The 144,179-nt window shown below is 33.6% G+C and overlaps 1 protein-coding gene across 1 annotated transcript; it reads left to right on the forward strand.

Annotated features, from left to right (window-relative positions):
• The first annotated feature begins 21,365 nt into the window (after positions 1-21,365).
• LOC149217860 (protein NUCLEAR FUSION DEFECTIVE 4-like) lies at positions 21,366-23,219 on the forward strand. The gene has a single exon (XM_089390386.1). The coding sequence runs from the start codon at positions 21,366-21,368 to the stop codon at positions 23,217-23,219; it is 1,854 nt and encodes a 617-aa protein (XP_089246512.1).
• The last annotated feature ends 120,960 nt before the right edge of the window (positions 23,220-144,179 follow it).

A 144,179-nucleotide genomic window follows, 5' to 3' on the forward strand; every position in this document is an offset into this window, starting at 1 on the left:
CTTACACAGTTGGAATTCCTATCTTAAAAAGCTCTATTTAGCTCCAAACATCATGAATAACATTGAAACCCTGCCCACAACGAAAGAAGTCTTCTCTCTAGAAGAAATTGATTTTGGGGTTAAGCGCCTGGCTAATGGGAACGCTAAGGACATGGAACGTTACCAGGAAGAAATATTAAAAATTGGAGGCCCTGTCCTCATCCCCCACATCCACAAGGTTTTCAATCAAGCAGTCAAGCAAGGGTTCCCTAAGTTATGGACTGAGAGCCTCATTATACCTATTTTTAAAAGTGGAGATACAAATAACCCCTCTAGTTATCGGACAATTATGATTTGCCCTCTCTTAGCTAAGTTATATGGTAGTATTTTGGAAAAGAAGTTGAGCATATGGCTTGAAAGTGAAGATATGCGGGATAAAGGCCAAGCGGGTTTTAGAAGGCATCACTCAACAACAGACCACCTCATTACACTTAGAATCATCGTGGAGGAATGTCGTAATGATAAATCCAATCTCTTTTGTTGCTTTGTGGACTTTAGAAAGGCTTTCGATATAGTTCCTAGAAACAACCTTTGGAATATATTAGAAGAGCTAAAGGTTCCTTTCGAGCTAAGAGCTGCCGCTATTAGATTATATGAGAATGTAATTTCCAAACTAAAAAGCAATGAGGGGTGGTCGAAAGATATTAAGTGTAATATCAAAGTTAAATAAGGTTGCCCTCTCTCCCCTACCCTATTTTGCATTTACATTGACAAGCACGAAGGTTATTTAGAGGAAGCTGGATGTGCTGGCACGATCTTAGCTGGGCTAGTCATCATCCTTCTTCTCTATGATGATGATATTATTCTCCTCACAAGGTGTCCATCTGATCTTGATAAGCAACTTAGGCTTCTTAAGGATTTCTACTCTACCATGGGTATGACTGTTAACACTGACGAACCAAAAGTTATGATTATCAAGTCCAAGAAGGACACCTACGCTAATTTTATGTATGACAGTAATAACTTGGAGGAAGTATATTCTTACAAGTACCTAGGGATTGATATTCATCAGAAGCTCAACTGGAACTATAGCATTGAGAAAAGGATTAATGGGGGGTGGAAATCTTACTTTGGTCTTGAATTTAATTGTAAAATGGCAAACCTCGTAATGTGGGATAAAAAGAAGTTCCTCTTTGAAACTTTAGTCACTCCTGTTATCTTATATGGATGTGAGGTCTGGGGTTGCAGCATCTCTAGAGAATCCTGGAGAAATATTGAGAAAATCTAGAAGCGATTTATAATGTATAACCTGAAAATTAAAAGCAATACGCCCTACCCTATTCTCCTTATAGAAGTAGGTCTTTCCCCTATCGAAAGCCTAGCTATGACTAGGCTTCTGTTGTACAAGCACAAGCTCAATAACATGGGAGATCATAGGCTTCCCAAGCTAGCTTTTAATTTCAGCCAAAATCATCTAAGGCTCAAACGGGGGTGGTATAAAGACACGAGGGCCTGGGTAAACCATTGGGAGATCAACGAGAATGATGCACTACAAAACATTAATAACATTAAAAATATTGTTACTTCTAAGTTCAAAGAAAAAATGTGGCGTGAGAAATATTTAGCAGCTAAAAGAAAATTGAGTTATTATAAGAAGGTCATCAACCCCACCCTAGAAGATTAAAAGTATCTCTCTATTTTAGCTAGTTCAAAGAAGAAAATTAATTTAGCAAAGTCTAGAACGAACTCTCATCAGCTCCATAGTGAAACAGGCCGTTGGACAGTTCCTAAAACACCATGGATGGAAAGAATCTGCCATCTCTGTGATAATAGGAACATTGAGGATGAAAACCACTTCCTCTTAGAGTGCCCTGCGTACAACAACATTAGATCTCAGTTTCATAATATTTGTTGCAATACTGACCTTCCTAGCCTTTTACGATGTCAAAATTATAGTGAGCTTGGGAGGCTTCTCTCCAAGCTTTTTGAGCATAGAAATAAAATCTTAAATCAAACTAAATAATTTGTTTCTTTAGGTCTGACAGAGCAGAGTTTGGTCTCAGTGGACGTTAACCATCATCATCATCATCATCAAAAAGAATTACTTTATATATAAAAAAAAAGAATTAATACAAATTTGAAACTATATTCAATTAATTAACTACTATCAATTATTAAAATATTAAAATAATTATTAATAATAATTTATTTGTGTTAATGATAATGATTTTTAGAGTAAAATTAGTTTTTGAGGATTTAAGGAACTAATTAATCAAATCAGCGAATATTAAATCCATTAAAAAAAACCTCCAATTAATTAATTATTCAACTAATATAAAATCTGTTAAAAATAAAAATTAAAAACAAATAAGAAGCAATTTATTAATGAGGATGATAATTAAAATATAAAATATATAAAAAAAAAATTAGTAGTCATCAGATGATCTTTACAAATATTTCTTTAAACATTTTATCCTATCACATAGCTCTTCTTATATCATCATTTAAATTGATCCTCATGATAGATCCCTGTTAGGATATGAAACGTGGACAAATATGGTCAAAACTCAAAAGAAATGAACCACACATGACTAAAATCTAGAATTATATAATATAGTTGACATTAATTTTACAAAAAAAAAGTTTTATTAAAATAAATTATATAATTAAAAAAATAGTTTTAATTTATATAATTTATTAATCAAGAATTATAAAATCATTTAGATTGGTCCTCATGATGCATCCCTGTTGGGATTTGAAACGTTGGCAAATAATATAGTTGACATTAATTTTACAAAAAAAATAGTTTTATTAAAATAGATTATATAATTAAAAAAATAATTTTAATTTATATAATTTATTAATCAAGAATTGTAAACTCATTTAGATTGGTCCTCATGATGGATCCTTGTTGGGATTTAAAAAGTTGACAAATATGGTTTCTACTCTAGACAAAACTCAAAAGAAATGAACCACACATGATTAAAATATAGAATTATATAATATAGTTGACATTGATTTTACAAAAAAAAATAGTTTTATTAAGATAAATTATATAATTAAAAAAATAATTTTAATTTATATAATTTATTAACCAAGAATTATAAACTCTAAACTCTAATAAAAAATAATCATTTATATTATTAATTTAACCTTGTTATATATATATATATATATATATATATATATATGGTGGTGGTGGTTATCATTCACTGAGACCAAACTTTGTTGTGTCGGACCTAAAGACGAGTACACTGTAATTTTGACATCGTAAAAGGCTAGGAAGGTTAGTATTGTAACAAAGATTTTGAAACTAAGATTTAATGTGGTTGTAAGCGGGACACTCTAAGGGGAAGTGATTTTCATCCTCGATGTTCGTATTCTCACAGAGATGGCAGAACCTTTCCATCCATGGTGTTTTAGGAACTACTCAACGATCGGTTTAACTATGGGGCTCATGAGAGTTCTTTCTAATCTTGGCTATATGTGTCTTTATACAAACACATTACGTGGTTTTGGCTGGAATTTAAAGCTAGCTTAGGAAGTCTATGGTCTCCTATGTAAAAAAGGGTCTTTACTCTTTTTTATTATTTTTTACTTCCCTTGTTTGGAGTTTGAATTTGATTTTTTTATTCTTGTTAGTTATATTTTTGGATTATTTGCAATTAATATAATTTTTTAATAATATTTGATTTTAATCAGTTAATTTAAATATTGTTTTTCAATAGTTTAATATATCAGTTACTTAATAACTTTGATTTTTTACTATTGTTAGTTATATTTTTCAATTATTTCCCATTAATAGATTTTCTTTATAATATTTAATTTTAATAAATTAATTTAAACATTAATTTTCAAAAACTAATCATTTAATATAGCCATTACTTAATAATATTTATTTTTAATAAATTAATATCATAATTCAAATATTATTTTTAAAAGTAGGCCGTTACTTGAAATTATGGTCTCTACATTCCTTTAAGCCTTTTGCATGGTCTTCCTCTTCATCTCGTCCTATGTGATTTCTACAAAAAGACTTTTCTTAATTCATTATGAATCATAGAAGGGTGAATTCAAAAATAAAATTCCAATATAAAAAAATGAATTTTATTATTTTTATTACATTTTTACTTTTTATTAACACTACAACATATTACTTTTAATTATATACTGCTTTTAATATTTTATTATTAATTATATATTACTTTTAAACTTTTATTGTTATTTAATTGAGACAACATGTAAATGTTTACAAATCCTTTAGATTTCATAAATTGAACATATTAATATAAATTGAACATAGCCCAATGCAACACCTACACATCTCCCCTATACTAGGTTTTTGAAGAAGGTAATTTTATTAAAAAAAAAATAAATTACATTTTAATCCAAGGTTTGCTAAATTATTTAAAATAAAAATTTGTATGGTTAAAACTTTGATTATTTAAAATTAAAATTAATTTATTTTTTTATACTTCTGAACTAAAACTATCAAATTAGAATTTAATTATAATTACAACTAGAATAGATTCCTCTTATGTAACATTAACCATACTGTAAGAGGGATAAAATATCAAGGAAAAATTTGCACCTCTAGATATGATTCCTCTAAGTGTGAGACAAATTTGGAGATAAGATAGATCCATATTCGCTCTTAATAATAATATTCATATTTATATAAATTTCACATATTCTTATTTTTAATTGTATTAAAATTTTGTTAATATATATAATTACATATTTTATAAATTTTCTAATTAATTCCTTATATATATATAACTTTTAAAAATTTCTATTGGATAAAAAGTATTTGCAAAAGAGCCATTTAGCCGTAGTAGACTATATATATATATATATATATATATATATATATATATATATGTTTATTGTAAATATTGAAGATTATACGTTATTTTTTTAAGTTCGTTTAGGAGACACATTTGCCATGATTGAACTTCTAATCATTTCAATATACAAGGTCTTGCTAACATGTTTTATTCCAATTGTACTACCACCCACAATTTTATATGTTTATTAATTAAGTTAAAATATAGATTTTGGAATATTTGATCTTTGGCCAATTTTACAGAGGGTTATCGATGTCTGAATATAACAAATTGAATCAAACTATTTCTTTTATTACATTTTTAATTGAGTATAATTCTTTATTATTATTATCATTATTATCTGTTAGTGCTTTATTTTATGGACACTATGACATGTCTCTCATATTAAGTTGACGTTTGAACATTTACACTCATTTACAACCATACATCTTCTTATTTAGTGAACATTTAAATGTTTGCACTCATTTAGAGACACTACAACATGTCCTTGGATGAACACCTTAGTACAATATTTCACTTTTTATATCAATAAATTTTTATTTAAATCTATTTTTAAGAAGAAAATTATAGGTTGTTTAATTTGAAATAGGGTTTCCAAAATTTTAATTTAATTATTAATAATTTTTGGGTGGATGGTAGGGATTGAACCTCCATGGAATATTATATAATGTTGATAATAGTATACAGAAATTAGAAACTGAGATTTATCTCCAAAGTAGTTATGCCCACTTTGCCCTTTAAATTGATTAATTAAAAAACTATGGTGGATTTTTTTTGCATGTAGTATTGATAAACGATAGTATTTTCTCATACTATTGTAACAAATCTTATTTACAAATTAAGAATTTCTATAATAAAGTGAGAGTAAATGTTCATAGCTAAGAATTTTGTTTATATATATATATATATATATATATAATTTTATATAATTTAAAACAAAACTATAATCGAGTTATCTTCCATTTTTATTTTAAACTTTGGCCAGTTAAGATATATGCTAAAATAAATGTTTTAATGTTTATAATAGACTAGTTTGTATCTACATCTACTAACCACTTAATTTATATACCGTTAGTGCTATTTAAATTTTCATTTTGTTCAATTAATAGCCTAGCAAATTTTCCAAAAAGGTCAGAAGCTGTTAGGTAAAAAAATTCAACATATTTTGCATAAGGAGTGTATGGTGGATGTAGATAAGCACCATCCAAAACCTCTTGGAGACCCAAAATCTTTAAATTTGACAGTTGTAAATTGGATTTACAAAAACCTCTAAGGCACCCAAAATCTTGAAATTTGACATTTGTAATCTAGATTTACAAATATATCTGTGGGAAGTTATCAAAATATCACCCAAATTTCCATCATTTTCAAAATATCTAGATGAATTTATCAAAATATTGTGGGAATTTTCATGATTTTCAATAATAAAAAAATGCTGTCTAATTAAACTACTGCAAAAACAAAATATTATTTAAAAAAATATAAATAAGTTATTTCAAAAAGTTTAATATATTTTTTAATAAAACTGATAAACAAACTTTAGAACTCATGCTAGCCATCTCACTACACATTTAATGATTAAATTATAATATTTTTTTCCTATTCTCGCAACTGCTTACATGTGACTCGCAAATTTTATCGCTATTTAAAATATAATAATAATTAGATCTAAAGCGTTTCTTTTCAATCAGTTAGCCACCTATTATCGTCTACCTTTTGTTTTCCTAGTGAAGTTGTCACGGTTACTTTGTTTTCCATAGTTGATTTGTCAAACCGTTATCAAAACACGCTGTGAAAACTTTGGCGAAACTTCAGAATGGGGATATTGTGGAGAACTCTCTTGGCTGACTTTCAATTCGTCCTATCGACGGCGATGTCTGTACAACACTAACGTGTATTATCTGGTTGAAACAACGCCAAATTTAAACCCAGTTACGGAGTCAACAGAAATAAAATATTTAAAATACGGTTGGTTATATTTTTCAGGTGCGTGTCAGACATTCAGATCCGTTTTTCGACTTATATATCGTTTTCCTAAGTTGATTCATTAATTAAATAAGAATTTAAGTATAAATAAAACTTTTGCAGTATAATTTATGTTTAAAATTATATCACATGAGGTGAGTATCTCATTATAAAAATTATATTATATCGTTAAAAAAATTAAATATTGAAATCATGATATAATTTAATGAAATTATGTTAAATTATAATATTCCATTAAAAAAGATTAAACACGGGATTTATGTAAATCATTTTAACGATTTATTGAAATTTGAACAAGTATTTGTGGAAATTTCAAAGAATATAATCTAAACTGTTACAAAATTCTGGTTCCTATTAAAAATTAAAATAACTTTGGTAAAAAATAAAATAATATTTTGAATTTTAAATATTATTTAAATAATCGACTAATCATAGTTAATTTAATAAAATGATAGATTTATTTGAATAATTTGTAGTTTAAACATTATTTAGCCAAACAAGAAATCAATTATAATTAATTAAATTTCAATTTATTTAATCTGTTAACATAGTTTACATATATATTAAAATTTTCAAAATTTAGTTATAAAATAGAGAAATATTTCTAAAATTTTAATTTTAATTATATAAATGGTTTTGATTGTAATTACCTTTTTGTTTTCTATGGTACAAGTGCTACTTTTACTTTGTTTTCCATCGCTGATTTGTCAAACAATTGTGAAGGCAGGCTACTAAAACTTTGGTGAAGTTTCCCTCTCGCAGAGTCCATCTTAGCTCATATTCATTGATTAAGTTTTTATTAATGCTCATCCCCCTTTGTACCTCTTACCTAAAATCTCATAAAATTTCTATATTTTGATCGGGCCAAGGACAAAGTCTCGATGATTAACACAACGATTTACAATCTCGATTCTCCCAGGGTTGGGTAACACCCGACGAGGCAACGAGTGCCCAAATCTGCTCAACACAGATTTCACATTGATGTATGTTTCAACCTTGAGTTTCAGAATTAAATCTCCTCTATACTAGACAAACCTATAAGAAATTTCAACAATCCAACTATTCCACAAACAATGGAGCTTTGCATCACTCGAATGGAAACAAAATTTGGACTCCAAGTTCCTCAAAACTTTCCAAGATTGTAAGAACTTTCCTCATTTACTCGAACTCTATTTAAGCCATAAATTTTACCCCACGGATGCATCCATTTCCCTTCAAATCTGTGAGGAAAATCAGGTAGTCTCAAGGTAAGATGGAAACCTTGAATCACAAGCCCTGAGTAGTAAGGAAGAAGAAGATACTTTACATCAGTTTAACAACATTGATGAAATCCCATAAAAAAAACAATCGAAGATGATGGATTTTGTAAATATGGCAATTTGCACAACATTTCCTAACTCCCCTAAAATCATTGTGGCCTCACTACTGACCCTTTTTGAATTAGTTCATTGCATAGAATCGTCTGCACATTTTTTTCTAACAATTTTTAGAGATCCTCCATGGTAATATTTTTGAAGAGGCCATTTGGTGTATTGCTTGCAATATTGTTACTAAATTTCTTAAAATTAGCGCTCTCATTATAATCGTTGGAAAAATTATGATTGTTGTAACATATATACAGGAGTATGCTTGAATGAACCAACAACTGAGGAAATTAAATCTCCTCTACACTGGACAAACCCACAAGAAATTTCAACAATCTAGGTGCACCATAGACAAAGGAGTTGTACATCACTGGAATGGCAAAAAAATATGTACTTCGGGTCCCTAAAAACCCTCCAATATGGTAATTTCTTTCCTCGTTTCCAAGAACTTTGTTCGAGGCATAAATTATACCCAACGGATGCATTCAAAACCCTTGAAATCCCTGAGGAAAATCAGGTAGTCCAAATGGAGGACAAAAACCATGAATCACGAACCTTAAGCAATGAAGAAGGAAATATGGATGTTGTAGGTGAAATATGGTAAGTTGCACAACATCACTAACTCCCCTAAAGTCATCTTGGCTTCACTGATTGACCTTGTACCTTGTCTTTGTCTTCCGCCTTGGAAGATGAAGTTTCATGGTGGTCGCCTGAGACATTATAATTTGCAGTGGTTAGATTCTACTGAAAAGTTAGACATATAAGTTGTAGCAAGTGATGAAATGTTTGATTGATAAGACCACTCAACTGCGAAACTCTTGTGCTCGCCAAAGTCTTGCAAATTCTTCTCTTGATTCACACATGTGTAGTATATCAATTTCTGGAAATTACTTGGATATATCAGTTTCTAGAATTCTTCCTTTTAATATTATAAAATGCATAGTTACAATTTTTTTGTATACCTCATTGAATATCAATATCAGTCTCTCGAAATCTTGATTATCAGTATCAGCTTCGACATCAATTTCTGGAAATCTTCATTTTAACTTTATAAAATATAGAATCACAAACTTGTTGGTTGCCTCAACCAATATCAACATTAGTTTTCAGATGTCTCAATCAATATCAACATCCACTTTCCATTTTGTATGTTTTTCTTTGTCGACCTTCCATCGATTCAACAAATAAATATATAGAGGAAAAGATTTTGTCTATCTGTTTTTAATTTATTTTTTCCTGTATCACATTGAGAATTTTTTGTCTCACTCCATGTAACACCTTCCGGATAGCAATCAGAGCTATTTTATTTTGTTGGTAAATCAAACTCTGGAAAGCCCAATGACATTTTGGATGGATAATTTAAATGGTAATAATATTGTTTTTCTTTATATATATATATAGTGAAATTTCAGAATTCAAGAAGGGAGATCGGAAATGAATTCCAACCTGCAGACAGTAAGGAACAGTTAGAACAGTTGTACCTTTATTTTTTGTAGATAAAAGGAGAACTTAGCGAAAGTGAAGTAACAGATGGAGCATCAAGAGCTGGACTCGATAGAGTTTATCACTTCATTACATAAAGGAATCAGAGGCTAGAAGACTAGACTCTAGTCCTAAGGTGTGTAGCCTGATTCAAGAATAACTAGAATTGTTTACTATTGTTTTGAATTCGAGGAAATTTCAGAGAACAAATAAGTATATAAGATGGGTCTTTACCCTATACTTTTGCATGGATGAGTACTTACTAAAGTTATGGTTGAAACTCCGTCAATAAAATCTAGAATTTATATATTGTTGGTGTTTATAAGCTAAAACTGATTGGTAAATGTTTTTAACTTTTGTTTTACATTTTGTGGTTGTAGACTCATAGGAAAATAGGACAATATTTAGTGTTGGTGTAAACACTACCTTAGGAAGTAATGAGGATAAATGAAGGAATGGAAATTAATAAACCCCGGAACCAACTAGGACAACAAATAGGGAAATATTATCAGAGCTTGGAACCAAGAAAAAACTAAACCGAGAAAACAATAATACAAGGAATTTGAACTATAAAACAACTAAAGCATACACGTATGCCTCATGTAATATAAACCTCATAAGTAAATGAATATCAGAAATGTAGTGTTGTTGTGTTTGAAGAACCCAAGGTTTTATTTAAAAAAAGGTGTAAATCTAAACACATTCTGGCAATGCATAGGATCATAACAAGGGGTTAGGACTGAGATGTCACCTCGAGAGTGACTCAGTCCAGTCCCCTATATGATTCTATGTAGATAGGTACTTCAGAACCCACTATTACCCTAGATATATTAAAGAAAAGTAAACAACGAAATGTTGACTATAGTAATAATGGTAACATGTATAATGATGAGCATAAGGAAAACTCGAACTCGAGCAACAATCTATTGCTTAAAAGAGAGTCTATTATGTATAGAATATTTCTAAAGTTTTCATACCAAATTATAAATACTGTGCAAATATAACCATCAAATCATGAATAGAATGAGATTCATTATAAGCCTAATAATCATGAGAATTAGAATGAGAACCATTATAACCATGTCACTAGGACTGTTTAATTAAGAATATCAATTGAAGGCCTCATATTCCTTACATAGTAACTATAAAAAGAAACCTTGCCACAAAGAAGTCCACATTAAATGAAAATACAAAGGGATTTAAAAAAAAAAAACGTTGCTACATTCAAGATAACTCTTCACATAAAATGAAGGCTAGAAACACTATATCTAAACCACACATGCCGACAGGCTGCAAGCTAATAGATAGGCACCTGGAGTTTAGGATATCGAAGCCTAGAAGCAACCATTGGAAATCCCTGTGAAGGTGTGCTTGCAAGAGGCAAAACATGCAGAGGGTAAAAACCGTAATGGAGTTTGTGCCTAAATGAGTTAATTAATATGAGTAACTGCAAAGAAAGTGAATGGGTGACAAAATTGCCAATGACACGAAGTTTAGGTTTCCCAAAACCCTAGAATGCCATCCTTGAGAGTTCATTCTAGAGACGCTGTTTCCTCGGAATAGAAAAGCTTGTCGGAGGAAGGGTACCCTCATAGGATGCAAAAATAGAACAAATAAGAGCAAAATGGACAGAAAATCTGAGTCATATGCGGTGAATAAGAACAAATGACTTTTAAATTAATGCACTTATAGAGGTGAGGATTCCGAACTTTGCCCAGATTTTAGGAGACCACAGGAACGAAACCTTTTGCAAATTCGAGCGGCGAGAGAGTGAGCTATGGGAACAAAGAACAATACCATGAACGGTGCAATTCTAGCAGAAGAATCACCTCGAACCTAGTGGATTCACCCTTAGCAGAGATTGCATTAACATTGAGTTGCAAAGAATCATTTGGGAGGAGAACGAGAGACAAATGAAAAATTGTGGCCAAGGGTGTATAAATTTCAACTGTAGATAAACTGATAATGCAATGTACTAAAGCATAATACTATATCTACTTCTAGAATAAACTTTGCAGAAGCTTAATCGAATATGAGCATTATCAAACAAGAACACATATAACTGAGAAGAGAGAGCAAACACCCATGAACAAAGAAATATAATTTGGGGAAATCCTCAACCTAAAACCCAACTTTCTATATTATCATACAAGTGGAAATTATCTCTGAATTACACAAAGCCTTAGCTCGAAAGTTATCCAGCTATCAGTACAATCCCTCAACACTGCTCGTAGACAAAAAAGACAACACTTATGCCTTCCTTCAGTCCTCCAAGCCTCCTATTTCCTTACGCAGTTTCTTTTGGGTCCTCTAGCTACAACCTGTGTGAATAATCCTCTCACACACAACACTAACCTCTAAAATATCTGTGTAATCTAGAAGGAGATAATTCCTTCTGCATGGATGACTTTCCTCTACAGGAAAATTCCTACAACTGATAATGCACTGTCCCTCCCTGTGATCTCTGCTAGGTCTCTGACAGAACTGACATGCATGAGTTATTTATGAGAGAATATTTAGTTATCTAAAGTGCAGTAGTTAGATGCATGCAAGCATTAACTAACTGAACTCACAATCAGTTCCTCCGACAGTTGGAACTAATCTAACTCGACGTAACTCAGTTAAGTGAGCTAACTAATTACAACTCAAAATTACAAATCACTCTTATCTCTTTAACTAAGGGATAAATTCCTTAATCAAAGGAGTAATTGTTGCATGTCCTCACATAAACTTCATGTTTGTTTTTCCTCAACGAATTAACTCAAGATGAACTAATTAATTACTTTATAAACAACTGCTAAGATAAAATTCAAACTTTACTTCACAAGTTTAATTTAGGGACTAACTAAATTGGAATCTCTCCCGAAATGCTATTTTTAGTAATGCTATTTAGAGCACTTCCATTTTTCATTCGTTGTTGCTATGTCCAACACTGGTGCCCAAACTGCTATTTATAGTAATGCTATTTTTATCATTTCTATTTTTAGCATTTCTTGTTTCCATTTTCAACACTCCCTATCAACAAGAAGGACATTCAACTCGAACCTGCTCCTGAACCTTTGGAATGTTCTGCATGCAACACTTCTCCCAAGTGTTGTTGCTCCAGCAACTCTAGAAACAAAAAAAACTCCCAATTGACCTCCCTATTGGGCTAGAAACACCGTCTGATGTTGAAGCTCCATCTGCCACTGACAAGTACTCCCTCTCTGACCTATGAGTTACTACAACCTCCATACATCTCAAACCATTACACACATCTCTGTGCCATCCTGCACTAGTGCAACACTCCTGTGCCTCTCGCATTGCTGCATATTGCTAGCTCTACATAGTCTTGGGACTCTTGCACTGTAGCTCTCTCTGCCATTCCATCCACATCTCTCTCTACCCACTCAGCTAATCCTGCCACTCGTACTCGGGGCTCCTATAGCAAGGTCAAATCCAAGAGGTTGAGTACCTCAAGGATCCTGCCCCTATTTCGGCCTTCGTGGGACTATCACTCTACATTGCCCTACCTCCCACCTGGAGGTATGGCTGCATGTGATCCCTCTACCCACTTGGCTCAAAATTTACCCCTACTAGAGGTCTCTAGATGAATGGATGCCTCCACTCGATCTCCTATCAGCGTCTCTAATTGTTGCTGCTCCACAACCTCTTGAATATACTTCACCAGTTGTGGCTCTTCTACAATTGTCTGAGACTTCTTATGGCACTGCATGCTGAGATGTAGTGTCTGCTCTGTCTCAACCACCAAGTCTCCAACAATTTCCATGCTTCTCAAGGCTTTGCATGCATCTTTAACCTAAAGAGCATACAAGTTCTTGACTCATCAACCGATCTCCTTCACCTGTCTCGTGGTGATGTGTCTAGGAAAACCTTTCCCTTACTGAAGACTACATCATAGCCTTTGTCTTCCAGCATTGCAATCGATACCAAGTTTTTCCTTAGTCCTGGCACAAACTTGACATCTGTCAAGGTAATGAGAGCTCCATGCTCACTTTAAAAACAACTATGCCTACACCTGAGACACTATACTTTTCATCATTACCCATCTTTATGAGTATTTGGGGATCCTTCTCCTACAAGGTACTGAACAAATTCTTATCGTTGGTCATGTGGAATGAAGCTCCACTGTCAAGAAACCAACCAGATCCCACCATGGATGAAACCATTCATGCAATGTCGGTGAAATCCAACTCGAACTGTGAGGCCAGTGCCTCACCTTCTGATGCTTCCAAGTATCCCTTCCTGCATTTCTTCAGTGGACAATTTGTAGCGAAATGGCCCACCTCATTACAATGAAAGCATCTCACTTTTGATTTGTCAACCTTCTTCCCACCATGGGAAGAAGTTGATTTGGGACGACAATTCTTCTCCTTCCCTTTCTTTGCCTTACTCGCTAAGGTGCAGTTTTCTTCATCCTCCTTAGATGAAGAACCGTCTCTCGTGCTTCTCCTTGTCTCCTCCTGAATCAGATCAGACCCAAGTGGTTCCCAATCTGGTAGTTTCTCTCTTCCGTTTACCGAGTCTTGGTAGCTATGCCAGCTCTTAGGAAGACCAAGGAGATAAAGACTCAGCATGTCATCATCGACTGTCGTGATCCCAACACTTCCAAGCTCACCCCTGCAGGTGGTGAGCTTGGTCAGGTATGTTGAGATCATGTCGCCCTTTTCACACTTGATTTTCCAAATCTTGTCTTTCAGCGCTAGCTGCCTCTAATTGTTGTTGTTCTGATAAAGATCATTCAATGTTTTTCACTTTGAATACGGTGTCTCCTTTCCAATGAGGTTCGAGACAATTTGGTCTTGAATTCACTCCAGAAGGATTCTCCTTGCTCTAGCCACACATTTCTTCCATTTCGCCAATTCTTGGGAATTAGCTACTGCGGGCTTGAGGACTTCTTGATCAATGAAGTCCTTCAACCCATTGTCCTCTAATACCACTTCCATGTGATCCTTCTAGGGTATATAATTCAAGCTACCATCAGGGGTATACTCAAGTCTCAAACCGTTGAACGCCATCGGTGAAATCAAGATGTGATAAGAACTCGATTTCTATAATTAGGAACTTGAAACTTCGATCTCCTCCCTTATTTGTATATTGTTTTTCATTTTGATCACCTTTGCTCTAATACCATGTAGAAATTTCACTGGTAGATCAACTGGTAATGCAATGCACTAAAGCATAATACTAGATCTACTTCTACAATAAACTTTGCAGAAGCTTAATCGAATATGAGAAATATCAAACAAAAGCACATATAATTGAGAAGAGAGAGAAAACACACATGAAAATAGAAATATAAACTGTGGAAAGCCTCAGCCTAAAACCCCACTCTCTATATTATCATACAAGTGGAAATTATCTCAGAATTACACAAAGCGTTAGCTCGGAAGCTATCCAGCTATTAATACAATCCCTCAACAATGCTCATAGACAAAATAGACAACACTTGTGCCTTCCTTTAGTCCTCCAAGCCTCTTATTTCCCTGTGCAGTTTCTCATGGGTCCTCTCGCTACAACCTGTGTGAATAATCCTCTCACACTGATAGTACACTATCCCTTCCTCTATAGGAAAATTCCTCCCACTGATAGTACACTGTCCCTTCCTCTGATCTCAACTGGGTCTCTAACATAATTGACATGCATGAGTTATTTATGAGAGAATATTCAGTTATCTGAATTGCAATAGTTACATGCATTCAAGCATTAACTAACTAAACTCACAATCAGTTCCTCCAATTGTTGGAACTAATCTAACTAGACTTACCTCAATTAACTGAACTAACTAATTACAACTCACTCTTATCTCTTTAGCTAAGGGATAAATTCTTTAATCAAAGGAATAAATGTTGCATGTCCTCACATAGACTTTATGTTTGTTTTTCCTCAACTAATTAACTCGAGATGAATTAATTAATTATTTTACAAACAGCTACTAAGATCAAATTCGGATTTAACCTCACAATTTTAGTTCAAGGACTAACTAAAATTGGAATGTATCTCGAAATGCTATTTTTAGCTATTCTATTTATAGCACTTCAATTTTTCATTCCTTGTTGCTATGTCCAACACTGGTGTCCAAACTTCTATTTATAAGAATGCTATTTTTAGAATTTCCATATTTAGCATTTCTTGTTGCCATTTTCAACAAAGGATACCTCTTACCAGAACCCTAACCATTTCCAATTGATTTCCTGCCCTCGAATCAACCCTTCTAGAATCAATGACCGTCGGGATGCCAAACTCTCTATTATGGTGAGACAGAGCTATAAACCATATACCCTTCTCTATACCTCATCATTAAATCTAAAGCTTCAATTAAAACATAAAGTTAACAAATGATGCCACATTAAAATCATATTCTACTCGTACGATATTCCACTTTTGATTACCTATATACACATATCATATAACATGTTGTTGTAATGTGATTAGACAAGTACAATGATCACATATTAGGAACCAATACATTCTATTCATATTTAAAAGGTAAATAATTTTATTTATATTTATGTGTGTATTAACTTATAAGCAGCCTTGAAATTTCGAATCCCCTCTGCCCATCAAATGAAAATTTGATGACATTTTGGCATTTTTCATGCCTTTCATTTTACGTTCTACTTAGCTTTGTGAGTGTGACTTCCCCTTATCTAGAAATTCTCTTACAATTATTAGTTCACCTCAACTTCCTTTAATCTCCCTATGAGAGTGTCTTATCTCTTCTCAGCATATGTGTTGCCACCTAGTATACAACCATATTTTTAAGATTTTATAAAGGTTGTTGTCCTTTGGGAGTTAATAATTTTGATTTTGTACATAAATTTTGACATGTGAAAGAAACTAATGAAAGCCATATAATTACGATAATGAGGATCCTCAACTGCTAGTAAATGAGATAAAGTTAGTTTTTTTAAATATCAAGAATTCAACTACTATCCCTTTTTATAACTTATTTAAATCCAATAATCTACTACATATGTCAAATTTATTAAAAATTTAATTACATGTTTAACTATTTCTTAATAAATTATTTTCACCAAATATTTTATTGACAGATGGGCACACACATCTTTATTTACTCACTACATATTTTATATTTATACTAAGATAACTTTAATCCCTATAAGTGCACTTTCAACGAACTGTGAACTACTTGAATAATAAATCCACTAACGATAGCTAAATATTTCTAAAATATTTGTTTATCCTTTCAACTAATTTGATATCCATTACACATATTTGGAACACATTATTCCTAAAACCATGACACTAAAAAATGTCAAGATTATGAAAACTCTCCAATCTACCAGGTAAACTCCGCAATCTACATACGAGGTAATCAACTCATCATCTGCATTTGAATATTGTTAACTAATAATGTTCATAATATTTTAAATATGAGCCTATTATTTCCTCATCTTAAAAAATTAGATTCACATTATTGTCCACATCATATATGAAATATACAACCCAACCAATTACACGAAGAAATCCTTCCTATTAAACATTGCCCTACATAGTACCATCACTTATTCTATTCATGTACTTAGTATGAGTTGAATCCTCCAAATACAACTATATTAGAAGTGGTTGACAATCTAAATAGGTATATTAAATAAATATGAGTTTGTAACATCTTCAATAATTATTTGTATTGTAAGAGAAGCTTAACTCAATAACTATGTAATTATTTTTTTTAAAGAGAAATTCATTAAGGTAAAAATGAAGTTGATTTCAGAGCATTTAGTAAAAAACTCATAATACAAAATTAGACAAAATAAGCTAGAGAACTAAAAAAACAAAAATAGTCAAAATAAGCTTGGGATTTTCAAAATGGTAATTGAGCGGTTTATGGAATAAATCACAAGCTATTTTTAGTCAAAATAAGCCAGGGCACTAAAAAAAACAAAAATAGTCAAAATAAGCATGGGCTTTTCAAAATGGTAATTGAGCACTTCATTATGGAATAAATCAGAAGCTATTTTTTTAATATTTAAGACATTTTTTTAAGGTGAAATGATATATTATTCTTGTAAAAGAATGGACCTCAGAGAAATTCATTTTGACAAGCCTGTATAATTTCACAACATTTATTTCACATGAAACAAATACTAAGAAAGAAATTAAAAAAACAACAACCGATAGAGATTGAAAGTGGTTGAAGAAGGAAACTTACTTGGGACTCGAAAACTAGGAAATATTGTCTCTTGTGAAGTAAATGATGAGGGCAAGTTGAGTAGAAAGCTCCAACATTTATTTTTAGCAGCTTATTTTTGGTTGTGGTGTTGTTTTCCGTATTGCATACAAATTTTTGGAATCAAGGTTTCGAATCATTTTTAGTGGTTCATGTTCATGAACCACTGAAGATGGTTAGAAACTTCCATTCCAAAAATTTATATGCAATGACTTCGAAAAACAACACCACACATAATATAGATCACAAGAGCTTCAAATCAATAACTATCCTTGCATTTCAAAAGAATAACATGGCAGTGACTATTGTTTTGAATGAATTTGAAGTCCACCTTTTTCTTACCCCTTTTCATTGTTATTTTGTTGTCTGTTTTCTTGGGAAGGTGAGTAGAAATGGTAGACCACCTATTTCCCAGTAGAGCATGAAGTTGAATAATAGTCTTCTCTTCTTGCACGCTGAATTTTTCCCCTTGATATTTGGTCTTAGATAGTTAGCCCAATGTAATCTCCAACCTTTTCTAATCTTATCGCCCAACTTTTTGCTACAGAGCCGTCCAGCTTCCATGGTTGTGCTATAGTCTTAGTCACTAGGTTCGACAAATTTGAACGAACAAGTTTGAAATTCGTCGAACTTCAAATCAAAACGAACTTATTCGTTCAAGTTCGCCAAATTTTATGGCGAACTCAAACTTCATCGCGAACTCGAATTTCATGGCGAACAAATTCGTTGAAGTTCGTTTAGGGTTCAATTAAATTCGTTTAGGGTTCGAATAAAATCGTTTAGGTTTCAAATTGTTATGTCGTTTTAAATAAATTTACAAAACAATTGCGGGCACATTGTACCAAATCAACTGTGTGTTTCATCATTCACTGGAGGGTTAAATGACTGATAGTTTCATTGTTTGTGCAGTTCATCGCTCACCCGAGGGTTTCATTGTTCACTAAACGATTGTTCAGTGTTAGTTTCATTGGGGACTGTTAGTTACACAACGCCCCTAGTCTAGAGAGTCCAGACTACCACGGTCCACCGAGCACTGACAACTATCGACCTGTCTGGCAGTCCATTATCCTCTACAAATTCTTACCACAAAGCTTCAGAGTTACCTTTCAATTAATGTTCAATTAAGTTTTTTTGTGATTTCATAAGAAGAATACTACATAGTAATCGTATGAAAATTATGAAGTGTTTTTAGTTAATTGACTGAATTTGAGCCACTGTATTTGCAGAGATTCTTTATTCATTTTCTGAGTTTGAACTTCAGGGTTTTGTAGTGATCTTTTGTCTCCTAGGCCATGGGCATTTTTAACTGTACTCTTTCTTTTTGAAGGCTAAAAATCATTGGAAATCTGAAGCATATAATTTGGAGGATAATTACAATAAAAATTAACATTAAAAGGCTTGAAAATAACCAAAACTGATCACACATCATTTATAAAATTTTATTTTTTTCTACCCTCTTTTCTCTTGCTAAGCCATCGCCTTTTATGGACTGATCTACCTTGGTTGTGGGGTTTCCTTCAGGGTCTTGTATATGGCTGTTTGTTATTGAAGTAACACACAATGATCATAAAAAAAGTTGACAAATTTTCTGGCTCTTATCTCTTGAAACCTTGGTGAATTTTATGTAACTGTCTTATATTCTGTGAGTTTATCGTAACCTACAGGCTACATTCTACAGTAATCTGATCTAACATTATAGTGGTAAGTTTACTCTGCTTCTAGCACTAAAATTGGATCCTAAGCATTGGCATTTTCCTCTGTATCATGGACATGACCTTATGGATTGATCTCATAATTAAGTGACTAGTATATATTTGTAAGTTTGTAACTTGGTAATAAGCTACAGAGGCTAGAAAATTTATTTGAATTTGACTTTAAATTTATTATATATATATATATATATATATATATATATATATATATACATTTTTTTTTCGAATTTCTCTATGTTGAGTTTTATGTCTAACTTTATCGACAAAATTTTAGTTGCCGAACTTTATTCGAATTTCAAGGTCACCGAACTCGAACTCGAACACGAACCTAGTGACTTAGGCTACAGCGTGTAAGTAACGAGCTTTTGATTTTCCTTGAGCATCTAGGGCCCTTCTTGAGCCCAACATTTTCATAGCGGGGAGCCCTACCATTATTTTTGATTTGGTGTGACTTCTAATATTCCTCTGCAAAGATGTTGTCGAATTAAACACTGCAACTGCCCTTCATGTCACGAGTTGTTCATCAGCTGCTTTTATTTTTCAATTTCACTTCTTCATCGATGTTGGAAGATGGTGGAATCAAACAAGAGGGAAAGTGTGGAACGATTGAGGGAAGCCTAAGGAACAAAAACAAGCACACCACCCCTTTTGTTATACACACCAAAAAATGTATGTATATTTTTCGTATTTTTCAATCACGTACTAGCTTATAGTTTGATTACTGAATTCACATTTTCGACGTACATTGGTCGGTCGATAACTTAAATGTAACACGTAGATTACAATGTAGTTGTTCTTAATTGCTTAGGGCAAGATCTCACTTCATAAAGTTCAAATCTATGAAAGGACAATAGCCAGATAATTTTTTATACGATTCAAATCTATGAAAGTGTGTCACGCTTCATTGCCATGTGAGCGAGAGGTATTGTATGCATTTGCGTTATGACCTTGGGCTTTGTCCAACTTTGATGTTTTTAACTTAAAGACAGATACTATAAATTTTGACGAAACAAATCCTAAATTAAACGTCAAAATGACTATTTCCGATTTATGAAGCACATCAAATTTGACGGGTAAAAGTTTACAGCAACTATCACCTACGTATTAAAATATGAAATACGTCCCCCAAACCTACTTATAAGTTTAAAGTTTACATATTAAAATCAATTTAATAAAAAACAAATATATATATATTTTTTTATATTTCTGTGTGTATTAACTTGTGTGGATTAACTTATAAGTTTAAGGTTTACATGTTACACTCCATTTGATCTAGGGAATCTGTCAACCCAGATTATAGTTTGCCTGGATGATAAGTGCGTTGAAGCTGGTGTTGATAATGAAGTGTCCCCAAATTTGACGCAAGTTTCGTGAAGAGCCTAAATGAGCCACTACATTTAGTTCAAAACCTTTTTGTCTGTTTCTCTGTAAGGATTATTTAATCGACACGGTCCTATTCTTAAAAAAAGGCAACGCCAGGTTGCGAAAGACCTAGAACCAGGGGACGCTCTTTGGGCCCAAAATCCACACTTTGATTTTCCATAAATTTCGTTTTCACATCTGTTTGATACCTATAAGTTACCACACGCAACTCTTCCGACGTGGCTCGCGTTCTACGAATTCAAATGCTCAATTTATTATTTAAGCAAGTGCGGAACCAATTATTCCCGTGATTGGGTTTAGTTGTCTAGTAGTAAACATTCGACTCCCAACGCATTTTTGCTTGGGATCGAAAATCCCTGTAAGATATTCGAACAAAACGAAATTGCGGTTGTTTCTCTGTGTTGCTCTGGTGAATATGATGGAGGGGAGCGAGGTGTTTGATTTGGCCAAAAGAGTGGTCATGGGAAGATGGTTTGTAGTATTTGTGTCGTTCCTTATTATGTCATTTTCTGGTGGCACTTATATGTTTGGGGATTACTCAGAAGCAATAAAAACTTCCCTGGGCTATGATCAGAGCACATTGAATACCTTGGCATTTTTCAAGGATCTGGGAGCTAATGTTGGGATTGTTTCAGGTCTCATCAATGAAGTCTGCCCTCCATGGGTTGTTCTTGGCGTTGGAGCCATCATGAATATCGTTGGATATTCATTGTTATGGTTATCTGTCACCCGACGAATTGCCAAGCCCAAGTTATGGCAGATGTATTTGTATATAGTCATTGGAGCTAATTCTCAGACATTTACCAACACGGGACCTCTGGTTACGTGTGTCAAGAATTTCCCTCGGAGCCGAGGAGTTGTGCTGGGGCTTCTGAAAGGATTTGTGGGTTTGAGTGGAGCAATTTTCACTCAGATTTACTATGCAATTTATGGGAATAGTGCCAGTGGATCGGCTGGTCTGATTCTTCTTCTTGGCTACTTACCTAGTGCTGTTTTTCTGATTGTAATGTTGATAGTTCGTCCTACAAAAGAGACGACGGAAAGAAATGAGCTGAAGCGATTCTACCACTTTCTCTACATAGCTCTAGGATTAACTGTATTTCTTATGCTTCTCATCGTAGTGGAGAATACGATGAAGAATTTACCTAAGGCAGGCTACAGAATTGTTGTTGCAATTATCGTGGTTTTCCTTTCGCTTCCTCTTGTAGTGATTGTTAAGGCAGAGATGGACAAAAAGAAGCAGCAACAGATTTCCACCAAGACCTCCGTCTCAACGATAGTAGATCATGCCAAAATCACTGTGCTTACAAAAGAAAATGAAGAGATGAAGGATCCTCAACATTGCTTAGAGATCAAGGAAGGAAAATCGATGACCGGCACAGAGTATATTACTAATAATAGCGATGAAATGAGAGCGAGAGCTTCTATTGTATCCCGTATAGTGAAATTCTTGAAAAGCCCCAAAAGAGGAGACGACTTCACAATTCCTCAAGCTTTAGTAAGTCTCGATATGCTCATTCTGTTTTTAGCCACTATTTGTGGGATTGGATCAACTGTGACCGCCATTGATAATATGGGACAGATTGGACAATCTCTTGGTTACACCCACCAGACTATAATCACCTTTGTTGCTCTTGTTAGCATATGGAATTTTGTGGGCCGCGTTCTTGCTGGTTTTGTATCGGAAATTCTTCTCCAGAGGTATAAATTTCCCAGGCCACTGATGTTGACCATAATTTTGCTTATTGCTTGCATTGGACATATTTTCATAGCTCTCGCACTTCCGGGTTCACTGTACATAGCGTCCATTATAAATGGACTGTGTTTGGGAGCTCAATGGCCTCTAAATAATGCAGTCATCTCAGAGATATTTGGTCTCAAGTATTATGCCACTCTTTATAATTTTGGAGCGGTTGCGAGCCCCTTGGGAGTTTATCTTCTGTCTGTCAGAGGTGTGGGGCACATGTATGACCAAGAGGCAAGAAAGCAGTGTACTGCTCTTGGGACTTGTTCGTCTCAGAGCGCGCTTACTTGCACTGGGCATAAATGTTTTCAGCTTTCGTTTATCATTATGACAATCGTGACCCTTTTTGGAGCCATGATTTCTTTTATTCTTGTCCTGAGAACGAGGCAATTCTACAAAGGTGATATATATGCCAAGTTTAAAGAGCCAGCGAACACAGCATCCCATGTTATAAAGAAAGCGGAACATGATAATCAAAGGAATGTGCTGGCTGCCGAGGTTGAAATTCAGACAGCAGGGAAGCAATAAAGCTAGTTAGGAATATAAAACTTGTCAATGATTTTCCTTTTAGACTATCTCAAAGTAAAGGCAGTAGGTCATGGGTCATAGTAGGTTTTAGAGTGTTTATTTGTTCATCGTCTAGAATTGTTGGCACGACAGCCTTTTTGTAAACATTAACACAAACAAATCAGGATGTTGGAACCAATCAATCCCCAGCACAATATTAGTAGATTTTTATTCTCATTGTTCTTCTTATTCACATAGTGAAAATCAATGTTTCTATACTCCATTTTCATCGTGAGCTTTCTGTACTCGTACACTCCGTATTCTTCAGCATAATCACTAATATAATAATTATTTAAAAATAATTTATTGGTCTTTATGGGTGCGATTTGGTTTTGCTTTTTCCAACCTAGATGATATAGGACATGATGTAATATATCGCGGTTCTCTTTGGGATAAGAAATATAATTCATTTTATGATATTATGTGATATACTTTGTTTATTTATTTATTTTATAGCCAAGTATGCATTAATATAAATTGTATATTAATATTTCAATATTTCACTTCTTTTGAATAACTTTTTATTTTCTACTACTTTATATTATATATGCTATTGTGATTTTTAATTATCATTATTCTTTTCTATAATAGATAGTACTTTAATCTGTTAATTTTTTCAGTATTTTTTATGTGATAACTTTACATTATTGAGGTTAGTTATAACCATAATTAAGAATTATTTATTAATAATGTTAAGAATTTAGATTTGAATTAAATTAAATATATAAGAATTATTATTGTTTGATGTATATATAAGAAATTTATAAAAATTTGAATAACTCAAATATTTAATTATTAATTAAAATTTATGTATATTAAATAATTTATTGAGTGTAATAATAAAATAAATATACTAATATATTAAAAATGTGTTATAACATACAGGTAAAATGAGTATATTGGAAATTGAAATATCTTTCAAATATTATAATTCGTAAATATTTGTAATTATTTCTTTAGAATATTATATATTCCAAAATTTTGTAATTTTCTATGTAGGTTTATTAATTTTCTAAATTCTAATACAAATGAGGAACATCATATTATATTCTAGAAAGTACAATGTTTATTAATTAATAAAGTTTAGTTCAATTGTTATTTTCCTGTTCACTAAGGTGAGACATGTTTGTAGCTAGCTTCAATTAAATTATTTTCACAATTTATCTATTTTTAATATAGAAACGATTAACAAAATTAATTAACAAAACCATTTCCATATAACATTTATTTTTATTTTAATGTGTCTCAAGTTCCTTGTCCACCATTCAGTTCTTTCTATATTTTAATCTAGTTATGTTATTTCTCAACCAATGCTTGTACTAATTCTATTTAAACCTATTTCATATTTCTTCAACCAATACCAAGAGTTCTAAAAGTGTATCACTTCTCTATATGCTATTGTGAATGACTAAATATTTGCTTATCCAATCTTTATCATTAAATATTTGTTACAAGGAAATGGTATGTAGTAATTATACCCCCGAACAAGTAGAGAAACAATGACCACTATACTTTCTAATTATTTATGAATAGGCAATAAAAAATAATAATCAGAACCGTACAAAGTCTTAAAAAAATCTATTAGTGATGGTCAAAACTAATTTTAGGTATCATATGTTAAGGCTTTGTATAGGGGATAATATTCCCTTAAGAAGCATAAAGTTTAGTAAATGACACAATTTATTTCTCTCTATACCATTATGATATTATAGCAACAAAAACCTTGGTGTAAAGAAATGGAAACCTTGTATATGGCCTTAGCCTTGCGAGATTTTAATTGAATCCTCCAGAAAATCACATTAGTGATTTGAATAGCATAGACAAAAATGATAAAAGTTTGATTCCTTATTTTTCAATTTGGATTTCTTGGCCCATTTTAAAGGTATGCCATGGACAAGTTTGATTCCCATTTCGATGACTATATGCACCATAGATAATGGAAACTCATGCTCATTGGATGCACCAAAATAGGCTTGGAAGAGAAATTGGCTAGAAAATGAGAGAAGTTTGACACAAGTAGCCTCATTTGCAAACATGATGTACATGAGTGGTTTGGAGATATTGATGAATTAGCTATTTGGACTATATATGGAAGAATGAAGTTAGACAATCCATAATTAGGGGTTGTGATGGATGGCTGAAGTTCCTTTCGACAAAAGTAATTATTGATCACAATCATGATGTACACTCATTTGGAACATAACATTGGAAATGAATTAATCCGTGCACATACATGAAACGTACTTGGGTTCTTTGATTGGATTAGCTAGACAGTTTTAGGTAGATGTATCCATATTTAGGAGTATTGGGTCAATCTAGGTGAATTTGATGGATAAAGAAAGATGAGTTGAATAAATGGACTAATATGGGATGGGTAAATATTGTAGGTGGACTTAGCATGATTTGGATAGACAAATTGAGCACATTTATGACAACTTGGATGCACTTGGGAATGTTACGGGTGAATCATGAGATGTGCTTATTAGACATGGATAGTCCACAAAGAAGTTACTAAGGTAACTAAGTTGGATGTTTGGGAACTTGGGATCACTTTATAATTAAGAGGATTTCAAGTAGAAGGCAAGATCCATATAAAATGACACCTCAAAACTACTAAAGCATAAAAATATAGTCATTTTAACAAGAAGTGTCTAGAATTATGTAGGTATTCCATGTTTAGGGTTGGATACAATGTGATGGATTTTAGTCGCTAAGTAAAATTAAGGAAATTGAACTTAAAGGAGACAAGGACATGATTTCTTTAGGGGTTGGATTAACAATTCTTGTTATTTTTTGTTAAAACATAATTGTTGTTAGTAAAGAAACTATAGTTAGGTTATTTAACATGCCTAACCCCTTTGTGATTTGTTAACAAGATGAGGTATCTAGACCCACCCTCCTAGGTTAACTTAAGGAATTAGGGTCATCAAGTTTACTTTATCCGGCCATCTTAAATTTCATTTCCACGACAACCATTATCTTCCACTCGTCAAGAGATTTCCATTCATATAAATTTCATTTAAAGCCAATAGTTCAACCCGAATTTACCCAAATTTATGACGTATTGAAAATTTTATCTTCAAAGCTCCATGCCATCATCTACACATTCCATGTGTCACCAATTCAATGGAAAACATCATCTTGTCTAGTGATAACAACAAATTGGGTAATATTTTATTGAGAGAAAATACAAAATCATAAAGGATATGATATGTTAGTTTCTCGATATTCCAAAAATGTGAGACACAAAGGATATGATATGTTAGTTTCTCGATATTCCAAAAATGTGAGACACAATACATAATAGCCTAACACAATGATATATCAATATTTGTTCCAATGTGTCATACTATGCTACGATGTTGGCATCTCATGTAAAATTATTATTAGGTTCTATTAACATTTAGAGGAAAACCTCGTAGATTTCATCTCAACTATCCAATACCTAATCACCAATATACCAAAAGGTGAATACTAAAACATACAAATTTGATAACAAACCTGATACGATAGGAAGTAATTCCCATTAAATCACATACTTATCAAAATTTCTCTATATTAGGGGTCCATAATGAAGGCTTATTAAATATATTATCAATGACCAATATAGAATAACGTGACAACCTAATCCTCAACTACTACAACTCCATTCCACCATCAATTAAAGTTGGATCTCTTTGGAAAGAACACTATTACACTCCCAAAGCTCACATGACTCGATAATGAATTCTAAATGATGGAACTAAATGACATTATTCAATGAATGTCTTACAACCATTAGTATCGATGATTCACATTGTATGTTTATGAAAGTGTTGTGAAACACCTTCATTTAATTAAGTTCATAGCTAATGTCCTAATATTCAAATAATGGAACATAAATTGACAAAATATGATGTTTGCTATTGGAGAAAATTATCATGGTATATCATTATCATGGAAATTTATGATGGAGGTTATTTGAAGTGTTACTGAATTTTGATACTTATCGTTCTAGACTTATGCTACTTCTTAGATCGCCTCTTGCTCACAATGCTCTACTAGATCATATGACTTGTCGTCTTGATTTAATTCTTGAATCCCTAAATTTACAAAGGTTTTTCCAAGTAATCCATAAAATTATTATGATCAAATATCGATGTTTGAAACTCTCGCTAAGCTCACATGTTAATTTTAGTGAATTGAAAGAACAAAAAAATTATTTAAAATTTTTCTAAAGTTTTATAAATCTTTTTCATCATATGAAAGTGTCCGCAAAAGAAATATCGATTAAGACATATCCACAACATAAAGGCGTGAAATGGGAAATTACCATTTTTCCTAAACTTCACCCAACTTAAATGAGATTAATATTATTTCTTTCAGTTGTGGATGACAACATCATATTTCCAATGATAGAGATTAATATTATTCCTTTCAGTTGTGGATGACAACATCACATTTCCAATGTTAAAATATTAGTGGAAGATAAGCCAACATTTTCGGTTATCTATATTGGAAACAAAGACTCCTCTCACCAATAAATTTACAATTATTGTCAATGAAACAATTATATCACTGTTGACACTGTTGGAGATTCACCAATGAAGGGGATCTACCTAATATGAAGTCTTAATTAGACTTCACACCATTTGTAGTAGGAGCTCCATCCAGAGTACCATCTTAGACACTATTACTCTAAAGTTATCCTTAGATGAAATTAATAACATAAGAGAGTATGCACACAACCTTTGAAATCAACAAGTAAGTTGACACTGTGAAACACCAATTAGAATGCGTACAAGAATAATTTCACAAGAGGGAAGTAAAGAGTGAGTCTTATAAGGAAAGTAATTTTACTATCCTAAGAGAGGCACACGAGAGAAAGGAAATATTTATTTAATATCTACTGAAGTATTTCACATATAAACAACGATCATTAAAGTAAATACAATAGAAATTCAATAAGATAAGCACCACACCCCATGAAGTATTTTAATTTCTTTAGTACATATGATCATAAAATATATCAGAATCATATAAAGAATAATCTTACAATATTCACAATACATGCATGAAAAATTTGTTTTAATGAGATTCTCTTGATTAAGTGTAAGATTCAAGTACACAGTTACATCCGCAAGCCACTAAGTCTAGTAGTCGAACATTACGCCACTTGTTACTTCTCCAAGGAATGATCTTCTCTCCTATGCTAAATTAGAGAAGACAAGACTAGAGCTCTAAATTTTGTGACTCCGAAAAGGCCCTTTCTCTATTCATGAGGTTGTATTTATAACAAGAGAAATACACTTTCATAGCCCATTACTATTGAGTTTCCCTCATAGCTCTTGGATCTCCTAAATGACCTTTGATCCTGGATTTACTCGGGGTTCTACATGTGACTTTTCATATTCCACATGTAAGTTTTCGACTTCAATACCTATACATTTTGTCATTTTCTTGAAAATACATAATTACATTTCACATGATGTGGGAAGACCCATTGACACATGAAATTATGATGATATTTGTACATGACACAACTTGGAAATGATGACATGGAACTTCGTTGACCTGGCATTGCAATGATGCCCTTCTTGTTGCTTTCGATTTTAATTTTTCGTGATATATCTTTTTTTATTGTTCATTTTGACCCACCAAAGGGTTTAAGAGAATGTTGGGACCTTCCAAGTCATATTCTTTCTCAAGATCCAATATTCCTCTGTGTTCTTCATGATGGTTCACCCTCTACTCTTTCTTCACAAGTACTCTCTTGTAGCCTCTCCTTGATGGCCTCTCTTTAGCACTATGTTGTCATGTTGTAATCATTAAAACCTGTAGATGTAGAGCACTCATGCCAAGCCAACATTGGTCTAAAAACCACCTATTATACCTCTCGTTACTCCGTGGACAATTTTAGGGCCTAACATTTGTTGGTGGGCTAATTTTACATGGTTTTTCCAAAATTTAGATTGACCAATTTCCATTTTTTTTAATAATTCACTTTGTAAGATTAAATTACTTTACCTTAAATATTTCCAAAATTGTATAGAGATTATGTATAAACATATTATAAATTTGAAATATTTTGCAAATATATCACCAAAAATTTTATAGTTTTCATATTACAGACTAGCATGATTAGTTGAGGTTTCTAAACTTTAAGACAAATTTCCATCTTTAAAATTTTCCCTGCCTTACTCATCCAAGATATTGATTGAGATGACGCAACATGAAATGGTTTTGAAAGTAGGAGTTTGGAGACTTTGTGGTAGAGGAATTGAGGACCTGAGGAAGGCATCACTATTCAATAAAACTGCAGAATGAAAAGAACAAGAGGGATTGACAATTATTCTTATGCAGTGACAGGGTCTAAGAGGCAAGGAATTGGGCTTCTTCACTGATGATATATAGTGAGGACTACCCATTAAGAAGGATACATGGATTTTGTAGTTTGGAATTAGAGGGACTAAGGAAGGCTTCACTATTGACTAGAACTCCACAATGCACTATAGGGAGCAAGTTGGGGAAAAATATTACATAGTAAGGAATCTCAATTAATAGAACTAGTCATCGTGATTGTGAAATTAATAATGATTCGGGACAAGATCAATGAATTGTGTAGTTGAGGATCTTAGTGACTCCTTTCTCACTGGAACTACACAACACACAGTAGGACGCTATACTGATGAAGGGAACTATGAAAATAGGCATGTCATAAATACAAGGAGGCATGGTTACTTGAATTATTCAATGCACAATAATTGAGGAGAAGGATTAGAAAATTGTGCATTTGGGAAAGTTAGTGACACAAAGAGGTCTGAGTAATCAGTATAACTATGGAATTCAGAATGTGAGGCAAGAGGGAAGAATGATTACGCAGTCAACAAGTCCATAAAACTAACTAATGGCTTAAGTTCCAAGGTTGTTCAATGTGTAGATAGAGGGAGGTTTCCTTTTACGACTACAAAATGTATAGTTTGAAGAGATATAATGGATTCACTATGGCTTGCAAATTTGTAGCGCAGAGTTCCAGGAGGAATAAAGTTTCTCTAAAGATTCAGCAAGTCGTAAAGATAGTGAAGGCTCAGAAATGGCAAAGTGTGGGATCAATGAGGCAAAAGAGAACAAGACATGCAATTATGTCATGAAATGGTTATCTCACATTTATATAACATCAAGTCATTCCATAGAACTCAAAATTCACATGCATACCTTCAAATGAAATCAAAATGAAGCTTATTATTAAATGCAATAGTTGAAACATAATTTCACAACACTTACAATATGAGAAATACAAGACTGTCAACTGCAACCAAATAATGCACTAAGATGTGGAAAAATAATTATAACATATAGAATTAGCTAATGCGAAAGAATGCATTAGGGAGGTCTCTAGTAATGCACTAAATGTGACACATGAAAGAGTGAAAATCATCAAAAGAAACAACAATGATAGTAAGATAACATGAAAATGACACCTGCAAAAGCTGAAGAAAGTGAAATAAAAACATGTTATAGTGAAGAGAATGCAAAAGTGCCACTTGTGAAAGTGAAAGAAAATAAAAATCGCAATCACAAAAGTGAAAGTGACACTAATGAAAACCAAACCGTAACAAAGTGATAGTTGCAAAAAATCACCCGAATGATGGTACAATTGCAACTAAGAATTCCAGAATCTATAAACTAAATATTATGCACTGACTGTCCATAGGGACTGCATATTCAATGGCTCCAAGAACTGTGTAATCATTATCATCAGCCTTTGCATAGTCACTGTCAACAAGGACTGCAGAATGCTTGAATTTCTAAGTTGTACGTTAACTCTTCGGCTTGATTGAAAGAAGAGTACTTATACATTCTTGAAAAAATATGTATATGGGAATAAGTGACTCAACAATTATAAAATTAGAGGATGACATAATAAATAAGAAAATCATCAACCAATAATGAAGCGATTGAGAGATATCAATGAACGACAGATCATAGGATTGTAAGTAGGCTCCAAAATTCAGTTGTAGGAAACATTTTGGATGATGTTTGTTGCAATGGCAACACTTAGTGACAAACTTCTAGAAATATATCTTACTTCCTTTGGTCTAAATCTTTTTCATAGGGTCTAATCTCTCAGGAAGTATTGATTCATTGTGTATATTACTTCATTTTTAACTCAATTATAGATATAGTCCCCTCTATTTCCTTTCCTCATTAAACACACTCACAAATCATGTTGTATCATAATTTTTTCGATTAAGGAGAAGGTTAATATGCTTACGATATTATGATTATTTGAGTCTTAGTTTCCATTTCTGGTGTTGCTCCACTACTAGAAAGCATGTTCAATATCCCAAGAAAGTCACTATAGGAACATAAACATCACTTCACTTCCAACAAGCCTTTTTAGTACCCCACCAATGTTAGTTTCTTCACCTCTCTGTGCAGGAAGCATTTCTTTCCTTTCACCCTTTAGTTATTTATTTATTCATTTATTCGAAATTGGAATTGTTGAATAGAAAAAGTTGTACTTTGGTTTGAAATAATAATTGTTGTATTAGATTTAGGTTTTGTAGTGTATTTGTGTTAAGTTGGTAATACACAATTAAAATAATAATTGAAATATTGAGATGATGAAGGTTGACCAATATATAATTTACCACTTATTTTACTAGTGAAAGATTTATAACTGTTGAGAAGAAATATTGATTTTATAGTTATACCAACAGGAGATTGTAAGTACAAATTACTTTTTCCTCATTTTAGGCATTCTATTATGTTTGATGAAGGGCATTCAATATTGTTTTTTTTCCAATCTCTGATATGGTGGCATTTAAAATATAAGTTGCATTCTTATTTCTATTTGTATTTCCTATTATTAGTGATTATCTCATTTTGGAAATTATATATATTTGTTATAAAGAAAAACAATGATTTATTTTTAATGCTAATAAAGATTTATATGATAATCATATATTTGAATTATTTCAAATTATATTAATAAAATTTACATTTTTTATATAATTTAAATTTCAAAAATATAAATAATGATTACACATCAGAATAAAGAACATACAATTTAAAACAATATCTTATAGTATTCCTTAAACTCTAAAATGCATAAACAATATATTTTATTTAAAGCAATGATAATCTATTCATGAGGAAAAAAGACAACATATGCATATGAAATTTTAAGATTCAATCCATAGGAAAAAATCAAGATTCCATCCATTACATGAGATCATAAGAATTTGTAATTTTATGGGTAAAAATAGATAACATACATTATTTAATTTAGCTATTTTTATTTCAAAATATTATTTTGATTTTTTCACATTATAGCTAATCTAATTTAGTTTCTTAGAAGAATTACTAAGTCTATATTCATGATAAGACCTTTATGGAATTATTAAAGGTAATTTGCTAAATTTAAATAATAAAAAATAAAAAATTATCTTTGATATAAAGGTAAGTCTAAAAGCGATAAATCTTATAATTGCAAATTCAATATGTAAATACACACAAAAGAGGCACATCGATTATTCTCCATTCATAACCCAAACCTTTTATTATCATGATTGTGTAGCAATGTCCATTCATGCCGTCATTCACTCCCATACTAATTTGAAATTGAGGTCGTCATTCACTCGCATACACTCCAATAATAGTTTGAAGTTTTAATACCAATTTTTACAAACTCACTGAAATCAATGTTTACGAGAGTTGGTAGTGGGGAATTGGGGAGAGGGGTTTGATCCACCCATAATAACAAAACTCATTGAAATCAATGTCTACCAAAGTATGTAGTGGGGAATTAGGAAGACGGGGTTGATCCACCTATAATGACAACTATTATAAAAAAGTATTGAAAACTTTTATATTAACATTGTACTAATTTTTTCCACATACTTTATGTAATAAATTTATTATTTTTTATAATTGAATAGTTATAAAATCAATGTAAAAGAATATGCATACTCCATATAACATATATGCACATTATAAAATATGTGTAGATGAAGAATAGAAGTTTTGAATTTAATGCAAAAAGACGCACCTCTTCTTCCACATTTATTCAAAGTATAAATTATTTGATCGTAATAATGGCTCGCGTGATAGATGAGAACTTAAGACTTAAATACAATTAAAAAATCATTCAAAAAACACACCCACACGTCTTCTTCTACTTATTCAAGGAATAAAATATTTGATCGTAATAATGATTCACAGGATAGATGAGTACTTAAGAAACCATACGTCCACCGTTATGCTTGTTATGATAGCTGAATATTTGAGATTTAAATTTAAATACAATTAAATTTAACATAGCTTCAGCTCATGCCAATATTTAAACTATAAAATATTCGATCATATTAATGTTAATGTTTGTTTGATGTGACAGATTGTTTTTTAAATATTTAATTGAAGTATAATTAACTCTAAGTTAATTTTTATATTTGTATATTGATTTGAAACGTGTCGACAAATGAAATATCATGTGATTTATGTTGAAGAATCTGCTATAAACTTGATATGCATCAAAGAAACCTGAACACAACAATAAAATATTGTTATTAATTTTTTATATTTTTTATAAAAATAACAAGTAAAATTAAGATAATACTTTTTTCTCTGTAGAATAGATATTGATAACTTTTAATAATCGAAAAAAATCAGTATATAGAATTAAGTTTGTATGTTTTTCTTTTTTTTTTTATTAAAGGAATTTGAAATTAAGTGAGTTTCATATTGGTGTTTATTTTAAGGGATTTAATCTGAATTTTTTTTGTTACCTAATATTTTTATTTTCATAGTTTTTTTTAAATTAAATTATCTAGTATTAAAATAAAATAAAATTTCTTTTTTTTTTGCTAATGCAAGAGTCAGTCCTTCTATTCATTAATCAACAGTTTAAAATACATATAATACAACCATCCTTGGTGAAATGAGTACCAAGGAAAAAAGCTACAAAACCAACGAAAAGGGTGAGAGGAACTAGCCCCAAGTTCAACGTCTCACCTTCAAAGTTCTCAAAATAGAAACATAGAGGCAGCCAACAGACCAAAATAAAAACCAAGTACCAAAGTACCACTTAACACATTCCCAGAGTAACAGAGGAGGAAAAGGAAAGGCGCTTTCCTCAAAGAACAAAAAGTGGCCCGATCAGTGAAAAAGAGACTGACTGCACTTGCCAAAAACCTGACAGATGCAAAAAACGACCCCCGCACAAGGTGGAGTGCGCGCCCAAAAAGCCTGACGAATCACAGTCAAATTACAGCATGCCTCCAAAATCTGCATCGTTGATATAGCTGACCCGATCTGATGACAGTAATCAACCTCGCAAATGAGAGAGGCACGACAAATAACTTGCTCGTACATCAAACTGCATGATCCATCCCTGCCGTCGGTTTGTCTCAATTGATCAGACGGATAAGGATAATATCGGACCCCCAACAACTTCGAACTATAGTGCACAGGGAGGGTGGTATTCCCACCAACCCCACCACCACGCATCATACATTGATTGTGATCATTGCCAATTCTGGAAAACAGGAAACCGCCTTCGGGCCTTGCGATCACCCAAAAACCATGAATTCTCCTGTAAGTATCTTCCTGACTGAGAACAACTGGTTGCGTGACCCCTGAGAGCATAAAACCCTGTGCCCATTCATCCAGAACCCAAATACAAAGGAGGCACCCGCCCGGGAGCCAACGAGGGATGCCTCTGAGCTAGTCGACAGGCAAACCCTTGAGGAGATGATGGAGAATGATATGCTGCATTTGGTGGACAGGGCGTCTCTAACGACCACCATGGAGAGGAAATTTGATTATTTTCAATATATTTGCTAATCTTGGAATATTTTCCCTACGGAACCTTTTGTCCAAATCTAGGCAGCCCTCAGCCCTCTGTCTGTTACACATTGGCTTCTGTCATATTGTGTCTATACCCCTCTATATCTTCTTCCACTTGGCTTTGCCAAAGCTTTTTTAGTTTTCTCTGTGGCATTGTGTTCCACCTCCAGAAGATCGTATTGTTCTTGCAGCCAACACCATGGTTGGCTACAATTTTTGCCAACTTAATTGCTCTTCCTTTCACATGAATAAAACTGAGGGTATCAAGCACCTGAAGATGAACTTGAATTATCTGAAGAAATCGAGTTAACCTCCAATGTTTTGTAACCTTATCCGGCCCTGTTCCATTACTAATTCTCTTGGATGCATTGATGACTAACTCTGAATCCACCTCTATTATGACATTTTGGTAATTATTCTGTATCAAAAAATATAAATATTGTTCTAAAGCCATTAGTTCTGCCATGTTGTTGGTAGCTTTTCCAAGGTATCCATTGAAGAGGGTAATTATTCTACATGTTTCATCCCTTAGAACTCCCCCAAAGCCAGCCTCCCTCGGGTTGCCTTTGGAAGCTCCATCTATGTTATATTTTAAAAATCCTTCCGACAGAGCGTGCCAGAATTTCTCTGTTTCCGCCCTCATGCCTGCTTTCCTGCCTAGGCTTTGAGGAATAAGCCCCTAAAAGTCTAGTAGCTGGAGGATTCCTAATTCTCCCACTGAGGGAGGATTTTTGGGGATATTCCTAATGGTGGTACCAACTGTTTCCTTAAGTTGTTTTGCAATCAGCTTCACCAAGCTGAGAGAGTCAATTTTTACCCCTTCGAATATTCTTTTGTTCCTTTCTTTCCACACATTCCATATAATGAAGCCCAGCAAGAGCTCCCAAGCAGAATTGAGAACTTCATTGTTAGAAACCTTACTTCTCCAGTTGTTGAGGGTGTTACCAATACTTTCTTTGTCTCTATCGGACTGTTTGAAGATGTTTGTAAAGAAATCCCAAATCCTATCAGTGAAAATGCAGCTGTTCAGAAGATGCTCACTGGTCTCGTCTTAGGTCTCATAGAGCTTGCATCTGGAGGGTCACAACATGCCCCTTTTTTGAGGTTGTCCGAGGTTAAAATTTTCTGGTGGTTAACTACCACATGAAGAGTTTGATTTTCATCCAGCCTTTGTGATTCCAAAGCTTTTTCCAAGTTTTGTTTGGAGCTTGTGGTTCCATTTCAAGGAGAAGGCATTTAGCTTCCTTGATATTGAAGTTTCCCTCTTTGTTGTTACCCCACCTCAGTTGATCCTGCCCTGTCGTTACTAGAATTATTCACTGATCCAAAATTCTCTGCAGGGAATCAGCTTTACTGTTGAGAATCCTATCCTCTCTACTCTCTATCCTTTTCCAAATTCTCCACTTACCTGCATTTTGTGGATTCTCCCTAAAGTCTTTTACCTTAACAAAGCCTAGATGTTCAATCTCTTTCTTGAGGCCTAAAAATTCTTCCCTTAGAATATTAGGTTCTTGTTGCCACTTCTCTTCCGAGAAAAGTGCCCGATCTCCCTCTCTGATTTCCCGGAAACTATTCTTTTGAACCACTTCTTTGTTCTCCCAAGCCTTGTTCCATATGGGTGAGCCTTTCACTATGCCTATCATTCGAATTATGTCAGAAGCCAGCCAGGCATTGGCATATTTTCCCTTCCAGATGCTTTTCCATTAAGCTTGAGGATCCTTAACCCACCTCCACCAAAGTTTTTCTCCAAGAGCTTTGTTGAGAATCTCTGGATTATCCAAACCCAAGCCTCCTTAGTTTTTGGGTTTGCGGATCTTTTTCGAAGAAACCTAAGACCATTTTTTCCTTGTTTCCTATTTGCCCCACAAAAAGTCTCGTTGAATATTGTGAAAGTGCTGTAAGACTCCTATTGGAGCTGGGAGAACTGATACCATAAAGATTGAGATAGCTTGGAGAACTCATTTAGTAAGCACTAGTCTACCAGCTAAATTTAGAGATTTGTTTTTCCATTTCCTGACCTTGTCTTGCATTTTGGTTGCAAGAGTATCCCAGATGCTTTTATGTCATGGTTTAGCTGTAAGAGGAACTCCCAAATACTTGGAAGGGAGGGAATCTCTTTGAAAGCATAAAATTCTAGAGATATTTCTCTGGATTGCAATGTGTGTGTTAAAGAAAAATACTTTATATTTGGTGTGGTTAACTTCCATACTTGTTGCTTTCGTGAAATCCTTTAAAATTTGTTTGTAAGCCTGTGCTTCTTTAACTGTGGGAATACCCTGTAACATAGTATCATCTACAAATTGTTGATGCATCAGAACCTGCCCATTCTCCGAAAGTTGGAGACCTTGAATTCTTCTAGTTACTCTTGCATGATTGATAGAATGGCCCAGTCCTTCCATCATTAGGATCAAGAGAAAAGGGGAAAGTGGATCTCCTTGTCTAAGACCCATGGAAGGGATAAAAAGTTTATAAGGAGAGCCATTTACCAAAATTGAAAAGCTGAAAGAGGTCATGAGGGCCATGACCCATCTGATCCAATTATGATCAAAACCAAATGTTGTGAGCACTTTTCTAATGTATATCCAATTTACTTTGTCATAAGCTTTGGATATATCCAGTTGCATGATCATACCCGGTCTCTTGTTGCAGGTTAACAAGTGAACCACCTCGTGAGCTTGAATTATATTTTCCAGAATTTGTCTTCCTTCTACATACCCTGTTTGTTCCCTGGAGATGAGCCTGGGTAGCAAGGGTTTAAGTCTGTTAGCCACCACTTTGGAGATTATCCTGTAAATAACATTGCATAAGGCGATGGGTCTATATCTTTCTGGAGTTTGTGCATTATCCTGTTTTGGAATGAGAACAATAAAGGAGGTATTGAGAGTTTTCAAAATGGTTTTGTTTTTGCCTGGAGTTTTCCACCATCTCCACAATATCCCTTCTGATTGTATTCCAACAAGCTTTAAAGAAATCCACGTTAAATCCATCCGGCCCTGGTGCCTTGCTATTTTACATTTCCTTGAGGACCTCACTGATCTATGATTCAGTTACAAGTCTATTGAGGTTACCATTGTCCTCTCTGGAGACCAGTTTAGGAATGTGTTTAGTTAATTTCTTTATAAAAGGTTCTCTGTCTAAAAAGTTTTCCTTCGCTATGTCTTGAAAATGATTCACTAACACTGCATCTATCTCCTCGTGGGAGTGATCAATTTTTCCATTTTCATCCTTGATTGAAGAGAGTTTGTTGTGGGTTCTGTTCGCAATGGTAGATCTGTGAAAAAATTTGGCATTACGTTCTCCTCCTTTCAGCCATAGTACCCTGGATTTCTGTTTCCAAAAAATTTCTTCTTCTTTGCACAAAATTTCCCAATCTTATTGATATTTCTTTGCTTCATCATTTATGTCTTTATCAAAGCCATTCCTGAGTATAGTTTGATTAAGCTGTTGCATTTTTTTTCTACCATTTTTTTATTCATGAACAAATTACCAAACTCCTACTAGTTCCATTCCTTTAGCTTTTGCTTGATGTATTTTAGTCTTGTATGTAGCAGGAACATAGAAGATCCTTGAATGTGCAGATATTCAACCCACCATTTTCCAATATTGTTGTTAAAATCCGAGTGTGATAGCCATATGTTTTCAAATCTGAATGGTTTGTTTCTTGGGGTGCCAATACCCTTGATCTCCATTTGAATCGACTAGTGATCTGAGCCTCCAAAAGGAAGAATGTCTGCTATTATATCTTTGTTTAGAAGCATGAGCTCTTCAGAGATCATGAATCTATCTAGCTTGGAAGCTACTTGGGAATCCCCTCCTCTTTTGTTGTTCCTAGTGTAAAGGCCATTGGTAGACTCAATGTCCACCAGCGTCATGCTTTCATAAAAACGTTGAAAAGCTAAGGAATCTTTGTTAAGAGCTCTTGTGCCTCCTTTCTTCTTCGAGAGAGATCTCATCATGCTGAAATCTCCTCCTATAACCCACGGTAGCCCTGCAAATCTGTTTCGAAGGTCCACTAAGGAATCAATAAAACTGATTTTGTCTTCTAACCTTTGAGGGCCATAGACATTTGTGACAAGAAATGTGTCCATGTCGCCTACAGGCTGAATAACAATTGATAAATAGTTTCTTGATGCCTCTGCATCTATAATCCATATTTTTTGGGGATTCCAGAGGATAAGGATACCCCCTTTTGAGTTTTCTACTTTGAATTCTATGAATTCATAATTTCTAAGCCATTTACTATGGATTTTTTTATCTTTTGAACTGAACTTTTCGTTTTTTGGAAAAAAAATATATTCGGAGTTACTTGCGTCATTCTATTATTCAGTAATCTCTGCTTACTTTTTATACCTAGACCTGTGATATTCCAAGTGGTAAACTTCATTATTACAAATTGGTAAAGGAGTAACTGGTTAGATATTTCATCTTACTTGACTTTATCATGAGCTTTCCACACTCCATTAATAGCTCGTTCTGATTTCTTCTCCCCCTTTTTTCCCCCGGGTTTCTTGGAGCTAATTTCGATGTTGATTTTACTGCTTTTATTTCGTGAGTGCCCTGTCTCTCCATGCTGTTTTCTTCACTCAATCCCTTTGCCCGAGTTTTCCATAAGAATAAATGTTGTACCCGAATGCATTCTTCTTGTGGTAGAGATTTCACCCCTTCCGTTGCTCCCTTGCTCAAGAACCCTTCTACATCTAGGTTTTCTTTGTCCAGAATCTCTTGCAACTCATTATCTTCCATTTCCATCTCACTTTGAGTTATTCCCCGGTCCATATCCATCTCTGATTTTCTCATCATGCTTCCTTTCTGTGTTTCCTTTGTCTTTTCTTGATCTCGTTCTTTCTCTTTGTCCTGACTTTCATATCCATCTTTCATTACTTGGTTTTCGATTGCTGTAGCTTCCTCTTCTTCTAGAACTTGGAATGGGTTCCCCCTCACTCATTGGTCTCCGCTTTGGTGTTGTTTCGACCCTTTTTTTCCATTCCGACCTTTATGTGCTAATTTGTGAAAGCCTTTTGTTTCTTTCATAATGTTGGGATTGCTTTTTCTCTCTACCATGCTGAGAGGGCAGTCTCTGAAGAGGTGCCCATGTTCATGACATTTACGACATCTAAAAGGAATATGCTCGTAGTCAATCTTCTGCGCCCATTCTTCATCATAAACCTCCAAAATAACTTCCTCCAGAAGAGCTCCAGACAGGTCCATATCTATGCAAATCCTAGCAAAGGAGGTATATTTTCCTCTTGTCGTGGCTTCAAATGTTTTGAAATACTTCACTAATTTGTCTCCTATACCTTTTAGAGATTCTATTTACCAATAGTCCAGAGGTAGCGAATAGAGTCTTACCCAAACTGGAACTAAGGTAAAGGTTTCCTTCTCCGGCACAAAGTTCATCGTCCACGGATGCGTATAGAGCCATGCCGCTGCAAAGAAGTAGGGCCCCCCTTCAAACACTCTATCTTTATCCTCAATGTTTGTAAACACCACAGTGAAAAAACCCTTGGATCCTATATGAAGACCAATGCTTCCCTTAGGATTCCATTGGTATTTGATCCAAGATTGTAAAGCTTTTTCAGTGGGCCATAGTCCCATGAATTTGCATATGATGGCATAAGTCTGCATGTGCTCCTTGTGGGCCTGCAACTCTGGGTTTTTTAAGATTACTCTAGGAGCGAATTTAGCTCTAGGCTTGCACGGTCCCTTTTGCTTTCTATCTGGAGTGCCCTGTTTTTTGCCATTTTCCTCCATGTCTTTTGTGCTAGCATTTTCCTCTTCATTGTTACTTATTGTTTTCTTGTCCCTGTTTTCTTCTTCTCCCCTCGAGTTACCACTGCCTGGTTCCAGGGATGTCTTGCCCATGTTAATCACTACCTCTCTGTAGGATGGATAGGAGCTCCCTCCTTTGCAACCTTCCATGGTGATTCACGCGCTCAAAAACCCTCCGCCGTGATGAACCGCAGTCTCCTGTGCTCCGTCTTCTAAAATAAGATAACATTTCAGAAAATATAAATGATATTAATAAAAATAATGTAATGATGAGCATATTATTACATATCTATATAAAAATATCTAAGTAACCATTGTAATTATGGATTTTTTTAAAAGTAAAATACAAACTGGTCATTATATTCTTTATATTTTCTAACGTTGTTAAGAGCATCAATGTAAACTTTAATTTTTTTATAAATGAAATCACATGTTGTCTTTCTCGATTAACTAATACTTGTTGTGATAGATAAAAATTTGAGTTATTGTTATTATGTACAGTTCAAACCCCTTAATTGTCTGAGCTTTAAACCTTACTTATGGTATATCACTCGAATAACTACGATGGCATTCAATGCTATCTTAAACCTAACTGGGCAGTTGGCTACCCTAGACTTGGCATACATGAATCTGGAGTCTTCGAAATGTAATCCAGTTGGCTACCTTAGCCTCGGAAAGTGCTCCACATCTACGATCAACCTGCAAGCTTCGAATTGGACAGTGGAAAGGAAAATTCGCAGGTCTATGTTGTTCAGTAACATGGTGTCTTTGGCATTTTGTCGTTTCCGACAAGGTAAACTCGTTACAGACTAGAATGTCTGAATCCTTTGCACAGGTAGGTCTTGGCCATGCTACTACCCTTTAACTTCTTCATTTTAAGGCTTTACTTCATTACGGTTTTGCGAAATTACTGTGCCTAAGTTAAGAGGTTGCTCCTTTTAGAGGTTTGTCTGTCTCCCTGTCCATCTTCCTACCCTGGAGATGGCCTCTAAACCACGGTTCTTTTGCAGGTATGGAGCATGTATTCGGTTGCATTTACAGGTTCATAGCTCCATTATCTAGTTCTAATGTTTGGTGTTTTCCCTTGCCAAGCTATTTACTGGAAGCTTCATTCGCCTTCCCCTACCTGGACTGGATATAGGGTTCTGAAATTGGTGGACTTCAGTCAAGAGTGATTTCAAGGTAAAATGCATCATTCAAGCTGTGAATTTTAACCTAGGGTTTAGTCTGGAAGAAAAAATTGCCATTTCTTGAAATCTTCAGTCGATTTGATAGCTCCAGTTGTAACCATTTAGGTTTGTTTCTTTAAGTTATTAAATAAGCTCTAGTTGTATTAAACTATTATCGGCATTTTTTTCGGTCGATACTTTGAAGAGATTAATATTTTGGTTTGTAAACTTGGGTTAATTGGGTCTATCGGCTGGCTTGCTTATGGGTTCTTTATCTGGAGCTATGCCAAGAATTCTTGCAGAACTACCCAAAGTTGTTAAGCTCTGTGAGCTCGCCCTTCGGTGGTGAAAACCTCAATTTTATGGATGGACTGTTGCTTTGCTTCATTATATGACTTCGGATGACATCGTTAATTTGCGACTTCTGTATATAAACAATGTCAAGATCTTTAAAGTTTAATTTCATGATTTTAGACTGACTGTTACTCAAAGGTTTTGCAATCTTATGCTGCGTTGAGCTCACGGTTACCTCGTGTATCTCGAACACAATGTTTAAATTTTCTCTTATCTCATTTACCTGTTTTAAATTTTAATTTCATGATTTTAGATGGACTGTTACTTAGAGGTTTTGCAATCTTATGCTGCGTTGAGCTCACGGCTACCTCGTGTATCTCGAACACAATGCTTAAATTTTCTCTAATCTCATTTCCATGTTAAATCAGTAGACTATTCCTATGCTTGTTCATTTTTTACAGATTTGTTTTTTGTATAAGATTTAAGTAGTAATTGCTATAAGCTCTATTTTGTTTTTTGCGGTATAGACTAGTGTATTTGGATTTCTATTCTTTTTTGTTGAAGGGACAAATGTCTAAGTTGTTTTCCTTTTCTATTACAAAATAAAATTCTGGCCAAATGCCTAGCTACAGGGTGTTATAATTGTTCTTAGTTCATTTAGTGAGATTATAAATCCTTTCAGAGTAGTAGAAACAATTTCTTCATGATATTAGAGCAAATTGTTCTTTAATCTAGAATAATAAGTTTTTCAATTTTTAGAACTATTATCACTTATATAGTTTATTGTAGATGCTCAATATTTCTCTTTAAGGCTAACAGTCTTAATTTGTCACAACTATCTAGTCCTATCCAGGCTTAGCTGCATGAACTTGTCTAACATTACATCACAGTGTTCTCATTCTGAAATTTAATCTTTTTCCTCTTTCTTAATCTTAGGTTCACATACCTTCTTCATCTCTTCCTTGAGAATAAATCTCCAAGGAAGTAGTTAGGAATAGGTAAGCACCTAAGCTAACTATCTCACATGTGAGAAATACATCATTGTAATTATTATGACATTCCACTTTCTGCATAGCTTAATCAAAATAAATATATAAACCTATAATAGTATTCAGTTTGTTTAACTGGAGTAATTAAATATTTACAATTACCGGGGACAGCCACATATATGTTGGTTTTTATTTTTATTATATTGGAATAAGATTTTAAATTATTTATGATGGTCTAAAAACTTCTGAAGAATATAAAAAAATAATTACAAACCAAAAAATACTTGAAAAAATAAAAATATGCTCTCTCAAGAATCAATAGTTTTTGTTTTTTGCCATTTTAAGTTGTTGTTGTTTTGTTTTTCAATTTTAAAAAATTAGATTTTTATATTTTTATAAAATACTATTAAATTTTTCAAATCAATTAAAATTTGAAAATCAAATGTGTCATATTTCTCATGAATTATGCATATTTATATCTTCCTAAAATGTTTGAATGGTTGGTCCACTTATTATTGTAAAGATGGACTAAAGGTGTCGATAGAGTGTACACCACCTCCTTCTATGCAAAGTCAAGTAGAAGAAAAGATATACAATGAAGATGTTCATTTAAAATCCATAGGCACTATAAAATTTGGAAAAACAATTTTGAAAACAGTTCATTTTTCAAAAAGAAAAAATTATGAAAATTAATAAAAAAATGTTAAACATAATATATTAAAATTTTGTTTTTGTTGATAAATTATTATGTAGAATTTCGGTATTTAAGTTTCTATGATCCATAATGAATTAAACAATGTCTTTTAGTAAAAATCACATGAGAGAATTTCTCTTGTGGTTTCTATAGAAAGACATTGTTTAATTTATTATATAGAATGTTAAATTAAATAATATTACATTATTTCAAAAAATATTTAATTATTTAAAAAAATATTAATAAAAACTCATTTTTACAACTCATAACAAATATGAAGTATACTCTTAAAGCATTATTATATTAAATTATTGATAATTCATTAAGTTTAAAATGAGTGGTTTTTATTTGAATGCATCACACCTCAAAATTCTAAAGAAAATTAAAATACACGTCACTATTTGGGAAATAAAGTTTCAAATTTTTTATTGTTTTATATAATTATTATATTAAAAAAATAAACTTTTTTTACAATTGATATAAAATATAAAGTATACCTTTGAAATATTATTATTTTTGATAATCAACAATTCATATCAAATATAAAGTATACCTTTGAAATATTATTATTTTAGATAATCAACAATTCATTTCAAGTTTAAAATAAGTTGTTATGGATTTCACTTTAGAGTTTTATGTCTTATATAATTTTGATTGGAATACATCACACTTCAAAATTGTAAATAAAAATAAAGGTCACTTTAATATATTAAAGATAAAATTTCAAATATTTAAAATACTTTTATATAATTCTTATATTTTATTAAAATTTTAAAAATGTTAATTAATATTTTGAATATTTATATATATATATATATATATATATATTAAAAACTTATTTAAATTAATATTCATATGCAAATTATTTTAAATTAATATTTAGTACCTATTTAAAAAATGAGATTGAAATTTTATTATAAACCTAAAAAACATGCTCCTCCACTCTCTATTCTCTATATATAATTGAAATTATTGATATAAATGAATATTGTTTAACCTAAAGTAACATGTAAGGTAAATTGAGAATGGTTATAATGTTTTTTAAATGTAGTAAAATTAAATTAGTCACTTTTAGTAGCTAACATATATAATTTTATTTCAAGCAGACGGATTATCTGGTTTTATGTAAGTAAATTATCGTGTTTCAAAGCCGAAAGAATATTTTTTCTCAAAAAGTTTACTTTATGCGGCACACTAGTTGCACATACATGATTTCACATTTCTATAATGGATTCAGATTCATTTAATCTCCTTTTGTTGCCATTCAAAGGAAATAATATCGCAAAAGACTACGCAGGTTATCCACTTCGTATAAATAGAAATTCACAACTCCAAACGAATCGGCGAGTGGCCATGCATACTTTTTTCCTACCCACGCACTACTCTCAAGATCTTGATTGTCAAAAACATTATGTGTTCCATCGCTCTAAATCGCCGTCCAAAATAGTCTTACTTGTGAATCTAGATGTAATTCCAAGGCATCCTGTCACGCCCCCAATTCTTTTTTCCTTAAATTGGGCACCGCCTAAGTTAATAACTTTATCCATCGTTAATTAAATTTACAAACTACGCCTTCAACAATTCATAATAATCATGAATTAACATCATTAATGTGCAAAATCCATCAATAATACAAGAACAATAATAACCCAATAATATAAGAGAAGTAATCTTTTATTATATATGAAAAAGATTACAATGACTGGGAGCGACGCTCCACCGACGTTCATAAACAAGGCGGGCGCCCACCAGTGCAAGAGCGCACGGTGGTCTCACCTCAACCTTCAACCCAAATATAACATACAACATGCACAAAGTTTGCCCAATGGGCGGGCGCACCTGTGCACGACCTGCGCGTGTTCACAACCCAACCATGTATCAAGACCGGGGGGCGGGCGCCTCACTACACCCTCCACCTGCACTACAACCGTGTTGCACGAAGTCTGTGTTGCCTTGCCCAGCTCGACGGGCGCATCCACAACACCTTTTCCAAATCTATGCTAAGTGCAACCTTCGCACTTCACCTTGTGTGACCTTCTCTCTACCTCATAAGTGATAGAAGAGTGCGAAGTTGCCTGCTCCAAATGAGCGTTGGCTCCATATGTTTATACGCTCCAACGTCTGGCGATCTCCCTTTCGACCAACCTTCCAAATGCTAACTCATTCGCCCAACCGTCGTGTCTTTAAACGTTTCTTCACCGTCGGCTCACCCACGTTTAATCCATGTCTTGGTCGGCTCCAAGTGTGGGACGAGTTTCCCAACTCGCCATATATATGTGTGAACGCCCTCCCATACCCGCGCGCATAATATAACTGCGCCTTCAATGTTTGAGCGCTCGCACATTTCATGCCTTAGTCAATTTTCGCGATGGGAGAGGCGCGCGCCCATGCACGCAACCACAGGGAGTTACATCCTCCCCCACTTGAAATCATTGTCGCCCTCGACAATCCTGCTCGTCTCAATAGCTTCCTGTTGTACTTCTCGATCTTGTCCTTCCATCTCCAAAGTGAGTCCTCTGATTCCCAACTTTCTTCCTCCAGTGCACTCTTCCATCTGAAAATAAATTCCCTTCTCATGTGGCAACCAACTCCTGTAGTTCTGATGCTCAAGATCTTTTCCAACTCCAATCCTGGCTTGTCCACAATCCCGGCTGGTCCTCTTGGCGGTTCAGCTCTCTCTGGATGGTCTGAATCAAGTCTACATCTCTTTAACTGACTGACATGAAAAACTGGATGCTTCATGTGCATATGGCACGGAAGTTCCAGCTCATAAGCAACTTCCCCCACTCTCTTCTTCACTTGGAATGGTCCCTCATACTTCTGTGTCAGTTTGCTTGTAGTCCACTTGGCTGGCTGAAACTGCTCCCCGATAATCCTAAGAAACACCATATCTCCCACACTGAAGTGTGCTTCCCGTCTCCCACGATCAGCGTACTTTTTCATCCTCCTTGCAGCATCGTGCAAGCGCAACCGTGCTAACTCCAAGGTCTCCTCCCAAGCCTTCATGAACTTCTTCGCATGAGGACTTCTCAAAAAGCCTCCCGTCACTACGATATGCGGTGCAACTGGCATCTGTCCATTCACCAACTCCAATGGACTATACCCTGTCGCATAACTCTTTTCAATATTGTAGCTAAACTGAGCAATATCCAAGAGTTCATGCCAATTCTTCTGATCAGCCGTCACATAATGTCGCAAGTAGTCCTCCAACAATGTGTTGATCCTCTTGGTCTGCCCATCTGTCTGCGGATGGTAACCCGAACTCATAAACAACTCTGTCCCAACTAACTCGATCAATGTGGTCCAAAATCTGCCTGTAAAACGCAGATCTCTACCCGACAGAATGCTCAATGGCATCCCCCAATACTTCACTATGTTCTTAAAGAACAACTCCGGAGTCCACTCGGCTCCACATGGTATCTTTGTTGGAACAAAGACAACATACTTGGAAAAACGATCAACCATGACCATAATCCCATTATACCCATGAACCTATGGCAACTGAGTGATGAAGTCCACCGAGACACTCATCCATGGTCTCTCAGGAATCGGTAAAGGCTGCAACAGTCCTCCTTGTCTTTGAGTATCCGATTTGTCCTGCTGGCAAATGATGCACGTATGTACATACTCCTCTACATCCTCCCGCATCTTCTCCGAAAAAAATACTCTCTCCAACAATGCCAAAGAACGATGCATCCCTAGGTGGCCAGCCCATGGAAAGTCGTGGCACTCCTTCAAAAGGTGCCTCCTGAGTCCGGATGACTTTGGAACATAGAGTTGGTTACCAAAGAACAAGAACCCGTCTCGTATAAAGAACTTTCATGTCTTCCCCTCCTTTATCGGCTGCATTATATTCTGCGCCAAAGTATCGGTTTCAACACTTTCCTTGATCTTATTCTGCATCTCTTTTGACATCTGAACTCGAATCCTACTCCTAGCTACCCGATCTTCTCCCTCCAACGCCGCAAGTTGTCCCTTCCTGCTAAGGGCATCTGCTACCACATTGTGTCTTCCCAGTCTATACTCAATAATCATGTCGAATTCTGCGAAGAAGTCCTCCCAACGAGCTTGCTTCACAGAAAGCTTCGGTTGTGATGCAAAATAACTTGCTGCAACGTTGTCAGTCTTGACAACAAACGACTTCCCAATCAGGTAGTACCTCCACACATGAAGACAGTGAATGATCACAGTCATCTCCTTCTCATGGACCAGATACCTCCATTCTCTATCCTGCAACTTCTGACTCTCATATGCCACCAGATGCCCATCCTACATATGAACCCCTCCTATGGCAAAATCTAAAGCATCAGTGTGCACCTCAAACGGTCTCTCGAAGTTAGGAAACTTCAGTATCGGTGTTGTAACCATCCTCTTCTTCAAGTCATCAAATTCGTCTGACATTTATCCGTCCAACTCCACCTCTTGTCTTTCTTCAATAGGTCTGTCAGTGCCAATGTCACCTTGGAGTACCCCTCTAGAAACTTTCGTTGGTAGTTGGTCATGCCCAAAAACACCCTCATCTCATGGACATTCTTCGATTCAACCCATTCCTCAATCGCCTTCACTCTGCTTGCCTCCATCCATATGTACCCTTGACCAACAATATGCCCAAGGAACAGAATCTCGGTCTGAGTGAACACACACTTAGACTTCTTCAAGAACAACTGATTTGCCCTCAGTGCCTCGAACACCATCACCAAGTGCTTTTTATGATCCTCCATGTTTTCACTGAACACCACTATATCGTCCAAGTACACTACTATGAACGAATCCAAGTATGGTCGTAGGACATCGTTCATCAAAGTGAAAAATGTAGCAGGAACATTACACAACACGAATGGCATAACAAGGAACTCAAAGCTACCATACCTTATTACTATCGCGGTCTTCTTCTCGTCTCCTTTAGTTATCCGCACCTGATAATACCCATGCCTCAAGTCCAGCTTGGAAAACACTCGGGCTTTCACAAGTTTGTCAAAGCAATTAGCAGCCAATGGCAAAGGATACATGTTCCTTACCCTTTGCTTGTTCAATGCACGGTAATCACAGCACATCCGTAGCTCATTCGAATCCTTCTTCTGCTGGAACAATACCGGAGCTCCATAAGGGGACCTTGAAGGTCTGATGAAACATGCATCAGCTAACTCCTTTAGCTGTCATTTCAATTCCTCCAACTCAGGCCCTGACAATCGATAAGGTGCTTTAGTCGGGGGTTGTTTTCCTAGCTCAAGCTCAATGCTATGGTCCATTGTAAGCCTTGGTGGAAGTCTCTTCGGAAGCTCATTAGGCATCAAATCTGCATATTTGGTCAGCACTTTTGAAATCTCGGCTAGAACATGCGTCCCCACTCCATCACCTTCGACATCCTTGAACATCACCGCATATGTCTCCATATCTAACTCCTCCATAGCCTTCTCCAAACTCAGTGCTGAAACATGCTGCACATTGACTTCCTTCCTTTGCCTATGAGTGGGCAAAGTCCAAGTTTGTGACTGTACAACCAGCACCACCTCATCATAGAAGGGGACAACAATAGCCTTGTTGCCCTTCAAGAAATCTTGTCTGAGTATCACATCAAAGTCGTTCATCTCCATCACCGTGAAGCCCAACTGACCCTTCCAGTCTTTTATCTGCACAGGTACTTCATGTAACAAACTCACCACTTTAGCTCTAGAGTTCACTGCCTTGACTTCCACATTCGATGGGAAGATCATCAGTCCAACCTCTTTTGCCAACCGTGTCGTCATGAAGTTATGAGTGGCCCTCGTGTCCACCAGAGCTTGAATGGTCTTGCCATGAACCCTCAAGTCCACGAAACCCAGACTGTTCATCCACGATTTCTCCATAACTTTTCCTTGTTCATCAAGCTTCTTCCACCATGAATCGACTTCACCTGTCATGAGAAAACCTGCTCTATCAAGCTTCATCAACCCTGAATTAGCTCTGATACCAGCTGTCATGCCCCCAATTCTTTTTTCCTTAAATTGGCTAGGTGCGGCACCGCCTAAGTTAATAACTTTATCCATCGTTAATTAACTTTACGAACTACGCCTTCAACAATTCATAATAATCATGAATTAACATTATTAATGTGCAGAATCCATCAATAATACAAGAACAATAATAACCCAATAATATAAGATAAGTAATCTTTGATTATATATGAGAAAGATTACAATGACCGGAGCGACGCTCCACCAACGTTCATAAACAAGGTCGGCGCCCGCCCGTGCAAGAGCGCACGGCGGTCTCACCTCAACCTTCAACCCAAATATAACATACAACATACACAAAGTTTGCCCAATGGGCGGGCGCACCCGTGCACGACCCACGCCCGTTCACAACCCAACCATGTATCAAGACCGGTGGGCGGGCGCCTCACTACGCCCTCCACCCGCACTACAACCGCGCTGCACGAAGTCCGTGTCGCCTTGCCCGACTCGGCGGGCGCATCCCCAACACCACTTCCAAATCTGCGCTAAGTGCGACCTTCGCACTTCACCTTGTGCGACCTTCGCTCTACTTCATAAGCGATAGAAGAGTGCGAAGTTGCCTGCTCCAAATGAGCGTTGGCTCCATATGTTTATACGCTCCAACGCTTGGCGATCTCCCTTTCGGCCGACCTTCCAAACGCTAACACATTCGCCCAACCGCCATGTCTTTAAACGTTTCTTCACCGTCGGCTCGCCCACGTTTAATCCATGTCCTGGTCGGCTCCAAGTGTGGGACGAGCTGCCCAACTCGCCATATATATGTGTGAACAACCTCCCATACCCACACGCATAATATAACCGTGCCTTCGATGTTTGAGCGCTTGCACATTTCATGCCTTAGTCAATTTTCGCGATGGGAGGGGCACGCGCCCGTGCACGCAACCGCAGGGAATTACACATCCAATTCGAGTTAATTCTTACTCATGAATCTTGATGGATAATTTCGAGGGATCATCACCAAGTATTTCGTAGCTACAGGATGAGGTGAAACACAACATTCTTGCTTCTCTTCCCATCACACATCTTTTCAATGTGACCTCCGTTTATAATTAATGGCGCTCCATCATCGCTTTTGGCCCTTGGATATGATTAGTGTCTGATTCCATTTAGACATCCAATCCATGGCTATTGGTTCTAAATAACCTGTTATCTTCAAAAAGAAAGTGATGGGATTAGGATTCTTTTAACGAACTTAAATTTTTCTTTACAAGAATTTTGCATACACAATGATTTGGTTGCTTTAGATATAGCTTCAGGATCGTGATTGTTGTGGTGTGGAATGCAAATACATAGCATTATTAATTTCTAAGAAAACACACACATGAATGACATTATTGTTCTATAAGCTAGAAAACTACATGCATATACAAAGTCAATTGTGTAGATTTTAAATATATAAAATTTTATTAGTTTTTAGTATTCTATTTCCACTATAACATTTCAGGTTCTTGACCATTTGGAAATAAACTTATATGGTGCAATAAAATACATTAAGACCTACAATCGTTAAAAGATGGAGGAGAGAGGATTGTTTGATAATGTTAAAACCCTTTTAGGTTGCACTAATTGAAGGCCCTGTAATTTAAAAAGTAAAATGACTTTTATAATTTAACACACACATATATAAGATTATAAATTTTGGAAAAATATTCGTGTACAAGAGCTATTTGTTCTCTACAGCTTCACAATTTTTTGTGGCTAGATTCCATCATATAGATACTTAAATATTGCTCTAAAGGAAACATATGCATTGTATTTTTCTTGGAAAATAACATACAAATTAAAAAATCAAAACTCACATAGTTAGGCACAATTTCTATAAATAAAAATTATATGTTATGAAAACCAATCCATTTCCTACATCTCATCTATTTACATCATCTTTGAATTCATTTCATAAGTGCCTCTAATTATGCCGCCAATTCAACGTATTTTTGTTTTTCCAAGTTTGCATTGCCACTAACACATTATGACAGACAATCATTAGCATGCAACCACCAAGGGCTCTAGTATGATAGGGTAGCCAGTACTAAGAATCAAGGAGACATGAAACAACACCAAAGCATAGATTATTTTGATTTCGGGAGGCATGCACTAAAAGGTCATGAAGTATATAAGATCTATAAATTAAAAAATTAATTGAAGGATCTCTTTGCAACATTCAATGCAAAGGAAAATCAAATTTCATTTTGAGTTGAGAAAACCCAAGATAAATGGAATTGTCATTAGCACTCTTGTTCAACAAGTTGATCATTTCCATGTCCTAGAGAAGGAATTAGATAAATTAGGTTCACATGACCATTAAATCAACCTAATTCTCAATTTCTCTTGCATTAGGGGAAGACTCTACTACACTTATGGATTTTTAATTCCCAATAGTAGAAGAAGAAAAATATAGTCACTTCGACACTTTCTGGAAGATCCCACTAAAAGTGAGGCTCCCAGTGGGTAGTTTTTTCCTCTCTTCTCTTTTGAATATGCACATAGTATTTCATTTCATTGAATGTTTTTATAGAATATATTCTTAAAAAAAATTGTAATATTTATGTATTGGAAACTTATCCCTCTTGCCATACATACTCTTATATGGTTAGTAACTATTATTTTTGTTTTAACAAATTAATTTACCAATTTTAATTGAAAATAAAATATATTTCAAAATTCATTAGGTCCATAGACATTTCTCTGGATTTCTATATTTTAATTGCTATATTTTTATCTAGTTGTGTTATTTCCCAAACAATTCTTGTGCTAATTCTATGTAAACCTATGTCATACCTCTTCAAACATTACCAAGAGGTCTAAAAGCATCTCACTTCTCTATATGCTATTATTAATGACTAAATATTTGTTTATACAATCTTTATCATTAAATATTTCTTACGAGTAATTATACCCTATAAAAAGTAGACAAACAATGATCAATATACTTTCTAATTATCTATGAATAGATGATAAAAAATAATAATCAGAACCATACAAAGTCTTAACAAAATCTATTAGTGATGGTCACAACCAATTTGAGGTACGCATATCTTAAGGATTTGTATAAGGGATCTTATTTTCTAAGAAGCATAATCTTTACTAAACAACACAATTTACTTCTCTCCATACAATTATGATATTGTAGCAACAAAAGCATAGTGTAAACAAATGGAAACCTTGTCTATGGTATTAGCCTTGCGTGATTTTAAGTGAATCCACCAAAAAATCACATTAGTTATTTGAATAGCATATATAAACATGATAAAAGTTTGATGACTTAGTTTTCAATTGGGATTTCTTCACCCATTGTCAAGGTATGCTATGGACAAGTTGGATTCCCCTTTCCATATACTATATTCACTATAGATAGTGGAAATGCATGCTAGTTGGATAAACCAAGATAGGCTTGGAAGAGAACTTGGCTAGAAAGGTAGAGAAGGATGACACAAGTAGCCTCATTGGCAAACATGATGGACATGAGTGGTCTAGAGAGATTGATGAATTAGCTGTATGGACTATATGTGGAGAAATGAAGTTGGGTAGTCGACACTTAGGGGTTTTGATGGATGGTTGAAGTTTCTTTTGACACAAGTAGTTATTGATCACAATCATGAGAGACACTCATTTCAAATAGAACATTGGAAATGAATTCATCCATGCACATCCACGAAATGTATTTGGGTTCGTTGATTGGATTAGCTGGAGGATTTGAGGTAGATGTATCCATCTTAATGAGCGTTGGGTCAATCCAACTGAATTTGATGGATAAAGCAAGATGAGTTGAATAAATGGATCAATATGGGGTGGGCAAATATGGTAGGTGGACATAGGATGATTTGGATAAACAAATTTAGCACATTTAGGACAACTTGGATGCACTTGGGAATGTTATGGGTGAATTACTAGGTGTGCTTATTAGACATGGATAGTTGGTAAACAAGTCACCAAGGTAATTAAGTTGGTTTTTTGGGAACTTGGGATCACTTTATAATGAAGGGGATTTCAAGTAAAAGGAAATATCCATATAAAATGTCACCTCAAAACTACTAAAGCATAAAAATATAGTCATTTTCACAAGAAGTGTATGGAATTGTGTAGGTATTCCATGTTTAGGCTTGGGTATAATGTGATGGGTTTTAATGGCTAAGGGAAATTAGGGAAATGGAACTTATAAGAACAATTCCATGGTGGCTTTAGGGGTTGGATTAACAATTCTCGTGATTATTTTTTTAAAGCATAAATGTAGTTAGTAAAGAAGTTATAGTTAGGTGGTTTAAGATGCCTAACCCCTTAGTGCTTTGTTAACAAGGCAAGGTATCTAGACACGCCATCCTAGGTTAAATTAAGGAATTAGTGTCATGAATTTTACTTTATCTAGACACCTTAAATTTCATGTGTGGGACAACCATTTTCTTCTAGTCATAAATAGATTTCCTTTCATATAAATTTCATCAAAATATAATATTTCGACCCAAATTGATCACCTATTGAAGATTTTATCTTCAAATTTCCATTCCATCATCTACACCATCCATGAGTTACTATTTCAATGGAAAACATCAATTTTTCCAGTGATGACAACCAATTGGGTATTATTTTATTCAAAGAAAATACAGAATCATGAACGATATGATATGCTAGTTTCTTGATATTCCAAAAATGTGAGACACAATAACTAATAGCTTAACACCATGCTATATCAATATTTGTTCTAATCTTCCATACTTCTCTACGATGTCAGAATCCCATGTAAAAATAATACTAGGTTCTATTAGTATTTGGAGGAAAACCTGATAGATTTCATCTTGAACATCTCATACCTAATCACCAATATACCAAAGGAAAATATTAAAACATCCAAATATGATAACATACATCATATTATATCAACTAATTCCCATTAACTGACATACTTATCAATATTTCTCTATATTAGGGGTCCATAATGGGGACTTATTCAATATATTGTCATTGACCAACACAAAATAACCTCACAACCAAACCGTCAACTACTACAACTCCATTCCACCATCAATTAAAATTCTACCTCTTTGGAGAGAATGATACTAGACTTACAACTAAACCAAAAATTAGTCAATGAATGTTTTAGAGCCATTAGTATTGATGATTCACACTATATGTTTATGAAAGTGTTTTCATGGTCCTGGATTTCATTACGTTCATAGCCATTGTCCTAATATTGAATTGATGGAACATAAATTGATGAAATATGTTGTTTTCTATTGGAAAAAATTATAAGGGAATATCATTATCATGGTAATTTATGATGGAGGTTATTTAAAGTGTTATTGAATTTTGGTACCTATCATTCTAGACATAAGCTACTTCTTAGACAGCCTCTTGCTCACAAATCTCTACTAGATCATATGACTTTTCGTCTCCATTTAAGCCTTGAATGCCTAAGGTTACAAAAGCTTTTTCAAGTAATCCATAAAATTATTATGATCAAATATGGACATTTGAAACTTTCTCTAAGCTCACACATTAATTTTAGAGAATTGAAACTTATCTTATCAAGGAAAAAATATTTTAAAAAAATTCTAAAGGTTTATAAATCTTTTTTAGCCCATGAAAGTTTCCTTAAAGGAAATATACATCAAGACATATCCACAACACAAAGGCATGAAATGGGAAATTACCAATTTTCCTAAACATCACCCAAATTAAATGAGAATAATATCATTTCTTTCGGTTGTAGATGAAAGCATGACATTTCCAATTGATAAATATTACAGGAAGTAAATACATTACACATAGACACCAAGATCATTAAAGTAAATACAATACACATTCAACAAGACAAACACGAAATCCAATGAAGTAGTTTAATTTCTTTAGTACATATGAGCATAACATAAACCAAAATCATCTAAATAGCAATCTTAAAATATACACTATACATGCATGAAAATGTGTCGGTTTAATGAGCTTATTATCTTGATTAAGTGAAAGATTCAAGTATATAGTTATATTGGTGAGCCACTAACTCTAGTACTGGAACATTACACCACTTCTTACTTCTCCAAAGAATGATCTTCTCTCCTATGCTAAGCTATAGAGGCCAAGACTAGATCCCTAAAGTTTGTGACTCCCTAAAGCCGCTTTCTTGAGTAATGAGGTTGTATTTATAACAATAGGAATACAATTTCAAATCCCATGACTATTAAGTTTCCCTCATAACGCTTGGATTTCCTAAGTGACCTTTTGAGTTTGAGTGACCTTTAGATTCCACGTGTGAGTCTTGGATTTCCATACCTTCACATTTTGTCATTTTCTTGAAAATAGATAATTACATTCCACATCATTTTGGAAGACGCATTGACACATGACATTGTGATAACAATTGTAAAAGAGACAACTTGAAAATGATGGAATGTAACTTAATGATGAGGTGGCATTGCCAATACACTCTTCTTGTTGCTTTCAATTTGAAACCTTCACGATATATCTTTGTTTCTTCTTCATTTTGACACACCAAATGGTCTAGGTAAATGTTGGGACCTTCCAAGTCATCTTCTTTCTCTAGATCCAATATTCCTTTGTGTTCTTCATGATGGTTCTCCATCTACTCTTTCTTCTCAGGTACTCTCTTATAGCCTCTCCTTGATAGCCTCGCTTTAGAACTACGTTGTCATGTTGTAATGATGATACCTGCAAATGGAGAGCACTCATGAAAAGCCATCATTTGTCTAAAAACCACCTATTCTACCTCCCATTACTCCATGGAAAATTTAAGGGGCTAATATTCTTATGTTGGCTATTTTTACATGGTTTTTCCAAAAAAAAAATTCACTAAATTCCATTTTTTCTAAAAATAATTTGCCCAAGTTTTATAAGCTAAAATTAATTTACCTTGAATATTGGCAAAATTATAGAGAGTATATATATAAAAAATTATAAATTTGAATGTTTCTACAAACATATCACCAAATATTTTATAGTTTTCATATTACAGACTAGCATGATTAGCCGAGGTTTCTAAACATTAGGAAAAAATTCCATCTTTAAAATTTTCCCTGCCTCACTCATGGAAGATATTGATTGAGATGAGGCAACATACAAGGGTTTTGACATTAGGAATTTGGATATTGTGAAGTTGAGGAATTTAGGAACTAAGGGAGGTGTCACTATTGAATAAAATTGCACAATGCGAAGAACTGGAGGGATTGACAGGTATTCTTGTACATTGTGGGGGTCTAATAGACAAGGAATTGTGCTTGGTGACTGATGAAAAATGGTGAGGAGTTCCCAAGAAGAAGGATACATTGATTGTGTAGTTGGGAATTAGGGGTACTAAGAAAGGCTTCACTATTGACTAGAACTCCACAATGCACTATAGGGAATGAGGTGGAGAAAATGATTACATAGTGAATAATCTCAATTAATAGGACTAGTCACCATGATTGTGCAGTTCATAATGATTAGGGATAATATCATTGAATTTTGCAGTTGAGGAGCTTAGGGACACTTTTCTCACTGGAACTATGCAACAAATAATAGGAAGCTCTACTGATGAATGGAACTATGAAAAACTAGATGTCATAAATACAAGGAGGCATGGTTACTTGAACTATGCAATGCATAGTAATTAAGGAGAAGGATTAGGCAATTGGGTAGTTGGGAAAGTTAGTGGCAGAAAGAGGCCTCACTACTAACTCGAACTATGGAATGTAGAATGTGAGGTAGGAGGGAACAAGGATTGTGTAGTCAACAAGGCTAGACAACTAAATTGATGGCTTAAACTCCAAGGTTTGTTAGTGTGTAGATGGAGGGGGTTTCCTTTTAGGTAAACAAAATGCATAGTTTCAAGAGATATAGTGGATTCACTATGTCTTGGGAATGTGTAGTGCATAGTTCCAGGAGGGAGAGAGGTTCTCTGAAGATTTATCAAGTCGTAAAGAGAGTGAAGGCTCGAGAATGGCAATGTGTGGGATCAATAGGCAAATGAGAACAAGACATGCAAGCAAGTCATGAATTCACTATCTCACACTTATATAACATGAAATCATTCCATAGAACTAAAAATTGACATGCATACCTTGAAGCAACATCCAAGTGAAACTTACTTCTAAGTGTGATAATTGAAACGTCATTTCACAACACTTAGAATACAACTAAAGACACGAGTGATGACTTCAACCAAATAATGTCTTAAGCTATGGGGAAGTTTCTAGAAAAAATTACTATGACATAAAGGATTAGCTAATGTAAAAGAATGCATTAGGGAGGGCTCTAGTAGTGCAATAATATGTGATATACGCAAGAGTGAAAATCATCTAAAGAAATAACAATGATAGTAAGAAAACATGAAAATGGCACTTGCAAAAGCTAAATAAAGTTAAAGCAACAAATGTTATAGTGAAGACAATGCAAAAGCAGCACTCATGAAAGTGAAAGAAAATAAAAGTTGTAGTCGTAAAGGCGAAAGTGACACTAATGAAAACCAAATCATGCCCAAGTGATAGTTGAAAAAATTCACCCAAGTGATGGTACAGTTGCAACTAAGAATTCCAGAATCTATCAACTAAAGATTATGCAATGACTGTCCATAGGGACTACATATTCAATGGGTCTAGGAACTGTGCAATCATTATGCTCAACCTCTGCATAGTCACTATCAACAAGGACTTCACAATGTTTCATTTTCTAAGAGTACCTATACATGCATGAAATGATATGCATGTGTGAGAAAGTGATTGAACATTTATAAACTTAGAGGAAGACTTAATAGATTATAAAATCATCAACCAATAATGAATCGAATGATAGAAATCAAGGAAGGATAGATCATAGGATCATAAGTAGGCTAACAAATTCAAGTATAGGAAAAATTTTGGACGGTGTTTGTTGCAATGACAACACTTGGCGACAAACTTGTACAAATCTAGCTTCCTTTCTTTGGTTTAAATTTTTGCATAGATTCTAGTCCCTTAGGAAGTATTGATTTATTGTGTATATTACTTTAGTTTTCCCACCTAACTCAATCATAGATATAGCCCCCTCTATTTCCTTTGTTGGTTAAACACACTCACAAAGCATGTTGTATCATAATTTTTTCGATTAAGGAGAAGGATAATATAGTTACGAGATTAATATTATTATAGTCTTAGGTTTAATTTCTAGTGTTGCTCCACTACAAACAAGCATGTTGAGTGCCACAACAAAGTCACTATAGGAACACAAACATCACTTCTCTTCCAACAAGCCTTTTTACTAGCATACCGAAGTTACTTTCTTCACCTCTCTATGCAGGAAGCATTTCTTTTCATTCACCCTTTATTTATTTATTTATTCAGAATTGGAATTATTGAATAGGAAATGTTGTAATTTGGTTTTATATAATAATTGTTGTATTAGATTTAAGTTTTTTAGTGTATTTTTGTTAAGTTGGTAATACACAATTAAAATAATAATTGAAATATTGAGATGATGAAGGTTGACCAATATATAGTTTATCACTTATTTTACCAATAAAAGTTTTAGAACTATTGAGAAGAAATATTTATTTTCTATTTATAGCAAGAGGAATACTAAGAGGAAACCAGATTACTTTTGCCTCAATTTATGTATTCTATGACATTTGATGGGGGGCTTTCAATATTTTTTTTTGCCAACCTCTGATATGGTGACATTTAAAATATATGTTTCATTCTTATTTCTATTTGTATTCCCTATTATTAGTGATTATCTCATTTAGGAAATTATATATATTTGTTATAAAGAAAAACAATGATTTTTTTTAACTAATAATCAAGGTTTATATGACAATTATATATTTGATTTATTTCAATCATATTAATACACTTACATTTTGGAAAAATATATTTTTTATATAATTATAATTTCAAAAATATGCATATGAAATTTTAAGATTCAACCGATTGAAATATTTTAAGATTCCTTCCATGACATAAGATCATAAACATTTGTATTTTTATGAGTAAAAATAAATAATATACATTATTTCATTTAGCTATTTTTATTTAAAAATACTATTGTGATCTTTTCTCATTACAATTACTTTAGTTTACTTTGTTAGAAAAATCTTTGGTCTATATTTATAATATAATATTCAAATTATAAACTTATAAATATTTTTTTAGATAAAAAAAAATAAGGTTTTGACACATGCACAATTAAATTAAAAAATCATTGTTTCTATTAGAGAAATAAAATAAGATATGATTCTTTGGATATATTATTATGTTCCACTAGTTGAACTTTCTACTGGTTTTTAATTGATTTTTATAAATTTATTAGACTTTCAATTTTTGTTTTATATTACATAATTATTAAAATATTATAAATAAAAAATATACATTTCGAAATTTAAAAAATATTAATTAAATAAAGATAAGAATGAATAATAAATCATGTTAACATTACCCAAATGTATATAAGATTGAACTTTCTACTAATTTTTAATTGATTATTAAAACATTACTAGATTCTAAATTTTTTGTTTTTTTGTTTTTTTTTTTAAATTAAGTAATTATTAAATTATTGTAAATAAATAAGTATATATTTCTAAATTAAAAAATTAATTAATTAAAAATAAGAATCATTAATATATCAGGTTCAACATTACTGAAGAAAACTACAATTCACATGTTTGTTTTACATTATGGTAAAAAAACATTATATCCAACCATTATTTGTCATTCTAATATTTAATATAATATGAGGGAAATGACTAATAAACTTAATCTTTTGAGAGTTAAGTTTTTTTTTGAAATTTATGTAAAGAATAAAATAATGAGATAAGATCTTTATGGAATTATTAAAGATAATTTGTTAAATTTAAATAATAAAAAATAAGATAATATCTTTAATATAAAGGTATGTTTAAAAGTGATAAATCTTATAATTGAAAATTCAATATCTAGACACACATAAAAGAGGCACAACCATTATTCTCCATTCATAACCAAAACCTTTTATTATCATGATTGTGTGTCGGTTCATGTTGTCATTCACACCCATACTAATTTGAAGACTTAATAATAGTTTTTACAAGCTCACTGAAATCAATGGACACAAGAGTTGGGAGTGGGGAATGAGGAGAAGGGTGTTGATCCACCCACAATGACAACCATTTTTGAAACCAAGAGCGAGCTCGTGGAAACCCTAGAGATATCAAGCCTCCTATATAACTTTATACATATCTATTTGAAAATTAACAGTTAATGTCTATGGATATGTTTAAATACATCTTTATAAATTTTTAAAATAACACATTTATGTAACAAATATAATTAAAATATATAGAGTTAAAAAAATCCACTCAAGACCTCCATTACAAGTTAAAAAACCAAAAAACAAATTGCCAAAATAATATATATATATATAGATTGTAGTGCTAGAATACCTTCTAATATTTGGAAATAAATCATTAGCATTAATATTAATGATTGGTCCCATTACAATGAAAACTTTATTCCTTCAAACATATTGATAAATGGAAACTCATAAAGCCTTATAAAAAGGATTGATCACGCACTTTTAATATATTAACAAAGATATGACACCTGATACAAAAGTCTATTCATTGATTCATATTTAATCAAAAATAAATTCCCACTATGAGCAACCATGACGGAGACCTGGAACTTAAATTTCATATTGTTAATTTTATTTAATCTTTGCCTTTGAAATAGTAAAGCAAAAACTCAATTTTATTATTATTTGAATTTATGCATTTAAGATTTTATAAGTTATCAATGAAACAAATAATGGAGTGTTAACAAATCTTGTAACTCACACATATCAAGAAGTTAGGATAGGTAGTTACCTAACCCTAAGTACATCGCTGAATATGAATTCTCCAAAAGTGTATCAAGAGGGTAATTTTGGTACTTGAGATAACAGAGGAGAAGGGAGAATGAAGAGAAAGTATTACATGCTGATATGTTAGAAGGTTCAATATGTTAAGTTTGGTGGTGACTGATAGGTCTTATAAGAAAGCATCTATCTTGCAAGAAAGATCTTGGGGGGAGACTTGGCTTGGATAAAGTCTCACGGTTAGGAGGAAAAATTGTCAACGAAGAGTTGATATTGGTTTAGGTGAACCATAGTAAAGAAAACATTTAGGATAGAGATAACTATTAAACTATGAAATATGCAATGCACTATTAAGAATAGGACTCTGTATTTCTATAGATATTGATGGATTGAAATGTTACAGTATGGTTATATTTTTAATTCTGCAATTAAACTAAATAATCTGTTAGACAACTAGAGAATGACGTTCTGCTAAAAATAAGGAAAAGGGGGCACTATTGTACGTAGTTAAGAAAATATTTAGACATATTAGGCTACTATAACTAATGAAGGAAGTAGGTACAACTTTCCCAGAAAAAGAATGCAGTGGAAAAACTAAGAAGAGCTAGGAATTCATTACGAATTAAACCAAGCATGAAACACCTTGAAAATATATTCACTGTAGAAAAGAAGTTTTTGTTGAAATAAATGAAGGCTTTCAAGAAAGAACATTGGCATAAATTTATTCAGTTCTTTTCATTAAAAAAAACCCGTAGGGATTAAAATTTCATGTGTCTAGCTGAGAGTAAAAGACCACCTAGGAGCCTATGACATTTCCATTTTTGCAAAATTTGAAAACAAAACCGACCATTCATAAGTTGGTAAATTAACAAGTAGCCACTCTGGAAAATCATGTGAATATAACCATAGCAGAGTCAAGTTGCAAAACATAAGAACAAAAACAAGTTTGTCGAACCATAAAATACATATACATCCTTTAATACAATTTGGAAGAAAAGCGAGAATTGTCATAAAAATGCCAAAGAGTTAACTCTATCAAAGAAAATGAATAGACAAGAAGACAAAATGCTAAATCTAGGTAAACCCCAATCTCAATATAGGAAACAAAAAGTAAAGGTAAATGAAGCCATCCAGCTAGAAGAAGCACACATCGCTTACCATTTAAGAATGCCTTAACATTGAGAGTATCATATAGATTTCTCATTATTATCAACGAAACAGAACCCCAGAAGAGGGATAATATTAAAGAGGCCGCAAACGAAGTATATTGTATCAATAATTACATAAAAAATAAAAAATGTCAAAACCTTAAAAACGTCAAATTCATGAATGTACTCAAACTACTTCTATCTTTTCGTAAAAAAAATAATACCCTTCATGGGTAGGTAAACCAGCAAGGTTACTTAAACAACAACCTCAGTGACGGATCAGAACCAAAGGAATACACACTATTTCTAGAAAATTTAAATACTCCATGGAGCATTCAATGAAACATTACTACAAAAAACATTCTTAAATAGTTCCATCACAAGTGATGAAAGCCCAAGAAAGTAAAGACTGGAGCTCCGTGATTTCAAGCATACATTCATCTTACCTGATAAGAGGAGGTGACCTTGGAATGGTAAAGGAGCTGACCAACTTTGCATGGAAAGAGCTTGACTCAAAAAGCCCTCCATCCTCTAGTCGCCACCCTCGACAAACAAATAGGTAACAAAAAAACTATGTTAGAGAAATTATAAAGCCTCGAACTATATAAAAAATCAAAAAGCCAAGAAATTAGAGCAAGAAAAAGGAATATGTATAAACTATTGCATACTAAATTACCTGTATAAGGGAGCCATGTGAAAAATATCCTGAGATTGCTAACAGAGCCACGTGAAGCACCAAGAAAATAGTAAGAAGCCAGAGGATTCCTGAGTGTGTATAAGGAAGATGAGCCATCAGAGGGTTGGGACATGAGAAAACCATAAGAGAACCCAGAGCCGAGATCTGGAGCCACGAAAAATCCTTGCTATTGAAAAGAGAAATGTCGCAAATGCCAAGGAGTTCTTCATTCACTAGAGAAAAGGAAGGAACCGACGATGGGGAAGGCCAAGGAAGAATATTGATGTGGCACATCTTCCCTTGCAATGGAAGACATGTGGAGAACAACTCGAACCCTCCGGAAGAAAACTCCCACCAACTCTTAGATTGGGAATCCAAGCCATGAGTTAGTTTTTAATGCGAATAAATCATACTATGTACGTTTTGTAATCATCATAAATGTGATTTCAAATAAATGATAATAGGTTAACGTGTAATAGATACCATCCTCCACGAAGTACAATGGATATTTAATCAATGCATAAATGATTAAAACAAAAAAAAGATTAGTCATAGTGTGTATTATGCTGTGGTAAGTTTTAAAGTAATATTTCTATTTTTATTTTTATTTTATATAGTAGGAGATATGTGGCAAGTGGTACCAGAGTGCTTAGGTTACAAAGTTGAGGCCTTTAGAAAATAATGATTAACAATGTTTGTGATTTACACAGTGGAAGGAGGAAGAGCAGCTAACACGAGGAGGAAAGACAACACACCTCAGGGATCCATGATAGGTTCAACACTGAGGTACGGGTACAATTGGGAGAAGAACCACGCAACACCAACAATGCAAACCTAGAAACTATGCAAGAGTTAAAGGATGAGATGGCCTGGTTATGGGAAGATAATGAAAGGTTGATGCAGGAAGAAGAGAATATTTTGAAGAGTTTGTCTGATAGACAAAATCAGCGACAACCAATTCCCAACCCAGAACATGGCCATATGACTGTATATAAATACTATCGAATAAAATATTTAGAGACGGAAGAAGGTGAAGAATATCAAGAAGAAAAATCTGATAATGCATCAAAACACAAAATGCAGAAAAGACAAAGGATAAAACTGCAAGGAGAATTTTGGAAAATAAAACTGCCCCTCTTTGATAGTGAGTAGGAAAAGGCAGTTGAAGCCTGGCTTATTAATATGAATAAGTACTTTTAGCTGTATGAATATGATGATAATTAAAAAACTCCCTTGGTTGCTTCCCAGCTATAAGGAAAAGCCACCGTGTGGTGGGAAGAAGTAAATATTGTTCATGGAAATAAGTCTATAATCAGTAAAGGACCCCACAAAGGACAAGTAAACAAAAATCTGAATGTGGAGGACCAAGACCCCCAGTACAATGTTGGGGATGTGGAGGACCACATTACGTCAAAAATTGTCCCAATCTCAAGGATACTGATAAGTGGTTAGAAGCATTCCAAAAATCAATGCTACCCTTGAAGACCATAAGGTGAAATACCGACCAACCATGGTGGAATTCGAAGGTAAATTCTTTTACCAAACTATATCTATTTTAATTGACCCAAGAGATACATTAAGTTATGTTAGTCCTAAGATAGTAGATCAGTGTTGTTTACAAGCTATTGAGTTTAAAAATCTCTGGTTGGTATAGCTAGCCACAGGGGAAAAAAGATGTGTGTTGGCAAAGGTCAGCAACTGCCCCTTGAAAGTAGCAAGTCAACCCCTAGTGGTTGACCTGAATGTATTTCCCCTAGGGTCGTATGATGTTCTAATAGGTATGGAATGGTTGGAAAAGCATTGTTCCCTCATAAAATGTAAAACCAAAGCTATTTTCTACCTAGATGAGGAGGGAAAGAGGCAGGAAATTCAAGGCATATTAAGGCCTCTAAAACTAAGAACAGTAACGACATATCAGTTAGCAAAGTGTATCAGAAAATGGTGCAAAATCAATGAAATTCAAGTGGGATATGACAACACAAAATAGAAATATACTTCCTTAGAAAGTATACATGTAAAATAGGATTTTCGAGATGAATTCCATGGAGAGATTCTAGGCTTCCTCCAAAAAGAGATATATACTTCACCATTGAATTGATTGTGGGAGATGCAACATTATCCTGAGCTCCTTATAACATGAGTATATGGGGGTTGACATAATTAAAAATGAATTTATAAGAACTGCTAGATAAAAATACATCCACCCAACTGTATCACCTTGGTGAACACTAATACATTTTGTTAAAAATAAGGATGGAACCCTGCGTATGTGCATGGATTACCGTGAGCTAAATCAGCCTACTATTGAAATAAATATTCTTTACCCTGTATAAATGAGTTTTTTTATCAGGTAAGGGGTGCAACAATATTTTCAAAGCTCGACCTACATTTGGGATACCATCAGATCAGAATTAAGGAAGAAGAAATAGCTAGAAGAAGCTGTAGAAGTCCTTATGGAAATTACAAGTTCGTTGTTGCCCTTCGAGCTGACTAATTCTCCCGCAACCTTCATGTTTCTCATGAATAGTATATTCCATCAGTACTTGGATAAATTTGTGTTGATTTTTTTTTATGATATATTGATTTCTTCTCAGAATATAGAAGAAGATAAAGAACATCTCATATTAGTGTTGCAGACTCTCAGAGAAAATCAAATGTATGCTAATTACAAAAAGAGTGATTTCGTTAAAGAGTAGGTTTAGTATCTAGGACATATCATTACTAAGGATGGAATTGTTTTGGACCTAGAGAAGATAAATACTATAATGGAGTGACCAATTCGAAAGGACATGATAGATATAAAGTCATTCATGGGTCTATCCGGGTACTACAAGCGATTTGTTGAAGGATTATCGAGGGTATCATACCTTATTACCTCCCTGCAAAAGAAAGGAAAAAACATCAAGTAGATGATAGAGTGGCAAAATAGCTTTGGCCAGCTTAAGAATTTGCTAACAACCAGGACATACAAGTGATTTATTGAAGGATTTTACAGGGTAGCATACCCCATTACCTCCCTGTAGAAGGAAGGAAAAACCTTCAAGTGGACAATAGAGTGGGAAAAGAGCTTTGACCAACTTAACAATTTACTAACCATCGTGCCTATCTTGAGCATCACAGACCCAAGTAAGCACTATGTGTTTTGTATAGATGCCAACAAGGAAGGAGTTGGTGGCATTTTAATGCAAGAAGGTAGAGTGGTTGACTATGAATCTACAAAAATTAAGGAGCATGAGCATAAATATTCATCCAATGACTTAGAGCTAACAACTATTATTCATGCAATAAATATGTGGCTACATTATCTACTGGGTAAGAAATTTCTCTTAATGACTAATCATCATAGCTTAACTAACTATTTTAAGTAGCCCACTTTGAATGCTAGGCAAGCCTGTTAGGTTGACTTTTTGAGTGGTTTTGATTTTGAGATCAAAAACTTGAAAGGTACGGAGGATCGGGTCATGGATGCTTTGAGTTGGAAGGTATGATGTATTTATGAAGTCTCTTACAATGAGGAGCAGACCACCTTCAATAAGCTAATCAAAGAGGTAGCCGGGCGTGATCCAGAATATCAAAATTTTATGGCAACAGTCTAAAGTTTCAAATAACCATGAACAATAGTTGGGATACGAAAGAAACCTCAAAGGTATGATGATTTATAAAGGAAGAATGTATGTGCCTAGCTAGAAAAGTATTAAAGACTTAATTTTGGATGAACATCATAAGATTCCATATGCAGACCACCCTACATACCAGAAGTTGATTACCATGCTTAGAAAATAATATTTATGGCCTAGAATGAAGGATAATATAGCCGAGTATTTGACTCACATCTAGAATGTGAGCAAGTGAAAACAAAACATCAACATCCAGCTAGATTACTGCACCTATTTCCAATTCCGCAATGGAAATGGGAGACCATTTCCATTGATTCCATTACAGGACTACCTGAGTCCAAAAAGCAAAATGATTCAATAATGGTGATAGTGGGTAAGTTGAGAAAATCTGCTCATCTCATACCACTGAAATCAACCTACAAGGATTTATAAATTTCTAACATATTCATGCAAAATAATTTCATATTACATGGATTACCGAAAATTATAATTTATGATCATGATGTAAAATTTACATCAACTTTCGAGAAATATTTATTTGAGGGATTGGGCAAAGAGTTACATTTCAGTACTGCTTACCACCCTCAAATGGATGGGTAGACAAAGTGAGTAAATCAAGTAGTGGAAGACATGTTGTGAAGTTATGTAATGCAGAAACCCTACAAATTGGAAGATTACATACATTTGTTAAAATTTTCTTATGGCGACGACTATCATATGTCATTACAAATGAGCCCATTTGAGGTTTTGTGTGGAAGAAAATGCAGAAAAACATTGAGTTGGGGATGACTAGAGGATAAGTTGATGCTAGGACCAAAAATGTCAAAAGAGATGAAGGAGATGGTCAAGAGGTTCATTCCAATTTAAAGGCCACTCAAGATCAACAAAACAACTTTCCTCATTGGAAAAGAAATTTCCACAAATTTCAAATTGAAGATCACGTCTATGTATCGGTACAAGCCAAAAATAATACATTAAAATCGAGCAGATGTGCTAAGTTGCAACCCTGATTTTGTGGCCCTTTTCATATCCTAGCGTGAATTGGTCTAGTAGCATACCAGATCGCTTTGCCCAACCACGTTTGTGTGCAAATTTTTTTCCATGTTTCCATGTTAAAAGAATATGTTTATGATCCTAAGCATTTAATAAATTGGCAAGATATACAAGTAAAATAATTTTAATGAATCTGTCAAAGCAAAGTATTAATGGTACAACAAACCAACTATTTTTTTTTTTGAAGGTCGAATCAGAAGGTGAGTTCTCGGTCAAACCTATGGTTCTACTCGATCAGAGGGAATTAATGCTATGGAAACGAGTTATCACTGAGGTTAATGTTCAATGGAAGCACCTTGGGTTAGATGAGGCCACCTGGGAGGATGAGAAGGTTATGAGGGAAACTGGTTTGGATCTGTTTGCACAGAAAAACATCAGGACGATGTTTGATCTTTGGGGGGAGATTTGATGTCCTGAGAAAATGGTAATTATTTATTTACTACAGTAAAAGAAAAATTGGATTTTATTATTATTTGAATTTGTGCATTTATGATTTTATACATTATGAATGAAACAAATAATGGAGTGTCAACAATTCTTGTAATTGTCACATGTCAAGAAGTTAGGATAGGTAGTTAGCTAACCCTAACTACATCCTTGAATATGAATTCTCCAAGAAGGGGATCAAGAGGGTAATTTTGCTACCTGAGATAAGAGAGGAGAAGGGGGAATGAAGGGAAAGTCTTCCATGTTGATATGTCAGATGGTTCAAGATGCTATGTTTGGTGGTAAACAGATAACTACAGATGTTGTGACTGATAAGTCTTACAAGAAAGCATCTATCTTATGAGAAAGATCTCGGGGGGAGACTTGGCTTGGAAGAAAGTCTCACGATTGGGGTGAAAAATTGTCTATGGGTAGTTGATACTGGTTCAAGTGAACCAAAGTAAATGCAATTATTCAAGATAGGTATAAGTATTAAACTCTAAAATATGCAATGCACTATTAAGAATAGGAATTTGTATTTCTGTAGATATTTATGGATTGAAATGTTATAATAGGGTTATATTTTTAATTATGCAATTAAACTAAATAATATGTCAAACAACTAGAGAATTAACATCTGATTAAATTAAGGAAAAGGGGACACTAATATAAGTATTTAAGAGAATTTAGACATATTAGCCTACTATAACTACTGAAGGAAGTAGGTAGAAATTTACTAAAAATAATGAAGGGAAAAAGCCTAAGAAGAGCTAAGAATTCATTACGAATTAAAACAAGCATGAAACACCTTGAAAATATATTCACTATAGAAAAGAAGCTTCTGCTGAAATAAATGAAGGCTTTCAAGAAAGAACATTGGCATTAATTGATTCAGTTCCTTTCATAAAAAAAATAACCCCGTAGGGATTAAAATTTCTTATATCAAGCTGAGATTAAAAGAGATAGAAATGACCACTTATGAGGGTATTACATTTCCAATTTTAAAGAATTCAAAAACAAAACCTACCATTCGTAAGTTGGTAAATTAACAAGTAGCCATTCTGCAGACTCATGCGAATATAACCATAGTAGAGGAAAGTTGTAAAACGTAAGTGGAGAAACATGTTTTTCGAACCATAAAATACATATACATCCTTTAATATAGTTTGGGAAAAAGTGAGAAATATCATAAAAATTCCAAATAGTTAAATCTAGGAAAGAAAACGAATACGTAAGAAGATGAAATGCTAAATCTAGATAAACCCCAAGATAGCAAACAAAAAGTATAGCTAAATGAAACCGTCTAACTAGAAGAAGCACACATCACTTGCCATTTAATAACATCTTAACGCAGAGAGTACCATATATATTTCTCATTATTATAAACCAAAAAGAACCTCGGAAGAGGGATAATATTAAAGAGGCCGAAAACAACATATATTGTATCAATAATTACATAAAATCTCAAAAACATAAGAACTTTAAAAACATTTGATTCATGAATTTAATCAAGCTACATCTATATTACCATAAAACAAAATAATACCCTTCATCGGTATGAAAACCTCCAAGTTTACTCAAAAAACAGCCTTAGTGACAGATCCAAAATAGAGGAATACATGTTATTGCCGTAAAATTTAAATACTCTGTGCAGCGGTCAACAAAACATTACCACAAATAGGATTCTTAGATAAATCCGTAACAGGTGATGAAAGCCCAAGAAACCAAAGATCAATGCTCTGTGAATCAGGGAATACATTCATCTTAGCCGATAAGAGGAGGTGACCTTGGAATGATAAACGAACTGACCAGCTTTGCCTGGAAAGAACTTTACTAAGAAGACCCTCCATTCCCTCGTCGACACCCTCAGGAAAAAAATAGGGAACATATAAACCATTTTAGCAAAATTATAAAGCTGGACCTATATAACATATCAAGAGGCCAAGAAATTTAAGAAATAAAGAGGAATGTGTATAAACCATTGTATAATTGGTTACACCTCAGTTACCTGTATAAGCGAGCCATGCAAAAAATCTCCTGAAATTGCTAAGAGAGACACCTAAAGCACCAAGAAACCAAAAAGAAGCCAGAGGATTCCAGAGTGCATAAGAGGAGGATGAACCATAATAGAGTCAGGGCATGAGTAAACCAGAAGGGAACCCAGAGCCAAGAGACAGAGCCGTGACAAAGCCTTGCTTCTGAAATGATAAATGTCATGAATGCTAAGGACTTCTCCGTTCACCAGAGAAAAGGAAGGAGCCAGCGACCATATGATGGGGAAGGCCATGGACGATCGTTGATGGGGAACACCTTCCCATGGAATGGCAGACAGTTGGAGAACAACTCAAACCCTCCAGAAGAAAACTCCCCCCAGCTCTTGGATTGGGAATCTAAGCCATGAGTTAGTGTTTAATACGAATAAATCATACTATGTACATTCTGTATTCATAATAAATGTGATTTTGGATAAACAATAATAGGTTAAGGTGTAATAGATACCATCCTCTAATAAGTACATTGGATATTTAATCAATACATAAATGATTAAAAAAAAATTAGCCATAATGTGTATTCTGTCGTGGTAAGTTTCAAAGTAATATTTTGATTTTTATTTTTATTATATATAGTAGGGGAGAAGTGACATGTGGATAGAGTTTACACCTCCTTGGAAGCTATCCTAATTCAACTGGAAGAAAAGATATAGAGTTAGGATATTCATTTAAAATGTATCAACACTGTGTAATGAAAGAGCTTAAATGTAAAATTTGGATTTTTTTATTTATTTAAAATTTGTTCATATTTTAAGAAAAAAATAATAATTTATGAAAATTAATATAGAATGTTGAAAATAATATATTAAAATTTTGTTTTGATTAATAAATTATTATAAAAGATTAAATTAAAGTGAAATCAAAATATTTATAAAAAATCAATTTTACAGCTCATAACAAATATAAAATATACTTTTAAAGCATTATGATACTAAACTATTGATAATCCATTTTAAGTTTAAATAAGGCACCTTGGAAGTGTTAAAAATTTAGAATTTACATTATTTTTATTTGAATACATCACACCCTAAAAATTAAATAAAAATAAAATGCATGTCAATATATAAGAAATAAAGTTTCAAATTTTTAAAATATTTTCATATAACTATTATATTTAAAAAAAAAAAAAAAAAATTACAACTCATAACAAATATACAATATACCATGGAGTATTATTATTTTAAATCTTCAATAATTAATTTCTAAGTTTAAAATAGGTTGCTATGGATTTCACTTTAGGATGTTCAGGCTTATGTAATTTTGATCTAAATAAATCACACTTCAAAAATGTAAATAAAAAAAAACTCCCCTCAATGCATAAAATATATAATTACTATACTTTATTAAAATTAAAAAAATATTTTTTATTAATATTTTCAATTAATATATATAAATTAATATAGCAAAGATTAGAACGAATTCTCATGAGCTTCGTAGTGAAACAGGTCATTGGACAGTTTCTAAAAAGCCATGGATGGAAAGAATCTACCATATATGTGAGAATATGAACCTCCAGGATGAAAACCACTTCCTCTTAGAGTGCCCCGCATATAACCACTTTAGATCTCAGTTTCACAATCTTTGTTACAACAGTGACCTTCGTAGCCTTTTACAATGTCAAAATTATAGTGAGCTAGGGAGGCTTCTCTCGAAACCTTTTGAGCATAGGAATAAAATCTTAAATCAAAATAAATAATTTGTTTCTTTAGGTCCAATAAACCAATGTTTGGTCTTAGCGGATATCATCATCATCAATATTGATATAAAATTTATTTTAATTTAATATTTATTACCTATTTATAAATTGAAATTGAAATTTTATCCTAAAACATAAAATTAGGCTCTCCCCTCTTTATATACCATTGAAATGATTCATATAAATGAGTATTGTTTAACCTAAATAACATTTTAATTTTATGCAAGCTAAACTGAGAGATGGTTATAATGTTTTTTAAATGTCGTAAAACTAAATTAGTTACTTTCAGTAGCTAACATCTATAACTTTATTTCAAGTAAACGGATTATCGTGTTTTACGTAGGTAGCAAAACCGAAAGAATCTTTTCTTCAAAAATAAGAAATAAAGTTTACTTTATGTGGAACACTGGTTGCACAATAATTATGTGTCACGTTTCTATAATGGATTCAGATTCATTTAATCTTTTTGTTGCCATTCAAAGGAAATAATATCGCAAAAGACAACGCTGGGATAGTGTTCCACAATAATTATGTGTCACGTTTCTATAATGGATTCAGATTCATTTAATCTTTTTGTTGCCATTCAAAGGAAATAATATCGCAAAAGACTACGCTTGTTATCCACTTCGTATAAAAAGAAATTCATAACTACAAATGAATCGGCCAGTGGCCATTCATAGTTCTTTCCTACCCACCCACTACTCTCAGAATCTTGACTGTGGAAAACATTTGGTGTTCCATGGATCTAAATCGTTGTCCAAAGTCTGGCTCCTGAATCTTGATGGACAATTTCAAGGGATCGTCACCATCTATTTCGCAGCTCCGTGATCCATACATTCCTGCTTCTCTTCCCATCACACATCTTTTGAATGCGAACCCTGTTTCTAAGCAATGGCGCTCCATCATAGATTCTGGCCTTGGATATGCACCGTGTCTGATTCCATTTTCGCATCCAATCCATGGCTATTTTTTCCAAATAACCCTTTATCTTCCAAAAGAAAGTGATAGGATTCAGATGCTTTTAACGAACTTAAATTTTTCCTTACAAGAATTTTCCATGCACAATGACTAGGTTACTTTAGAAATAGGTTCAGGATCATGATGGTTGTGGTTTGGGATGCAAATACATCATATTATTAATTTTTAAGGAAACACATACATGAATAATATTATTTTTGGATAAGCTAGAAAAATTCATTGTCCATGAAACTCTATGCGAAGTCAATTGTGTAGATTTTAAATATATAAAATTTTAGGAGTTTTTACTATTCTATTTCCACTATAACTTTATGGGGTCTTAACAATTTTGAAATAAACTTATATGGTGCACTAAAATACATTAAGACCTACAATCTTTAAAAGGTGGAGGAGGGAGGATTGTTTGATAATGTTAAAACCCTTTTAGGCTGCACTAATAGAAGACCTTGTAATTTAAAAAATAAAATGACTTTTATAATTTAACACACACATACATAAGCTTATAAATTATGAAAAATAGTCGTGTACAAGAACAATTTCTTCTCTACAACATCACAATTTTTTGTAGAAAGATTCCATCATATAAATACTTAATTATTATACTAAAGGAAACATATGCATTGTATTTTTAATGGAAAATAACATACCAATTTTAAGAAAAATCAAAAATCACATAATTAAGCACAATTTCTAAAAATAAATTATATATTATTAAAACCAACCATTTCCTACATTTCATTTATTTACATCATCTTCGAATTCATTACATAAGTACCTCTAATTATAGCACCGATTCCACATATTTTTGTTTTCCCAATTTTGCATTGTCATTAACATGTCATGCGAGACCATCATTAGCATGCACCCACAAAGGGCTCCAACTTGATAGGGTAGCCACTACGGCGAATCAAGAAGACTTGAAACAAAATCAAAGAATATATTATTTTGATTTGGCGAGGCGTGCACTAGAAGGTCATGAAGGATATAAGATCTATAACTTAAAAAATTAATTGACGGATCTCTTTGCAAAATTCAATGCAAAGGAGAAACAAATTTCATTTTGTGTTTAGAAAACTCAAGATAAATGGAGTTTTCCTTAGCACTCTTGTTCAACAAGATCATCATGTCTATGTTCTAGAGAAGGAAATTGGAGAAATTATGCTCACATGACCATTAAATCTAACCAATGCTCAATTTATTTGGCATTAGGGGGCATACTCTACTACAAATATGGATTTTTAATGTTCAATAGTAATGAAGAAAAATATAGTCACTTCAACCCTTCGACGAATATACCACTAAAAGTGAGGCTCCTAATGAATAGCTTTTTCCTCTATTTTCTTTTGAATATACACAGAGTATTTCATTTCATTGATTTTTTTTATAAAATATATTCTAAAAAAGAATTGAGATATTTATGTATTGGAAACTTATTTTTCTTGCCATAGACACCCTTATTCAGTTAGTAACTATTATTTTTATTCTAATAATTTTTTCTCCCAATTTTCATTAATAATAAAATATATTCTAAACTTCATTAGGCTTATAGGTGTTTCTCATAAATTAATAATAAAATATATTCTAAACTTCATTAGGCTTATAGGTGTTTCTCTATGTTTATGTAGTTTAATTGTTTTATTTTTATCTAGTTGTGCTATTTCTCAACCAACGCTTGTGCTAATTCTATGTAAACCTATGTCATATTTCTTTAACCAATACCAAGAGTATTAAAAGCATCTTACTTCTCTATATGCTATTATCAATGACTAAATATTTGTTTATACAATCTTTATCATTATATATTTCTTACAAGGAAATGGTATCAAGTATTTATACCCTAGAACAAGTACAGAAAAAGTCACAATTATACTTTCTATTTATATATGAATAGACAATAAAAAATAATAATTATAACCATACAAAGTCTTAACAAAATCTATTAGTGATGGTCACAACCAACTTGAGGTATGCATATCTTAAGGATTTGTATGGGGGATATTATTTTCTTACGAAGCATAATGTTCAGTAAATGACACAATTTACTACTCTCCATACAATTATGATATTGTAGAAGAAAAAACCATAGTGTAAACAAATGGAAACCTTGTCCATGGCCTTAGCCTTGCGTGATTTCAAGTGAATCCATGAGAAAATCACATTAGTGATTTGAATAACATAGATAAACATGATAAAAGTTTGATGCCTTAGTTGTCAATTTGGATTTCTTTGTCCATTGTCAAGGTATGCCATGGGCAAGTTGTATTTCCCTTTCCATAGACTATATGCACCATATATAGTGGCAATTCATGCTAGTTGAATGCACCAACATAGGCTCGGTAGGGAAATTGGCTAGAAAAGGAGAGAAATATGACACAAGTAGCCTCATTTTCAAAGATGATGGACATGAGTGGTTTATAGAGATTGATGAATTAGCTATCTCAACTATATATGGAACAATGAAGTTGGAAAGTCTACGCTTAGTGGTTGCGATGGATGGTTGAAGTTCCTTTTGACACAAGTAATTAATTATCACAATCATGAGATACACTCATTTGGAACACAACATTGGATATGAATTCATCCGTGCACATCGACGAAACATACTTGGGTTCTTTGATTGGATTACCTAGAGGGTTTTAGGTAGAGATATCCATATTTATGAGGATTGGGCCAATCCAAGTGAATTTGATGGATAAAGAAAACTAAGTTAAATAAATGGACCGATATGTGTTAGATAAATTGTAGGAGGACTAAGGATGATTTGAATAGATAAATTGAGCACATTTATGAAAAATTGGATGCACTTGGGAAAGTTATGGGTGAATTACCAGGTGCGATTATTAGACGTGGATAGTTGATAAACAAGTCAATAAGGTAATTAAGTTTTTTTTTTGGCACATGGGATCACTTTATAATGAATGGGATTTCAAGTACAAAGCAAGATCCATATAAAAGGACACCTCAAAACTACTAAAGCATAAAAATATATTAAACAAAGTCTTTCGTTAGAAATCACATGAGAGAATTTTTTTGGCCGATGCTTTTCGAACCAACAAGTGTGGTTCATCATCAGGACTAGATGAAGAGGTAGACCATGGAAAAGACTTAAATAGAGAGCAATGTAGAGACATAATTTCAAGCAACATCTATATTTGAAAATAATGTTTAAATTTTAATATTAATTTATAAATATATTGTAAACAAAAATTATTAAGTAATGGCTATATTAAACAGACAATTTTTGAAAAAATATTAATAGGTAACTGCTATATTAAATGACTCGTTTTTCAAGAATAATATTTAAATTAATATATTAAAACCAGATACTACTAGTTCTTGAAAAATAATATTTAAATAATGATATTAGTTTATAAATTTATTAAAATATTAATATGTAACGACTATATTAAACGACTAGTTTTTGAAAAATAAAATTAATTTATTAAAATCAAATATTACTAGTTTTTGAATTAATTTATTAAAACCAAATATTCCGTGTCAGAGATGAAAAAGGTCCTAGTGCTAAGAAAGATACCGAGGATCGATTTTCTGGTGTTCATCTTCCTTTTATCCAAGGGACCACTGACAAGATTGCAAGGGTCCTAAGGAAGCATAAGGTGGCTTCAATCTTTTGACCTTTAAATACCATCTGCAGCTCCCTTAGATCTGTAAAAGACCCAGTGGACCCAAGAATATGAACAATGTTTATGCTATCCCATGCTCTTGTGGGACTCCCTACATCGGTGATACTGGTCACTTGATTAATCAAAGGATTCGTGAGCATGTTGTTGTCATCAAGCATTGCATGAACCGCTCCTATGCTTTGGAGGAGCATGCAAATAAATCTAACCATCACATCTGCATTGAAGAGGTCCAAGTCATTGCTATGGTTAGTCATTTCCATAATTGTAAATTGAGGTATGCCCTAGAAATTGAAAAAAGACCCAATAATCTGAATAGAGATGACGGTTGGAATATTAGTAGAAAATGGGTCCCTGTCTTGTCCTCCTAGTTTTTTACGCTTCTTTTTGGGATTTAATTTGTTTTTTTTGTTTATCTATGTAGGTATTGGCATCCTTCTTATAGTATTTGTTGTTGATTTATTCTTCATTACAGTTTATTTTCTTGATCCTTCATTTTTTTTTAATCATCGTATTCGTTCTTAACTCCTTTTAGTATTTTTGTTATTTGTTTAATGGGCCTTAGCCCCATATTTTATTATTGACCTCGTTTTATTTATTGATTATTTTTTCTTTGGATATATATATGTTTCTCTTTTTATTTATTTATTTATATATATGTTTATTTTGACTTGTATATATTTTTGTTTTATTTTATTTATTTTTCCATTAATTATTTTCAATTTAATTTATTTTACTTCCATTAGTTATTTTATTTATCAAATGATCTTGCCTTGATTAGGGTCTTCACTTGTTTTTATAATTTTTGACTCCCCTCCTTTAAAGTTTCACTTTGATTATTTGTTTATCTATTTTAAATATTATTTCTCAAAAACCAGTTGTTTAATATATCAGCTACTTATTAATATTTGTTTTTAATAAATTAATAAACTAATATCACAGTTTAAATATTATTTTTCAAAAACTAGTAATATTTGGTTTTAATAAATTAATTTAAATATTATTTTACAAAAACTAGCCATTTAATATAGCCGTTATATATTAATATTTTAATAAAATAATAAACTAATATCGTTATTTAAATTTTATTTTTCAAGAACTAGTAATATTTGGTTTTAATAAATTAATTTAAATATTATTTTTCAAAAACTAGCCATTTAATATAGTTGTTACTTATTCATAGTTTTAATAAAATAATGAAATAATATCATTATCTAAATATTTTTTCAAAAGCTACCCGTTTAATATAGCCATTACTTAATAATATTTGTTTTTAATATATTAATAAATTAATATTATAATTGAAACATTATTTTCAAATATATTCATTACTTGAAATTATATTTGTACATTGCTCTCTGTTTAAGCCTTTGCTATGGTATGCCTCTTCATCTGGTCCTTATGATGAACCACACTTGTTGGTTCGAAACGAAACAGCCAAAAAATTCTCTCATGTGATTTCTACCGAAATACTTTGTTTAATTCATTATGGATCACAAAAGATTGAATACATAAAAATATGATCTTTTTTATTGGAAAAAATTACAACGAAATATGATTATCATGGGAATTTATGATGGAGGTTATTTGAAGTGTTATTGAATTCTAATACCGATGATTCTAGACTTAAGCTAATTCTTAGATAACCTCTTTCTCATGATCCTCTACTAGATCATCTTAGTTGTGGTTTGGGTTTAAGCCTTGAGTCCCTAAATTTAGAAAAAAAATTGCCAAGTAATCAATAAAATTATTATGATCAAAGATGGATGCTTTAAACTCTCACTAAGCTCACGGGTTAATTTAAGAGAATTGAAATTAATCTTATCAAGGAACAAATATTTTTAAAAAATTATAATGTTTTATAAATCTTTTTCAACATATGAAACTTTACTCAAAGGAAATATCCATCAAGACATATCCACAACATAAAGCCATGAAATTGGAAATTACCAATTTTCCTAAACATCACCCAACTTAAATATGAGTAATATCATTCCTTTCGGTTGTAGATGAATACATCACATTTCAAATCCTAAAATATTGTAGGAAGTAAATACATTACACGTAAATACCATGACAACTAAAGTAAATACAATACACATTCAACAAGTCAAGCATCAAAACCAATGAAGTAGTTTAAGTTCTTTAGTAATATGAACATAACATATACCAAAATCATCTAAATAATAGTCTTAGAATATTCATGATACATGCATGAGAATGTGTTTCAATGAACTTATCTTGATTAAGTGAAATATTAAGTACATAGTTACACTGACAAGCCACTAACTCTAGTACTGGAACATTACACCACTTGTTACTTCTCCAAAGTATGATATTCTCTCCTATTTTAAGCTAGAGAATCTAAGACTAGATCTCTAAAGTTTGTGAATCCCAAAAGCCCCTTTCTTAAGTTATGAGATTGTATTTATAACAAGAGAAATGAAATTTGATATCCCATGACCATTGGGTTTCCCTCATAATACTTGGATTTCCTAAGTGACCTTTGAACTTTGAGTGACCTTTAGATTCTACATATAAGTCTTAGATTTCCATACCTTTACATTTTTCTAATTTCTTGAAAATACATAATTACATTCCACATCATGTGGGAAGGCACATCAACACATGACATTGTGATCACATTTGTAAAAGATAGAACTTGGAAATGATGAAATCGAATTTCATGATGAGGTGGCATTGACAAGCCACTCTTCTTGTTTCTTTCGATTTGAATTCTTCATGATATATCTTTGTTTATTCTTCATTTTGATGGACCAAAGGGTCTAGGTGAATTTTGGGACCTTCCAAGTCAACTTCTTTCTCTAGATAAAATATTCCTTTGTGTTCTTCATGATGGTTCTCCGTTTACTCTTTCTTCACAAGTACACTCTTGTAGCCTCTCCTTGATAGCCTCACTTTAACACTACCCTATCATGTTGTAATGATGATACTTGCTGATGGAGAGAACTCTTGAGAAGCCAAAATATGTGAAAAAACCTCCTATTCTACCTCTCCTTACCCCATGGAAAATTTTAGGGGCTAATATTTTTAGGTGGGCTAATTTTACATGGTTTTCCCAAAAAAAAATATTCACCAATTTCCATTTTTTCTAAAAACAATTCACCCAAGTTTTATAAGATAAAATTAATTTACCTTAAATATTGGAAAAATTATAGAGAGAGTATATATAAAAAAATTATAAATTTGAATGTTTTTGCAAAAATATCACCAAATATTTTATAGTTCTCATATTACAGAGTAGCATGATTAGCCGAGGTTTCGAAACTTTAAGACAAATTTCCATCTTTAACATTTTCCCTGCCTTAATCGATGATATTGATTGAGATGAGGCAACATGCAAGGGTTTTTACAATAGGATTTTGGATATTATGCAGTTGAGGAAATTAGGGACTCAAGGAGGCATCACTATTGAACAAAACTAAACAATGCAAAGAACGGGAGGGATTGACAGGTATTCTTATGCCTTGAGGGGGTGTAATAGGCAAGGAATCGGGCTTGGTGACTCATGATATATAGTGAGGAGTTCCCAAGAATAAGGATACATGTATTGTGTAGTTCGGAATTAGAGGGACTAAGGAAGGCTTAACTATTGACTAGAACTCCAAAATGCAATGTAGGGAGCAAGATGGGGCAAGCAATTACATAGTGAATACTCTCAATTCGCATGACTAGTCACCATGATTGTGCAATTCATAATGATTGGAAACAAGATATTTGAATTATACAGTTGAGGAGTTCAGTGATACCTTTCTCACTGAAACTATGCAAAACATAATTGAGGATAATGATTAGGAAATTACGTAGTTGGGAAATTTAGCGACACAAAGAGGCATGAACACTAACTAGAACTATGGAATGCAGAATGTGAAGTAGGAGGGAACGAGGTTTTTGAAGTCAACAAGGTTAGACAACTAAAGTAATGGCTTAAGTTCCAAGGTTGTGCATTGAGTAGATGGAGGAGGGTTTCCTTTTAGGACTGCACAATGTGTAGTTTCAAGAGATATAGTGGATTCACTATGGCTTTGGAATGTGTAATGCATAGTTCCAGGAGGAATAAAAGTTCCTTGAATATCAATCAAGTTGTAAAGACAAGGAAGGCTCGAAAATGGGAAAGTGTGGGATCAATGAGGCAAAAGAGAACAAGACATGCAATAAAGTCATGAAATGATTATCTCACAGTTATATAACATCAAAGAATTCCATAGAATTCAAAATACACATGCACACCTTGAAAAAACATCAAACTGAAACTTATTTCTAGGTGCAATAATTGAAACACCATTTCACAACACTTAGAATAAAAGGAAAGACAAGAGTGTTGACTACAACAAAATAATACACTAAGCTACATGGAAGTCTCTAGCAAAAATTACTTTTACATCTAGGATTAGATAATGTAAAACAATGCATTAGGGAGAGCTCTAGTGGTGCACTAAGATGTGACATATGCAAGAGACAAAATCATCAAAAACAATAATAGCGATAGTAAGAAAACATGAAAATGACACTTGAAAAATCTAAAGAAAGTTAAAGCAGCATATGTTATAGTGAAGAGAATGGAAAAGCACCACTTATGAATGTGAAAGAAAATTAAAGTTACATTTAGAAAAGTGAGACTAATGAAAGCAAAATCACAACAATGTGATAGTTGCGAAAAATCACCTGAGTGATGGTACAATTGCAACTAAGAATTCAAAAATATATCAAATAAAGATTATACAATGATTGTCCATAGGGACTACGTATTCAATGGGCCTAGGAACTATGCAATCATTTTCCTCATCCTCTGTATAGTGACTATCAACAAGGACTACATAATGTTTGAATTTCTAAGTTGTACATTAACTGTTAGGCTTGCTTGAAAGAAGAGTACTTATACATGCATGAAAGGATATGCATGTGTGAACAAGTGACTCAACATTTATAAACATAGAGGAATACTTAATAACTTATAAAATCATCAACCAATAATGAAGCAAATGATATAAATCAAGGAGCGAAAGATCATAGGATCGCAGCAAAAAAATTGGACGGTGTTTGTTGCAACGACAACAATTGGCAACAAACTTGTAGAAGTCTAGCTTCCTTTCTTTGGTCTAAATTTTTTCATAGAGTCTAGTCCCTTAGGAAGTATTGATTCATTGTGTATATTACTTCAGTTTTCCCACTTAACTCAATTATAGATATAGTTCCCTCTATTTCCTTTCTTCGTTAAACACACTCACAAATCATGTTGTATCATAATTGATTCAATTAAGGAGAAGGGTAATATAGTAACGAGATTAAGATTATTAGAGTCTTAGGTTTCATTTCTAGTGTTGCTCCATTGCCACAAAGCATGTTGAGTACCCTGACAAAGTCACTATAGGAACACAAACATCACTTCTCTTCGAGAAAGCCTTTTTAGTACCCCACCAAAGTTACTTTCTTGACCTTTCTATGCATGAAGCCTTTCTTTTCTTTCACCCTTCGTTATTTATTTATTTATTTATTCAGAATTTGAATTGTTGAATAGGAAAAGTTGTACTTTGGTTTGAAATAATAATTTTTGTATTAAATTTAAGTTGTTTAGTGTATTTTTGTTAAATTGGTAATAAACAATTAAAATAATAATTGAAATATTGAGATGATGGTTGACCAATATATAATCTACCACTTATTTTACCAGTGAATGACAAAAAACTATTGAGAAGAAATATTTCTTTTCTATTTATACCAAGAGGAATACCAAGAAGAAACCAGATTACTTTTCCCTCATTTTAGGCATTCGATGACATTTGATCAAGACCTTTCAATATATATATTTTTTCGCCAATATATGGTGGCATTTAAAATATAAGTTGCATTCTTATTTTTATTGGTATTCCCTATTATTAGTGATTATCTCAATTAGGAATATATATATATATATATATATATATATATATATATATATTGTTGTAAAGAAAAACAATTAAAATTTTTGTAAATACTAATAAAGATTTATATGATAATTATATATTTGGTTTATTTCAATAATATTAATAAAATTTACATATTGAAATTTTTTATTTTTTATATAATTATAATTTCAAAAATATAAATAATGATTACACAACAAAATAAAGAATATACAATTTAAAACATTATTTTATAATATTTCTTAAACTCTCAAATGCATACGTAATATATTTTATTTATTTTATTTAAAGCAGTGGTAATATATTCATGAGAAAAAAAGACAACATATGCATATGAAATTTTAACACTCAATCTATTGAAAAATTTTAAGATTCCATCCATTATATGAGATCATGAGGATTTGTATTTTTATGAGTAGAAATACATAATATACATTATTTCATTTAACTATTTTTATTTCAAAATATTATGGTCTTGTTTAGAAAATCTTCGGCAAAATCACATAATCAATCTTGTGTCGACGCGTTTCGAACCAACCAGTGTGGTTCATCGTCAGGACAAGTTGAAGACCAATCCAGCTTAGCTTGATTAAATAGAGTGTGCAGAGATTCCAACGGCTATAATTCCAACGGCTAATTTTGACTTAATAATCTTGGTCAAATCACTAAATAATTTAATTAATATTCCTAGAAATAGCTAAAATAGGTAAAAAAGGAATTCATTTGTTAATTTTAAAAATAAATAGATATATTATTATTTACGAAAATTCATACCCATATCTAATATTTTAATAATAATAATCTATATTTATTATTCCAATATGGTAATAATTCTTTATTAATCTTAGAATATAGTTACCATAGGTAATTTTGAAATAATTATTTAATGGTCATTAAAATAATATATCTATATTAAATAATCTAAATCTAATAATCATTTATAATTCCACACAAATTTTTAAGTCATTATTATTTCTAGAATTAGGTAAATAATTTAGGGTTGATAAAGTATGACATTATTATTAGTATATCATAATTCATCCTTTAAACCTAATGGTCAAATTATTAATTCAATATTTATTTATTCCAATAAAACAATTAAAGTTAACTAAATCAATTATTACTTATAAGGTAAATACCATAATTTAGGGTAAATCATAATATTTCTATAAGCCTAATGGCCAAATTTATATTTGTTAATAATCAATATTATTTCATATTTATTTATTCCACTCAAAATATTATTAAAGTTAACTATATGATTAGTAAATATAATAATATTTATAAGGCTTAAAAAAAAGGGGGGGGGGGGGGTTATTTATTAAGAGAATAGTTAAAGGGAAACTCAAATAGAAATAATTATAATTGTATACATAATGAACTATGAAAAATTAAATCTAATTATAATATGCACACTAGTATCATAGACAGGTTTAGGTTAATACAGTAATTAGTCCAAATTTACTTCATAACTAATAAAGACTCAGACACTCCATAATAATAGGACAAACCCGCCAAAAGAAAAATTAATAAGGGAGGGGGAAGACAGAAACCCCAAGACCTAACAAAAGGGGAATGGGGAGGCTAGGAAGATAAGGCTGGGACCCAGCAACTGCTAATCTTCCAGCCATCATCCCTATTTAGATTGTTCGGTCTTTTCTCAATCTCCAGGGCCTCTCTAAATTTGCGATGGTGAAACTGCGCAATTTTGGCAATGACTTGAGCCTCCTCTATACATACATGATGCATAGTCTTCCCTGCATGCTCAGCCAGGGCCGAGGACTTGGTCCTACCATGCCTTAAGTCAGCCGAATGCTCGCTAATCCGCTGATTGATAGAGCGACCCGTCTCGCCAATATAAGGGGTCCCACAGGAACAGGGAATGACATAGATGCCCTTCATGTCCTTAGGGTCAATTGGGTCTTTCACAGACCTGAGGGAGCCACGGATAGTATTGAGAGGTCTAAATAGCCACGGATAGACCTCTCAATACTATCCGTGGCTCCCTCAGGTCTGTGAAAGACCCGATTGACCCTAAGGACATGAAGGGCGTCTATGTCATTCCCTGTTCCTGTGGGACCCCTTATATTGGCGAGACGGGTCGCTCTATCAATCAGCGGATTAGCGAGCATTCGGCTGACTTAAGGCATGGTAGGACCAAGTCCTCGGCCCTGGCTGAGCATGCAGGGAAGACTATGCATCATGTATGTATAGAGGAGGCTCAAGTCATTGCCAAAATTGCGCAGTTTCACCATCGCAAATTTAGAGAGGCCCTCGAGATTGAGAAAAGACCGAACAATCTAAATAGGGATGATGGCTGGAAGATTAGCAGTTGCTGGGTCCCAGCCTTATCTTCCTAGCCTCCCCATTCCCCTTTTGTTAGGTCTTGGGGTTTCTGTCTTCCCCCTCCCTTATTAATTTTTCTTTTGGCGGGTTTGTACTATTATTATGGAGTGTCTGAGTCTTTATTAATTATGAAGTAAATTTGGACTAATTACTGTATTAACCTAAACCTGTCTATGATTCTAGTGTGCATATTATAATTAGATTTAATTTTTCATAGTTCATTATGTATACAATTATAATTATTTCTATTTGAGTTTCCCTTTAACTAGTCTCTTAATAAATAACCCCCCCCCCCCCCCCCCCCCCCCCCCCCTTTTTTTTTTTTAAATATTATTATATTTACTAATCATATAGTTAACTTTAATAATATTTTGAGTGGAATAAATAAATATGAAATAATATTGATTATTAACAAATATAAATTTGGCCATTAGGCTTATAGAAATATTATGATTTACCCTAAATTATGGTATTTACCTTATAAGTAATAATTGATTTAGTTAGCTTTAATTGTTTTATTGGAATAAATAAATATTGAATTAATAATTTGACCATTAGGTTTAAAGGATGAATTATGATATACTAATAATAATGTCATACTTTATCAACCCTAAATTATTTACCTAATTCTAGAAATAATAATGACTTAAAAATTTGTGTGGAATTATAAATGATTATTAGATTTAGATTATTTAATATACATATATTATTTTAATGACCATTATACCTATGGACCATTAAATAATTATTTCAAAATTACGTATGGTAACTATATTCTAATGTTTAAAATTTTTTTACCATATTGGAATAATAAATATAGATTATTATTATTAAAATATTAGATATGGGTATGAATTTTCGTAAATAATAATATATCTATTTATTTTTAAAATTAACAAATGAATTCCTTTTTTACCTATTTTAGCTATTTCTAGGAATATTAATTAAATTATTTAGTGATTTGACCAAGATTATTAACTAAAAATTAGCCGTTGGAATTATAGCCGTTGGAATCTCTGCACACTCTATTTAATCAAGCTAACCTGGATTGGTCTTCAACTTGTCCTGACGATGAACCACACTGGTTGGTTCGAAACGCGTCGACACAAGATTGATTATGTGATTTTGCTGAAGATTTTCTAAACAATGCTATGGATCACAGAAGTCTGAATTCCTTAATATTATGGTCATTTTTTCACATTACAGTAATTTAGTTTAGTTCATAGAAAATTCCTTGGTGTGTATTCATAATATAATATCCAAATTATAAACTTATAAATATTTTTTTGGATAAATTTTTTTTAACAAATATATAATTACGCTAAAACGCCATTGTTGCTATTAAAGAATGAAATAAGACGTGTTTCTTTCTATATATTATTATGTTCTGCGAGTTAAAGTTTCTACTCATTTTTAATTAATTTTTATAAATTTATTAGATTTTTTTTTTTTTTAAATTACATAATTATTAAAATATTATAAATAAATAAATATATATTTTCAAATTAAAAAAAATAAGTAATTAAAAATAAGAATGAATAATAAATCATGTTCAACATTACTGGAATATATAAGATTGAATTTTCTACTCATTTTGAATTGATTATTAAAAAACTATTAGATTCTCGATTTTTTTTGATTAAATGTTTTTTAAATTAAATCATTATTAAATTATTATAAATAAATAATTATATATTTCTAAATTAGAAAATTATTTAATTAAAAATAAAAATGAATAATAAATCAGGTATAAGAAAATTACAATTCACATGTTCCTTTTACATTATCGTAAAAAACATTGTATTTAACCATTATTTGTGACTCTAGTATTTAATATAATATGAGGGAAATGACTATTAAACTTAATATTTTTAGAGTTAACTTTATTTTTAAAATATATGTAAAGCATAAAATAATAAGATAAGATCTTTATGGAATTATTAAAGATAATTTGTTAAATTCAAATAATAAAAGAATAAGATAACATATTTGATATGAAGGTAAGTTTAAAAGTGATAAATCTTATAATTGTAAACTCAATATCTAGACACATAAAAGAGGCACATTGATTATTCTCCATTCATAACTGTCATGTCCCCATAAAATTGTAATTATTTATTTATTACAGTAAAACAAAAACTGGATTTTATTACTATTTTAATTTATGCATTTAACATTTTATAAGTTATGAATGAAACAACTAATGGAGTGTTAACAAATCTTGCAACTCTCACATGTTAAGAAGTTAGGATAGGTAGTTACCTAGCCTTAACTACTTCCGTGAATATGAATTCTCTAAGAAGGGGATCAAGAGGGTAATTTTGGTACGTGACATAACAAAGGAGAAGGGACAAATAAGCAAAGTTCTTTCATGTTGATATGTCAGGCAGTTCAGTTTGCTAAGTCTATTGGTGACCAGATAGTTGTAGATGTTGTTACTGATAAGTCTTCAAAGAAAATGTTTATGTTGTGAGCAAGAGCTTGAGGAGAGAGATGGCTTGCAAGAAAGTCTCACAATTGGGAGGAAAATTGTCAATGAATAGTTGATACTGGTTCAGGTGAACCACAATAAAAGAAAATCTTAAGGATAGAGATAAGTATTAAACTCTGAAATATGCAATGCAATATTAATAATAGGACTATGTATTTTTATAGAAATTGATGGATTGGAATGGTATAGTAGGGTTATATTTTTAATTCTTCAATTAAACTAAATAATATGCCAGACAACCAAAGAATGAACTTCTACAGAAAGTAAGGAAAAGGGGGCACTACTGTAAGTAGTTAAGACAAAATTTAGACATATTAGTCTACTATAACTACTGAAGGAAGTAGGTACAACTTTCCCAACAAAAGAATGCAAGGGAAAAACCAAAAGAAGAGCTAGGAATTCATTATGAATTAAAAAAGCATGAAACTCCTAAAAAATATATACACTGTAGAAAAGAAGCTTTTGTTGAAATAAATGAAAGCTTTCAAGAAAGAACATTGGCACAAATTTATTCATTCTTTTTCATTAAAAAAAAATAACCATAGGAATTAAAATTTCTTATGTCTAGCTGAGAGTAAAAGAGACATAAATGACCACCTATGAGCCTATTACATTTTCATTTTTGTAGAATTCGAAAACAAAACCTAGCAATTGGAAGTTTGTAAATTAACAAGTAGCCACTCCATAGACTCATGCGAGTATAACTAGCGCATAGTCAAGTTGCAAAACATAAGCGAAAAAGAAACTTTATTCGACCATAAAATATATATACATCCCTTAATACAGTTTGGGAAAAAAGTGAGAATTGTCATAAAAATTCCAAAGAGTTAACTCTAGCAGAGAAAATGAATACACAGGAAGATGGAATACTAAATCTAGGTACACTCCAATCTGAAGATAGAAAGAGAAAGTATAGATAAATGAAACTATCTAGCTAGAAAAGAATGCATTGCTTATGATTTAATAACACCTTAGCACTGAGAGTATCATATAGATTTCTCATTATGATCAACCAAACAGAACCCCAGAAGAGGGATAATATTAAAGAGGCCACAAACAACATATATTGTATCAATAATTACATAAAAACTCAAAAAGCTCAGAACCTTAAAATCGTTTGATTCATGAATTTAATCAAACTACATATCTATTGCTGTAGAAAAAATAATACCCTTCATGTGTAGGCAAACCAACAAGGTTACTCAAATAGCAACCTCAGTGATGGATTTGAGCCAGAGGAATACATGCTATTGCCATAAAATTTAATTACTTCGTGCAACGTTCAATAAAACATTAATACGAATAGGATTGTTAGATAAATCCATAACAAGTGATGAAAGTGCAAGAAACCAAAGGCTGAAGCCTTGTGAATCCAAGCATACATTCAGATTACCTGGTAAGAGCATGCAACCTTGAAATGGAAAAGGAGCTGATGAGCTTTGCCCAGAAAGAACTTGACTGAGAAGGCCCTTGTTTCCCTGATCACCACCCTTGATAAACAAATAGGTAAAAAAAAAGTATGTTAGAAAAATTCTAAAGCTTGGAACAATATAACAAATCAACAAGCCAAGAAATTGAATCAACAAAGAGGAATATGTATAAACCATTGCATACTTAGTTACCTGTTTAAGGTTTCCATGCGAGAAATCTCTTAAGATTTCTAGCACAACCGCTTAAAGCACCAAGAAACCAGCTAGAATTTGGAGGATTCCATATCACGTACGAGGAAGATAAACCATTAGAGGGTTGGGACATGAGAAAACTAGAAGGGAACCCAGAGCCAAGAGATTGAGCCACGATAGAGCCTTTCTGCTGAAGGGAGAAATGTTGCAAAAGCTAAGGAGTTCTTTGTTCACCAGAGAAAAGGAAGGAACCAATGACCGTCTCATGGGAAGGTCAAGGAATATCTTTGATGGGGCACATCCTCCCGTGCAATGGCAGACAACTAGATGACAACTCGAACCCTCTGGAAGAAAACTCTGGCCAACTCTTGGATTGGGAATCCAAGCCATGCGTTAGTTTTTAATGCGAATAAATCATACCATGTACATTTTCTAATCATAATAAATGTGATTTTGGATAAACTAAAATAGGTTAAGGTGTAATAGATACCATTCTCCACGAGGTACAATAGATATTTAATCAATGGATAAATGATTTAAACACAAAAAAAAAGATTAGGGTTAATGTGTACTATGTTGTGGTAAGTTTTAAATTAATATTTTTATTTTTATTTTATATAGTAGCATAGATGTGACAAGTGGTATCTGAGTGCTCATGTTAAAAAGCGGAGGCCTCTGGAATCTAATCATTAACAATGTTTGAGATTTACACAGTGGAAGAAGGAAGAGTAGCTAACATGAGGAGGATAGGCAATAATCCTCATAGATCCATGACAGGTTTGGGGCCTACATATTTTCAAGAAACCAACCATGAGTTATTCATACAATTGGGAGAAGAACCACATAACACCAACACTGCAATCCTCAAATCTCTGTGAGAGTTAAAGAATGAGATGTCCCTGTTGCGGGTAGATAAAGAAAGGTTGATGCAGGAACAAAAGAAGATTATGAATAGCCTATCTGATAGAAAAAATCAACGACATCCATTTCATAGCCCAGAACATTGGCATATGAATAGAGAGAAAGAATATTAGATAGAATATTTAGAGACAGAAGGAGGGGAAGAAAGTCAAGAAGAAAAATTTGATAATGCATCATAACACAAAACCTAGAAACACAAAGGGTAGAACTACAAGGAGAATTTCAGAAAATAAAACCACCCCTCTTTGATGGTGAGCAGGAAGAGGCAGCTGAAGCCTAGCTTATTAATATGAATAAGTACTTTCAGTTGTATGAATACGATCATAATTTAAAAGCTTACTTGGCCATTTTTCCAGATGCAAGGAAAAGTCACCCTATGGTGGGAAGAAGTAAAGACTATTCGTGGAGTGAGCAAACAAAGCATAACGTGGGAAAACTTTCAAAGGTATTTTAATGAAATATATTTAACTGAACAATTTTATGATGATAAGGAAAAAGGGTTTCACGATCTACGACTGGGACAACTCACAATGGATGAGTTCATTACAAAATTCACATCCTTACTCCGGTATGTTCCCTACATATGGGAGGAAAAGGTGAAGGTGCAGTGATTTATCAGTAGTCTACCATTGTTCATGAAGGAGCATCTTGAATTTGATAACCCAAAAAACATTCATGAGTTTGTATAGAAAGATCGGATATACTACCAACAAAACATAAAAAGGGATATGTTGGGAAAATATGGACTGACAAAAAGGGAACTAAGTTCCTTGTTGGTAGCAAGGGAAACAAGTCTATAATAATTAAAGAACCCCATAAAGGACAGGTAAACAAAAATATGAATAGAAATAAATGTTGATTTATACGTGCCAATGAATCCAAAACCAATGAGTAGTCAGACAGAATTGAAGTTGAAATATTAGTAAGACCCTGAGTATAATGTTGGGGATTTGGGGGACCACTTATGTCAAAGGCTATCCCAACCGCAAGGGCACTGATCAAATTTCACAGATTCAGGAAGCACCCATCGTAGGAGAAATGGCTAGAAGCATCCGAAAAATCAATGTTGCCTTTGAAGACCATCAAGGGAAATACCAGCCAACCATCCTGGAATTCAAAGGTAAAATTTTTGACCAAACTATATTTGTTTTAATTGACCTAGGATCTACATTAAGCTATGTTAGTCCTAAAATAGTAAATCAATGTTGTTTACAAGTTATGAAGTATAAAAATCCCTAGTTAGTACAACTAGCCATAGGGGAAAAAAGACGTGCATTTGGCCGAGGTGAGCGACTACCACATGAAAATAGTAGGCCAATCCCTAGTGGCAGACGCGAATGTATTGCCCCTAGGGTTGTATTACTTCCTAATAGGTATGGATAGGTTGGAAAAACATTGATCCCTCATATACTATAAAACTAAATCTATTTGCTACATGGATGAGGAGGGAAAGAGGCAGGAAATTCAAGGCATATGAAGGACTCTACAATTAAGACTAGTGATTTCCTCACAGTTAGAAAAGCTTATTAGAAAAGGGTGACAAACCTATGTAGTTCAGGTGGGATATGCCATCAAAAAAGAGAAATATTCTTACCTTATCTATAATAGAGGATTTTCGAGACGTATTCCTTGATGAGATTTTGGGACTTCCTCCAAAAAGAGATATAGACTTCACTATTGAATTGATACCAAGAGCTGCTTCGGTATCTCGATTTCCTTATCACATGAGCATACCGAAGTTTATTGAATTAAAAATGAAGCTACAAGAACTGATGGATAAAAAATACATCCGTCCAAGTGTATCACCTTGGGGAACCCCAATACTTTTTGTTAAAAATAAGGATGGAACCCTACGTATGTACATGGATTACAACTAGCTAAATAAGCTCACTATTAAAAGTAAATACCCTTTACCCTGTATAGATGACTTCTTTGATCATGTAAGGGGTGAAACATTATTTTCAAAGATTGACCTAGATTCGAGATACCATCAGATGAGAATTAAGGAATAAGACATAGCTAAAACAACCTTTAGAATGCCTTATGGACATTGTGAGTTTTTTGTGTTGTCCTTCAGGCTGAATAATGCTCCTACGACCTTCATGTGTCTCATGAACAATATATTCCATCGGTACTTTGATAATTTTTTGTTGATTTTTATTGATGATATACTGATTTATTCTCAGAATATAGAGGAACATAAATAACATCTCAGAATAGTGTTGTAGTCTCTCAAAGAACATCAAATTTATGTTAAGTATAGCAAGTGTGATTTCTTTAAAGAGCATATTCAGTATCTAAGACATATCATTACCAAGGATGGAATTGTTGTGGACCCAGATAAGATAAAGACTATAATGGAGTGGCCAGTTCCAAAGGAGGTCGCATATATAAGGTCATTCATCAGTCTAGCCGGGGATTACAGGTGATTTTTTGAAGGATTTTCTAGGGTAGCATACCCCATTACCTCCCTTCAGAAGAAAGGAAGAAACTTCAAGTGGACAATAGAGTGCCAAAATAGCTTTGACCATCTTAATCATTTACTAACCACCATGCCTATCTTGAGAATCACAAACCCAAATGAGGACTATGTGGTTTGTATAGATGCCAGTGAGGAAGGAGTTGGTGGCATTTTAATGCAAGAAGGAAGAGTGATTACCTATGAATCTAGAAAAATTAAGGAGGATGAGAATAAATATTCAACCCATGACTTAGAGTGAAAAGTGTATATTCATGCACTAAATATGTGGCGGCATTATCTAATGGGTAAGATATTTCTCTTAGTGACTGATCATCATATCTTAAATAACTATTTTAAGCAGCCCACTTTGAATGCCAGGCAAGCCCATTGGATTGACTTTTTAAGTGGTTTTGACTTTGAGATCAAGCACTTGAAAGGTAAGGAGAATCGGGTCACAGATGCTTTGAGTTGGAAGGTGCATTGTATTTATGAAGTCTCTTACAGTGAGGTGCAGATTACCTTAAATGAGTTGATCAAAGAGGTAGTAGGGTGTGATCGAGAATATAAAATTTTATGGCAGCAAGCTAATGTTTCAAACAGCCATGAACAACAGCTGGGATAAAAAATAAACCATGAAGGTATGTTGATTTATAAAGGAAGAATGTATGTGCCTAACCATAAAAGTATTAAAGACTTAGTTTTGGATTAGTATCATAAGATTCCATATGCAGGCCACCCTAGATACCAAAATATGATTACCGCGCTTAGAAAAGAATATTTCTTGCCTCACATGAAGAAGAATGTAGGTGAGCATTTGACTCACTGTCTGTAATGTCAACAGGTGAAAATGGAGCATCGACATCCAGGAATATTATTGCATTCTCTTCTAATTATAGAATGGAAATGGGAGACCATTTCCATTGATTTCATTACAGGACTACCTAAGTCTAAAAATAAAAATGATTCGATAATGGTGGTAGTGGATAAGTTGATCAAATACTCTAAAATATTCATGCAAAATACTCATGCAAAATATTTTCAGATTACAAGGATTACCGAAAATTATAATTTCTGATCATGATGCAAAATTTACATCAACTTTATAGAAAGCTTTATTTGATGGATTTGGCAGACAATTGCATTTCACTACTGCTTACCACCCTCAAAGCGATGGGTAGACTGAGCGAGTAAATCAAGTAGTGGAGTACATGTTGCGAACTTACTTAATGAAGTAGCTCTCCAAATGGGAGGATTACATATATTTGGTAGAATTCTCTTTTAACAATAGCTATCATACGTCATTACAAATGAGACTGTCTAAGGTTTTGTATGGACACAAGTGCAGAGCACCTTTGATTTTGGGAGGGTGACAAGATAAGTTGATGCTAGGACCCGAGATGTTAAAATAAATGGAGGAGACGGTCAACAAGGTTCATTCCAATTTAAAGGTTGCTCAAGATCGAAAAAAGAACTTTGCTGACCGAAAAAGGAATTTATGGGAATTTCAAAATGGAGATCACATTTATGTGTGGGTACGAGCTAAAAAGAGTACATTACAATGGATTGGATGTGCTAAGTTGGCACCCTGATTTTGTGGCCCTCTCTAGATCCTAGCGTGAATCAGGCCAATAGCCTAGAAGCTCACCTTGCCAAGCCACATTCGTGAGCACACTGTTTTCCATGTTTCTGTGTTAAAAAAATATGTTTATGATCCCAATCATATAATTAGTTGGCATGATATACAGGTTGAACCGGAAGGCTAGTTCATGGTCGAGCCTCTAGTTATACTCAATCGAAGAGAAGTAATGCTGTGGAAATGAGTCATCACCCAGGTTAAAGTGCAATGACAACACTTTGATTAGGATGAGGCCACCTGAGAGGATGAGCCAGTTATGAGGGAAACTTGTCCCGATATGTTTGAAGAAGAAAAACATTGGCATGATGTTGGTTCTTGGGGGGGAGATGTGATGTCCCTAGAAAATTGTAATGATTTATTTACTGTAGTAAAACAACATCTAGATTTTATTATTATTTGAATTTATGAATTTAATATTTTATAAGTTATGAATGAAACAAATAATGCAGTGTTAACAAATATTGTAACTCTCACATGTCAAGAAGTTGGGATAGGTAGTTACCTAACCCTAACTACTTCCCTTAATATGAATTCTCTGAGAAGGGGATTAAGAGGGTAATTTTGGTACCTGATATAACAGAGGATAAGTGAGAATGAAGGGAAAGTTTTCCATGCTGATATGTCAAATGATTCAATATGCTAAATCTCTCTGGTGAATAGATAGTTGCAAGTGCTGATAAGTCAGACAAGAAAACGTCTATCTTGTTAGGAAGAGTTCATGGGGAGACTTGGCTTAGAAGAAATTCTCACAGTTGGGAGGAAAATTTCCATCGAATAGTTGGTACTAGCTCAGGTGAACCACAGTAAAAGAAATTATTTAGGATAGAGATAAGTATTAAACTCCAAAATATGAAATGCACTATTAAGAATAGGACTTCTTATTTCTATATATATTGATGGATGAAAATGTTATGGTTGGGTTATAGTTTTAATTTTGCAATTAAACTAAATAATTTGTCAGACAACCACAAAATGAACTTCTGCTAAAAGTAAGGAAAAGGGGGAACTATTGTAAGTAGTTAAGACCAAATTTAGACATACTAGCCTACTATAACTAGTTAAGGAAGTAGGTACAACTTTCCTAGAAAAAGAATGTAGGGGAGAAAATGAAAGAAGAGCTAGGAATTCATTACGAATTTAAACAAGCATGAAACACCCTAAAAATATGTTCACTATAGAAAAGAAATTTCTGCTAAAATAAATGAAATATTTCAAGAAATAACATTCACATAAATTTATTGAGTCCTTTTCATAAAAAAATAATATCGTAGGGATTACAATTTCTTGTGTCTATCTGAGAGTAAAATACAAAGAAATGGTCACCTACAATCCTATTACATTTCCATTTTTGTAGAATTCAAAAACAAAACCTACCAATTGGAAGTTGGTAAACTAACAAGTAGCCACTCCGTAGACTCATGATAATATAACCATAGTAGAGTCAAGTTGCAAAACACAAGAAAAAAACAAATTTGTCGAACCATAAAATACATATACATCCCTTAATACAATTTGGGAAAAAAGCAATAACTATCATAAAAATTTCGAAGAGTTAACTCTAGCAAAGAAAACGAATACACAGGAAGATGAAATACTAAATCTGGGTAAACCCCAATCTAAAGATAGCAAACATAAAATATAGGTAAATGAAACCGTTCAGCTAGAAGAAGCACACATCGCTTACCATTTAATAACACCTCAACACTCAGAGTATTATATATATTTCTCATTGTTATCATCTAAATAGAACGCTAGAAGAGGGATAATATTAAAGAGGCCTCAAACCATGTCTATTGTATCTATAATTACATAAAAACTAAAAAACCTCAGAACCTTAAAGATGTCTCATTCATGAATTTACTCAAATTACATCTATATTTCCGTAGAAAAAATAATACCCTTCATGGGTAGGCAAACCTGCAAGGTTACTCAAAGAACAACCTCAGTGATGCATCTGAACTAGAGGAATACATGTTATTGCGATAAAATTTAAATACTCTGTGAAACATTCAATAAAACATTACTACGAACAAGATTCTTAGGTAAATCCGTAACAAACGATGAAAGCCCAAGATACCAAAGACGAGATCTCTGTGAATCCGAGTGTACATTCATCTTACTCGGTAAGAGGAGGCGACCTTGGAATGTTAAAGGAGTAGACTAGCTTCTCTTGGAAAGAACTTGATTGAGAAGGCACTCCGTGGCTTGGTCACCACCCTGGGAAAACAAATAGTGAACATAAAAACTATGTTAGTGAAATTCTAAAGAATGGAACTATATAACAAATCAACAAGCCAAAAAATTGAAGCAAGAAAGAGGAATATGTATAAACCACTGCATACTCAGTTACTTGTATAAGGGAGCCATGCGAAAAATCTACTGAGGTTGCTAACAGAGGCACCTGAAGCACCAAGCAACTAGCTAGAAGTCGAAGGATTCTAGAGTGCGTATAAGGAAGATGAGCCATCAGAGGGCAGGGACATGAGAAAACCATAAGGGAACCTAGAGATGAGATTCAGAGCCATGACACAAGCTTGTTTCTAAAAAGAGAAATGTCACAAAAGCCAAGGAGTTCTTCATTCACCAGAGAAAAGGAAGGAGTCAGTGACCGTTTGATGGGAAGGCCAAGGAAAATCATTGATGGGGCACATATTCCCATACAATGGTGTATAGTTGGAGAATAATGTGAACCCTCCTGAAGAACATGGATCGGGAATCCAAACCATGAGTTAGTTTTTAATGCGAATAAATCATACCATGTACATTTTTTAATCGAAATAAATGTGATTGCGGATAAACGATAATAGGTTAAGTAGTAATAAATACCATCCTCCATGAAGTACAATGGATATTTAATCAATGCATAAGTGATCAAAACAAAAAATAGATTAGCCTTAATGTTTTTTATGATGTGGTAAGTTTTAAATTAATATTTTCATTTTTATTTTTATTATATATAGTAGGAGTGATGTGACAATAACCAAAACCTTTTATTATCATGATTGTGTGGCAATGTTGGTTATATAGTCATTCACTCGCATACTAATTTGAAGACTTAATACTAGTTTTTACAAGCTCATTGAAATCAATGGGCACCAGAGTTAGTAGTGGGGAATGGGGAGGGTGCTGATCCACCCACAATGACAACTGTTTTTAAAACCAAGGGTGGAGCTCATCAAAACCCTAGAGAAGTCAAGCCTCCTATATAACTTTATACCCATCTATTTGAAAATTAACCCAAGTTAATATCTATAAATATGTCTAAATACATCTTTATAAATTTAAAAATTAACATTGTAACAAATATAACTAAAACATCTGCTAAATGCCTCCATTACTAGTTAAAAAAACAAAAAAAACCAAAAAACTTCATTATGCCTCCATTACTAGTTAAAAAAAAACCAAAAAACTTCATTATATTTTATATATAGAGAGAGAAGTGCTATCATTTTAATATTTGGAAATAAATTCAAAATTCAAAACACATACACGGCCTCTTCTTCTTATTCGAAGTGTAAAATATTTGGTCGTAATAATGACTCACGTGATAGATGTGTGCATAAGGTTTAGATACAATTAAAAATTAAAAAACCATACTTCACTGTTATGCTTGATATGATAGCCGAGTATTTGAGATTTAAATTTAAATACGATTATATTTAAGGAACATAGCTCCAGCTCATGCAATTCTTTAAACTATAAAATATTCGATCATATTAATGTTTGATATGACAGAATATTCTTTAAATATTTAATTTAAATATAATTAATCCTAACTTAATTTTTAATATTTATATAAAAGTAATACGTACAAGATTATTGTTAATTTTTAATATTTTTATAAAAATAACAAGTAAAATTAATATAGTATTTTTTTGTTTGTAGAATAAATATTGATAACTTTTAATAATATCAAAAATGGAAAAAAATAATATACAGAATCAAGTTTAATTTTTTATTATTTTATTAAGGGAGTAAAAAATTAGCTTAGTTTCATAATTGTGTTTACGTTAGGGGATTTGAATCTCAATTTATTTATTACATAATATTTTACTTTTATATTTTTGTTAATTAAATTATTTAGAATTAAAACAAGATTAAATTTTATAAAAATATATACAAAATTAAATTTTATAAAAAAAATATATGATTTTAGTAAAAGTAATGTAATTTGTGGTTTTTATTTTATTTATATTGGATTAAAATTTAAAATTGTTTATTATGTACAGAAAATTTGTCAAAAATATAAAAATTAAATTGCAAACAAAACAATGTTTGATAAAATAAAAGTACGCTCTAAGAAATCACTAACAAATATCATTTTTACCAACTACTAATTTATCATCAATTTTTTTAAATTTAAAAAAAAAATTGTTTTGTATATTTTATAAAATATTATTAAATATTTTAAATGAAATAAAATTTAAAATCGTATGTCTCATATCTCTCATCAATTAAGCATAATTAGAACTTCCTAAAATGTTTGGATTGTTGGTCCATGTCATATCCCCAGATTATTGTAAATATTTTATTTACCGCAATTAAAAGAAAATAACATTATCTGTTGTATAAACTTATATTTTTTTCAGTAAATGGAAATTAAAAAAAAAAAATGATTTCCTAGTAACAGGGATATCATGTAACTTCTGTGGAGGGAAGTTAAGCCATGGATAAAAAAAAATAGTTGCAAACCCTAACCGCCCTTTCCCTCAACTGTGGAATGGTTTCTAGGAAAAGGAGGAGGGAAAAAAAGGGAACTGCGCTGTAGAGGACAGGTAGTAGGAGAAGGGAAGGGGTCTTACCATGTCTGGTGAGGATCAGATGGTAAGGGCGCAGAGCGCGTGCAACTAGCAAAGACAGTAGTCTTTGAGCAAGCTAGGGGGGAGACTGGTCTCGAAAGACAGTCTCAAGGTCAGGTGGAAGACTAGTTGCAGAAAGTAGTGGTGGCCTTAACCAGGAAACAGAAAGAGGAGGAGTACTCACAGGAAGCAACCCAGGTATGTGGTTCTAACTTGAATTAAAAAAAAGATTGATTATATATATAGGTTGCAGTTCTGTTTTTTTTTTATGTAGTGCGAAATGGAACTAGAGGGAAGAAAATAGGGAGGTCAGTAGTTTCTTCCTTTATTTATTTAAAATGTTGCATGGATAACTGAGGCAGCATGTAATTAGGAAGAGAGTTAACCCAGAACTCCACAATTAACTTTCTCTGTTTAAACAATTTTCTACTCTTAGTTTTACAACTAGAATGTGCTGGGGATTTGGGTGATGATAGTATTAGGTAAGGCTGTCAAAATAATTTTGCCAAGAAGAAGTTTTACCTTATGTCATAACCAGATTCCGCGAAGTAGAGTGTAAAGAGGTATTGAAAACCTAAGAGAGATAGTAAAAAAAAAAACATGGATAGTAGCCCAAGGGTACGTTAATAAACCAAATGTGAGGAAAATAAATGTTGTACCCCAATATAAAAGTGTGTAGAGACTTGATATAAAACCAGTACTATTTCCAGTGGCCAGAAAACCTCGGGATCTAGAAAAGAAAGATAGTACTTTGAGAAGAAAAAAAACAAATTCTTGTTACCTGGTGTACTTTTATGGTGATTCCCAAAACTGTGATTACAAAAAAAAAAAGAAAAACAGAACCCATTTCAGCTTTTAATTTACATTACGGAATGCGGCATAACCTCCTTCTAAACAAGTATTAAAGATTATCTAGAATGCTGGAAACACGCATGAGAAAATAATCATGTATATGGTAGATAATTAGTTAAGGTACGCTAGGAGGGTTTCAATTGTTTATGAATCTAGAATCCCTAGAGAATAGGGGGTTCGATAGCTGAAACCCATAGGTCGAAAACCACCTCGAGAGAGAGAAAACCCTCTTGGTAGTGAACCCCTGGGGTTTGGCGATAGAAAGACAATTTTCATGTAGGGAATTAGGGAAATTACAAAAAACAATTGATAAATCCTCTGTTTATTAACCCGTATGTTCAACAGAAAATTCGCTTACAGTAAGACAATAGCATAGAACTTTATTGCAGATAAAGGAAAACTTACATCCAACGTTCAAGCTATAGCTAATGAACAAAGTTTGGGGATGGCCGAAGCCACAAGTTAAACTTAAAGGAGTTCACAACCATTTATTACACAAATTTTCTTTAACACAAAATTGATACTGACATACTATTCATACCAAAGGAAACGAGGGATCGAGTTTCTCTACAATGTGGTAATTACTCTAACAAAGCAATGAATGTCCAAAAATACCCAGGAAATGTAGAATTTTTATCGCAGAACAACTGTACAATTGAAGTGAACAACGACTTCTATTTTGTGCCAGAACAACCATAACAATAGTAGAGCTACAACCAGTCTCAAATCTGGAAAATCCTCAATAGACGCAAAACAGAACAGTAAGAGAACCACTTAGTTCAATAGAAGAAGTAAGCTCGGAAGGATTTGCCAAGTTGTGGCCACATTGTGCCCATAATTATTACAACTGAGTAAATCCCTCAAAACCCTAACCTCTTCTAAAATGAGGAACTGAGCAAGAGGCAAAACACCATATAACTTCATATCCAGCCAAGGTAAGCTCTTACCCGTAGCAAGCACTGTAGATGCATCGTTGTCCCAAGTCCGACAAGCCAAGCCTAACCCAACATCCTGCATAGTAAATACATTCCACAAGAGTTCTGGTTAGAGTATTTTAGTAGGTTCGAAGATTTTTCAGCTGCAAGAACTATGGAAACAAAACAAAAAGAAAAAATGAGGATGAGTCATCGAACAAAAAAAAAGAATAGTTTACCTGTAGAAAAACTTGACCACTTCCAGACCACGAAGATGGTCTCGAGTAGGTATCATTCGAAGAATTTCTAGTATATCCTAAGAACAGAGTTGTGAAATGCAATGGCCGCATCAGAGCAGAATTCGCGTGAGGGCTGTAGAGCCAAATGAGAACAATCCCATAGAAATTCATTGGAAACCTGGAGGCAGGCGCCACCGTAAGATCACTAGAAGTAAACTGCATCGTCAATCTGGGTGGGGTTCTCGAGTGGAGCAAGTGAGGCTAGATGGTCCACCCAAGCAATGCACAGGACAACGCAGATAGAATTAACATCACACCTATCTGGCATGGCTTGCCACATGATGGAAGCAATGTGATATCAACTAAAAAATTTAATTACAAACAGTATGGTTCACACTCCAATAAATAAGCTGTAGACATTACCGAAAACCACTTACATGAAAACCACTGTAACTATATGGATGGTAAGATTCAAGAGCTACGTAAAACCAAGTAAAGGGTACGGTAGGCGAGCTCAACAATGCACATTATCTCCCTGTATGCGGATGTAAAGTTAATTTAAAAAAAAAAATTGGGTGGAGACATTACAAATGGTATTAGAGCCAAGTTGCAAAACTGTGGCCTCTGGGCACTGGGGAGAAAAAAAAAACAGTCAACAGACTGTATATTTACAATTTATTTCATCTCTAATGGGTAAAAGACATAGCTAATTATGTGTTAACCATCTACTATTTCTTGTTTTGTGTTAAGCACGGGGAAACAGACGACTGAAAACATGAGGAGAACATACAATGCGTCACATAGATTTGTGGAGGGTCAGGGACCTACAATAGGTCCTGGAAATAGTCCTGAATTAATGGTACAACTGGGTGAGGAGGCACGCAATACCAATTTGGCAATTTTGGAGACGGTACAAGAGCTGAAGAATGAAATGGCCCGACTACAGGAAGATAATGCAAGGTTAACTATGGAACGTGAGAGGATTATAAAAAGCCTATCCGACAGATAGAACCAGTAGCCACCGAATCCCAGCATTGAGCAACAAATAATGTCAAGAGAGCAGAATCACCCCACCGGTCCCAAAGAGTTAGAAGGATGGGAGGAGGAATGCTCAGATAATGTTTTCGAACAGCAGACTTCCAAACCAAAACGGATAGAGTTGCAAGGGGAGTTCCATAAAATCAAGCCACCTCGCTTTGACGGAGAACAGGAGGAAGCAGCTGAGGCCTAGTTGATTAATATGAGCAAATATTTCTAGTTATATGAATACGACCACAATCTTAAGGCACAGTTAGCCATTTTTCATTTACATGGCAAGGCCACCTTGTGGTGGGAGGAGGTTACGATGGTAGAAGGAGTAAGTGAATAGAATGTTACTTGGGAGAAATTTCAAAGATACTTTAATGAAAGGTACCTGACTGAGCACTTCTATGACGAGAAGGAAAGGGAATTTCATGACTTGCATTTGGGGCAAGAAACTATTGACGAATTTATTACTCGTTTTACTTCCCTACTCCGCTATCTGCCCTATATCTGGGAAGAGAAAGCTAAAGTACAGAGGTTTTTTAGCAACCTACCTGTAAGTATGAGGGGATGAATTGAATTTGACAACCCAAAGACGATGGACGAGGCCATACGCAAAGCTCGAATTTGCTAGCAGTAGAGCAAGCAAAAGGGAGAGCTTCTAGGTAAGAAATGGGTCGATAAGAGAAGCAACAAGCTGGCTGGTGGTATTAAAGGTAATCGTGGTGGAGGTAACAAAAGATTCCCAAAAGGAAAAATCAGTAGAAACTCACAAAAAAAATTCCCTGATTAAAGCCCCTCAATGAGACCAGAAATAATGATCAATCCAGAAAAATAGACAATGAAGGGACAGCAAGGCCCCTAGTGCAATGTTGGGGCTGTGGTGGCCCCCATTATGTGAAAAATTGCCCTCAGCGTAAGAGAGCCAAACAGGTTTCCAAGGTCTATGAAGCCTCTATAGTTGGCGATGTAGGAAGGAGTATGGAAAAGATTAATGGCGCTCTGGAAGATCGCCAGCCAGAGTACTAGTCGACCATGGTGGAATTCAAAGGTAAACTCTTAGACCTTGCTGTAACTATTTTAATTGACCCTGGTGCAATGTTAAGTTATATTAGTCCTAGAATTGTGGAGCACTTTAAGTTGCAACCTCTCAAATTTAAGGACCCCTGGCTAGTTCAGTTAGCAACAGGGGAAAAAAGGTGGGTAGTGGCTAAGGTCAAAAACTGCCCTTTAAAAATAGCAGGATAGTCAATGACAGCCGATTTAAATGTGCTTCCCCTTGGCTCGTACAACATATTGATTGGTATGGACTGGTTAGAAAAACACCCGTCCATAATTAATTGTAAAACCAAGACTATTAGTTATAAGGATGAGCTTGGAATAAAACAAGAGATGCAGGGAATTAAGTGGCCTGTACAGATTCGGTCCATAACGGCCTCGCAATTAGCCAAATGCATCAGAAAATGATGTCAGATTTATGGCATTCAAGTGGGGTATGCTGATTCAAAAAATAAAATAGCCACATTGGAAAATATTCCTGTGATACAAGAATTTGTCGATGTGTTCCCGGAAGATATTCCCAGGCTGCCACCCAAAAAGGATATAGATTTTACCATTCAATTGGTGCCAGGAGAAGCCCTAGTCTCTCGAGCACCCTATAGAATGAGCGTACCAGAATTGATAGAGCTGAAGATGCAATTACAGGAGCTGCTAGACAAAAAGTACATTTTCCCCTGTGTGTCCCCTTGGGGAGCCCCAGTATTACTCGTTAAGAAAAAGGATGGGAATCTCCACATGTGTATGGATTATCATCAGTTAAACAAATTGACAATTAAAAATAAGTACTTCCTACCATGCATTGATGAACTGTTTCTACCGCAACATAGGCTGGTTAGCATAGGCTGGCTTATGAGCTTGCTATCGAGTCTTGTACGCCCGAAGCTTGACCAGGTGAGAGGGGCAACAGTTTTCTCAAAGATTGATTTGCGGTCAGGGTATCACCAGATCCGGATTAGAGAGGAAGACATAGCTAAGACAACTTTTAGAACTCGGTATGGCCACTATGAGTTTGTGGTGTTACCCTTCGGGTTGACCAACGCCCCCACCACCTTTATGTGCCTGATGAACAATGTGTTTCATCGATATTTGGATAAATTTGTGCTGATCTTTATTGACGATATATTGATTTACTCTCGGACTATGGAGGAGCATCAAGAGCATCTCAGGTTAGTATTACAAACCCTCCGAGAGCACCAATTGTACGCTAAGTTTAGTAAATGTGAATTTTTCAAGGAGCAGATACAGTACTTGGGCCATATCATCACTAAGGATGGAATTGTCATGGATCCTGAAAAGATAAGGACCATTATGGAATGGCCAGTACCCAAAGATGTGGCAGACATCTGATCTTTCATGGGATTAGCGGGCTATTATAGATGGTTTGTAGAGGGATTTTCAAAAGTGGCTTACCCAATCACATCGTTGCAGAAAAAGGGAAGAACTTTCAGGTGGACCCCTGAATGTCAAAAAAGTTTTGAACAACTCAAACATTTACTCACCACAACACCTATCTTAAGTATAGCCAATCCCAGCAAAGATTATAAAGTGTGTACTGATGCAAGTAAAGAAGGATTGGGAGGTGTGCTAATGTAGGAAGGAAAAGTGGTAGCCTACGAATCAAGGAAGTTGAAAGAGCATGAGCAAAAATATTCTGCTTATGATCTAGAGTTGGCAGCCGTGATTCATACCCTGAAAATGCGGCGATATTATCTAGTGGGAAGGGAATTTCTGTTATTAACATACCACCACATCTTGACAAATTATTTTAGCCAACCCACTCTGAATGCAGGGCAAGCATGGTGGGAGGACTTCCTAAGCGGTTTTGATTTTGAGATCAAGCACTTGAAAGGGAAGGAGAACCGTGTGGCGGATGCTCTGAGTTGGAAGTCGTATTTCCTATATGAGATTTCTTACAGTGAAGGGAAAAGCCCCTTCAGGGAAACGATTAAAAAAGTAGCCAAGCAATATGTTATTTATCAGCAAATAAAATAGCAAGTACAACTACCAAACAACAAGGAAAAATAGCCGGATTATGCTTTGGATGCTGCAAGAATGTTGTATCATAAAGGAAGGCTATACGTACCCAATCAGAACAATATTAAAAATTTGATATTGGATGAGTATCATAAGAGTCATTATGCTGGACACCCAGGATATCAAAAGATGATCACCGCACTCCAGAAAGAATATTATTGGCTGGGCATGAAGAAAGATGTGGCTGGGTACTTGGCTCGATGTCTTGAGTGTCAACAAATTAAAGCAGAACATCAGCATTCTGCAGGTTTATTACAACCATTACCCATCTCAAAATGGAAATGGGAAACCATCTCTATGGACTTTATAACAGGTTTTCCCAAGTCAAAGAAAAATAATGACTCCATCATGGTGGTTGTGGAAAAGCTAAGTAAGTCAGCACATTTTATACTGGTGCAATCCACATATAGAGCAGTGCAGATCACCCATGTGTTCATGCAAAACATATTTAGGCTTCATGGGCTACCGAAGATAATAATTTCAGACCGGGATGTAAAATTTACATCGATCTTTTGGAAAACATTGTTTGAAGAATTGGGAACTCAGCTGAACTTTAGTATGGCATATCACCCTCAAACTGACGAGAAAATTGAATGGGTCAGTTAGGTAGTGGAATATATGCTAAGGGCGTATGTGATGCAGCAACCAACCAAGTGGGATGACTATCTTCACTTGGTGGAGTTTGCATACAGTAATGGCTACCACACATCATTGCATATGAGCCCTTTTGAGGTGTTGTATGGGCGGAAGTGTTGCGCCCCCTCAAGCTAGAGTGGACCGGAAGATAGATTCATGTTAGGTCCCGAAATTCTCAAGGAGATGGAGGAATTGGTTAAAAAGGTTCATTCTAATCTGAAAGCTCTCACGATAGGCAAAAGAACTTTTCTAACCGAAAAAGGAGGTTAAAGGAGTATTAATTCGGTGACCATATGTATGTGAGAATTCGAGAAAAAAAGGGCACATTACAGTGGAGTGGGTGCGCTATGTTGGCACCTCGATATTGTGGACCCTTCCAGATCTTAGCAAGGATTGGGCTGGTGGCTTACCAGCTCACTCTGCCTAGTCACATATGAGTCCACGATGTCTTTCATGTTTCCATGTTAAAAAACTATGTTTATGATCCTAAACATGTGATTAATTAGCAGGATATTCAGGTGAGAAATTTTCTCCAATAAATCAATCCAAATGTTTTCTCTTAAAGGAAAATTGACTCAGGGTGTTGCATGTTGTAGGTAGAATCGGAAGGAGAAATCCGAGTCGAACCACTCAGCATTATAGATCGGAGAGAAGTCAAGTTGTGGAAGAGGGATATTACCCAAGTTAAAGTGTAGTGGCAACCCTTTGGGCCTGATGAGGCCACTTTGGAAGAAGAAGAACTCATGAAGCAAGCTTACCGAGGGCTGTTTATAACCGTAAAACATCAGGATGATGTCTAATTTCAGGAGGGGTAGATGTCATATCCCCAAATTATTGTAAAAATTTTATTTACCGCAGTTAAAAGAAAATAATATTATCTGTTGTATAAACTTATATTTTTTCAGCAAATGGAAATTAAAAAAAAAAATGATTTCCTAGTAAGAGGGATATCATGTAACTTATATGGAGGGAAGTTAAACCACGGATAAAAAAGAACAGTTGGAAACCCTAACCGCACTTTCCCTCAACCATGGAATGGTTTCCAGGAAAAGGTGGAGGGAAAAAAAGGGAACTACGCTGTAGAGGACAAGGAGTAGGAGAAGCAAAGGGACCTTACCATGTCTGGTGAGGATCAGATGGTAAGGGCGCAGAGCATGTGCAACAAGCAAAGACGGTAGTCTTTGAGCAAGCTAGTGGGGAGACTGGACTCGAAAGACAGTCTCAAGGTCGGGTGGAAGACTAGCTAGAGAAAGCAGCGGAGGCCTTAACCAGGAAACAAAAAGAAGAGGAGTACTTACAGGAAGCGACCCAGGTATGTGGTTCTAACTTGAATTAAAAAAAGGGTGATTATATCTATAGGTTGCAGTTCTAATTTTTTTATGTAGCGCGAAATGGAACCAGAGGGAAGAAAATAGGGAGGTCAGAGGTTTCTTCCTTTATCTATTTAAAATGTTGCATGGATAACTGAGGTAGCATGTAACCAGGAAGAGAGTTAACCCATAACTCCACAGTTAACTTTCTCTATTTAAACAATTTTCTACTCTCAATTTTACAACTAGAATATGCTGGGGATTTGGGAGATGATAGTATTAGGTAAGGCTGTCAAAATAATTTTGCCAAGAAGAAGTTTTACCTCATGTCATAACCAAATTCCACGAAGCAGAGTGTAAAGAGGTATCAAAAACGTAAGAAATACATTAAAATAAAGGCCTGGAAAACAGCCCAAGGGTACGTTAATAAACCAAATGTGAGGAAAATAAATGTTGTACCTAAATATAGAAGTGTGTAGAGCCTTGATATAAAACCAGTACTATTTCCAGTGGCCGGAAAACCTCGGGATTTAAAAAAGATAGTACTTCGACAAGAAAAAAAAAATTCTTGTTACATGGTGTCATTTAATGGTGATTCTCAAAACTATGAGGTTAATACAAAAAAAAACAAAACCCAGTTCAACTTTTAATTTACATTATGGAATGAAACATAACCTCCTTCTAAGAAAGTATTAAAGACTATCTCGAATGTCGAAAACAAGCATGAGAAAATAATCATGTACAAGGTAGATAATCAGTCAAGGCACGCCAAGAGGGTTTCAATTGTCTATGAATCCAGAAGCCCGGGAGAATAGGGGGTTTGATAGCCAAAACTCGTAGGTCGAAAACCACCTTGAGAGAGAGAAAACCCTCTTAGTAGTGAACCTTTGGGGTTTGGCGACAAAAAGATATTTTTCATGTAGGGAATTAGGGAAATTACGGAAAGCAATTCATAAAGCTTCTCTGTATTAACCTATATGTTCAACAAAAAATTTGCTTACAGTAAGACAATAGCACATAACTTTATTACAGATAAAGGTGAACTTACATCCAACATTCAAGATATAGCTAATGAACAAAGTCTGAGGATGGTCGAAGCCACAAATTAAACTTAAAGGAGTTCACAACCATTGATTACACAAATTTTCTTTAACATAGAATTGATACTGACATAGTGTTCACACCAAAGGAAACGAGGGATCGAGCTTCTCTACAACATGGTAATTATTCCAACAAAGCAACGAATGTCCAAAAATACCTAGGAAACTTAGAATTTGTATCACAAAACAACTGTATAATTGAAGTGGACAACGACTTCTATTTTGTGCCAGAACAACAATAAAAATAGTAGAGCTACAACCAGTCTCAAATATGGAAAATCCTCAATAGATGCAAAACAGAATAGTAATAGAACCACTCAGTTCAAGAGAAGAAGTAAGCTCGGAAGGATTTGCCAAGTTGAGGCCACATCATGGCCATAATTATTATAGCTGTGTAAAAGCCTCGAAACCCTAACCTCTTCTAAAATGAGAAACTGAGCAAGAGACAAAACACCATATAACTTCATATCCAGCCAAGGTAAGCTCTTACCCGTAGCAAGCGCTGTAGATGCGTCATTGTCCCAAGCTGGACAAGCCAAGTTGATCCCAACATCTTGCATAGTAAATACATTCCATAAGAGTCTGGTTAGAGTATTTAGTAGGTTCAAATGTTTTTCAGCTGCAAGAACTATGGAGACAAAACAAAAACAAAAAATGAGGATCGAGTCGGTGAACAAAAAAAAAGAACAGTTTACCTGTAGCAAAAATTGATCACTGCCAGACCACGAAGATGGTCTCGAGCAGGCATCATTCCAGGAATTTTTAGTATATCCTAAGAACAGGGTTGTGAAATGCAATGGCCGCATCAGAGCAAAATTCGCGGGAGGGCTGTATAGGCAAATGAGAACAGTCTCGTAGCAATTCATGTTTGAGGAAAACCTCGCGGCAGTCGACACTGTCAGATCACTAGAAGTAAACTACATTGTCGACCTAGGTGGGGTTCCCTAGTGGAGCAGGTGAGGCCAGATGGTCCACCCAAGCCATGCATAGGATAGTGTGGATAGAATTAACATCACACCTATCTAGCATGGCTTGCCACGTGATGGAAGCAGTGTGATATCAACTAAAAAATTAATTACAAATAGTATGGTTCACACTCCAATAAATAAGCTGTAGACATTACCGAAAACCGCTTACATGAAAACCACTGTAGCTATATGGATGGCAAGATTCAAGAGCTGTGTAAAACCAAGTAAAGGGTACTGTAGGCCAGCTCAACAATGCACATTAACTCCCTGTATTCAGATGTAAATTTAATTTTAAAAAAAGTTTGGGTGGAGACATTACAATCCACTTATTAATGTGAAGATGGACTAAAGGTGTGGATGGAGTGTACACCACCTCCTTTGAAACTATGGTAATTGAATTGGAAGAAAATATATAGAGTGAGAATGTTCATTTAAAATGTATCAACAGGGTAATGAAAGAGTGTAAATGTAAAATCTGGAATTTTTTAAATTTAAAATATGTTCATTTTTCTTATATATATATATATATATATGTATATATCTTAATTATTAAAATTTAATACAAAATGTTATAAATAGTATATTAAAAATTTGTTTTTATTGACAACTTATTATAAAATATTAAATTAAAGTAATATCAAATTATTTTTAAAATTATTTATCAAAAATTATTTTTACAACACATAACAAATATAAAGTATACTCTTAAAACATTATTAGATTAGTGAGCACATAGCGAACCTTCAGCATAGGAGAGCTAAGTCTTCTGCTTTAGCTGAACATGCTGAGAAAACCAATCATCATGTTTGTGTTGAGGAGACTAGTGTTATTGCTAAGGTATCACACTTCCATCATCGAAAATTTAGGGATGCTCTTGAGATTGAAAATAGGCCAAGCAATCTTAGTAGAGAGGATGGTTGGAAAATCAGTAGGTGTTGGTTCCCAACACTCTCTTCCTAGTCATTTTCCCGCCCTCCTCTTGGTTTTTTTATTATTATTATTATTGGTTTATTTATTTATTTTTATTTTTATTTATTTATTATTATTATTATTATTATTATTATTATTATTATATATATATATATATATATATATATATATATATATATATATATTTTTAAAGCTCAATATTATTTTTCTCCTTTTTTTTCTTTTTTTTTGAGTTAGTTTTCTCATTTCATTATATTTATTAATTCTAACTAACCTAATTAATATTACTTTATATATTTATATTTATATTTATATTTATGCATATAATTTATTCATATATTATAAGGTCCTTTATGTAACTAATTTTCCATTTAAATACTAATTAACTTATAATTTTTAATAATACTTTTTAAACAAACACTCATTAAAATTATTTTATATATTTCTTTATATATTTTTAAGGGATTGGTAGTGAATATAACTAATTAAAATTATTAAAATAATTTTGACTCCGGTCCTAAAGTCAAACTAGCCGTTGGTCAAGTTAGTTGGAGGTTCTACTCAGACTATTTAACATGCTAAGCTGGATCTGTTTCTTCAACTTATCCTGACGATGAACCACACTGGCACACTGGTTGGTTCAAAGCACGTCCACAAATGGTATTTCATGTGATTTTCACCGAAAAATCTCTCACAAACTTATATGGATCACAGAAGCCTCAACTCTTTAATTCATTTCATGTTTAAAACAAGGCATTTTGGAAGTGTTAAAACTTTAGAATTTACATTATTTTTATATAAATGATTGTAAATAAAAATAAAATACATGTCATTCTATAAGAAATAAAGTTTCAAATTTTCATTTTTTTAGATAACTATTATATTTAAAAAAATTAAAAAAATTACTACTCATAACAAATATACAGTATACTCTTGAACTAATATTAATTTAAATCATCAATAATTCATTTCAAGTTTAAAATAAATTGTTATGGATTTCACTTTAGAGTGTTAATGCTTATATAATTTTGATAATAATACCTTACACTACAAAATTATAAATAAAAATAAAACTCTTCTCAATATATAAAACATATAATTATTGTATTTTATTAAAATTTAAAAAAATATTAATTATCTATACCTATATATATATAAGTATATATAACTTTTATATATATATATATATTGATATTCATATACTATTTATTTTAAATTAATATTTATAATTTTTAAAAATTACATTAAAAATGTATTATAAAACATAAAATATTCTCCTCTATATATATAATTGAAATTAGTGATATAAATGAATATATAGTGCTTTTAAATGTAGTAAAATTACATGAGTTACTTTCAGTAGCTAACATGTATAACGTTATTTGGCGTAGATGGATTATCCTGTTTTATGTAGGTAAGTGATCATGTTGTAAAACGTAAAGAATATTTCTTTCTATTTGGAGTAGACGGATTATCCTCTTTTATGCAGGTAAGTTATCCTCTTGCAAAACCTAAAGAATATTTTTCTCAAAAAGAACATAAAGTTTACTTTATGTGGAACATTGGTTTACATAAATTATGCGTCACATTTCTATAATGAATTCAGAAACATTTAATTTTTTTTTGTTGCCAGTCAAAGGAAATAACATCGTTATCCACTTCGTATAAATAGAAATTCACAACTCCAAATGAATCGGTGAGTGACCATGCATAGTTTTTTCCTACCCACCCACGACTCTGTGAACAAGGTTCCGTGTTCCGTTGCTCTAAATTGCCGTCCAGAAAAGTCTTAGTCGTGAGTCTTGATGTAATTTCAAGGCATCTCGTTCGAGTTAATGGTTAATAGTGAATCTTGATGGATAATTTCGATGTATCCACATCATTCTTGCTTCTCTTCCCACCACACATATTTTGAATGCGAACCTCGCTTCTAAGGAATGGTGCTCCATCATCGCTTGCGGCCCTTGGATACGCGCCGTGTCTGATTCCATTTACACATCTAAGCCATGGTTATTTGTTCTAAATAACTCCTTATCTGCCAAAAAGAAAGTGATAGGATTCGAATGCTTTCAATGAACTTAATTTTTTCCTCACAAGAATTTTGCCTGCCCAATGACGGGTTGCTTTAGATATAGCTTCAGGATCGTGATTGTTGTGGTTTGGGATGCAAATACATCACATTATTAATTTCTAAGAAAACACACATGAATGACATCAATTTTCTATAAGCCAGACAAATATATTGTTGATAAAACTACATGCACATACAAAGTCAATTGTGTAGATTTTAAATATATAAATTTTTAATAGTTTTTAGTATTCTATTTCCACTATAACTTTTTGGGGCCTTAACCATTTGGGAATAAATTTATATGGTGCAATAAAATACATTAAGACTTAGAGTCTTTAAAAGGTGGAGGAGGGAGGATTGTTTGATAATGTTAAAACCCTTTTAGATTTCACTAATAGAATACCTTGTAATCTAAAAAGTAAAATGACTTTCATAATTTAACATACACACATAAGCTTATAAATTATGAAGAATAGTTGTGTACAAGAACAATTTCTTCTCTACAACTTCACAATTATTTGTGGAAAGATTCCATCATATAGATGCTTAAATATTGTACTAAAGGAAACATATGCATTGTTTTTGCATGGAAAATAACATACTAATTTTAGGAAAATTCAAAAATCACATAATTAGGCAAAATTTCTATAGGTGAAAATAATATATTATTAAAACCAAACCATTTCCTACATTTCATATGTTTACATCATCTTCAAATTCATTGCATAAGTACTTCTAATTATAGCATCAATTCAACATATTGTTGTTTTTCCAAGTTTGCATTGCCATTAACATGTCATGAGAGACCATCATTAGAATGCACCCACGAAGGGCTCCAACTTGATAGGGTAGCCACTACTAAGAATCAAGGAGACTTGAAACAACACCAAAGAATATATTATTTTAATTTGGGAGGCGTGCAGTGGAATGTCATGAAGGATATAAGATCTATATCTTAAAACACTAATTGAAGGATCTCTTTGAAAAATTCAATGCAAAGGAAAAACAAATTTCATTTTGAGTTGAGAAAACTCAAGATAAATGGAGTTGTCATTAACACTCTTGTTCAACAAGCTCATCATGTTCATGTTCTAGAGAAGGAAATTAGAGAAATTAAGTTCACATGACCATTAAATCAGCCTAATGCTCAATTTCTCTTGCATTAGGGGGCATACTCTACTACATTTATGGATTTTTAATGCCCAATAGTAGTAGAAGAAAAATATAGTCACTTCAAAACTTTGTGGAATATCCCACTAAAAGTGAGGCTCCTAATGGGTGGTTTTTTCCTCTCTCCTCCTTTGAATATAGATAGAGTATTTCATTTCATTGAATTTTTTTATAAAATATATTCTTAAAAAAAATTGTAATATTTATGTATTGGAAACTTATTTTTCTTGCCATACATACTCTAATATGGTTTGTAACTATTATTTTCATTTTAATAAATAAATTTTACCGATCTTAATTGAAAATAAAATATATTTTAAAATTCATTAGGTCTTGTTGTGGCCACCAACAACCCCCCTTCTTATTTAGTGTTGTTCCTAATACTAAATAAGTGAGGAGCCTTAGTTTAAAATTTAAAAAATCAATTAGTTTTCAAATTTCCTTTTCAAATAAAACTTACCATCATAAGCTTAGGAAATCCCCTTGCAAAATCTAAAAAATTTAAGTTTTATGATGAGGTAAGACAAAATATTTCCTTAGGAAATATCACATTGCAAAAAGATGACAAGATACCTCCTTAGAAGTCAAATTCCAACATTGTGAGGTCGCGATACGCGATAATAAAATATCGCATCGCATGCATCAGGGACAACTTATAATGAAACACTTTAATTTGTCGATATGTGATGACACCGATTGCAAATCGCATTTCGCAGGAAACGAAATAACAAAGATTGTCATATATCGCATTCCTACGATCTGCGATATTGTGATATTGTGATTTTGTGATATCAGTGACAATCCGATAATGCGATATCATGAGCGATCAACTCAGCGATGTTGTGATCCCGCAATGTTGCGATCTGCGATATTGCAAAGCAAATCTCAAAATCGCTTCATCACAGATCTTTCAGGTGCGTGGTTAAAAAAAGAGTATTTTCCATAAATTGACACTTGGTTATGCGCTTTAATGCTAATAAATGAGTTAGTTTCCAATTATTAATGGAATATGGTTTCGTGCTTATAAAAAAATCATCTCACGTAAGGTGGTATACTTTATCTATCTTCGGCATTTAAAACTTTCCCATCACCCTTGCTTGTCATTATTTTCACTTCACTTGTGAATTGTAGGAACAGAGAATAGAGAACGATACAAAGCAATACACATGATAAAATGGGAAAGAAAAGCAAAGCTCCGAGCTCTGAAGAAAAAGAAATGACGCCCTTGCATACAGACACGGCCTGCAATAGAGATGCAGGAATTGCTACGTGGGAAGGCATGCATAATCTGCTTGAAGAGGAGAATCCTAGAGTAATGGAAGTTACTACTACTGCGGGCTCTAACAGTTCTTCTGAGGCATCCATCACAAGGCTAGCTTGCTCATTCTTGCAGCGGATAGCAGCAAGACCCAAAATTATCCCATATACGGACATGGTTAAGTGGATACTGGACAGTGTTGATGTCAGAAATAGACATTTTAAAACTCAGGGTCAAGAGCTTACGGAATTATTATTTTTACAAATTTTGAACTTTATATCAGCTAGAAGGAAAAAGCGCAAAAGGAGAAAAATGCATCAAGGAAACACGGATCAAGAAACGGAGGTAGTTTCCGATGGCAATTAATCCCTAGTGCTAATCGCGCTTCACTGAGAAAAATTTCTCGAAAAGGAAAGCTGCTAATTGCCCAGTCACCTGCAAGCCCCGGAAAATTACAAGAAACCAACAATAGAGACAGATTGGAAGGAGAAGGCTAAAGAAAAGGTAGATGCAATCCAAGGGTTAACCAAGTTGAACTAGGATTATTACTGGGCATACTTGGTAAAGCCACATAGCCAGTGGATGACTATCAAGTGTATCATCAATTTAGCCGAAAAGATGGCGCCAACTCTTGTGGATTCTGTTTTCTTAGCTCAGCCAAAATCGGAAGTCGGCCAGTCAACTCTTTTCAAACAGATGCTGCATGCATGTGATTTCAAGTACCAGATATAGAAGTAGTTTTAATTTTAGATTTAATTTTAGTTTTAATTTTGTTTTCTTTTCCTGAAATGAGGATGGTCATTTAAACCGCATCCTATATTTTTGTAATAATCTATTTTTAGATTTAGTTAGTAATATTTAAACCCTTCTCATGCATTTAGAGAAGGGTCCTGAAATTTATCAAAAACTTAACACTAGAACATGCACTTCTGTACCCTCTAAGGAGGTTTTGATGAATGAATGGAACAATATTGATTGATATTTGCATTTGAATATCTGCTACTGATGTTTCACTTTTGTACGTTTAGTGGATGTTTGATCAAGAAGAGATAAATCATTATCGCTTGAAGCTCCTGAGTAGGACTAGTTATAAATGGTACTTCTATCTTTTAACTATTTCTGCCCTTGTGTTAAAGTGATTCTCATGTTCAGTTATTTATATATTGATGTATGAATGCCTGAGTTATCATTTAGCGATTTTGTATGGTGATAGCTATTTATTTATGCTTAATGTATGAATAGCTTATTATGCGATATGTTTTTCACAACTGTTTCATCTAACTTTTTATACGAAGTGGTTCATCTTTATTGAATTATTTTCTCATAACAGTTGAATGATCTTTATTACCAGTTGTTATTTGAAATCATTTTAGAACGCAGAAAAGAAAGGTTACACCCCGGGTTAGTGTATATTTAGATATTTCTGCTTATTAGAATACAATTTTTATATTATTAGATTAGAGTTAGAGTAAAAGTATTCCATTTAGAAACTGTTAGAAAGAGAAATATGAGTTTCACACACACACACATATAAATTGGGAAACTGGTCCCATATCCCTAGTCGGACCTAATATACCAAACGGAAAAGGAGCTGCTAACCAAGGTCTGGACTGGGTGGGTATCCCCCTTGTTGTAGACCTGCTTTTTGAGGCTTCAACATATTTGGCGCTAGAAGGACGGCCCGAACTGTGAATGACAAGCAAATATAAATCTAAATACCATTCTGAGAGTAGATCACCCTCACCATCTCCTCTAACTTCTCCATTGCATTTAGAGTCTTTAAATCTAGAGTTAGAAGTCACTGGAGCAACAACCGCTGCTACAAACCCTGACATTTCAGAACAATCCACTATTAAACCTCTTGAAGTTGAATCTTTAATTCACAAACTTCAGCGATTTTCTATATCTCCTCAAAAATCTCATAAATCTCAAGGCAACATGACTTTGCAATATAACCCTGCTCATCCTCTTACCAGGTTAAAGAGTGAAAAGTTTGGTGTTCACCCAAAAAAATTACCTGTACCTACTAGGAAGAGAGCAAGAAAGTCTCCTAAAGGTTCCGATAGTGAGACTCTTTCATTATAATCATCCATCTCAACCTCTTCATTGCAAAGTTAACCATCCACTCCTCCACTTCAGATCATTGCCCATCAACCTACTGGAACTTCCACAACTCCTTCTCAACCATCTGGAGTTGTAATATCCTCATCCTCTCAACCGCAGGGATCTTCTATTGCAATTTCCTTTGTTAATAGTTCAGCGATGGCCTAATCTCCATGGAATAACCCAGGGGCAGTATTAATGCCTACACCCTTGAGTCAGCTACCGACCCATCTTGAAAAATGGCTACCTAAGTTTAATCCTGAGGCAGGCATGCTAGCGGAATAACATATAAATAACTTTATGCTCTCCGTAAATGTCAATGGATTTGTTAATGAATATTCTGTTGTTCGACTTTTTCCTTATGCTTTGCTAGGAATAGCTAGATCATGGTATTTCTCATTACCATCTAGATCTATTATTAGTTGGGATATCTTCCAAGAACAATTCTTGACCAAGTTCGGTGATGATAGGTCTACAGTGACATTGATCAATGACTTGACTAACCTTAAGGCCGAATCAAGAGAACCTATCAAAGATTTCAATTTAAGTTTCAATAAAATCTTAAACAAAATTCCTACTGCTTCGCAGCCTAGCGAAGAAGTGCGAAGTAAATGGTACATCACCACTTTACCACCAAACTTAGCAATCTTTGTTGATAGGGCTAACAAAACAACCTTAGTTAAAAATATGAAAGAAGCAATAGCAGTAGAGAAATGTATTATGGCCCTAGAAAATAAAAATGTGATAGAAGAACGAAGATCTAAGAAGGTGTCTTTCAAAGAAGATCCGAAGAAAAAACAATCGAAAGATCCATTTGATTTAGAAGGATTACAAAAAGTTTTGAAGACCATGTCTAATGAAATGGTCGATATTAAGAAACAAGTAGCAGAAACTTCTTCTAAAAATCCATAAAGGCCTTTTAAAAGAAATCCTTCAACTGATTCCAAACCCCCTAACACTATTACAAATGCTGAATTAGAAGAAGAAGAAGAGGAAAACGTTACTGAAGAACATAACGATGAAGAAGAAGTTGTAGATTTACAAGGTATGTGGGATTTCATCCTCCCAGATGAAGAGGATCAAGAGGCATTCTCGGTTAGTACTCGTAGCAGAAATCAACTTGATCCTTCTGAACCTACACCTAAGCCAAAGAGCACAAGCTCGATGACTAAGGATAAAGTCGCAGCCAAGAAAACATCACCTAAAGTGACTCAAACCAGCCCAGTCCAAATAGACACATCAATTCCATCTAAAACGCTAATTGTTTCGGATGAAATGGAGTATAATATCGTAGAATATATGAAAAAGACTAGGGACAATATTACTCTTTTTGAATTGAGCAAGTTAAAATACCAACAAAAAGTACTTTTGAAAGAATTACATGCTGTACCAGTTGCACCTTTACCAGTTGTTGTAATCTCTCAAGCTTCCCATGATATGGGAATACCTCCAACTAATATGATGAATAAGGTTGATCCAAATGATATTGCCTTAATTGGAGGAAGATCGAGATCTCATTCTCCCCCATTTTTCCTTACTTACGAAATTTTCAATAAAAATGTGCATAATTGCTTAGTCAATTATGGAGCTTCATCAAATATTTTACCAAGATCAATATGTGCAAAATTGAATGTTCAACCACAGAAATCCATTGTGCGCATAGTTCAGCTAGATCGAATGCAGGTCGAAGTGATTGGTGAATTAAATTAGGTTACCATAAGGCTGTCATCCAACCCAAAGGTATGTCAAGTTATCGACATTTTAGTTGCTGATATTCTGGAATTTTATGGCTTAATTCTTAGTAGAGATTGGTTGGAAAAACTTCATGGATATTTTGGAACTGACTGGTCACTTATGTGGCTCCCTTACAATGGCAAACCAAACCAGGTAAAAGTTGAACGCAAACGACATCAGAAATACATAGTAACAGAACTCGAGGGAGAAAATGAACCAGTAGCATGTAATTTTAACATCATTGGCAACTATTCAGTAGATTCTTTCCTAGGGAATTTTAATGCCCATACTTCACCTTACTTAGAACATTCTATTTTATCTCAAGTAGAAAATTTATCTCAAACAGATAGTTCTAAATGCATTAATTTTATAGGTAGTCCTATAAAAAATTCTTTGTTTTAGAAACTATTTTTTGATGGTTCTAAATCTAACGAAGGAGCAGGAGCAATGCGTGTTAGTAAGTCTGGATGGAGATAAAAGTATTCTAACTTGCAGACCCAAATTTGAGTGCAACAAAAATACCACAGGATACGAAGCTCTAATCCAAGGGTTATACAAAGCAATCGGACTAGACGTCAAATATCTGCAAGTTTTCAGGGATTCTGAAATTGTAATCAGACAGGTACGTAATACTATACAATGTTTATCAGGTCATTTAAAGCATTACCAATCTTTCGTTCAAGATCTGACTGAAAATTTTATAGCATTTAATATTTCATCAACTCCCAGACTCCAGAATGCTAGCACAAACCTCTTAGACAACGTAACTTCTAAGCTCATTCCTTTAGAAGATTTTAGCCCTGACCAATTTTCAATTGAGTTAATTTTTAGACCATCTATTCCTAATAACATTACCAATTGGAGGATTTTCAATGATGATCCTAATATCATGAGTTTTTTCACGTCTAAAGGATCCTACACCCATCAAATAATTGACGAAGACCAACATGACGAACAATTGCAATAGGATAGTACTAACAATGCTATACCTAAATCAGTAGTAAAATTAGAAGACCTTTATGATTTGAAAGATTGATTCAAAAGATCTACCAATTCAAAACTCCAAACTTCAACTTTGAAAATTTATGAATTAGTAAATCTAGGAACCGATGTCAAACCACAGAATATCAACCTAGGCCTTGGCCTAGCCCCTGAAGAAAAATTAGTGTATATTCGTCTCTTGAAACAATACAAAAGTGCCTTTTCTTGGAATTACAAAGAACTCAAAACATATGACACCTCCATCATCCAACATACTATCCCAATGATCGATAATGAAAAACCTATCCAACAAAAGTTGAGAAAGATCCATCCAAATTTAGAAAATCAGATTAAAATTGAACTCAATAAGTTATTGAAAGCCAAAATAATCTTTCTTGTTATACATTCTAAATGGGTCTCCAATATGGTACCTGTTGGAAAGAAAAACGGAGATATTAGAATCTGCATTGACTTTCGAAACCTTAACAAAGCCTGCCAAAAGGATAATTTTCCTTTTGCCCCTATGGAACAAATACTGCAGGCAGTTGCAGGCTCAGAATTAATGTCATTCTTTGATGGATTCTCAGGATACAACCAAGTGTTGGTACATCCCGACGATCAGTTAAAAACTACATTTAGAACTAAGTGGGGCACATGCGCATATGAAAAGATGCCATTTGGATTGATCAACGTGGGTGCCACATTTTAGAGAGCCATGGACATCGCATTCAAGGGGTTAGTTAATAAATCAGTGGTAATCTATTTGGATGATATAATTGTTTATTCCAAGAAACGAAACAACCATATCAGAGATTTAAAACAAATCTTCCAACGTTGTTTAAGGTATGGGATTTCGCTTAACCTGAAAAAATCCTTTTTTGCAATAAGTGAAGGAAAAATTCTAGGATTCATAGTGTCAAAATTTGGAATTCACATAGATCCTCATAGAATTAGGGAAATTTCCATAGTACCCCTACCTCACAACAAGAAAGCCATGTAATCTTTCCTTGGCCAGATTAACTTTGTGAAAAGATTCGTTTGAGATTTTTGAAAAATCGTGTCTCCTTTACAAGCCATGATTAGAAAGAATGCAAACTTAAAATGGGGCCAAGATGAATATCAGGCGTTCAATCTCATCAAACAAGCTATTATTAATGCTCCATCTTTAGCAACTCCAAATTTTTCCGATCCTTTTATACTGTATACATTTGCCTCGGATAGATCATATGCTGTAATACTCACTCAAGCAAATCAAGAAAAGGCAAAAGCCCCAATTGCTTTTTTCAGTTCCAATTTACAAGATGCTGAATTGAATTATTCAGATGTGGGGAAACAAGCTTATGATGTTTTCAAAGTAATTAAATATTTCAGACCTTTTTTACTCAAAAAATATACCAAAATCATAGTACCATTTCCAGCTGTAAGAAATCTTCTAGTACAAAAGGATGTTATGAAACCAGCTCAAGAAAAGATACAAAAGATAGATCAATGCCTTAGAATTCAGCTTCTCCGAGGGGGCAACCTCCTTTACATTACATAAATGAACAATTCTTCGATGATTCAAATGACAAAAACTCCTTTCTATATATAGGAGTCTAAGCAGTTGCAATATAACCCAACTGACCTAACAATAATAATATAAAGCCACAAAAATAACAATAGAGGGATTCTATGGGGCACAGTAATAACAATACGGGGGCAATAGGGGCACAATAATATTAATAAGGGGTATAACTACAATAGTAATGGGGTAATCACTAGTATTATAGGGACCCAATATGGCCCTCTCCTTCAAAAAAGTGTTGTCTTCAATGCTTGAGTAGTTATGGATACTTCTATATAAAATTCTCATCCTCCCATGTGGAATCTTCAACGGATAAGTTCTTCCACTTGATAAGATACTCCGAAATTGATTGATTTGGTAGTTGTCGAGTTCTTGTTTCTGTGACTGCTTCTGGTTCCAATATAAATTTTCCTTCCTCGTCAATTTCTGGCAATATTGTTTGAAGTGGGAGCATTTCGCCTATAACCTTCTTTAAACATGAAACATGGAAAAGTGGGTACAATTGAGAAGCTGCAAGAAGCTCCAATTTGTAGGCCATAGTACCAATCTTTTGCAACACCTTGTACGGACCATAACACTTTGGTGATAATTTATTATCCTTCTTAGCTTACTTGAGGGATATTTGCTTATGTGGTTGTAGCCGTAGGAATACCCAATCACCTACATCAAAACTTCTTTTACTGCGATGTTGATATGCCTGTTGTTTCATTCTACTTTGTGCCAACATGAGGTTATCCTTTAAGAGTTGGAGGACTTGTTGTTGATGTTCGATGTGATGTTCCACTGCCTAAACCTTAGAATTTTCTCTTAAATATGATGTTATGGATGGTGGTTGATACCCATAAAGTTCCATAAATGGGGTCATTTTTGTTGCTGTATGGAAGGAAGTGTTATACCACCATTCAGCCAGAGGCAACCATTTGACCCAATGTGTTTGTTTATTAGATACAAAGAAACAAAGATATCCTTCCAAACATTTGTTTACTATCTCAGTTTGCCCATCGGATTGAGGATCATAAGATGAGCTATGAGCTAACTGAGTACCAAAACAAGAAAATAATTCTGTCCAAAAGTTTCCAGTGAAAATGGGATCTCTGTCACTTACAATAATCTTTGGGTTTCCATGTAGCTTTTGAATTGTTTCCATAAATGCAGTAGAAATTGTACGGGCTTTAAATGGATGTGATAATGCACTAAAGTGTGCATACTTGGTAAGTCTGTCAACTACCACCATGATGACACTCTTTTCCTCAGACTTGGGTAAACCTGTGATAAAATCCATTGAAACCTCCTCCCAACGTTGGCTTGGAATGGATAAAGGTTGTAACTTTCGAATAAATTGCTCTGTAAAGTGCCATAATATCAAGCTATCCATGGGAGAATATCCATTGACTATCTCTGATACCAAATGTTATGAAACCAACTCAAGAAAAGATAGAAAATATAGATCAATGCCTTAGAATTCAGCCTCTTCGAGGGGGCAACCTCCTTTACATTACATAAATGAACAATTCTTGGATGATTCAAATGAAAAAACCTCCTTTCTATATATAGGAGTCTAAGGAGCCACAATATAACCCAGCCGACCTAACAATAATAATATAAAGCCACAAAAATAACAATAGGGGGATTCTATGGGGCATAGTAATAACAATATGGGGGCAATAGGGGCACAACAATATTAATAAGGGGTATAACTACAATAGTAATGGGGTAATAACTAGTATTATAGGGACCCAACAAAGGATGTGGGTGAGAAAAGGGCCAATTGGGTTACTGCCTTATAGGAATATGATGTAGAAATCAAACCAACTAGTATCATAAAAGGTCAAGGCTTTTGCAAAATGCTGGCCGGAACATCGCTGATATCCGAAAATCCATCCGAAGAGGTACAAATGTATGAGGTAAGCCTAAATTATGTTGAGTCATTATACGCTGATATTATTTATTATTTAAAGAATGCATATGCTCCTTCAAACCTTGATCATACCACGAAAGGATCCTTAAGATTAAAAGCCAAACAACATCAACCCATGAATGACGTTGTTTTTAGAATAAATTATGATTTTGTTCTCCTTAAATGTCTTGAGAAATCTGAAGTTGAAAAAGTCTTGCAGGAACTCCATGATGGGCCAACAGGCGGACACTATGTTGGAGATGCCACTGCTCATAAAATTTTGCGTGCAGGCTATTACTGGCCCACATTATTCAAAGACACACATAACTATGTAAGGAAATGTCAAGTCTGTCAAACTACTACAGGAAGGCAAAAGAAACCATCCTTATCACTACAACCTGTTACCATTGAACAACATTTCCATCCGTGGGGATTTGACGTAATAGGTGAGATCATTCCTCACTCTTCTAAAGAGCATAGGTACATCCTTACAGCAACACATTACTTTACTAAATGGGTAGAAGCAGTCCCACTCAAGATGGCTAACGCTGAAAATATCATTGAATTCATAGATCAGTTCATAATCACCGGGTTTGGATTTCCTTCCACTTTAATGTTTGATAATGCATCATACTTTTCCGGTAATGCAATGACCGAATTTGCACTCAAAAGGGGTTTCAAGCTTAAATACTCTGCCAATTATTACCCACAAGGGAATGGGTTAGCTGAATCTACAAATAAGAACTTAATAAGAATCATTAAGCGAGCCATTGACCAAAATCATAAAAATTGGCATAAATCCTTACTATGTGTTTTATGGTTTGATTGAATAACGCAGAAAGCCTCTATCGACACTTCTCCATTTAATTTAGTTTATGGGAAAGAAGTGGTTCTTCCAAATAATTCCCTCTTTAGCCTTGGTTCAATATATTGATGAAGCACCAAATTCTTCTTTACAACTTAGGTAGCCAGAATTAATTAAATTATAAGAACAATGAGAACGGGCTAAGATAACTCATGCTCATCATCAAGCATTAGTGAAAGCCTCTTTTGATTCCAATGCGATATCCAGAAAAGATTTTCAGATGGGAGATCTAGTTTTAAAATGGGACAAGGCTCATGAGGAAAAGGGGAAACATACAAAATTCCAAAGAATGTGGCTTTGTCCTTTTCAAATCATAGAAGTCATAGGTCCGTCTACCTTCATGTTACAGGATTTAACAGAGAAAAGAGATTGTCTACCTGTTAATGGTCAGATTCTTAAGAAATATTTTCCATAGAAGATCATTCTTCTATTTTTGTAGATTAGTTGTTTTTCTTTTCATAATAAAACATGTTGTAAAGGGTTACATTTGAGATTCAAGAAAAAGACACAAATTCTCTTTTAGATTTTGTTTTTTCACTTGTATAAATAGAATTCTTTCTGAAAAATTAATCATTACTATTGAAATATACAGTTAAAGACTCTAGAACTAGAAATGATATTAGTTTCAACTATATAAATTTTGATGAAAAGCCACCTTTAGTTAGAAATTGTTTTATTTCAGTCAAATGAGAGGTATCAATAACAAAATGAAGATTCTCTGTAGAAAGGCTCTTTCCAAAAACTCTATCATTGTCGTCTAGAGCTGTCTTAAGGAAACAATGACTTCCTCCCCACCTAGGAGACTACAATATTCAGAGAATGAACCAAAGATACACTTTAACTTAAAGGGTAAGAGGTCTCATCATGAGCCGAATTATCATGATCGTAGATGTATAGCTTGCTGACTTTGCCAATACTGCATACTACAACAGGGCAATGACTCAAGATTGTTATGAAACCAGCTCAAGAAAAGATAGAAAAGATAGATCAATGCCTTAGAATTCAGCCTCTTCGAGGGGGCAACCTCCTTTACATTACATAAATGAACAATTATTGGATGATAAAAATGACAAAACCTCCTTTCTATATATAGGAGTCTAAGGAGTGACAATATAATCCATCCGACCTAACAATAATAATATAGAGCCACAAAAATAACAATAGAGGGATTCTATGGGGCATAGAAATAACAATATGGGGGTAATAGGGGCACAACAATATAAATAAGGGGTATAACTACAATAGAAATGGGGTAATCACTAGTATTATAGGGACCCAACATTCCCCTCTCCTTCAAAAAGGTGTTGTCCTCAACGCTTGAGTAGTTCTGGATACTTGTATATAAAATTCTCATCCTCCCATGTGGAATCTTCAGCGGATAAGTTCTTCGACTTGATAAGATACTCTGAAATTGATCGATTTCGTAGCTGTCGAGTTCTTGTTTCTGTGACTGATTCCGGTTCCAATATAATTTTTCCTTCCTCGTCAAGTTCTGCCAATATTGTTTGAATTGGGAGCTTGTCACCTATAACCTTCTTTAAACATGAAACATGGAAAACTGGGCGCAATCGAGAAGCTGCAGGAAGCTCCAATTTGTATGCCATAGTACCAATCTTTTGCAACACCTTGTACGGACCATAATACTTTGGTGATAATTTATTATCCTTCTTAGCTTACTTTAGGGACATTTGCTTATATGGTTGTAGCCGTAGGAATACCCAATCACCTACATCAAAACTTCTTTCACTGCGATGTTGATCTGCCTGTTGTTTCATTCTATTTTGTGCCAATACGAGGTTATCCTTTAAGAGTTGGAGGACTTGTTGTTGATGTTCGATGTGATGTTCCACTGCCTGAACCTTAGAATTTTCTCTTGAATATGATGTGATGGATGGTGTTTGATACCCAAAAAGTGCCATAAATGGGGTCATTTTTGTTGCTGTATGGAAGAAAGTGTTATACCACCATTCAGCCAGAGGCAACCATTTGACCCATTGTGTTGTTTATCAGATACAAAGCAACGAAGATATCCTTCCAAACATTTGTTTACTATCTCAGTTTTCCCATCAGATTGAGGATGATAAGATGAGCTATGAGCTAACTGAGTACCAAGACAAGAAAATAATTTATGTCCAAAAATTTCCAGTGAAAATGGGGTCTCTGTCACTTACAATAATCTTTTGGTTTCCATGTAGCTTTTGAACTGTTTCCATAAATGCAGTAGAAACTATACTAGCTTTAAATGGATGTGCATACTTGGTAAGTATTTCAACTACCACCATGATGACACTCTTTCCCTTAGACTTGGGTAAACCTGTGATAAAATCCATTGAAACCTCCTCCCAACGTTGGCTTGGAATGGATAAGGGTTGTAATAAACCCGGTGTCTTAATTGTTTCAACTTTATTTTGCTGGCAAACCAAACATTCCGCCACAAACTTTTGAATATCTGATTTAAGGCCATCCCAAAAAAATTCCTTCTTAACCCTGTGGTAAGTTTTTAAAAATCCTAAGTGCCCTCTTAAGGGAGAAGTGTGCAATTCCATAAGAATCTTTTGTTTTAGCTGGGAATTCTTACAGAGGTACAAGCGATATTTGTACCATAACGAATCATTTTGCCAGCTAAATGTATCAGAAGTACTTGAATCTTGTTGTAGCTTTCGAATAAGTGCCCACACTTCTTCGTCATTCTTCCATTCCTCCCTTGCTTCATTTATCCAATCTGGGTGGATAATAGAAATGGCGCACAACAATGCTTCCACATCCTCATCCTTTCTTGAGAGTGCATATGCCACCACATTTTGCTTCCCTTTCTTGTAGATGATTTCAAAGTCATAACCCAACATCTTTGTGACCCACTTTTGTTGCTCTTTAGAGGATAATCTTTGTTCTAAAAAGTATTTAAGGCTATCATGATCCGTTTTTACCTTGAAGTGTCTTCCCATTAGGTAGGGTCGCCATTTCTTAAGTGCATGGAGTATTGCCAACATTTCCTTCTCATAAATAGCTTTGCTTAAAAACTTTCCCTTGATTGGACGACTTTCAAAAGAAATGGGTCTTTCATCTTGCATTAGAACAACACCAATTCCATTTCCTGAAGCATCACATTCCACAATAAAGGTTTTTGTGAAGTCCAGTGTAGCTAAGACCGGTGCTTGGCACATTGCCTCTTTAAGATGTTCAAAGGCCTTTGTTGCTTTCGGAGTCCATGAAAATGAATCTTTCTTCAATAATGTTGTTAGAGGTTCTGCTATTCTCCCATAATTCTTAACAAACTTGTGATAATACCCTGTCAACCAAAGAAATCCTCGCAGATGCTTTATGGATGTGGGGATTTTCCATTCCTTAATGGCTTTAATTTTGCTAGGGTCTACCTTAACTCCTTCATGAGATACAATATGACCCAAATATTCCACCTCCTGGACTCCAAAGAAACATTTGGATCTTTTTGCATATAGTTTTTTCTCCTCCAATAGTTGTAGCACCCTGTCAACTTGTTCAACATGATCCTTCCAAGACTTGCTGTAGATTAGTATATCATCAAAAAATACTAACACAAATTTTCTAAGGAATGGTTTGAAAATTGAATTCATCAAACCTTGAAATGTTGAAGGTGCATTGGTAAGGCCAAAAGGCATGGCCAAAAATTCATAATGACCCTCATGAGTTCTAAATGTCGTTTTTGGAATGTCTTTAATCTTCATTGTGATTTGATGATATCCCGAACGAAGATCCAACTTGGTGAAGTAAATTGATCCATGCAATTCATCCAGTAATTCATCAATAACAGGAATGGGGAACTTATCTTTAATGGTGAGCTTGTTGAGCTCCCTATAATCCGGACACATGCACCATGATCCATCCTTCTTGTGCACCAATACTACTGGAGCTGAGAAAGAACTTTGACCTGGTTGAATTATACCCGCCTCTAGCATTTCTGCAGCCATACGTTCAATTTCACTCTTTTGGGCATAGGGATATCTGTACGGCCTAATGTTTGGAGGAACACTTCCTGGAATCAGATGAATAGCATGATCATGATCACACATAGGTGGGAGACTTTTTGGAGTCTCAAATACCTTGGAATGATTTTCCAGGACTTTTTGGAGATTTGGAGAAATAGATGATTCCAATGTGGAAACATCTAGCGAACATAATTGTGCAATTACACCTCTTTGCTCCTTTTTTAGAAGCTTTGTCATGCCATTAGAGCTGATTATCTTTCCTGGTTTCCCTGCAATACCCCTTAATTCAACTTCCTTTCCTTCCACAGAAAATTTCATGAAAAGTTGTTGAAAATTAAAAGCTATTGTACCCAAGGATTGTAGCCATTGGACTCCTAGTACAACATCAGCACCTCCCATTGGAATGGAAAGCATTGGGCTAGTCAATACATATTCTCCCATGGATAGCTTGATATTATGGCACTTTCCAGAGCAATTTATTGTTCCTCCATTTGCAATCATCACTTGACACTCTGGTGCTGGATATAGTAAGAAATTCAATTCTTTTGCTACGCTACAATGAATAAAATTGTGGGTGCTTCCTGAACCAATCAACACTATTACCTTTTTCTTCTTGATTTGTCCTTCTATCTTGATGGTTTGAGGACTGGTAATTCCCGCTAATGCCTTACAAGATATGGTCAGATTTATTTGTTCTTCATCTAGGCTTTGTTCTTGGAGTATATCTTCTTCTTTTGACCTTTCTTGCTCCTTTTCTTCTTCCTCTTCACAATCTATGTAGAATAATTTCTTCTCAGCACACTTATGACCTTTAGTGTATTTTCTATCACAACTGTAACAAAGCCCTTTTGCTATTTTTTCTTCCAATTGTTGTGGTGTCAACCTTATAGGTTGTGGAAGACTAGGGGCAACAACACTTCCATCTTTATAGCTGTGAGTGGTATGCTTCGTGGTTGCCATAATTTTGCTTTCCATTTTTCTTGCTAACCTGAATGCCTTCTCTAATGAATCAGGTTCCCAAAGGCGAATTTCATGTTGGATACTATCCTTTAAATACCCTATGAACACATCAATCCTATGCTCCTCTGGAATATCTTTTACCCTTATGTTCAATTTTTGGAACTCCTCAATGTGCTCCATTATTGAACCGTTTTGTTTGAGACTTATCAATTGGCTAAAAAAAGTGTTGCTTTTTGTATCTTCATAATGTGCTATCAATTCTTCCGTAAAAATTGCCCAAGTGATAAATTGTTTACAAGAGCAAAGCCATTGATACCATACAAACTGATTTGGTTCCAAATATAGAGTTGCCATACGTACCTTTTGTGCGTTTTGCACATTATTGAGATCGAAGAATTGCTCCATCTGTAATATCCATGTGGCTGGATCCTTGCCATCAAACGTCCTCATATAGATTTTTGGAAGATGGTGATTCTTCAATCCAACATTAGCGTCTATGGAATCATGATTAACATTTCTTTTGTTCTCATCATGAGTTTCCTTTACTACCTTTTCACCATTAGTGACCCTTTCTTGTAGCAACTTCTTCAATTCTTCCATGTCGGTCTTCAAATCTATCCTCAAATCATCCATCTTAGCTTCCATGCCATTTACCTTAGATTCCATGCCATTAATCTTAGATTCCATGCCACTTATCTTAGCCTCTGTTAGCTTTTGTGAGCGTGACATTTGTTGCACTTGTTCTTGTAATTTTGATATATCATGTAGTATTTCTTCCTCTTCTTCATGAGTCATGCTAGATCTTTCAGGTTCCTTACTAGGTGTTTGCATTTTCTTTCCGGGGGGCATCAGTTACCGATAATAACACTTTACTATGCCCTTTGAATTCCACTAAACCAAGCTTACACAAAAATTAAAAAAAAAAAATACACACCTTTTTTCACTTTATAGAAGCTTGATATTGAATCTGATGTATCTCTATAATTTCTGATCATCCAGTTCTAAAATTGCTACTTGTAGTAGCCTTCTGCATCCTCTTTCCAATGCCACAAGTCTGAGCCAAATTGGATTCTCCAAGGAAGAGTTATATGAAATCTCCCACAGTGACTTGCTTTTAGACTGGTTCAGTAGAGCGAAATTGTACGACGTACCACGCGTCACTGTTTCAACCTTTGAATCCGAAACATGCACACAAGAAATTATAGTCCGTCCTCTTTCTTTACCTTCTTACGAAATTTCAATCCGATCCCCAGAGAGAAAGTTATGACGATTTTCCCCAGGTCACCTGTTTTGAATGTAATTCAGGAGTCTGCAAAAAGACCAACTTCCTCAGATCATATCTCCGCAAGTATCGCGCGAAAAGCTCTGAAATTTGGACCCAAGGTTCAGCACGATGTCTTCTCAAATGGGTTTTTTTTGCGACTTCTGAAACATCACAGAAAAAAGTTATAGCGAAAATGCCACGATGACCTGTTTGGAGCAGCGAAACCCTAGAATCCAAAGCTTTGATACCAAATGTTATGAAACCAGCTCAAGAAAAGATAGAAAAGATAGATCAATGCCTTAGAATTAAGCCTCTTCGAGGGGGCAACCTCCTTTACATTACATAAATGAACAATTCTTGGATGATACAAATTTCAAAAGCTCCTTTCTATATATAGGAGTCTAAGGAGTCACAATATAATCTAGCCGACCTAACAATAATAATATAGAGCCACAAAAATAACGATAGAGGGATTCTATGGGGCACAAAAATAACAATATGTGGGTAATAGGGACACAACAATATAAATAAGGGGTATAACTACAATAGTAATGGGGTAATCACTAGTATTATAGGGACCCAATAGCCACCTTTAGTTAGAAATTGTTTTATTTTAGTCAAATGAGAGGTATCAATAACAAAATGAAGATTCTCTGTAGAAAGCCTCTTTCCAAAAACTCTATCATTGTCGTCCAGAGCTGTCTTAAGGAAACATTGACTTCCTCCCCACCTAGGAGACTACAATATTCAGAGAATGAACGAAAGATACACTTTAACTTAATGGGTAAGAGGTCTCATCACGAGCCGGCTTATCATGATCGTACATGTATAGCTTGCTGACTTTGCCAATACGGCATACTACAACAGGGAAATGACTCAAGATTGTTGCAATCAAAAGGCAAGGGGTCTCATCACGAGCCAGCTTGTTCAGCAAAGTTATAAATCAATGAATGACTATGTCATGAATTGGCTACCAAGCCAAGACATTGTTCTTTATGGATAAAAAATAAAATGAAAGAAAAAAATGTGGAAATGGATTTTTATTTGAAAAGTTGTAAATTTCTCTAAGTAGGATACATGATCATTGCTGGATAATAGGTAACCCTATCAAAGCTATAAACGCTTGTAGGCAGCAAAGGCTCTACCTACGACAAATGAGAATATTTAAAACTGATTCACAGAGAAGACTTTGTTTTTATCTTTATAAACCAAGTAATTACTGATGTGGATACAAGGACTGGCTTGAGGTAGTAAATAATCAAAGTTGGGAAAAAGAAGAAACAAAATATCATTGATAGGCAAAAGCATAGCGTACTTAGCCTTTCTATAGTAAAGTTTAATTTTCTAGAAAATTCTCTATTTTGGAAGTTTTGAAAATTCAAAAGAATGGTAGAGATAATTGGTTCTTCCAAGTGAATCGCCAATTGTTGTGGCCACCAACAACCGCCCTTCTTATTTAGTGTTGTTCCTAATACTAAATAAGTGGGGACCATTAGTTTAGAATTTAAAAAATCAATTAGTTTTTAAATTTCCTTTTCAAATAAAACTTACCATCATAAGCTTAAGAAATCCCCTTACAAAATCTAAAAAATCTAAGTTTTATGATAAGGCAAGACAAAATATTTCCTTAGGAAATATCTCATCACAAAATGATGACAAGATACCTCCTTACAAGCCGAATTGGAACATTGCGAGATTGCGATACGCGATAATAAAATATTGCATCACATACATAAGGAAAAGCTTATAATGGAACACCTTAACTTGCTGATATGCGATGACGCTGATCACAAATCGCATTTCACAGGAAACATAATAACAAATATTGTCATATATCACATTCTTGCAATCTGCGATATTGCGATTTCACAATATCAGCGACAATGATGAGAGATAAACTCAGCAATGTTGTGATCCCGTGATGTTGTGATCTGCGATATTGCAAAGCAAATCACAAAATCACTTCATCGCAGATCTTTCTGGCACATGGTTGAAAAAAAAGTATTTTCCATAAACTAACACCTAGTTATGCGCTTTAATGCTAGTAAATGAGTTAGTTGCCAGTTATTAATGGAATATCATTTCGTTCTTATCGAAAAACCATCTCACGTAAGGTGGTATACTTTATCTATCTTCGGCATTTAAAAATTTCCCATCACCCTTCCCTGTCATTATTTTCACTTCACTTGTGAGTCGCAGGAACGGAGAACAGAGAATGATACAAAGCAATACGCAGGATAAAATGGAAAAGAAAAACAAAGCTTTGAGCTCTGAAGAAAAAGAAATGGTGCCCTTGTATATAGACACGACCTGCAACAGAGACGCGGGAATTGCTATGTGGGAAGGCATGCATAATCTGCTTGAAGAGGAGAATCCCAGAGTAAAGGAAGTTACTGCTATTACGGGCTAAAATAGTTCTTCTGAAGAATCCATCATAGAGCTAGCTTGCTCATTCTTACACCGGATAACAGCAAGACCCAAAATTCTCCCATATACAGACATGGTTAAGTGGATACTAGACATTGTTGATGTCAGAAATAGACAGTTTAAAACTCAGGGTCAAGAGCTTATGGAATTATTACTTTTACAAATTTTGAACTTTATATCCGCTAGAAGGAAAAATCTCAAAAGGAGAAAAATGCATCAAGGAAACCTGGATCAAGAAACAGAGGTAGTTTCCGATGCGCGATTAGCGCTAATCGCGCATCACTGAGAAAAATTTCTCGAAAAGGAAAGCTGCTAATTCCCCAGTCACCTGTAAGCCCAGAAAATTGCAAGAAAGCAACGATAGAGACAGATTGGAAGCAGAAGGCTAAAGAAAAGGCAGAGGCAATCTAAGGGTTAACCATGTTGAACTGGGATTATTACTGGGCATACCTGGTAAAGCCACATAGCCAGTGGATGACTATCAAGTGTATCATCAATTTAGTGGTTGCTTTTACCTGTGAGGTCATGGATACATTTTTATATCTGTAAAGGAAAGTTGGCTTGAAGAATTCTATACCTCTCTTGATCATTGGATGAGCTCTGCTTCCCAAGCCAGGGATAAGGTTGAATATATCCTAAGCCCATGTACATAATGGAATGAATGGCAAGCAGAAAGGTGGTGATTCCATCTAAAATGTGATTTTTAGCTTTTGGACTCCAGTGCCATAAATATGGTTAGATAAAAACAAGTCCCGTTGGACCATCCACTTTTTTCTTTTACCCATAAATCATGGCTCTAAAACCATCCCTAATCGAGCATGCATTCTATTGGAAAGAAACTCTAATCATAATCATAAAGGAAAATGTTTCTTTCTTGAGCAGCGCACAAGGAATGAAAGCAATACGACCAACACATCATGCACCCATCACAAGGGAGGAGTGATAATTAGCAATATTCTTTCTTAAATCAACAGAACCATGTTCTATCCTCTTGGTTTGGTTTGACAACCGAGTCTCCCAGGTCTGCAATGAGAAGAAGTCATCTGTTGTATCTATCTATATATATATATATATATATTGAACAAAAGGTTAATTCATTCATCACAAATTTTATATCAACACACCATTGTTCAATGTTATTGATCGGTGTTAGGAGTGATCTATGCATAAGATATTCATTCCTCTTGCAAGAAATATAATATCCATTTGTGGTAAAATTGGTTGAGTTGATCCAAATTTTTTGACCCACGAGGTCTTTCGGGAATTCATGTTTTGATATACAACTTAATGCATAAAAAATCCTCATTAAATGTAACCGATTTATATATATATATATTGGATATAAAGGTCAACACTTCCTCATTTATTTACTCAAATTTTTAATACTTTTGTTAATCCATTACAACCTTCATGTCCTAATTTATACAATTAATATCATTGTTATGTAAATAATATTATACATAGGTGAACTTTATATTATTGACCCCTCAATGACCACGTTAGTATTTGGATTCATTCTGAAAGAATCCTAGTTTCCTTTAACGCCACGGAATCATGGTCTAGTTTTAAACTTCATCTTATGAATCATAGACTAAATCTCTTTAATAAAAACGTTGGAGTAGGTGAATTGGTCCATAGGCCTCAACGTTTGAGCCTAGGATCTGATACCATTTGTAACAAACCTCCTTAGCCTACACAGAAATTTGGCTATTGGGCCCCATTAAATTAAGGATTTCTTCATTTACATCTGTGCTTTAGTGCCCATCACAAGTTTATTAAATCAATCCTTACAGATACAGTGATTACAAAACTCTTTAGATCATCCCTTAGACATTAAGATGCAAGGACAAAGGGTTAAATTATAGCATATAGTTATAGAACTGATAATTGGAATAAATGTTGAGTTTTCTATAACTAATAAGGCTAGGAACAATTATTAGAAACATAATACCTATATGCAATATGGCACCATCAGTTCTCTATGCAGAATGCTAGATTATCAAGCTTCCTAATGCATGACATAGAGAGTGGTGATTCATTGACCACTCTATGGGAGATATACCTGCATAACTATTCCACATGCATGAACCTTTACATAATACCAAGCGTACTATTCCTCCTTATCAAATGTAAATATGATCATAATAGCCTTGACATGCATATGAGTTCATACATGAGTGACGTGCATTATTCCATCTACCATTTCCATCGGAGAAGTAATTAAGTAATCCATATAAATGACTTGTATGATTTAACATCATACCAGGTAAGGATTAAACATGAACATATACCATGCAAGTAAATCTCGTTCAGAATAGAATAGGGAGGAACATCATTAAATCTATTAATAAGTACAGGTAATTCATTCAAATATTCTCAGAACTAAGAGAACTCCTCATAAGAAATTTTTAACAACAATGGAGAGAGAGAGAGAGTAAGAGTCAACGTACAACCATTCCATGCAAATAACACCAAGTAAATCTCACTTGGAGGGAGGACCACCACCACTCAGCCATGAATCACCTCTGATTCCCCCCGAGCCGAAGATCTTGCCAAGGATAAATTGTCCTCAATTGACCAATGCACTGGGTATTTCATACCCTCTTTCATGATTTAGTTACCATTAGCTACATCCCTCTCTACGTATTTTTCCATTTGCCTAGGTCTTATCCGGAAAATCTCATCTTTATCTCCACAACGTTTTTCCACATATAAGCTTTCCTTTATCTCCTGCAAAGCTTTCTTGTTCGATGGATATTTATCTCCCATCCATCTGATGGATATCGAATCCATCCAAGATTATCTAGGATCACATCTAGAAGCTTATCATGAAAGATTCATCTCTATCCCATTCATCGTGGGATTTGGAAATCATATCCTCTCTCTTGCTGCTCCACCCTCCAAGTGATTTATTTTATTAATTTATTTAATAATAAATTTTCTTTGGTTATTAAATATCACTTAGCTTTCCTCAGCTTAGGTGTATAATAGCTTAACTCCCAAAGGAGGGTATCAAACCTAGCTTTCCTCAGCTTAGGTTTACAAAAATTTAACACACAAGGGAGGATATCACACCTAGCGTTAACTTAGATTAGGTTTACAATAATGTAGTACACAAGGGAGGGGTGTTACATCTGCGCACATCCATGAAATCTACTTGGGATCTTTGATTGGAATAGCTGGAGGATTTTAGGTAGATGTGTCCATATTTATGACAATTCAGTCAAGCGAAGTGAGCTTGATGGATAAAGAAAGATGAGTTGAAGAAATGGATCAATATGGGATGGATAAAAATGGTAGGTGGACATAGGATGATTTGGATAGAAAAATTTAGAACATTTATGGCAACATGGATGCACTTGGGAATGTTATGGGTGAATTACCATGTGTGCTTATTAGACATGGATGGTTGATAAACAAGCTACTAATGTAACTAAGTTGGTTGTCTGGGCACTTCAGATTACTTTATAATGAAGGTGACTTCAAGTACAAGGAAATATCCATATAAAAGGAAACCTCAAAACTACTAAAGCATAAAAATATAGTCATTTTGATAAGAATTGTATGGAATTATGTAGGTATTCCATGTTTAGGGTTGGGTACAATGTAGTGGATTTTAATGGCTAAGTGAAATTAAGGAAATGGAACTTATAGGAACAAAACCATGATTGCTTTAGGGGTTGGATTAACAATTCTTGTGATTTTGTTTGCTAAAACATAAATCTAGTTAGTAAAGAAGCTATAGTTAGGTGGTTTAAGATGCATAACCCCTTAGCTATTTGTTAACAAGACGAGGTATTTGGACCCACCATACTAGGTTTACTTAAGGAATTAGGGTCATCAATTTTACTTTATCTAGCAACCTTAAATTTCATTTCTGGGACAACCATTTTCTTCTACTCATCAAGAGATTTCCATTCATATAAATTTCATCCAAATCCGATATTTTGACCAAAATTTATGACGTAATGAATATTTTATATTTTGTGTTCGATACCATCACCTACACCATCGATTTGTCACCACTTCAATAGAAAACATCGTCTTTTATATTGATAAAAACCAATTGGGTATTACTTTATTGAGAGAAAATACAAAATCATGAAAGATACTATATGTTAGTTTCTCGATATTCTGAAAATGTGAGACAGAATAACTAGTAACCTAACACTAGCTATATCAATATTTCTTCAAATGTGTCATATTGTGCTATGATGTCAGAATCCCATGTAAAAATAATATTAGGTTCTATTAACATTTGGAGGAAAACGTGATAGTTTTCATATCGACCATCTCATACCTAATCACCAATATATAAAAGGAAAATATTAAAACATCCAAATATGATAACATACATTATCTTATAGGAACTATTCACATTAATTGACATATTTACCAATATTTATCTATATTAGGGGTCCATAATGGGGAATTATTCAATATATTGTCAATGACCAACACAAAATAACCTCACAACCTAACCCTCAACTACTACAACTCCATTCCACCATCAATTAAAATTCTATCTCTTTGGGAATAAAAATACTACACTTACAAAGGTCACACGACTGGATAATGAATGCGAAATGATGCAACTAAACCACATTGGTCAATGAATGTTTCCAAACCATTAGTATTGATGATTACTAATGTATGTTCATCAAATTTTTTTCAAACACCTAAGTTTAATTGCATTCATAGATAATTTCCTAATATTTAATTGATGGAACATAAATTGACAAAATATTATCTCCAGTATTGGACAAAGTTATGAGGGTATATCATCATCATGGAAATATATGATGGAGGTTATTTGAAGTGTTACTAAATTTTGATACCTATCGGTATAGACTTAAGCTACTTCTTAGATAGCCTCTTGCTCACAATACTCTACTAGATCATATGACTTGTTGTCTCTATTTAAGCCTTGAATCCCTAAATTTACAAAAGTTTTTCCGAGTAATCCATAAAATTATTATGATCAAATATGGATGTTTGAAACTCATGCTAATCTCACAAGTTAATTTTAGAGAATTGAAATTTATTTTATCAAGGAAAAAATCTTTTAAGAAAATTCTAAAGGCTTATAAATATTTTTCAGCGTATGAAAGTTTCTTAAAAAAATATCCATCATGACATATCCACAATATAAAGGCATGAAATGGGCAATTACCATTTTTCCTAATCATCACCTATCTTAAATCATATTAATGTCATTCCTTTCCATTGTATATGAAGACGTCATATTTACAATGCTAAGATATTACAGGAAGCAAATATATTACACATAGACAACATGATCCTTAAAGTAAATACAATACATATTAAACAATACAAGCACCAAAGCCAATGAAGTAGTTTAATTTCTTTAGTACATATGAACATAACATATATCACAATCATATAAATAATAGTCTTAAAATATTCACGATACATATATGAAAATGTGTTGATTTAATGAGCTTATCTTGATTAAGTGAAAGATTCAAGTACATAGTTACACTGACGAGCCACTAGCTCCAGTGGTGGAGCATTACACCACTTCTTACCTCTCCAAAGAATAGCATCCTCTCCTATGTTAAGCTATAGAAGCGAATACTAGATCTCTAAAGTTTGTGACTCCCAAAAATCCCTTTCTTAACTTATGATGTTGTATTTATAACAAGATGAATAAAATCTCATATCCATTGACTATTGAGTTTCCCTCATAACGATTGGATTTCTTAAGTGACCTTTGAACTTTGAGTGACCTTTAGATTCCACATGTGAGCCTTGGATTTCCATACCTGTACATTTTTCCATTTGCTTGAAAATACATAATTACATTCCACATCATGTGCGAAGATGCATCGACAAATGACATTGTCATTACATTTGTAAAATACACAACATGGAAATGATGAAATGGAATTTCATGATGAGGAGGCATTGACAAGCAACTTTTCTTGTTTCTTTCGATTTGAACTCTTCGTGATATATCTTTGTTTATTCTTCATTTTGATGGAACAAAGGGTCTAGGTGAATTTTGGGACCTTCAAAGTCAACTTATTTCTCTAGATAAAATATTCCTTTGTGTTCTTCATAATGGTTCCCCCTCTCCTCTTTCTTCACAAGTACTCTCTTGTAGCCTCTCCTTGATCACCTCACTTTAACACTACCCTGTCATGTTGTAATGATGATACCTGCAGATGGAGAGCACTCTTTACAAGCCAACATCTATGTAAAAACTACCTATTCTACCTCCCCTTACTCCATGGAAAATTTGAGGTTAATATTCTTAGGTGTGCTAATTTTACATGGTTTTTCCAAAAAAATATTAACCAAGTTCCATTTTTTCTAAAAATAATTTGCCCAAGTTTTATAGTATAAAATTAATTTACCTTAAAAATATTGCCAAAATTATAGAGAGAGTATATATAAAAAAATTATTTAAATTTGAATTTTTTTTACAAAGATATCACCAAATATTTTACAGTTTTCATATTATAGACTAACATGATTAGCCAAGCTCTCTAAACTTTAAGAAAATTTCCATCTTTAAAATTTTCTTTGCCTTACTAATGGAAGATATTGATTGAGATGAGGCAACATGCAAGGGTTTTGATAGTAGGAGTTTGGATATTATGTAGTTGAGGAATTTAGGAACTCACGGAGGTATCAATATTGAATAAAACTGCACAATACCAAGAACAAGAGGGATTGAGAGGTATTCTTGCGCATTGAGGGGGTCTAATAGGCAATGAATTGAGCTTGTTGACTAATGATATATAGTGAGGATTTCCCAAGAATAAGGATACATGGATTTTGTAGTTGGGAATTAGAGGTACTAAGGAAGGCTTCACTATTGACTAGAACTCCACAATGCACTGTAGAGAATGAGCTGGAGGAAATGATTACATAGTGAAGAATCTTGTTTAATATGACTAGTGACCATGCTTGTGCAATTCATAACGATTGGCAACAAGATCATTGAATTGAGTAGTTGAGGAGCTCAGTGACACATTTCTCACTAGAACTATAAAACGCATAATAGGAGGCTCTACTAATGAATGGAACTATGAAAAAGGGCATGTCATAAATACAAGGAGGCACAGTTACTCGAACTATGAAATGCATAGTAATTGAGGAGAAGGATTAGGCAATTGTGTAGTTGGGAAAGTTAGTGACACAAAGAGGCTTGAATGCTAGCTAGAACTATCGAATGTAGAATGTGAGGTAGGAAGAAACAAAGATTGTGCAGTCAACAAGGCCAGACAACTAAATTGATGGCTTAAGTTCCAAGTTTGTTGAGTGTGTAGATGTAAGGGGGTTGCCTTTTAGGGCTGCCTAATGTGTAGTTTCAAGAGAAATGGTGGATTCAGTATGGCTTCAAAATGTGTAATGCATAGTTCTAGGAGGTACAAAGGTTCTATGAATATTGATCAAATCATAAAGACAATGAGGCTTGAAAATGGAAAAGTGTGGGATCAATGATGCAAAAGAGAAGAAGACATGCAATCAAGTCATGAAATGGTTATCTCATAATTATATAACATCAAAGCATTTCATAGAACTCAAAATTCACATGCATGCCCTGAAACAACATCAAAGTGAAACTTATTTCTAACTGTGATAATTGAAACATCATTTCACAAAACTTAGAATAAAAGTAAAGACAAGAGTGTCGACTACAACCAAATAATGTGCTAATCTATGGGGAAGTGTCTAGAGAAATTACTATGACCTATAGGATTAGCTAATGTAAAATAATGCATTAGGGAGGGCTCTAGTGGTACACTAATATGTGACATGTGCAAGAGTGAAAATCATCAAAAGAAATAATAGGGATAGTAAGAAAACATGAAAATGACACTTGCAAAGCTAAATAAAGTTGAACAAATACATGTTATAGTGAGGAGAATGCAAAATCAACACTTGTGAAAGTGAAAGAAAATAAAAGTTACAGTTGTAAAGGTGAAAGTGACACTAATGAAAACCAAATCACACCAAAGTGACAGTTGTGAAAAATCTCCTGAGTGATGGTACAGTTGTAAATAAGAATTCGATAATCTATCAACTAAAGATTATGCAATGACTGTCCATAGGGACTATGTATTCAATGGGCCTAGGAACTATGCAATCATTATCCACAATCTCTACATACTCACTATCAACAAGTACTGCACAATGTTTTAATTTCTAAGTTGTATATTAATTGTTAGGCTTTCTTGAAAGAAGAGTACTTATACATGCATGAAAGGATATGCATGTGTGAACAAGTGACTAAATATTTATAAACTTAGAGGAAGGCTTAATAACTTAGAAAATAATCAACAAATAATAAAGAAAATAAGATAAATCAAGGAACGAAATATCATAGGATTGTAAGTAGGCTGAAAAATTCAAGTGTAGGAAAAATTTTGGGTTGTGTTTGTTGCAACGACAACACTTGGCAACAGACTTGTAGAAATGTAGCTTCCTTTCTTTAGTCTAAGTTTTTGCATAGAGTCTAGTCTCTCACGAAGTATTGATTCATTGTGTATATTACTTCTATTTTCCCACTTAACACAATTATAGATATAGTCCCCTCTATTTCCTTTCTTGGTTAAACACACTCACAAAGCATTTTGTATCATAATTTTTACGATTAAGGAGGAGGGTAATATAGCTAGGAGATTAATATTATTAGAGTTTTCGATTTTGTTTCTAGTGTTTTTCCACTGATAGCATTCATGTTGAGTACCCCAATAAAGTCAGCATAGTAACACAAAAATCACATCTCTTCCAGCAAGCATTTTTATTACCCCATTGAAGTTACTTGATTCACCTCTCTATGCAAGAAGCCTTTCTTTTCTTTACCCTTTATTTATTTATTTATTCATTTATTCATAATTGGAATTGTTGAAAAGGAAAAGTTGTACTTCGGTTTGAAATAATAATTGATGTATTAGATTTAAGTTGCTTAGTGTATTTGTGTTAAGATGGTAATACACAATTAAAATAAGAATTGAAATATTGAGATGATGAAGATTGAACAATATATGATTTACCACTTATTTTACCAATGAAATATTTAGAACTATTGAGAAGAAATATTGCTTTTCTATTTGTACCTAGAGGAATACAAAGAGGAAACCATATTACTTTTGCCTCATTTTAGGTATTCTATGACATTAGATGGAGGGCTTTCAATATTTGTTTTGGCCTACCTCTCATATGGTGGCACCTAAAATATAGGTTGCATTATTATTTCTATTTGTGTTTCGTATTATTAGTTATTATCTCATTTAGGAAATTACATATATTTGTTAGAAAGAAAAACAACAATTTTTTTTAATACTAATAAACATTTATATGATAATTATATATTTGATTTATTTCAATCAATTAGTACAATTTACATTTTGAAATTTTTTATTTTTTATATAATTATAATTTCGAAAAATATAAAGAATAATTACACATCAAAATAAAGATCATACCATCTAAAACATTATTTTATAGTATTTCTTAAACTCTCAAATTCATAGGTAATATATTTTATTTCAAGCAATGATAATATATCCATGAGGAAAAAAGAAAACATATGCATATGAAATTAAGATTCAATTCATTGGAAATTTTAAGACTGCATCCATTACTTTAGATCAAAAGAATTTATATTTTTATGGCTAAAAATAGATAATATACATTTTTTCATTTAGCTATTTTCATTTCAAAATATTATTATGATTTTTTCACATTACAATTAATTTAGTTTAGTTTGTTAGAAAATTCCTAGATCTATATTCATAATATAATATTCAAATTGTAAACTTATAAATATTTTTTTATAAAAAAAAGAAATAAGTTATTGAAAAATACATAATTACATTAAAAAGTTATTTTTTCTATTAAGGAAATGAGATAAGATATGATTATTTGTATATATTCTCTTTTAAATATTATTATGTTCCCCGAGTTGAACTTTCTACTCATTTTTAATTGATTATTAAAAAATTATTATATTCTCAATATTTTGTTTAAATGTTTTTTATGTTAAATAATTATATATTTTTAAATTAAAAGGTTAATTAATTAAAAGTAAGAATGAACAATAAATCAGGTTCAACATTACCAAAATATATAATAATAAAATTATAGTTCACATGCTTGTTTTACATTATGGTAAAAAAGATTGTATTTAACCATTATTTGTCACTCTAATATTTAATATGATATGAGGGAAATGACCAATAAACCTAATCTTTTGAGTGTTAACTTTATTTTTGAAATATATGTAAAGCATAAAATAATCAGATAAGATCTTTATGGAATTTTAAAGATAATTTGTTAAATTTAAATAACAAAAATTAAGATAATATCTTTAATATAGAGGTAAGTTTAAAAGTTATAAAATTTATAATTGAAAACTCAATATCTAGACACACATAAAAGGGGCACATCGATTATTCTCCATTCATAACCAAAACCTTGTATTATCATGATTGTGTGGCAATGTTCGCTCATGTCGTTATTCACTTCCATACTAATTTCAAGATTTAATACTAGGTTCTACAAGCTCAATAAAATCAATGGGCAGCAAAGTTGTCAATGAGGAATGAGGAGGAGGGTGTTGATCCGCCCACAATGACCACCATTTTTGAAACCAAGAGCGAGCTCACAAAACCCCTAGAGAATTCAAGCCTCCTATATAAATTTATACATATTTATTTGAAAATTAACACAAGTTAATACACATTTATAAATTTTTAAATTAACACATTTATGCAACAAATATAATTAAAATATATAGAGTTAAAGAAATCCACTCAACACCTACATTACATGTTAAAAAATCAAAAACAAAAAAACTACAAAAACCATCACTAAATTAATTATATATACATATATATTGATATTGTGGTGCTAAAATACCTTTTAATATTTTGGAAATAACTAATAATATTGATGAATGGTCTCATTCTGAAAGCTAACAACGAAAACTTTATTCCTACAAACATCTTGATATATGGAAACTCACAAATCCTTATAAAGGGGATTGATTATACACTCTTAATCTATCAACAAAGACATGGAACCTAATACAAATTCCATTCATTCTGACTCATTCGTAGGTGGGCTAATTTTACATGGCTTTTCCAAAAAAAAGAATCACCAATTTTCATTCTTTCTAAAAATAATTCATCCAATTTTTATAAGATAAATCTATTTTACCTTAAATATTTCCAAAATTATAGAGAGAGTATATATAAAAAAAATTATAAATTTGAATGTTTTTAAAAATATATCATCAAATATTTTATAGTTTTCATATTACAGAATAGAATGATTAGCCGAGGCTTTTAATGTTTAAGACAAATTTCCATATTTAAAATTTTCCCTGCCTTACTCATCGAATATTATGACTGAGATGAGGCAACATGCAAGCATTTTGATAGTAGGAGTTTGGATATTGTGCAATTGAGGAATATAGGAACTTAAGGAGGCATCGCTATTGAATAAAACTACATAATGCAAAGAACAAGAGGGATTGATAGGTATTCTTACACATTGAGGGAGTCTAATATGCAAGGAATTGGGCTTGGTGACTCGTGATATATAGTGA

The sequence above is a fragment of the Pinus tabuliformis genome, chromosome 1_1, assembly GCF_031772625.1.
Source record: "Pinus tabuliformis cultivar Carrire ecotype Pingquan chromosome 1_1, CPIR1, whole genome shotgun sequence".
NCBI lineage: Eukaryota > Viridiplantae > Streptophyta > Pinopsida > Pinales > Pinaceae > Pinus > Pinus tabuliformis.

What these genes read in the sequence shown, in the direction of transcription:
- LOC149217860 (XM_089390386.1), top strand. Translation starts at nt 21,366, where the DNA reads ATGGAGGGGAGCGAGGTGTTTGATTTGGCCAAAAGAGTGGTCATGGGA.